The following is a 144,179-nucleotide window of genomic DNA, read 5'->3' as shown; positions in this document are numbered from 1 at the left end:
ACTTTCCCCCTCCTTTACCTCGCTGATTTCCAATAGTGATCCAGCCCTCACATTTTGCTCCTCGAACACCATCTTATTGACTGAACCTCGATCTCATCTGTCTCAACGCTGACCCCTTGTTCACATCCTCCCTCTAGCCTGTAACTCCCTCCCCAATCAATCAATCAATCAATCGGATTTATTGAGCGCTTACTGTGTGCAGAGCACTGTACTAAGCGCTTGGGAAGTACAAGTTGGCAACATATAGAGACAGTCCCTACCCAACAGTGGGCTCACAGTCTAAAAGACGCCCCACTCCATGTACCCCAGACCAACATTCTCCCCACCTTCAGAGCCTTATTAAGATTACATCTCCAAGAGGCTTTCCCTAACTACACCTTCATTTCCCCTACGCCCTCTCCCTTCTGCATTATCTATACAGTTGGATCTGTATCCTTTAAGCATTTGATAAGTACCCCACCCTCAGCCTCACAGCACAGATGTGCATATCTGTAATTAATTTCAATGCCTGACTATCCCTCTAGACTGTAAGCTTCTTGTGGGCAGGGAACATGTCTATCAACCCTGTTGCTCTGTACTCTCCCAAGCATTTAGCACAGTGTTCTACACATAGTAAATGTTTAATAAAGACCATAAATTGATTGTCTAAAGACAGTCCAAAATATGATTCAATTCTCAGAAAACGAACCCTATTTTATTTACAAAACTATGGTAACTGCTAGATTTTGCAACTTGAGAATTAGGAGATAGTGAAAATTACCAGGGTTCACTCTCAGAATTCCCACTTTAGCACATGATGGCAAATGGATCTAATGCCAAGAAGACTGGAAGCCAGCTTCTTAGCTCTCACAGAATCCCAAGATCTTAATTAGATAATCCCTTAAACAACATTTGTCAGCTTCTCAAAAACTTCCTAGAAACATCCAAAGTCAGAAGTCAAAATAAACTGGGTGTTTGAGGGAAAATGTTTTACCCGTCATGCTAAACAGTTGCCTGCATAATGGCTCCAGATTAAAGATAAAAATTATCTTTTAAAAATATTTTAAAAGAAACTTACTCTAAATGGGGGAGATTCAAAACACACACATCTTCTGTATTGGGCAGATGTACTTACACTTGGGGATTCAATACCTGTTCTCTCTCCTACTTAGAATGCGAGCCCCATATAAGACATATTTTATATCTGCCCTCGTGCTTATTATGGTGTTTGGCACATAGTAAGCACTTAACTCATACTACAATAATTCTAATTATTGTTAATCAAAAATACCTGGTGAAAGCATGCACTATGGGAGCACTGTCAGTAATCATTTTTACTTGACTGCATTTGACCATATCATTCACTAACACCTCTACTGCAGCTTTTGTAGGGCGTATATAGGCAAGCAGAGCTCCTGTTGAGGGAAACTATGGAAGAATGCCCCTTCTTTCCTCTCCCCCTCGTCCCCCTCTCCATCCCCCCGTTTTACCTCCTTCCCTTCCCCACAGCACCTGTATATATGTATATATGGTTGTACATATTTATTACTCTATTTATTTATTTATTTTACTTGTACATTTCTATCCTACTTATTTTATTTTGTTGGTATGTTTGGTTCTGTTCTCTGTCTCCCCCTTTTAGACTGTGAGCCCACTGTTGGGTAGGGACTGTCTCTATGTGATGCCAATTTGTACTTCCCAAGCGCTTAGTACAGTGCTCTGCACATAGTAAGCGCTCAATAAATACGATTGATTGATTGATTGATTGATCAAACAGAAACTCCTTACCATTGTCTTTAAAACACTCAATCCCCTTGCCCCCTCTTACCTTGCCACCCTGATTTCCGATTACAACCCATCCTGCACACTACTCTCCTCTAGTAATAATAATAATAATGATGGCATTTGTTAAGCACTTACTATGTGCAAAGCACTGTTGTAAGCGCTGGGGGGATACAAGGTGGTCAGGTTGTCCCACGTGGGGTTCACAGTTTTAATCCCCATTTTACAGATGAGGGAACTGAGGCACAGCAAAGTGAAGTGACTTGCCCAAAGTCACACAACTGCCAAGTGGCGGAGCCGGGATTCGAACCCATGACCTCTGACTCCAAAGCCCGGGCTCTTTCCACTGAGCCACGCGGCTTCTCTAATGCCAATCTACCTACTATACTTGGATCTCATCTATCTCACGGCCAACCCCGCACCCACATCCTCCCTCGGGCTTGGAATGCCTTCCCTTTTTGTATTCGACAAATGTTCTCTCTCACTCTCTTTTTCTCCCTCTCTCTCTTTTTAAAAAAATGATGTTTGTTAAGCACCTACTAAGTGCCGCACACTGTACTAAGCACTGGAGTAGATACGAGATAGGTTGGACACAGTCTGTGTCCCACATGGGGCTCACAATCTTCATCCCCATTTTACAGATGAGGTAACTGAGGCACAGAGAATGTAAGTAATTTGCACAAAGTCACACAACAGAAAAGTGGTGGAACCAGGGTTAGAACACAGATCCTCTGACTCCCAGGCATGTTCCTTATCCACTAGGTCACTCTTTCACTCTTTCTCTAAGTACTCTTCCCATCCTCAAATCCTTAGTCAAATCATATGTCCTCTAAGAGGCCTTCATCAACTAAGCCCCCATTTCCTCCTCTCCCACTTCCTTCTTTGTCACCCTTGCATTTGGATTTGCACCTTCTATTCGCCCCTCCCTCAGCCCCTCAGCACTTATGCACATATACATAATTTATTCATTTACATTAATGTCTATCTCCCTCTCTAGACTAAGCTCATTGTGGACAGAGAACCTGTCTACTAACTCTGCTATATTGTTCTCTCCAAAGACCTTAGTACAGTGCTCTGCACACAGTAAGTTCTCAATAATTAAGAATGATTGATGATTGATTTCTATAATACAGACCTCAAAAATGACCTCCATCAAAGATGTCTGATTTTCATAATAAATACTTTTTTCATGGTATAAATAAACCATGTACATATGCTAAGTAGTCTTAAAGAAAATAAATATGTGTAATAGTTACAGGAATGTTAAAACATCCATGGTAGCTCCTTTGTCAACATCAAATCCTTCCTCTCCAAACAGAAATGACCTGCTCAGCAAAATGTACTTAAAGTCCAAAGAGATTTTGAATTCTAAGTGTTCTCAGACAACTATTTAAAAATATACTTCCTTAATAGTCTGGAAGATACACTCAGGACACCTTTTAACCTTCCACGTTCTTGGCCACACCAAGTCTTCACCAGCCTTAATCACATTCTACAACCTCATTTCGATAATGCAAACTGAATTGCAGTTACTGTCATTTGCCTACTGAAGTTGAATACAAATGCTACGGGGAGCATTTTTCTTTTGTATTAAAACATTTTCACTTGGTTGATTTCATTTAGCATCTGTCCAATTTCTTCCAGTCCCTGGATCTATAGGCTCAAGTTAATTTGCCATCATTTCATTAATCAATTGTATTTTTTGAGCACTTACTGTATGAAGAGCACTGTACTAAGCGCTTGGGAGAGTACAATATAACAGAGAAGGTAGAAACCTTCCTTTCCCACAACGAGCTTATAGCCATCAATCAATACTAACATATATTAACTGCTTACAACGAACTAAGCATCATTCTGAATTGGGAAGAATACACAACATGAGAAGCAGCGAGGCCTAGTGGCTAGAGCACAGGCTTGGAAGTGAGAAGGACCTGGGTTCTAATCCCGGCTCCACCGCTTGTCTGCCGTGTGACCTTGGGCAAGTCACTTAACTTCTCTGTGACTCAGTTACTTCATCTGTAAAATGGGGATTAAGACTGTGAGCTCTGTGTGGGATAGGGACTGTGTCCAACCTTGTATCTACTTCAGAGTTTAGTACAGTGTCTGGCACATAATAAGTGCTTAACAAATACAATTATTATCATTATTATTATTATTACATAGATATTAATTCAGTCATGGTTCCTGGTCCCCAAAAGGGCTCACAATCTAAAGGTGTGGGTAGGGCAGAAACAGGGAAAGAGGGGGAAAAAAATCACCCTAAAAGAATGGTTACTAGTAAGAAGGCATAGTTCTCATTCTCCTTGAGTGCCCCACTGTGCATGCCTGAGTGGCCACAAAATCCCTATCATTCCAAACGTTGAAAATGGTCTTGTGTTTGAGAGCGGATGGCGGGGACAGAGTCTGCCCCAGCCATGGGGTCACCCGGTAGTTTCCAGTGGCGGAGAATGAATCATCAGTTGAATTCTTTGGCAGTGATTCCAGACTTTTTTGGCTTGGGCCAACCCAATATAGGACAGTTGCTTGTGGACACGCTCTCTTCTTCACATCAGAAGCTAATGGGAGAGGAGTTGGAAGGATAACCACGCTTCCAGATCACTCATCCTCGATTACGCAGAGGTGATTACGCAAAGCTGACAAGAGCCCAAGGTTTGTCATACCGGTGTGGATTGAGAACCGTTGCTCTGAGGCAGGGGTTTTCAACCATGTGTTTAGAAACTATATCCCTGCAGTCTTAAGGTATCACCCAAAGCATCATTCTGATACTCACTCTCCCTTTCAAACACACAGCATTAACCAGAGAAGAGAGAAGAGAACTTGTTTTTGGTGCTCTTGTTGCTGCTCTCCAGCTCTCCAGAGTTCCTCCTTCCAGGGCTATAGGGCTGCTTCTTCCTATGTTCCCAGCAAAGGAGAGGAAAGAGCACAGACTTGGGAGTCAGAAGACCTGGGTTCTAATCCCAGCTCTGCCAATTGCTTACTGTGTACCCTTGGGCAAATCATTTAACTTCTCTGTGCCTCAGCTTTCCCTACTGTAAAATGGGGATTAAATCCCATTCCCTCCTACTTAGACTGTTAGCCCTCTGAGGAATAGGGACTGTGTCCAAACTGATTACCTTGTATCTACTCCAATGCTTAGAACAAGGCTTTACACTAGTAACTGATTAACAAATACCATCATCATCATCATCATCATCAGTGCCTCTTCTCAATGGCTCTGGCTACTACAGCTCTACTTCTTGCTGAGCTCCCAGGAGTTCTTGATCTGATAATAATAATAATGGCATTTATTAAGCACTTACTATGTGCAAAACACTGTTCTAAGCACTGGGGAGGTTACAAGGTGATCAGGTTGTCCCACAGGGATCTCACAGTCTTCATCCCCATTTTACAGATGTGGGAACTGAGGCCCAGAGAAGTTAATTGACTTGCCCGACATCACACAGCTGACAATTGGCGGAGCCGGGATTTGAACCCATGACCTCTGACTCCAAAGCCCATGCTCTTTCCAATGAGCCACGCTGCTTCTCCTAAACAGCTAAACATGCTAAACAGCCCAAACTCTCCTATGAATTGACACCTTATCGTGGCAGGAGAGTTTGCGTACGCTGAGAAGCTTAGACGTGTGCTATATAAGGTAATCCTTAATGGAAAGGTCTAGGCCAAAGTGTAAGACAAAATTGATTCACCTGTGCTGGGCAGCAGCAGCATGGGAAAGAGTCAAAGGTGGATGATCAAGTGATCAAAATGTTTATCAAAGACTACGGCAGAGACTCAAATTTTTGCTGCATGGAAGAAGGCAATGGTGAACCACTTCTGTATCTTTACCAAGAAAACTCTATAGATACACATACCAGAACGACTTAATGGCAGAAGATGGGACATTCCGAAGAGCATGTGTCCATGGAGTCGCTATGGGTCTGGAACGACTCGACGGCACTCAAAGAGAAAAGAGCCCAGAAAGAATCACTCAGTATCAGCAGAGTTGTTGCTTCTGTAACCATAATAGCTGTAGCCCCTAAAGTCCTTTCAAATGCTCTCCAAAGTTCTTGTACCTGTGTTAGGAAATCTCAGCCTTGCAATGTTTTGTCTCAGTCAATCGATCAATCATATTTATTGAGCCGAGTATTGTACTAAGCACTTGGAAGAGTACACTACAACAGAATTAGCAGATACATTCCTGGCTCATAATGAGATTACAGTCTAGAGGGGGAGACAGACATTAATATGACATTGATTTTGGTTATCTGTTATATATTCAAGATAATGGCTTTGTGAGATACCCCTTCTGCAAGAACTACTGAGAAGCTACATGGCCTAGTGGAAAGACCATGGGCCTGAGACTAAGAGGACCTGGGTCCTAATCCTGGCTCTGTCAAGTGTCTGCTGGGTGTCCTTGGGCAAGTCATTTAAATTCTCTGATCCTCAGTTATGTCATCCGTAAAATGGGGATTAAGAATGTGATTCCCCACGTGGGACATGGACTGTGACCAACCTGATTAGCCTGTATCTACCGCAGTACTTAGTTCAGTGACTGGCACATACTAAGCACCTAACAAATACCTTTAAAAACAAAAGAAAATAGTGGGTTAAAAGACTTAAGTGGCTAATTTCCCCCAAATAAAGCTCTGTGAGGTCAAAGAGTGGGAGGAATGACTGTAATACAAAGAGAGGCTAATTTCTAAGAAATCTGAGTTGGTTGTCCATTGCACCCTAACAAATGGAGTGTATGGGTGCAAGAATGCATGAGTATCAAATTCAAACCACAGCTGTGTCAACGGAAGTGGTGTGCATACATCTGAGGAGAGAAGGTAGCTCTTGGGCCTCTGTTTACAACCTCTTTTTGTCAATACCTACAATCCTGGAACAGCTATTGTTATGGGCTGCACTGATTTTCTATGCTCTTCACTGAACTTTTGACCTAAGTGGCATTTCTATGTCCTTTCCAGTTCTTCAATCATTTAATTGTAGAAAACACACTATCACACGTTCCAATACTACATATTCCGAGTAATTTCATTAAGAAAAACATTCTAGAAGTTATTGGATTAAAAGCAGAAAAGAGATGAGTTTTATTGTTAGTGGTTGGCATGACAACTTGATGGGCTACAGAATAATACGTGCCGAGTGCACATTGTTAAAGACTCTGACAAGTTCAAGGCTGGTGCTTTGCCTCTAAATCTTGTTGCCAAGGCAATGCAACATAACGCCAGTCTACTGAAATGAATACCACAGACATCTTATGCCAGCAGGACCTATCTGATTAAAAGGGTTTTTTAAAAAGAAATAGTATTTTAATGAGACCAGCACTCAAATTCGAAGAATGAGATATTAAAATATGGGCAAAGAAATCAGAAGATAAGGCTACCGGTGAATGCCAGGAAAAATAATAAAAAAAACAACTCAGAAATTTCAGTTTTCCAAGATCATTTCATGTGAAACTGTTGGGTCGCACGCTTTGCAGGGATTGTGTATAACTTGGATATCTTGTATCCACCCCAGTGCTTAGTGCAATGTTTGACACTTAATAAGCGTTTATCAAATACCACATTTATTTTGTTATTATTGTCGTCTTATTAATAATACTCTAAGGAAATGGACTTTGCTGATCCTTTATAGTCTAATACCTTCCCCAGAACTGAATTCAAAAGGTCCTGTCTTCACAAGTAAAGTGTACTTCTCCATGCTGGAGATTCAACACCTACTCTAATTATGAGCCTCAGGTAGGACAGGGACTGTGCCCAACCTGGTTAACTTGTATCTTACTGAGAACAGTGTTTGACACATAGGAAGTACTTAACAAAGTGCATAACACTTACTGCTCCTGACTATAATTTATCACTGACTCAATCAGTGGGTTTTTCAAGCATTTACAGTGTGCAAAGCACTGTTCTAAGAATTGGTAGACATTATCCTTGCCCTCAAGGAGCTTGCAATCTAGCGGGGGAGATTGATATTAACATAAATTACAGTTAGGGGAAGCTGTAGAGTATAATAGGTATGTAAGTGCTGTGGGACTGGGGGTGAGGTAAGTACCAAAGTGCTTAAGGAGTGAACACCTAAGTATATAGGTGATACTGAGGGGAGAGTGAATAGGCGGGGAAATGAGGGGTTAGACATGGAGAGGAGTCTTAGAGGAGATATGATTTTAGTAGGGCTTGTAATGTGAGACCAAAGTTTCTGGCAAGGTGTAAGAATTCTAAAATGTTATGGGTTAATTACAACACTGTGTATTACTTTCAGTGGTTTTTTGGACAATAAATATTTGTGATTCTATCCCAACACACTGGTTAACCAGTTCATGAGGTACAGAATAATATTACTCAGATTTCTGACCTAATGTTACTCTATTCAGTCAATTAATCCTATTTATTGAGTGCTTACTGTGTGCAGGGTACTGAACTAAACGCTTGGGAGAGTACCACACAACAGTATAATAGACACGTGCCCTGCCCACAGCGAGCTCACAGTCTATAGGGGGAGACAGATGATGTCTGTCTCCACTATTCTACACCGTGAGCCTGTTGTGGGCAGGGATTGTCTCTATTGGTTGCTGAATTGTACTTTCTAAGCACTTAGTACAGTGCTCTGCCCACAGCAAGCACTCAATAAATATGATTGAACAGATGAATGAATGAATGAATATTAATATAAATAAATAATGGATATGCCCATAAATGCTGTGGGGCTGTGGCGGAGAGGGTGGTGAATAAAGGGAGCAAGTCAGGGTGACACAGAAGGGGGTGGAAGAAGAGGAAATGAAGGCTTAGTCAGGGCAGGCCTCTTGGGGAAGATGTGCTTTCAATAAGGCTTTGAAGATGGGGAGAGTAATTGTCTTTTGGACATGAAAAGGGAGGGCATTCCAGGTCTGAGGCAGGACATGGTCAAGAGGTCAGTGGTGAGATAGGCTAGATTGAGATGGCTGGCAGTACAGGAGCGAAGTATGCAAGCTGGGTTGTAGTAGGAGAGCAGTGAGGTGAGGAAAGACTTTCCTCATTTCTTCAGTGTCGTGACTCTTCTTGGACTTTTTTCAGTTTTTCCACATCTTTTTTAAAGTGTAGTAAGCAGAACTGACACGATACTCTAATATGCGTTTGACCAGGGCAAAGCATCATGGAAGGACTACTTACTGATTCTTGAATTCTCTTGTTGACACATCTCAGGGCTAGGCTTGTTTTTTTAAACAAGAGCTCTCAATTAGTGACTCATATTCAGCTTCAGTTCAACTATGACCTCCAGATCATAGAGATGGTCAAACCCTCACATCCTTACACACAAATTTCCCAGGGGAATTTGACTTAAGTATTCTGGGTTAGGCCTTAAATTAGCAATACATGGTTTAAATTAGGAAGGGGGAGAGTGGAGAAAGTGGAGTTCATTGGATCGTGGAGCAGTTAGCTTTTTTTGGTGGACCCTTTGAAACAGGGTGAGGAAAAACATCCTCAGCTAGTAATGCTTTCCTTTATTTAAAACACCAAATTGAAAATCTCATGACAGGAAGCTTCCCTAATACTAGCTTCAAGGAGCAGTGCGGTCTAGTGGAAAGAGCCCAGGCCTGAAAGTCAGAGGATCTGGGTTCTAATCTCAGCTCCACCATTTGCCTGACCTTGGGCAAGCCATTCAACTTACCTGTGCCTCAGTTCCTTCATCTGTAAAATGGGGATTCAATACCTGTTCTCCCTCCTATGTAGCCGTAAGCCCTATTTTGGGCAGGGACTGTGTTCGACTTGATTAACTTGTATTTACCCTACTGCTTAGAACTGTGCTTGACACACAGTAAGCGCTTAGCCAATATCATAATAATAATAAAAACAATAACAATACGTGTAGATATATAACTCATAGCAGACCCAGAATCTAGTGGAAAAGGCCCAAGAATGGTACTTCAACAGAAAACTAGTCCTGACTCAAACAATGATTTGCTGGTTTGACCATGGGTAAATTATTCCATGCCTCAGTGTACTAATCTGAGGAGGACTATTGTAAAAATAAATGAGATATTTGAAGAGCTTTGGACTATTGGGAAGGCAGATCCTAGTAAATTCAAAGTTTACTTTGCTCCATTTGAAATGGAGCAAAGAAATTTGGACATGTTTACTGGGAAGAAATGTTGCATGGATATGTCACCTTCCCTATAGTTTTCACTAGTCTGGCCCACTTAAGCCTAGTCCTATTTACCTCAGAATAAAAGCCTTCTGCATATAAACAGATGGGCTCACAAGAGCCTGTAAAGAATATTTTCTTTATACGCAGTACGATACAGTAGGGAGGTTAATTTGGGGTGCACTAGGGATTGGCCATCTTTTCAAATATCAGATTCTGGGTATTGTCAAACTACTCAACTAAGTGGCTAATGGGGGGTTTGAATAGGGCAGAGCCTACCCTCCGGAACAACTGGCTGTTTTTGTTCTCCACGGAGTTTCAGAACTGACAGAACAATGAGTTTGAACTTCGTTTTAGGGTCTAGATGTAATCTCCCTCAAGAGGGTTAAGGCATGCTGATGGCCAAACTCACATTGGGTTTGAACTTTGATGTTTTCTTTTCACATCTGAAAGTGGGAAGGCTCTATGCTAGGGCACACAGTCTATTGAACCATGGCAAAAAGCAGGGAATGTGCTGCACGGAAAGCCTGCTTGGGCAGGGACTTGATCCCCGTCCAAGCTGGGCATGATCCATCTGGCAGGATCTCACAACATGTTAGAGTGGGTTCCTTTCTCAGGTGGGCAGAGAGAGAAGGGGGTGAGGAAATGTTACCATTTCTGGCACAACAGGAAGGGGGTCTGTTATAGCTTGGGGGTTTTTTTTACAATAAAAAAACACAAAAGTCCTGTGCATTACTATTTCCTCAACTGTCTCTGCAGAAATAGCAAAAGCACAGTGTACAGAAATCGCCAGGCTTGAGAGAATTAAAAATGCAGATTGCTCAATCGATCGACCCATGCTGGGTCATGCAAATGGTAAAGACATATGCACCTGCCATTTGGATACTCCTTCTTGCCGAAGTTGTCACATCTTGAACAGGATTCAGGCTAAAAACCACCTCTAGAGCTGCCTGCCGGTAGCACATGCAGGAATAATTTTGTAATCGCTTATTCTAAAAGTACACATATTTGAAAATGCAAGCTTTCTGGGAGCAAGGATGATATAAACCAACTCTATTGCATTCACCCAAGCACTCAGTACACTGCTTTGCCCACAGTAATCACTCAATAAATACCTTTGATTTTTTCATAATTGCAGCTGGAAAGTGTTTAAGTACAGAACTCAGAAATGTTGGTTTTGTGGCACCATTACTAGCAAGTCCAGAGACATTATCACTGTTGGCTCTGATTTGTATTTTTTCTTCTTCATATTGCAATCTTCCTGAAGTGTCTGCTAAAGGAGAGTTAACCCTCTCCTGGTTTCTCCCATGCCGGGTTGTTCTTTTCACATGAGTCCATTGCTTTAATGTTTTATTTTTTCACCCTTTTTATGTGCATGTCTCCAATCTCCTATACCCAATTTATATTCTGTGGGAGAAGCAGCATGGAGTAGTGGTTAGAGCATGGGCCTGGGAATCAGAAGGTCGTGGGTTCTAATACTGGCTCTGCCGCTGGTCTGCTGTGTGACCATGGGCAAGCCAGTTCACTTCTCTGGGCCTCAGTTACCTTATCTGTAAAATGGGAATTGAGACCGTGAGCCCCATGTGGGACAAGGACTGAGTCCAACCTGGTTTGCTTGTATCTACCCCAGTAAGCACTTAACAAATGCCATTATTATTATTATTATTATTATATTCTTAGTTAGTGAGAACCTTGAGTGCTGAGGATGTCTAATTCCCACCTGTGTATTCTGAGTGAGTACAGTGCCCTGCACATAGTAAGTACCTAATAAATACTACTACTACTACTACTAGGGGATGCTTCACTGAAGATTAGAAATATTAGTTCAGTCTACCCTACTTGTGACTGCCCCATTTTGTTTGCTGGATTATCCTGTTGTCATCCATTCTCCTAGTTCATCCTGCCCTGTTAAGCTGGGCTATAAAGAACATTGTCTCAGAGCAGAGGGGTGATGGTGTTCCTCACTGTAGATGCTCCTGCTTTGCCTTTTAAAGTTGTTTGAACTGTACAGCACGTTGATAAAACTTCCAAAGAAACCTATGTAGTATGGCCGACTCTTACAACCAGAGAAGATTAGAAAGTCTATGTAGATCGGGGTAACGGAGCAGCAGCAAATTTCCGAAATTGGCAAGTAAATTGTCCTGTGCTTAAAGAGCATATTACTAAGCATGGCTCAGTGGAAAGAGCCCGGGCTTGGGAGTCAGAGGTCATGGATTCGAATCCCAGCCCCGCCACTTGTCAGCTGTGTGAACTTGGGCAAGCCACTTAACTTCTCTGGGCCTGTTACCTCATCTGTAAAATGGGGATTAAAACTGTGAGCCCCATGTGGGACAATCTCATCTCCTTGTACCCCCCAGTGTTTAGAATAGTGCTTTGCACATAGTAAGCGCTTAACAAATACCATCATTATAGAGAAGCAGCGTGGCTCAGTGGAAAAGAGCACGGGCTTTGGAGTCAGAGGTCATGGGTTCAAATCCCGCCTCTGCCACTTGTCAGCTGTGTGACTTTGGGCAAGTCACTTAACTTCTCTGGGCCTCAGTTCCCTCATCTGTAAAATGGGGATTAAGACTGTGAGCCCCTAGTGGGACAACCTGATTACCCTGTAACCTCCCCAGTGCTTAGAACAGTGCTTTGCACATAGTAAGCGCTTAATAAATGCCATTATTATTAAGGGAAGGGCCAGAGGAAAAAGAAAAGGGAGGGAAATTAGGCACCCTCCACCAAATGATGTCAGTGACTGGAGATCAAGGCAACCAAAGACTTCAGTCCCCAGAGCACAACCACCACCAATTCCACTGCTTCCAAAGTCTGCTCCAGTCTATACATGGGTTCCGGCCGGAAGGCAATGTTACAGTGACGTTAGTGGAGGAAGGCAGCAGGAGCACAGTCTTGGGCCAGAATTGGTCTGTTGTCATGGGGGGTGGCGGTAGCCCGGAACTGAGTATGGAGGTCACACTGTTCTGAAGGTGAGAGAGGCAGGAAGCAGAGGTGGAAAGCTCTGGTCTGGATTAAAGCAGTATGCAGATCCCCTGGGGAAGTGGGACCTCTCCCAGGCCTGGGCCAGAGTAGCGTCAGCAGAAATCCCAGATGGAGCTGGAACACATTCTGGAAACAGCAGCAGCGTTCAGCCAGCCCCGCATGCCTCCGGCCTCCAGCTTGTGCATGACATCCTGACATTATGATACTACGACTTCCTGACATACCACATCCTGACGTCATACCGACTCGGGACCGAAGGTGAGGGTGGGGTGGGGAAAAGACCACAGTGATCAACTGACCGACCCCTTCCTTGCTATTTACTCATTGGAGAGCTGGTTCTGTGTTCATTCTGCCTTTTGATTTTGAAAAGCTAACTGCAGCGTCTGCTCTAAAAATCATCCCATTGCCACTAGAAACAATAGTAAATATTTTGCATTTTAAATCTTCATTTTCAAACAAACCAAATCCCCAGGCCCCATTGATTAGTATAAGCCACAAAGGGAGATGCAGGCTTCTATTGCATCTTCTTTCTTGCTAGCTTTTCCAGGGTTTCTGGAAATGTACCAGTTAACTGTTAAACAATCGATTCTACTTGGTTATTTCTTAGGATGACTTGCTAAGTACTACACCACTGAATTGATTATTCGTTCTTGTCAACAGAATAACCACGATGGACAGGAATGAAAGCTATCTCTAAAGGAAAGCAGCTGGGAGAGTATATGGTTCTGAATTTTGGCTTCTGATACTTTAAAAAAAATCTCTAGTTGCCACTGAAATTTTTAGAAAATCAATGACTCATTTGTTAAAGAATATTCTAATGCAAAATAAAAGGCACTACATAAAAATTGCATGATATGGTTAAGTATGTCAAGAAATGAAAGATTAGCAGAGCAAGAGAGAGGACAGGAGTGCATGCTTCTCTCCCATGAATCTGAAACTGCTCTGGGTACCTTCCTCAGCGTTAATATGTTTCTTCCATTTCCTACATATCCCAGCTTCTCTGCTAGAATATTAGTGCACTGAACTAATGAACAAAAAAACCCCATGCCCATTATGAAGAAAGCCTTTTTTTCTTATTAGCATCCTTACTTCCCAATATGCTTTTGTGCTTTCCTTTCCTCTCTTAACCATTGGGGTGTAGGGCCCAATAAATGCACTATATTTTTGTGGGCACAAAGGGCTAGCGATTTCCAATGTGACATTCACACCCAAGGAGACGATTTCACCACCATCAGCTCTGTCTTCAAACTGAAGGATAACTTTATTTTCCAGAGACCGATTCACCATGGAAACTATTTTAAATAAGGCAGCTGACTCTACCAACTTGGAAAGCTCAGTCAAAGTTCTGTATTTCTGAAATGGGCTAAAAAATGGACAATTTACTCCTAGGCCGAGTAGCTTGTGCTCAGAATCTTGTTCCAAAAGTCTAATAGGAACTAAGCTGAGGGCTGCCAACTGAAATCCCAGGGTTTGCCAAGCAGCAATCACTTTAGGTAATAATCAGTCCATGATGGATGTGACATAAAGGTAACATACACTCTCTTCTATTAAAAAGCCCCCCTATCTTTCAGCCACCTGTGTACAAATGGATTCCAATTTGTTTAAATAATCTATTAAAATGATATTGTTACAAATGATTTTATAGAAAGAGGAGATAGGGCTAGTGGGAAGGTTATGCAAAGAAATAAGTTTAGAAAAAAAAATTTTGTTTTAGCTCATGTGCCAAACTGAATGTAGAAAAAAACAATGGTGACAGGAACAGAGAATTATGACTATGGGTTTTGCACAAGAAAAAAACACAGAAGCAAAGAAAATCTAAAAGACCAAAAAAAACCCCAAAACTTCTTCTTGCTAAAGCACCTGATGAATGAATGATGGTGAAAAATAAAAGATGAAAATGGTATGCTAACCAAATGGTCTCTTAATTGGATATTCAAACCTTTTTCTTCTTAAGAAGCATTGTTGTTTTGAGATCTGCTGACACCTCAGCAACATTTAGAGACAAACACAATTTGTAAAGCAACTTTTTATTAGTTTCTTGTGTTTAGTTCTAAAAGGGATTTTGTTCCCTTTGAGGTTCAGCTACTTTCTCTGCATCTGAATTTGTTCAGAATATATGTTCAGTTTAATTGTTGAAGTTGGTACTGTGCACATATAAACCCCATTTACTTATATTCATCATCTAATATAGTGGTCAAAATATTTTTCTACATCTAAGGACAAAGTAAAAACCTATTTAGGTTAGCTGTTTATTTAGGACAGACCCAGTAGTTAAATGTCAACACTGTCAACAATGATTACCTATCACTCACACTATCTCACTTATCTTTCTTTACAGTAGCACCTGGTTGGAAATGTAAATATTTTGAGTTCTCCAATTGTTGTTTTGCAAACTTCTACAATAGGAACTTAAGACACCTGGTTCTCCTACTCCTTCCTGGCATAAGTGGCTAAAGTCATAAGAAAGGAAAGATCTTTACAGGTGTTTTTGCAGGCTGGTTGACAACTTTCAAATTATATAAATTGGAGTATGTTGCTCGAAACATAAAGTAAAGCAGAAATTAATTTGCACACAGTGAGTGCTTAAGAAGTACCACTGATCAATTGGTTAGGGACCTTTTAAGCCCAGGGAACATTTTAAGACTTCCAGACTGTGAGCTCCTTGTGGGCAGGGCATGTCTCTGTTTACTGTTATATTGTACTCTCCCAAGTACTTAGTAAAGTGCTTTGCACTCAGTAAATGCTCAATAAACATGATTGAAAACAGTCCTAATTTCTGCAATTCTACTTTTTATATTACTGAATAATAACTGTAGTATTTGTTAAGCGCTTACTATATGCCAGGCACCGTAACAATAATAATAATAATAATGACGGTATTTGTTAAGCGCTTACTATGTGCAAAGCACTGTTCTAAGCGTTGAGGAGGTTACAAGGTGACTGTACTAAGCACTGGGGTGGATGCAAGCAAATTGGGGTGGACACAGTTTGTGTCCCACATGGGACTCATGGTCTAAATCCCCGTTTTATAATGATGGTATTTGTTAAGCACTTACTATGTGTCAAGCACTGTTCTAAGTGCTGGGGTAGATACAAAGTAATCAGGTTGTCCCACGTGGGGCTGCATAGAGAAGTGAGGTGACTTGCACAAGGTCACACAGCAGAAAACTGGCAGAGCTGGGATTAGAAGCCATGACCTTCTGACTCACAGGCTCATACTCTAGCCACTATAACATGAATAAAGAGTACTAATAGTAGTAGTAATAGTAGTAAGTACTAATAGTAGTAGTAATAGTATTTATTAAGCGCTTACTGTGAGCAGAGCCCTGTAGTAAATTCTGGGGAAGAATATGAAGGTGGGATTAGACATCATTCCTGTCCCTCTGGGGTTCACAATCCAAAAATATCAAAAGGGGAGAGGGGATTGGCAACAGACACACAAGGAGCGATGACAACAAAACAACACAAAGGCAAAAACAAAGTTCAGTAGGGTATTGTGGCTGCAGGGGTACAGTAATTGCAGTTTGCTCCAAACCACCCTTTTTTCACTGGGAACCCATCAGTTCTAACTTAGATTTTATTAAGGTCAGATTAAAATTATTATTATTATTGTCATCATCACTATCTATAGCAATGCCATGGATAGGGGTCGGTCTCTTTACTTCCATGTGACCCCTTCAACTTTAGGTTGTGTGTTTGTACGAATGTGCATTTGGCTTTAAAATTCAGGCCACATGGTCCTTCTCTTTCATAGCCTGTCAGAATTAAATGAAGCTATAACTCAATGAAAGCTTGTTATTCATTTAAAATGGAGGACTGCAAGTACATATTCTTTAAATTAGTCCAAAGACATATTCAAAGGGCAGTCACCCATATGGGGATTATTTAGATTTGTCCAAACTCTTAAAATGACTCTCACTGGTCTGGGTCATGTCTATCCTGCAGTTACATTGCGAAAGAGAAGCCACAGTTACTTAGTGATTCATTAAATGAAACGTCCAATTATTTAATGATTTTACTTGTGTTCAAGTAAACAGCTTGTTCAAAAATATGGTCTTGAATTTTAAACTAGGACCAAGAAGGTACAAATGAACATATGGATTAAAGTGTTGCTATTGCATTTTTTTGTTGTAAAAGACAGAAAAGATAATATGAATGGTTGTTTATTCTATTACATTCTTTTAAAGAGAAAAATGATGGTCTAAGACTGTAATGCATTTGGGCTAAACAAAATTCATTATTACAATTGATGTTTACGTGGCCGGATTTCTGTTTGCATTTTCTCAACGACTATATTTCATTTTTTATTCACCTGTTAAAATATAACTCACTTATAATCTCTTCCTGGGTGTGGTCCACACTAGTAATGACTGTTGGCTTTGTTCAGTATCATATCTGTTTATACTTAAATCCTATAATGATTACCAGTGACTGTGAGAAAATTGTGCTATCTGTAATGCTTGTGCATATAACAGATCATCACCATCAGGAATGGTCTTTATTGAGGGCTTTCTGTGTGCAGAGCACTGCATAGAGCACTTGGGAGACTACAACACAAATATAAATTTATCTATACAAAAGGCTACACTGCTGAGCTAAGAAGCTTGAAGATGAGTTGATGTGTTGGATTTTTTAATGATTCAATTGATTGGAGTATTTTGGAGGCCAATAAAAACTAGTATTTTGCTCAAGATATTTGAGGAACAGGATGTTCTTCCCCCCTGGGGATTCCAAAAGGAAATGAGACTAAATTTAATATTGTGAGTTCTCATGTTTAGAAGCTGGTGCCCCAGATTTATGCGCTTAGTGGCTACATCCTGCTCTGCTCTGGGAAAACCTTAGATTTGATTCCAAAGAATCATTTACCTTGAAGTTAGAATATCAGTTTTGGGTAGTTATTGAGAAGAGGAAAAAACTTCATGATTCTGAAAAATCAGTAATTGAATGTTTAAGAGTTTAAGCACTGGGGGATTTCTTTGCAATACATAAAAATTGTTATAAAAAACCAGCATAAGGGAATTCATCAGATTCTTCTGTAAATGATTCCTTGGAATGAAAATGCTCTGCTTTAACAGTGGACATTTCAGAGAATGGTACTGCAAAAAATATTACTCTGAGTTTGATCGTTAAATGTCATTCATAAAAAAATAATTTTTATTTGTTTTAATAAAGGCTACACCCTTTAAAGTTTTTTGGTAGCATTGTCATAGAGCCATATGCCAGCTCTCCCACTCACCCACTTGGCCACACACTTGATCTCATCCTCTCAGTCACTGTACAATCTCTACCCTCACCAACTCATCGGGTTCCATTTAGCCTCCATACCCAAAGTACCTTCCCTTGATGACCAGACTGACACCCTCGACAGTACCCTCTCTACTGAACTCATCCCTACACTGATCTCGTACCACTAAGCCACAGCCTTGGATCACCTCCACAGTCTGCTTCCTTCACTCCTGTGTACGAGTCACAGAGCACTTCCCGCGGAAATCTAGATATCAGGCCAACCACGTCCACTACTCTCCTCCCCAGCCCACACACTTTACTCCTCTATTGCCCACCTACTCAGTGTACCTTGATCTCATCTATCTCACCGCCGACGTCTCGCCCATGTCCTGCCTCTGGCCTGGAACGCCCTCCCTCTTCATATCTGATAGACTATTACTCTCCCCTACTTAAAAGCCTTATCAAAGGCACACCTCCTCCAAGAGCCCTTCCCCAACTAAGCCCTCTTTTCCTTTTCCTCCACTCCCTTCTGCATTGCCCTGACTTGCTCCCTTTATTCATTCCTCCTCCCAGCCCCACAGCACTTGTGCATCTATCTGTAATTTATTTATGTTAACATCTCTCTCCCCCTCTAGACTGTAAGCTTGCTGTGGGCAGGGAATGTGCCTATTATATTGCTATAGTGCACTCTCCCAAGTGCTTAGTACAGTCTATGCACACAGTAAGTGCTCAATAATTATAACTGATTGATTGACTGACTGACTGGGTCCAGGGTGAGTATCAAAATGCTTATGGGTACAGGTTCAAATGAGTAGGCAAGGCAGAATGGAAAGGGAATATTGTGGGGAGATGAGAGGTTAGTCCAGGAAGGTATGTTGAGTTTTAGTAGAGTTTTGAAGATAAGTAGAGTGTATACCATTTCAAAGATGCAAATTCTATTTTAGAAGCTGTATATTCAAAGTCCATAAGGTCCACCTAGACTGTAAGCTCCTTATGTGCAGGAAACATGTCTACCAACTCTGTTGTATTGTATTCCCCCAAGTGGGTACCTCAGTGCTTTTCACGCTGTAACTGCTCAGTAAATATCACTCACTGATTGCCTGATTACTCAGAAGCATCCAACCCCTACTTTGTATGTTTCAAAGGAACAAACCCAAAAGATTTTAGTTACATTTATGCAGACCTAATTTGAAGTACTTTTGCATCTTGGAAATAAGATGTTTGCAGTAGCATTTTTAAAACTTTGAATCTGATGACTTAGAAAGAGTCTCAAAGAATGAATGAGGACAAAATGTCCTTGGTTTAAAAAAAATGAACTGAAGGAACTCAGTGGTAGTGTTTGATAAGTGCTCTCCAAAGTTAGTAGATCTGATTCTTAAAAACAGGTAGTTGCATAAAGGACTTTCTGGCATTTTGCAAAGGTAATTTCTTTAAAATAAACCAAATAGGTTAAAAAAGGCTAATAAAATATTTTGATGAATTCCTGAGTAGTGGCCTGATTAAGTCTCCATGGGGAACAAAGATCTCATTAACATGAGTTCCGTGTCATTCCCCCCTGCACAGTTTCCGGAGCACTTTCCAGGCTGACTTGGCATATAATAGGGATGAAAATGTACCCAGACTCGGCAAGTTTCTAATTAATGACCGTTTTAACTCCATAGATTAGATACATGGCTTTACCTAGTAGGGAATGACTACAGAAGGTTAGTAAGAGGCAGGTTATTTTGCAGTTAAGGGTCATAAAAAAGTATACAATTGTCTTCCAAGGATTTTTATTTTTAAGATTTGTGAAATGCTAATGAACTGTTTTCCTTATTTCCTTCAGAGGTACATACAAACCAAAATACAAACCACTTTCCCTGAAAAAATTGCAGAAGAAATGGTGAGAAGTGTACTGGGCCTGTTTGTCATCTAGAGCAGTAGGCACAATAGTAACTTGAAAAGGTCAAATCTTTCTGGTTCCCAGGCATTTGATTGATGTGGGGTGGGGGTGGGCTTTGCTGGGAGGTTGTTCTAAATGATATACAGTCAGGTCTTTATCATGAGGGTTGCATTCTTGAAGGCCTCAATCAGAGGCTGAATTCAACACCTGCATTTTTCCCTCCCCTAATTCTTAGTTTGCTGAGTGGATTGAAACTTCTCGAAATAGCAAACTTAAACAGCTGAGGAATACTTAAGTACTGTTGCTTTACTTTAGCCCATATAGAATAACAATTCTTTTGGCCACTGTTTCCTAGATATTTCAGGTGACAGTTTCTGCACCTGAGATTTTGGGATAATTACCTTGGTTTTTTGCTAATCAATCATATTTATTGAGCACTTACTGTGTGCAGAGCACTGTACTAAGCGCTTGGGAAGTACAAGTTGGCAACATATAGAGACGGTCCCTACCCAACAGTGGGCTCACAGTCTAGAAGGGGGAGACAGAGAACAAAACAAAACATATTAACAGAATAAAATAAATAGAATAGATATGTACAAGTAAAATAAATAAATAAATAGAGTAATAAATACGTACAAACATATATACATAGTGAATACCTGGCCTTTGGGTCTAGATATCCGTTATTTAATCAAAAGAAAGACCTGGGACCAGTCAGCAATCAGGGAGAGCAATTTCTCTCCTTACATTTGTTTCCTTTTTTCTTTCTTTTTTACCTCTATGTCCTTCCACTGGCTTAGTCCAGGAAAGCATAGGATTCATTATTCCTCTACATCATTACCACATCAGTCAATCAATGGTATGTACAGAATATATGTTCAGATTAATTATTGAAATTGGCACTTTGCATCTTTAAACCCCATTTACTTATACTCATCATCCTTAAAATTCTCCAAATGAGACTTTTTAAGTGGTCAAAATATTTTTCTACTCATTCATTCACTCATTCAATCGTATTTATTGAGCCCTTACGGTGTGCAAAACATTGTATTAAGCGCTTTGGAGAGTACAATACAACAACAAACAGCCTAGAGAGGGAGACAGACTGTAATATAAATAAATAAATAAATAAATAAATAAATAAATAAATTACAGATATATACATATGTGCTGTGGGGATGGGAGGGAGGATGAATGAACGGAGCAAGTCAGGGTGACGCAGACGGTGTGGGAGAAGAGGAGGTTTCTAATCACAAAACAAAATGGATTTCGGTTAAGCTGTTTATTTAGGATAGACCCAGTACTAAAATGTCAACAATGTCCACAACGGTGATCTACATCAGTCTCACTTATCTTTCTTTACAGTAGTACCTGGTTGGAAACATAAATATTTTGATTTCTACAATTCTTGTTTTGCTAAGTTCTACGATAGGAACTTAAAACACCTGATTCTCCTACTACTCCCTGTCATAAGTGGCTTAAGTCATAAAAAAGGAAAGACCTTTACAGGTATTTTTGCATGTTGGTCGACAGTTTTCAAATTATATAAATTGGAGTATGTTGCTCAAAAGCAGAAATTAATTTGCACACAGTGAGCACTTAATAAATACCACTGATCAATTGGTTGGGGACCTTCTAAGGCCTCTAGACTGTGAGCTCGTTGTGCACAGGGAATGTGTCTGTTCATTGTTATATTGTACTCTTCCATGCACTTAGTAAAAGTGGAAAGAGCACGATCTTGGGAGTCAGAGGTCATGGGTCTCATCCCGGCCTTTCCACTTGTCAGCTGTGTGACTCTGGGCAAGTCACTTAATTTCTCTGTGCCTCAGTTACCTCATCTGTAAAATGGGGATTAAGACTGTGAGCCCCGTTTGGGACAACCTGATAACCTTGTATCTCCTCCAGTGCTTAGAACTGTGATTGGCACATAGTAAGCTCTTAACAAATACCATCATTATTATTATTATTCTGTGTTCTTCCATTGGCCTGACTGAGAAAGTGGAATTCTGGGGAAGTGACATTACCCTGCTGCTGGCTGCCTGACTAGTGTGGGGACGAGTGTTGGCTTTTATCCTTTGTTGGATTTCACATTTCCTAGCCCTCTCCTTCTATAAATACAAGGGCCACAGCCATATCTTTCCTCTTCTGATTGGGAACTAGGTGATGATGAGAACAGTCATTTCCCAGAGAAGAGGGCACTGCTTCTCACACAGGTGTTGGAGGAATTTGAATCAAAATCACTGCCCAGGCTGAGGGCTGTATGGTCTGATGAGGAAGATGGGTGCCGGACAAACCTGATTTTAGTGTGATTTTTATTAAGCGCTTACTATGTGCCTGCCACTTTACTAAATACGCTATTAAGCACTGGGACAGATACAGCATGGCTTAGTGGAAAGAGCCCGGGCTTGGGAGTCAGAGATTGTGGGTTCGAATCCCAGCTCTGCCACTTGTCTGCTGTGTGACCTTGGGCAAGTCACTTAACTTCTCTGGGCCTCAGTTACCTCAACTGTAAAATGGGGACTAAGACTGTGAGCCCCACGTGGGACAACCTGATTACCCTGTATCTACCCAAGCGCTTAGAACAGTGCCCAGCACATAGTAAGCTCTTAACAAATACCATTATTATTATACAAGTTAATCAGATTGAACACAGTCCATGTCCCATATTGGGCTCATGGTCTAAAGCCCCATTTTACAGATGAGATAACTGAGGCACAGAGAAGGTAAGTGACTTGCCCAAGGTCACAAAGCAGACAAGTGGCAGAGCCAGAATTAGAACCCATGTCTGTATGACTCCAAGGCCAGTGCTCTATCCACTAGACCATGCTGCTTCTCATGAGTTCTTCCCCCATTCGCACAATGACTATCAGGGGGTGTTTTTGCAGTCACAAAATTGATGAGACCAGTCTTTTCAAAGCTACCCAGAAGTGGAGATGACTGTGAGGCCCACACGGGACAGGGACTGTGTCCCACCCGATTTGCTTGTATCCACCCCAACACTTAGTACAGTGCCTGGTATATAGTAAGTACTTAACAAATACCATTATTATTATTATAATTAGAAACAACTCAAGAGCACTTCCTGCTGGCAACAGGACACGTCTTTCCTCTGTTAGCTTCTGTTGTCTAAGCAATGTTCAACTCAGAAGACAAATGGGCCAAAGGACATAACATACAAGCATAGAAGGGAGTCTCCGTGGTGCAGATACTTACGGTCAGCAGTGTCATCTTCAAACCAAAGGCGAGTCAAGGAGCACCAACTCCTGGTCAAAGGAGATAATCAGAAAGACAACTGGTAAAGTACTATCTCTTCCCTATGCTGAACACTTTCATCAAGATGAAAAACTCTTCTATTATTTACAAAAGTAACCCAATTTAGTGGACCTGATAGCACAAACTTTAAACCAAATGCTATCTGGAAACTGGAGATTATGGCTATTGTCAGAGTGCCCATCAGGAATATGACTGGGTAAATTGGGAGAGTATACATCTGTGGGTTGGGGAAAGATGAGGAAATGTGTATTCAATTCCAAATATTTGACTTCCAAAAGCTTCCATAGAGGTTTAGGTAAAGTCTCCTTAATGCTTGTCCTTGAGTGGCTCTCGAAAGAACCTTGACTCTTGGCAGGTATACTCAAATCTGTAGATTAAGAGAGAAAAGAAACATTGTGACTCTCTGAAACCTATTAACAAGACACTACCAGACCTTGCCACTTAAACTGATAATAAACCAGCCAGTGAGTGTGCAGGGTTGGGTGACCAAAAGCGAAGTGATGATTATCTTCTGCTTCGCCTCACCTTTACCGAACATGGAATTCAAATACCTACCATTCGAAAATGACCCGTACCAATGCTTTCTACACCTTGTAAATATGATTAATCCACTAATTTGTGTTTTTTTCAATGTTCATACAATTTTTTGGTATGTATGCAGTTAATGATCACGATATCATTAATGTGAACCTGCATTTATAATTTCAATCTGTATACCATCACTCTGAAGTAGATCAGTATTACAGTATTAGCTTCATTATATGGATGGGGAAACTGCGGGTCTAACTGAATGATCAAAGGCCACTGTAAACCATGACAAGCTAAGATTTAAACTCTGAATTTTCATTCTCTACTCCAACTGAGGCTTTGCTTCTTCAGTTATGCATTGATGTGGTGTCCCATTAGATTTTCAGTGCTTTTTCTTTCCTTAAAATGTAGGATGTTAAGTGTGCAAATTGTCACATAAAAACATTTCTTAAACTGTGTTGTTTCCCTCCAGAGTACGTGCTTGTTAATACTCATTTATCTCCAACACCTCAATTTCCCTTCCCTCCTGCTCCTACAATCAATCAATCACATTTATTGAGCGCTTACTGTGTGCAGAGCACTGTACTAAGCGCTTGGGAAGTACAAGTTGGCAACATATAGAGACAGTCCCTACCCAACAGTGGGCTCACAGTCTAGAACCAAACGAATGCATTAGTGAACCTTTGCACATGACTGTGTGTGTAGTGAATTTATACTAGTGCGAATGAGGATTTAGACACATCACAAAAAATTCATCCAATCCCAAATAAACCTACTCAGTTAATGCATTCCTACAATGGGGATATGCTTAGTGATGGTTAAAAAATACAGGGTTCTGCAAGCTATGGTTTGGGAGTTGTAGCTCGACCTTTTTGCGACCAAATGGAGCTCTCAAGTCAGGGGTTGGTGAGGGGGAGGCATGAGGCATTAAAAACTATGAGATTCACAATGAAGTAAAATATGTTAATATGGGGAATAAACTATATGACTGACCCATTGAGTACCAACTGCTTAAAAGTTCTATTTTGACTCCTCTGCACAAAAAGGTTGCCAATTCCTGGGTTAAAGACATAAATCAATCAATGGTATTTACTGAGTGCTTTCTGGGTACAGAGCACTGTACTGAGCACTTGGGAGAGTACATCAACAATCGAGTTGGTAGACATGTTCCCTGCCCACCAGGAGCTTACACTCTAGAGCTGCACCTGGAAGCTGTGATGAGAAGATCTTCCCAGATGAGTGGAAGCATACCATTTCTCAATGGGATATGAGCATCATTGTCCTTATCATCAGCATTTAGAGAACTGCTCAGTGAAGTTGCAAACTAATAAATATTAAAGAGATAAATGCATGAATTAGATGGTTGACAGAATGATGTGATTAGGAAGGCAAGGCTTAAACAGGTTATGTGTCTTAGAGGAGCTGGTTTTTACGGAGGTGACCTTAAAAGGGTTGTTATATTCTGGTTACTCTAATTCTGGAAGGAAGCACACATGAGGCATAAAATGATTAGGAACTGCTTTACAAGATTGACAAGGTCCTATGAACCAACAATATGCTTGAAGACAACTGAATTTATGTAGCAATTGGCACCTGGGAGAAAAACCCACAGTTAAAGTTTTACTGTAGTCAATACATTCTGCTACCCAGACAGACCCCACTCTCCAATGAAGTGGAAAGAGAAAACAAATAGAAAACTAAATTAAAAAAAAAAAACAACAACAACCTAGCATGTCCTTTGGAAGCCTGATTGTGTAGTACCAAATGGTATGAAAATTCAACCCAACCTAAAAGACTAGTTGCATCAAAGTGTTAATTCTTCCACAGCAAGAGAGAAAGTGGGCAAGGGGTCAGTGGAGGGATAGGCGAGATCAAGATACAGAGATAAATTTGGGTTAAAAGACTGGTATGTGTGCATTGGGTGGTTAGGTAGATGGGAAAGAGCTGATCTAATGCCTTTAAACCGATGGTAAGGAGTTTCTGTTTAATGTGGAGGTGGATGGGCAACCATTGGAATTTTTGAGGAGCGGGGAGTTATGGACTGAATGGTTTTTCAGGAGAATGATCCAGGCAGCAGAGTGAAGTACAGACTGGAGAGGGAGAGGAGGAACTTGTACTTCCCAAGTGCTTAGTACAGTGCTCTGCACACAGTAAGTGCTCAATAAATAAATAAATAATAAATAATAAATAAAATAAATTGAATGAATGAATGAATGATGCACTTAGTTGAAGCAGGAAAAGATTACTGCTTGGATCAGCACGGTATCAGTTTGAATGGAGAGGAAAGGCCGGATTCTAGAGACTTTGGGAAGGTAGAACCGGCTGGATTTTATGATTGAATGTGTAGGTTGATTGAGAGAGATGAGTTGAGGATAATACCAAGGGTGCCGGTTTGGGAGACAGAGAGTGGTGATGGGTGTCTACAGTGTTGGGAAAGAAATGGGGAGGACAAAGTTTGGGTGGGACGATGAGGAGTTCTATTTTGGACACGTTTTACTATTTGAGAGCTGCAGATTTTCTCTGTGAACTTATTTAAGATTAATTCCAGAAATATTTTGGTAATAAACATGTATAAAAGCCCATTGTTTTGCCTATAATATAAAATAAAATATATCATTGATGGTTCCTAGAATCACAGTTCATTTCGGGTGTGCTTCCAGGTGCTATAGGCACTTGAATGCACCATCTGCACTCAGAAGAGTTTTAACTGCTGTCTTCATTGTATTTAGTCTACAATAGCTCCTTTTTATATAGTTACACAGTAATGAGAAGAAACACAGTGCTAAACACAAAACTACACGGTTGTTTTATGGCCTGGGTCTTTACTGGGTTTTTTTCCCCTCAAAATTTGAATCTAGCAGGGGCTCTTTAAAACTAGTTCTTCCAGGATTTCAGTTGAGTCATACTACATCGTTTTCTTCAAACACCCTTTTAATTTTCAACTTGACCTCTAGCAGCTGTGCAGATTTTCCTCAGTCGAAAGCCTCCCCCCCACCCCTTCCCACCCTCCGTGATTATTTTGAAGTAACATGGGAGAAAAAAGATTATAGCTTAAGGACAGAATTTTCTTTTTTTCCTGTAAGTGCCTGATGGTAATTGTACAGCCTGGAAGAAGGAACATACTTTCGTATTCAGCATTGGAAGGGCTGCTGCTGCTGCTGCTGTTGCTGCTGTAACTAGGGCTGGAGCTGCAGTGTGTGTCTGTGCAGCACTGCAGAATCCACACCTAAAGAAGGAAAGACACATACACTCATTTGGACATATAGGAAGCCTTGGACCGTCACTTGGTAAGCAAATTTTTTATCCATTTTGTTAATAATTGTGTGAAGGGGATGATAATGAAAAAGAGTGTGATAGCAGACATGTTTAAAATGGATCGTTAATTTGCTCTTCCTTCTGGGGATTTTAGATTTAGCTGGTACTGCTCTCGGCATGCTGGAGATTAAGCTATTCTTGTACTTAGGGCACTTTATTAATCACAACTGAAGATGAGTGCAAACATTTTAAATTATGGTTTTTTTAGGCTTCAAAATATCCAGCTCCTTTCCATTGTTTCTCCCTTCAATATACCATAAAAATAAAACATTATAAGCAGCGCCAAATTTTTTCTGTTTTAAAGCACCCAGAAGAAGTGGTGTTTTTTTAAGGTGCATTTACATATAACACCGAAGCAGAAGGAGATGGTAGCAGAAAAGAGTTAAATTCCCATAATCACAATCCAGTGAGGAAAGACAATAAGCAGAAAGGATAGATGAATCTCTATTCGTAGACACACTTCATTTTCAACATTTCTTCAAAAAGGGGAGGAGTGAGGGAAGGACTACATTTTAATTAGGACATTTTTGTGAAGAAGGGAATAAGGTGGTGGGAGGAGTATGTTATGGGAAGGGATGGAATGAAGTGAGGAGAATGTGCGAGGTGGAGGAAAGGAAGTGACTTGTCTGTGTGGGAATGGAAACTAAGAGAAATATGGGTGGGGTGATCAAGTTATTCGTGTTGTGGAGATGTTTCGTGGAGATGACCCAAAGCTGGTGAATAAGAAGAATGGAGCAAGGGAAGACTGTTCCCCTGGATGTGAGATACTGCTGTGGGGGGAAGATGGGGAGGGAATGAATGCAGACAAGGTGTGGACATATGTGGGAGAGCTAATCGGGGTATAGGATTTAAGGGGAAAATATGAACCGAAGAGGTAAGTGACAAAGGGTCAGCTAAAATCACTACTGAAAATCTTGTGCAGGGTGCTGCTGTTTTAAAGTTTTTAAGGGTCTGTGTGTGGTTCGAAGGGTGGTGTCACTGCCACATTCGCCTTGTCCGTGGTCACTGGAAAGCTCCAGCCTCCACCTTTTTTCCTTTGGACGTTTGCCTGGAACAACATTGGTGGAGAGACATCCCCGTGATAAGAATGTCAGGATTGATGTCTCGCCTCCCAGTGAGTAGGCGTGAGAAGAGGGAGGCTGGCTCCAGCCCTCTGGGACTTGCTTTCTGTGTTCTTTAGTTTTTAAGGGCAGGGCCCCCTTTTTTTTTTTCCTGAAGCCGGAGTGCCGTGGGCTTTTAAATCCTGTGACCCGAAGGTGGTCACTGGACATTTCTATATGGTGAAATGGAGCTTGAGAGCTCAATAAACACCGGTCGATTGCCTTGCCTGAATGTCTGTCTACCCCTCAAGAATGTAAGCTCAGTATAGGCAGGGTCCGATGACTCCAAGCGCTTAGTACAGTGCTCTGCACGGTAAGCGCTCAATGAAAGCTGTCGATGGATTGATAGATAGCAGAGCGTGGTTTAGGAGCTGCGGAGCTTAAGCTGATTGTAACATGAAGAGATTGTAATGTGCAAAACTCTATGGCGTTTCCAGTGACGATGTATGGATCTGAAAGCTGGATAGTGAAAAAATAGGATAGAAAGAGCAACGATTCTTTTGAAATGTGGTGTTGGAGAAGGCTTTGGCGAATACCATGGACTGCCTGAAAGACAAACAAATGGATTTTAGAGCAAATTAAACCAAAGTGGTCTTTGGAAGGCCAAATGACTCGACTTAGATAAGCTTATTTTGGACACATAACCAGGAGGGCTAATTCTCTAGAGAAGACACTAATGCTAGGAAAAGTTCAGGGAAAACGTGGAAGAGACAGGCCGGCAGCTAGATGGATAGAGACCATAACAACGATAAGGGAAGAACCATTAGAAAGGTTGCGGATTACGGCAGAAGACAGGACGTTCTGGAGAAAGTAACACTTAGTACTGTGCTCTGCACACAGTAAGCGCTCAATAAATATGATTGAATGAATCGGAAACGACTCGATGGCATTTAATAATAATAATAATTATGATAATAACATGAAGAGAAAAGGATAGCCCCCAAGGCAGGGGGCTATTTGGATTGAGGGAGAGGGGGAAAAGGGGTGCTGTGGGGGTCCAGCTGCCCCTCTGCAGAAAAGGGGGCTCTCCAGCCCTATTTCTCTCATGGTTGTCCCAACCCCTGGGTCAGCTAAGGCTGCTGCCACTGGATGTCATGGATTCATTCATTCATTCATTCAATCATATTTATTGAACGCTTACTGTGTGCAGAGCACTGCACTAAGCGTTTGGGAAGTACAATTCAGCAACAAGTAGAGGCAATCCCTGCCCACAACGGGTCCACAGTCTAGAAGCAGGGGAGTGGACAGGCATCAAGACAAGTAAACAGGTATCAATAGCATCAATATAAATAGAATTTTAGATATATACCCATCAGTAATATAAATAAATAGAATTATAGATATATACATATACACAAGTGCTGGGGGGGAGGGTAAGAGGAAAGGGAGTACGCTGCTCATGTGTGGACTAAGATGGTTGTCACTGACAGATGTGGCTGCAGCAGATGCCTGAGGACAAGAGAAGCAGCGTGGCTTAGTGGAAAGACCCCGGGCTTGGGAATCAGAGGTCATGGGTTCTAATCCTGGCTCCCCCACGTCTGCTGTGTGACCTTGGGCAAGTCACTTTACTTCTCTGAGCCTCAGTTCCCTCATCCATAAAATGGGGATGCAGACTGTGAGCCCCACGTGGTACAACCTGATCACCTTGTATCCCCCCCAGCGCTTAGAACAGCGCTTTACACTTAGTAAGCCCTTAACAAATGCCATTCATTCATTCATTCGTATTTCTTGAGCACTTACTGTGTGCAGAGCACTGTACTAAGCGCTTGGGAAGTACAAGTCGGCAACATACAGAGACGGTCTCTATCCAACGACAGGCTCACATCATCATTACTATTATTATCTCCCACCGATCGGCCTTCATGCGGCTGGGACCCGGGGCCCCTGGGCGAGGAGGAGGAGGAGAAAGAGGAGAAGGAGGAGGAGAAAGGAGGAGGAAAGAAGAGGAGAAAGGAGGAGGAGGAGAAAGGAGACAGGAGAAAGGAGGAGGACAAAGGAGGAGGAAAAAGGAGGAGGAGGAGGAGAAAAGAGGAGGAGGAGGAGAAGAGGAGGAGGAGGAGGAGAAGAGGAGGAGAAAGGAGGAGAAGGTGAAGGAGGAGGAGGAAGATGAGGGGAAAGGAGGAGAAGGGAGAAAGGAGGAGAAGGTGAAGAAGGAGGAGGAGAAAGAGAGGAGGAGGAGGAGAAGAGGAGGTGAAGGAGGAGGAGGAGGAAGATGAGGGGAAGGAGGAGAAAGGAGGAGAAGGTGAAGAAGGAGGAGGAGAAAGAGAGGAGGAGGAGGAGAAGAGGAGGTGAAGGAGGAGGAGGAGGAAGATGAGGGGAAGGAGGAGAAAGGAGAAAGGAGGAGAAGGTGAAGAAGGAGGAGGAGAAAGAGAGGAGGAGGAGGAGAAGAGGAGGAGGAAGAGGAGGGGAGAAGGAGGAGGAGGAGAAAGGAGGAGAAGGTGAAGGAGGAGGAGGAGGAAGATGGGGAAAGGAGGAGAAAGAGAGGAGGAGGAGGAGAAGAGGAGGAGGAAGAGGAGGGGAGGAGGAGGAGCAGAAAGGAGGAGAAGGTGAAGAAGGAGGAGGAGGAAGATGGGGAAAGGAGGAGAAAGAGAGGAGGAGGAGGGGAAGAGGAGGAGGAAGAGGAGAAGGAGGAGGAGGAGAAAGGAGGAGAAGGTGAAGGAGGAGGAGGAGAGGAGGAGGAAGAGAAGAGGAGGAGGAGGAGAAGAGAAGGAGGAGGAGGAGAAAAGAGGAGAAAGGAGGAGAAGGTGAAGAAGGAGGAGGAGGAGGAAGATGAGGGGAAAGGAGGAAAAGGTGAAGAAGGCGGAGGAGGAAAAGATGGTGAAAGGAGGAGAAAGAGAGGAGGAGGAGGAGAAGAGGAGGAGGAGAATAAAGGAGGAGGAGAAGGAGAAAAGAGGAGGGGGATGGAGGAGGAGGGGGATGGAGGAGGAGGGGGGTGGAGGGGGAGGGGGGTGGAGGGGGAGGAGGAGGGGGATGGAGGGGGTGGAGGGGGAGGAGCGGGGAACGGAGATCAGAGACGGAGGGAGGGAGCGGAGGGGGCGGGGAGGGGCGGGTCGGCCGGTCGGCCGGCTGGCCAAACAGTCCTCCCGCCCGCCCGCCCACCCGCCTACAGCGGGGCAGGGAGCGCGGGCCGCCCCAGGTGTCTCCGCCTCCTGCTAGAGCCGGGCCCGGGCACCGGGCACCGACACCCACCTCCTCCTCCTCCGCCTCCTCCGCCTCCTCCGCCCGCACGGGACCGGCGGCGGCGGCGGCGGCGGCAGGAGGAACGGCCCCCGGCGGCGGCCCCCGGCCGCCCCAGCCCGCGCCGAAGGAGGGAAACACAAAGCCGGCTGCTGGCGGAGAGGTAACCCGGCCCGCTGGGCGGCCCTCGCCCGCTGCCCCGGGGACGCGGCGGGGCCGGACGGACGGACGGACGGACGGCCGGACGGCCGGGGCTCCAAGGGGGAGGGACCTTTGGACCGCCCCAGCGCTTCGCACAGTGCTCGGCACCCAGGGAGCGCTCAGTCCATGCGATGGACTGAATTGAGTGAATGAATGAATGAAAAGGAGGCGGGAGAGCGGCGCGGTGGGGGGGGGGGAGAGAGGGGGCTGGAGCTCGCTTCCGATTGGTCGAGCCCTTGCGGCCGCAGGTAAAAATCCCGGGCGGCGGGGGGGGGGGGGGGGAGCGCTTCTGCGTCCGGCCGCGGGGGGGCGCGCTGGAGGGATGGCAGGAGGAGGGACCGGGCTCGCCGCTAGGGGGCGCTACGTGTGCCCACGGGGAGGTGGGCCTTTATGGACGTTCAATCAATCAATCAATCAATCGTATTTATTGAGCGCTTACTGTGTGCAGAGCACTGTGCTAAGCGCTTGGGAAGTCCAAGTTGGCAACATAGAGAGACGGCCCCCTCCCAACAGTGGGCTCACAGTCTAAAAGGGGGAGACGGAGAACAAAACCAAACATACTAACAAAATAAAATAAATAGAATAGGTAGGTACAAGTAAAATAAATAAGTCATCATCATAATCAATCGTATTTATTGAGCGCTTACTGGGTGCAGAGCACTGGACTAAGCGCTTGGGAAGTCCAAGTTGGCAACATAGAGAGACAGCCCCTACCCAACAGTGGGCTCACAGTCTAAAAGGGGGAGTCGGAGAACAAAACCAAACATACTAACAAAATAAAATAAATAGAATAGATAGGTACAAGTAAAATAAATAAAAAGTCATCATCATCATCAAGCGTATTTATTGAGCGCTTACTGGGTGCAGAGCACTGTACTAAGCGCTTGGGAAGTCCAAGTTGGCAACATAGAGAGACAGCCCCTACCCAACAGTGGGCTCACAGTCTAAAAGGGGGAGTCGGAGAACAAAACCAAACATACTAACAAAATAAAATAAATAGAATAGATAGGTACAAGTAAAATAAATAAAAAGTCATCATCATCATCAAGCGTATTTATTGAGCGCTTACTGTGTGCAGAGCACTGGACTAAGCGCTTGGGAAGTACAAGTTGGCAGCATATAGAGACAGTCCCTACCCAACAGTGGGCTCACAGTCTAAAAGGGGGAGACGGAGAACAAAACCAAACATACTAACAAAATAAATAGAATAGATAGGTACAAGTAAAATAAATAAGTCATCATCATCAATCGTATTTATTGAGCGCTTACTGTGTGCAGAGCACTGTACTAAGCGCTTGGGAAGTCCAAGTTGGCAACATAGAGAGACAGTCCCTACCCAACAGTGGGCTCACAGTCTAAAAGTCCCATTTACTGAGCTCCCACTGGGTGCAAAGCACTGTACTAAGCGCCTGTGAACGGCTGTCAGGGGGAAGGGCAGCAGGAAGCGCCCAGTAAATACGATTGAAGGAATGCATGGACGTATTTATTACTCTATTTTACTTGTACATATTTATTCTATTTATTTTGTTAATATGTTTTGTTGTCTGTCTCCCCCTTCTAGACTGTGAGCCCGCTGTTGGGTAGGGACCGTCTCTGTGTGTTCCTAACTTGTACTTCCCAAGCGCTCAGTACAGTGCTCTGCACACAGTAAGCGCTCAAGAAATACGATTGGGTGGAAAAAAAAATGAACGGTGTGATTTTGTAAACGTGCGTTCAGTCCTTTTAATGAGCGTTTATTGGGTGCAAAGCACTGTAGTAAGCGCCTATGAACGGGTGGGGGGGAAGGGCAGCAGGAAACGCTCAGTAAATACGATTGAAGGAATGCATGAACGGTGTGACTTTGTAAATGTGCATTCAGGCCTATTGAGCGCTCGCTAGGTGCAAAGCACTGTACTAAGCGCTTATGAATGGGTGTGGGGAGGATGGGCAGCAGTAAGCGCCCAGTAAATGCGAATGAATAGTGTGACTTTACAAATGTTCATTCAGTCGTATTTATTGAGCACTCACTGGGGGCAAAGCACTGTACTAAGCGCTTATGAATGGGTGTGGGGGGGAAGGCAGCGTATATGACTATGAACGTTCGTTTAATCGTATTGAGCGCTTACTGTGTGCAAGGCACTGTACTGAGCGCTTATGAATGGGAGTGTCTGGGGGAGGGCAGCATGTGTGACTTTATGAACGTTCATTCAGTCGTATTGAGCACTTACTGTGTGCAGAGCCCTGTACTAAGCGCTTATGAATGGATGTGTTTGGGGTGAAAGGCAGCGTTTGCGACTTTATGGACGTTCATTCAATCGTATTTATTGAGCTCTTACTGTGTGCGGAGCACTGTACTAAGCGCTTATGAATGGATGTGTTTGAGGGGAGGGCAGCGCGTGTGACTTTATGAACGGTCATTCAGTCTTATTGAGCGCTTACTGTGTGAAAAGCAGTGTACTAAGCGCTTACGAATGAGAATGTGTGACTTTATGAATGGAGGTATGCGTGTGTTTGTGTTTGTGTGTGTGTGTGTGTGTGTGTGTGTGTGTGTGTGTGTGTACATTCACTAGTTCCCTCGAGGTGGGAAATCTCCAGCAGTCGGGACAATCTCCCTTCCCGGGAGGAAAGGGTGAGAGGCGTACTGGCCTCCACTCTGTCTTAGAGATGCCCTTAATGGAAGGACATAAACATATGGTAAAAGTGTATCTGAAGGGAGGAGAAACAGTAAACTGGGCCAAGTCCTTGAGGACCCCAGGGAAAAGGGCATTTTTCATTTTAAAAAGCTCTGTTAAAAGCAAACCTCCACATCACAATGTTTCCTAACCAGGGTGACTGGAAAGATTTGGCAGCGGTTCTGATTTGTGTGTGTTTGGGGCACAACTTCTCTAAGAGTATACGTGATTGTAATCCAGGGCAAAACCGTATCCGAGGAAATGAATTGGAGTTTTCTAATTAAAATGCCAAAGGTGACCTTAGGTGGGATATGTTTGTCTGCGGAGAGGAATTGCAAGTGTGTGACATTAACAGGCTTAAATCCAAAATAAAACATTCATTTACCTTGAGTCAGGAGAGTTGACATTGACTCGAGAAAGCGTCTTGTTGGGGAGAAGCTGAAATTAATAGGGATTTAGGGAAAGATCGAAAGTGATCGATTCCCATATATGCGACTTTAAAAATGGAAAAGGACAAAGCACCAGTTGGCTTGGGGCCATCTCTTCTATATGCAAAGTTGCATTAAACTATGTTGCAATCAATCCTTTAGTTAACACAGTAAAACACAGAGATGTGTTGCCATGCATTCAGTTAAGCTAAGGTCCACCATCAATCCTAAATCATGCAGTCAAGACCTAAGCTGTTGGGTTTCTCCTCAAACCCCTGCAGTGGAGTTTTGAATGGGATACTCTGAGTTACACTTAAGTAGTTTTGAAATCAGTGACAACAAAATGTTGATGTTAAAAGAATAATGTGAACCATTATCACTTTGTAGCTGCCAGTTACTTGAGTTTGGGAGCACTCAACTGGTTTTACAACCAGGACACGGATTGATGTACAATTTAGTTTCCTCTGTTTAAAGTAACTGAATTAGTGTAATTAGGTGTGAGAGAGAGGTTAGTTTGGTTTGAAAGATATTTGACTTTTGAGCCTTCCTCTGAAATGTACCATCTGTGTCACTGCATGTCTGGGTCCCTGGAAAATGATAACATTGCTTCTCTTGATCTGGGAGACTATTTTTATTTTCAGAGCTTTTTTTTAAATTTGAGTGTCTGTTTTATCCATTTCTGACTGATCTTGGTCCAAAGAAAAGTATAGCTTGACCTGTAGATTTTAATCCTTTATTTATTTGATTTGGATTCCACACCAAATCAGTGTCAGTATGGATTCTCAGTGTTGATGAAATTGTGTTTTTAAGTCAGCATCTTTCGTGATACCGACATAAAAAGTATGGCATCAATGTGACATCAAACTTCAGAGTATATTAATATTTTCCAGAGTTGTGGTAGTGTCAAACCGTCTTTATGACTGTGGGACCGAAACCTACCACATGGCTCATCCAGATTTGTGAAATGTTAAATCAGCATCACCCATAACCCATAATTTAGTTTGAGGCAAGACCCATAATCAACAAATAAGTCTTAAAGTATAGCCAATTTATGAGCATAGAACTAGTCTTTGTGACAGTATAGTTTTGCAGAGAATGATAGAAAGATAAAATAGAGAAGCCCCCAAGAATTTGTTCTCTGACTGGTTTTGTCTAATATCTTCATAAGTGATCTAGAAGAGGGACTGAATAAGGAAATCTCCAAGTTCCAGATGATCCTAAGCTCTTTTGCGTGGTGAAATTCTGAGACGATGAGGATCAGCAGCAGAAAGACCCCAATCAGGGTGCCAAAATTGCCTTAAGAGCAAGGGCATGATCCTGCACTTAGGAAAAACAATCCAAATGACAACTTCCTCTCCCATAATGATGGGGTTGTTTTCAAGTTGTAGCCTGCACACCGTGGCCAACCCCACACGCATACATAAATCATTTTCTTCCGATTTCACATTGCATTTTATCCAGCTAGGTGTGCCTCGTTGGAAGAATGTTCCTTACTTTCCTGGCAGCATTTGTCCAAAATGAAAGGGCAAAAGGACCATTATGGGACAACTGACTGCAAGGCGACTGACTGACTGACTCAGGAAAAAGGCTTCAGAGTAATGTTGATTTCACATCATTGATCCAAATGTGCAGCACTAGCAGAGTAGGCCAGTTGAAATGCTAGGCATTAGTATGAATGGAATAGAAAACAAAAGACAAAAGTCCTGCTGCTCCCTAAAACCACCCAGAATGGTGTGTGCAGTCCCTGCATTGTAGGAAGAATACCAGAGTGCTGGAGAAGTATCAGAGAAGGGCAGTCAAGGTGATCGGGAGAATGGAGAACCTTCCTTATGAGGAGAGCTTGATTGAGTTAAGCCCCTTCCATCTGGAAAGATAAAGGCTTAGCGGGGACATGATGTAGAATCCAGAAGGGTGTGATGGGGCACATACAAAAGTCTTAATTAAATTCGACAATACCAGAACTAGGGGACACCTACTGAAGCTTCCGGGTGATAGGTCCAAATGGAAATACTTTATCCCCGCAGTATATGGAATTTATTCGGTAAATTATGCAGCAGAAATATCAGGAGGTGTAATTGGGGTTTGGATAAACTCATGAATGAGGATCCAAAATTGATAATTAGAGGGGTAGTTCCTGAAATGGAGGGGAAAAATTGGGACTGTGTCAAGGGAAGCCCTTAAACATTAGATTGGATATCTAAAAGTGCAGCCATCACAAGATTCCTCAAGCAGCATGAATATATGAAAGTAGAATATTGAGCTTGGATAAACCTGACTTAGTATGACCTTGTAATGAGTTTTCCTGTGTCTTTGTGTTTTCTTCAGGCTTACTGCTCTTCTGTAGAACAGTAGTGATTTTTGGAAAACTTCAGAAAAGACACCCGAGTGTCTTCTTGTGTATAACAGTTCCTCCATGGCTGTCTCAAAGACTTCCAATTGATTCTCCAAACCCATTGAGTTGCAGAAGTTTCCTGACAAATTGGAAATGTTTAAATATATTCTGTACTTGCTTCCAGGTCCCTTGTGTCTCTAAACATTTATACACACACACACACACACACACACACACACACACACACACACATTTATAGGTGCCTATATAAATACATATATGTGTGTATATATATCTATCTATACTTCTGTGATCAATCAATCATATTTATTGAGCACTTTGTGTGTGCAGTGCACTGTACTAAGCACTTGGGAGAGTTAATAATAATAATGATGGTATTTGTAAAGCGCTTACATGTCGCAGGCACTGTACTAAGCGCTATGGTAGATGCATGGTAATCAGGTTGTCCCACAGGGGACACACAGTCTTAATCCCCATTTTACAGATGAGGTAACTGAGGTACAGAGAAGTTAAGTGATTTGCCCAAAGTCACACAGCTGACAAGTGGCAGAGCCAGGATTAGAGTCCACGACCTCTGACTCCCAAACCAGTGCTCTTGCCACTAAGCCATGCTGCTTCTCTATGTAATAGAGTTAACATACTGTATGAACACAGTCCATATATAATTGATAAATATGCATCATATCTATAATATCTTAAATATATAAATATATCTCATATCTATCTTATCTTATATACACATATGTATATGGCTGTATTTGAAGAAGAAACCATTGATGGAATTTACCAGTGAGTGTGTCTGAAAAGGTGGGAATGCTCTGACCACACCACGTGCACCCAAAGATTACTGCTGAGTTTGCTTTTTATAGCACCTGACCCTTTTCAGTTTTGCTCCTTTGCTTCACAGTCTTCTAAAAGCTGTCACTTGAAATGAGCCATTCGTTTCTTGACTGCAGGGCACCAAACAGATCTGCCTGCTGCGATTGTTTCCCAGCTCTGTCGTTTCTTTGACTGAGGCTGCACTTTGTTTCCTTAAAATATTTTCCCATGGCCTTTGCTTTCAGTTGCCCCATTTCAGTTCACCCTAACAGCTGCTGTTTAGGAATCAACCATTCTCCCTACATGTCACACCCAGTGAAGTTGTGTTGGGAGAGTGTAGCTTCATTGCCAGCAGACTGGCTTTGCTGTTTGTGATTGTCTTGTTACTTGATGGGGAGTGTGGCCCATTAGTGACCCTGATGGAACTGCTGAAGAGTTCCTTCATTCATTCAGTTGTATTTATTAAGCGCTTATTGGGTGCAGAGCACTGTACTAACTGCTTGGGAAAGTATGGTACAACAATAAAGGGTGACAGTTCCTGCCCACAATGAGCTGAGTTGTCTGGTGTTTGTGATGGATCCAGACCACTCAAAGGTATAGAAGATTCGATGGTACTACAACTCTTAGACCTTCAGTTTGATCTGAAATCCTTTTTTAATGCTATGTCTTAAGTGCTTACTATGTACCAAGCACTATACTAAGTGCCGGGGTAGATACAAACTAATCAGATTTGGCATAGTCTGTGTCCCACATAGGGCTCACAGACTTAATCCCTATTTTACAGATGAGGTAACTGAGTTTCAGAGAAGTTAAGTGACTTGTCCAAAGTCACACAGCAGACAAGCCGCAGAATGGGGAGTAGACTCTGGTTCCTTCTGACTCCCAAACTCTTGATGCCATATTTCTTCTATGTCCTCTCTTGAAGGCTTTCAGAAGAATATACTGGTCTTGTTGACTAGATATTTCTTCGTTTTTGTCAAAAGTTGTCTTGTGCTTCACATGAAAGAGAATTCTTGGATGACATTCAGGTCCATAGATCCAATGAAGATCTTTGGTTTTGTGTAGGATTTCTGTGGTCTAGCCTGTTTCATGCAGTTTTCTTTGAAATTTTTGTCAAACCATTGTTGACTATGGAAAGTGATTGACAGTCGTGGAGTCAATCACTCCAGTGCTTAGTAGGGTGCCTAGCAATTAATAAGCACTTAACAAATGCCATTTAAAAAAAGTCATCAGTAACTCCTGGGTGCTTATCTTTAGGGCTTTGGTGCTTGTAGCCTGTTGAGTTGTTTTTATAGTAACTTATTCATTCATTCATTCAATCCTATTTATTGAGCGCTTACTGTGTGCAGAGCAATGTACTAAGTGCTTCACGTATATATCCATTTGCTTAATTATCAAAATGATGTCGACAGTGCCCTACTAATGGTGGTAGCAAAAATTAGTTTGATAGAACCACTGAACCCTACCATATATTCTGGTAGTGTTGTGCAAAGGATCATGAAAAGCACCTTCAACCTTCTCGCAAACACCGTCATGTAGATTGGGTTTTACCTTCTTAATGGACATCTTAGCAACCAAATCTGCTCAGTATTTGCCAAAGCCAAGTCTGTTTATGGTAGCAAACACTATGTAATATCCACAAATACTGTAGCAGTCTTGATACTGCTTTCTATACGTTTCCTAGAGCTCTTGGTACTTCAAAGATCATGTCTATCCTGTCACTTGGTCTGAAGCCACATTGCTGTTCAAGGAGTGCAGTGATTACTAATGATCCTTGGAAAACTGTCTGGAGAAACCGTAGTGGGTGGTGAGCATCATGTCAGCAATGGAGAGCAGTAAGATCCTCAACTAGTTTACCCAAGTAGTTCTCTCATCCTCTTCTTAAAATTTTTAAAGCCTTATTGGCATATTAGTCAATCAATGTATATCTTTCAGGTTCTATGTGTTCCCAGTGATGCAAGGACAGTATCTGAGATTGTGAAGGACAGTATGGATTATGCATATGTTCATTTAATTTAAGTGGTCACTGTGTAAGTGTGACAGAAATTTGTCAGAGTGCATTCATAGTGCAAAGCCGTAGTCAGAACCTCAGGTATTAAGGACTTCTATCTTAGTATCATGTCAGGCATATGGCATGCCCAATGGCTTAGTGTCTGTTAAACCAGTTTGTGTCATTGATTCATAATTTGGCTCCTTGAATCCTTCTCACCACTGAAGGAGAAACCTGGATTTTTCTCAGCAACAACATCAACTGGTATTCAGTACAAATTTAAGATAACCAACGAGAGGCAGAAATTCACACTCTGAAGGTATTTCTCATCAGTGTTTTTCTTTTTGGGGATTGGTCTTTGATTCACAGTAATTATTTCCTGTGGGGAACTCTACATTAGTACTTTTTGGTTTAATGCTATATTTTCATGGAACTAATTAAGAGCACTAGCTAGAGTGTAGCATCATGTTAAAGAGGGTTGATAATTACTAGACTGATCTATGGACGGTAATTTCATCATTCCCAGCAATTCCATTTATTGCTGTGCGACTCCATTGCTCTGCGAAAATATTTCTTCTCCACATGAGATAAAGTGAACCTCACTGAATGATGGTCATGCCCCATAATGCTGTTAACCTTATTAAATCTATAAATTTGTAGAATTGGACACCAAAGTTCACCTAAGACATCACCATAATGTGGTCAACCTAAAAGCATAATAGATTGGTTAAAAGTACTGAATATCTTGATTTCATTTTTTTTGCCAAGATTTTCTTTTGGACATACTTTGCCAGTCTGCTTACCCATGTCTGTAAACATTATACTGGAGGACTGTAACTCAAGGGTAAACTTTCCAGTTTTTCTTTTTTTTTTTTTTGTAATAATCCAATTGCCTAATGGTAGGATAGGATGGTTTATCTTGTTATGGTTTTGTGGATTGTGGGGTGAGGAACACTTCGAGGTGAGCTTTTGAGAGGAGTAAAAGGAACAGTGAAGGTCTAGATTCTAAGGTCCCTGTGGGAAGGGAACATGGTCTACCAACTCAGTTATATTGTACTCGCCCAAGTGCTATCCATGCTCTGCACACAATAAGCATTCAATAAATACAATTGATTGATTGACTGAGATGCCTTCCCTACGACTTTCACCTTCCTCAAGCTCCTCTCCCTGAGAATTTCTGCCTTTTTTAAAAAATTGTGTTTGCAAAGCATGTACAATATGTTTTAAGGGATACAAGTTAATTTAAGTTGGATACGGTCCTTGTCCCACATGGGGCTCACATTCTAAGTAGAGGGAAGAACAGGAGAACTGGGGCACAGAGAAGTTAGGTGACTTAACCAAGGTTAGACCCCAGATCCTCCAACTCCCAGGCCTGTGCTCTTTACACAAGGCTATGCTGCTTCTGCTGGGTTTGTGGTAGCCTTTGGGTCTTCCCAAGCAATCTCTTATTCAGCCTACATAGTCTATCAGTCACCAAATCCTGTCAGTTCTACTTTTACAGCATCTCTAAAATTCACCCTTTCCTTTCCATCCAAACTGCTACTATGATGATCTAAGCACTGATATCCCGCTGTGATTACTGCATCACTTTGCTTGCTGACTTCCCTGCCTCCAGTGTCTCCCCACTCCAGTCCAGTACTGCCCAGATCATTAAAAAAAAATAACAGAAAAACTCCATCCATGTTTTCCCCACTCCTCAAAAACCTCCAGTGGGTGTCCATCCACCTCCACAGCAATCAATCAGTAAGATTTATTGAGCCTTTACTGTGTGCAGAGCACTGTAGTAAGTGCTCGGGAGAGTACAGTATGTCAAAAAGAAACTCCTTATTAACTTTAAGGCACTCAAACAGCTTTCCCCCTCCTGTCTTACCTTACTGATTTCCTAGTACAATCCAGCCCACTCCTAACTTCAAGCTACTCACTGTACCTCAGCCACTTCCCCATGTCTTCCCTTTGGCCTGAAACTCACTCCCCTTCATATATGACAGACCACCATTCTCCCCACTGTCAAATCTTATTTAAATCAAAGTTCCTTCAAGAGGCCTTCCCTGACTAAGCCCTCATTTCCCCCACTCCCTCTTCCTTCTGCATGACCCTCCTACTCAGACTTGTACCCTCTAAGCACATGATAGTCACCCCATCCTCAACCCCTCAGCACTTGCGTCCATATTGTAGTATCATAATTTAGTAATATTGTACTGTAAGGTCTCTGTGGGCAGGGAACACTGTCTACCAACTCCATTGTATTGTACTCTCCCAGATGCTTAATTCCGTGCTCTGCGCATGGTAAGCGCTCAGTACCATTGATTGATTGACTTTTCTGACTAATGGCGTACCGAACAGATAAAATATTGCAGGAACAGTTACTCACCCTTCTTTATCTGGGCTGGGCAAGGGAGTTGAGTGTGCATTATGTTCCCTATGATCGCAGCATACCATTTGTAACTTGGTTTTGAAAGGAGGCTGGGCATCAGAAGCATTTGGAGAAAATCTATGGAATAGGAGAAGGGATTTCAGATCCTCATGGGTGGCCTGGAGCAATTATAGGAAATCTTTAGTATAATTACATGTAATTCACTATTATTCCTTCAATTTGCAAGACTACTTTATTTCTCCAGTGCACTTTTGTGCTATCTCAGTTTGTGGTCCTCAGAATGTCCCTGTGATGTTCTGTATAAATGAAGAAACAGAAAGGTTAAATGACTTGTCTGAGATTACCTAGCAGGTCAGTCTCCACCTAGAATTTAGTTCTTCCAATTCCCAGACCTATTTCTCTGTAGTAGCAAATGTATCTGTATGTTAGCAATCTGCATCATTCCTTTCTCAATCATTTAATCGTATTGAGTGTTTGCTGCATTCTTGGGAGAATTTAGTATAATGGAGATGGGAGATATGTTCCTTTCCCCTACAATCTAGAGGGGGGAGTCAGACTTTAATATTACTAAATTACGGATATATATATACGTAAGTGCTGTGGGGTGAATAAAGGATGCAAATCCACATACAACATTCTGTGGTTTTTTCCTTATCAAAAGAAACAAATGTGCTCTAATCTGGGTTTGGGACATCAGTATTATGACTTCTGGATGTTTCTGGTTAAGGTAAATCTTAGACAACTATTGTGTCTAATATTATGTATTATCTTTTTATTTATTATTCAGTGCCATTTGGCATGTGGAATAGTACTGTCCCAACAAGAATACTTTATAGAAAATTATATTGCACTTCCTTGTAATGTCTCAAAACTGAAAGACTTCCATACTGTCCAATAAAAACAAACTGTAGAGTGATGAATGTATTAAAGTAAGATAATTATGGTCCTTCTCTGCATGAGGAAATTGGACAGAAGGCCTCATTCCTTCAGGAAGTTGTCAACTCTTGAGTATAATATTTTCATCTTGGTAGAACCGGAGGACCAAGAGATTTTCAAAAATAATGATCTGATTAAGACTAGCAAGTCTTCATTAAGTAGATCAAAAAAAGTTTCAATAGAAGTGGTCCATTTTTTTCGTTTGAATTTGGAGCCAGTTTATAAGCATTATTTCTAATTTTTTTGTAAGCATTTTTCGTTTTACTCTTCTATTGAACAGTGGGAAACTTTCTCCCTCATTTTTATATAGATCAGTTCCCAAGGCAACTACAATAAGTATTATTCTAGCAATGTTTTGATCTTTTTCTTTAGACAGAGGTGTTGTGAGAGCTATTGAAAATACTCATTTTATAAATGCAGTTGCCTCCCAGATTTTACAACACCATTTGCTGGTCCCTTAAGAGCTTATTCAGTAAATATATTAGGTAGGTTATCTTTAGACCAAAAAAATGCTCATGCTGTTAGAATCACTTTTTTCAAAACAAATAAAATCAGGTAGGAAAGAAATTTGACCACATCCCCAGTCATTTCATCTTCAGTTTATGCTGCCAGTTATGGAGGAATCGAGTCGTTCAGCTTCATGAAAAACGGGGCCACAGCCATGAGAATCATAGATGATTCTAATGTTGTTGTATGTTGACCTCTAAGTGGGAAACGTTTCATTGGCTGCAGGGTGTCGCTGACATTGGAAACTAAATGAGACCGATGGTATTAGACCATAATCCAGTAGTAGCTCTTAATGGTAGGCCTTGTTTAATCTTATCTGCTATCCACTATTTAAAGAACATTGGAGATTCACTCAAGTTATTTAGGTCCTTAACCTCCAAGTACCTAGACCCTAAAATAGTATTTTATCTTTTTGGTCACTTAGCATGCAGTCCATCACCAAATAGCAAATACATGAAAGGAACCTTATGGAAAAGATGTGGTGTCTAACTCTCTTATAGCCTGCTGTTTCCCCTCAGTGGCCTCTTATAATTATTGTATTTGTCAGGTATTTATTTTGAATGTATGTTTGCATTGTCTCTTGTATTAGACTGTGCTTCTTGAAGGAAGGAATCATGTCTAATCTTTACTTGTTTTACTGATTGCCTCAGGGGAAGCTCAGTAAAAGCTTGTAAATTTAGTGACCAGTCTTCCAATTGAAGACATGGAATGAAGGCAACAAGTTGTGCTTCCTGATCTGGGTTCCCTGGCGACTGAAGGAACCCTCTTTTGTAGCCTCAAAATGTACAGAACAAGCAATTAACAGTATTTACTGTTTACTCTGTGCAGAGCATTGTACTAAGAGTTTGCAAGAGTACAATACAGTAGAGTTGGTAGACACTTTCCCTGCCCACAATGAGTTTACAATCTAGAGGGGGAGAATAGGGTGCTTTTTTTTTTGTCTTTAAAGGGGATTTAGGAAAGGATGGTAGGCCAAGAACATCATAGTAGGTATTACCCATTTTTACTAGCCATCCCATTGCCCCTCACTCCCACTGTGACAAGCATACCTGTGAAATTGGTGGGGAACAAATCTCATGTGGGAAATAAGGGCCTTTCCTACTTCCAAATAAACCAAGGAATCCTTAGCTAAATACTTCTAGGATTTGGATCTGATGTGGCTGTGAATTCAGATCCATTGAAAGAAGGATGGCAAGAAGGCACCTCCCCTGCCTTCTTATTTACTCCTCAATAGGGATTTGTACCCTTTAAGCACTCTATAGTCATCCCATCCTCAACCCCATAGCATTTACATGCATATCTATAATTTATTTTAATGTCTGTCTCCCTCTCTAGACTGAAAGGACCTCGAGGGCATGGGCTATGTCTACCAAGTCTATTGTACTCTCTGAAGTGTTCAGTTCAGTGCTCTGGACACAGTAAGCACTCAGTAAATACCACTGAGTGATGGATTTATCAACTACAATTTCTTATTATTTGGGCCACTTATATCCAGAGAATGAACGGCTGTAAAATTTAGATGGTTATTTGACAGTGAAGTGCATTGTTTGCAACTAAATGCTGAATTCTTCAAGCACTTTACTAAAACATCACTGTTTTGCTGTGGTTACAAGATTGATTATAGCCATGGGAACAATTACAGAGCCAAGTTGTAGGGGAAAAGTGGAGCTTGCAGTGGAAGGTCACATAGCTACACAGTGGGGGTCTCTCTAGTGAATATGCACAACACTGATACCTTGTGTCCAACTGTAAAGAGGCCTTCAAAGCCGAGGAATGAAAAAATAATATTTGAATGAGGTAGTAACTGCTAAACAAGCTAAACAAAGTCTCCATTAAAGGTATTGATTTTGAATTGGGTTAAGTATGTTTTTCCTTTTCCTCTTAGATTCAAATCACATTTCATTTTGCTTAATTATTTTTCACTTGTGTGTGGAATATGCTTTTGAAATTTGTACACTTTTTGTTGCTTCAATAACTTGCTTTTTTGCATTAAAGTTTTGCAAGAGCAGGAACTGTTATTTGTTTTACTTTTCATGTGTTCTGTACAGCACTTTGCATTTTGTTGAGCACTTGAAAAATGTTCAGAATGACATCATCTTAAAAGTATCAGCCACCTCTTGGTTATCATTTTTTTGGAGTGTAAGAGAGAGGAGGTTAGAAAAGGTTTGAGACTGGTCATAGTGAAGAAAACCTGGAAGTGCACCAAAAAACTTTTGAAATTCCTGCTGATCAAGTTTTCTTGTATATCACTTTCTCATTTTTAGATCCAGTGTACATTTCTTAAATAATGACTCCTGAATAGCTGTCAACAGCTTGGGCTGTATTTTGCCATCCTTTGTTTGAGGTGTACAGAATGAGTGGCAGTGTGCTCTTATCTTCATCCTACAGTTGGAGGTCATTTAGTAATAGTAATGGTGTTTTTTAAGCACTTACTATGTGCCAGCCAGTGTACTGAGCCCTGGGATAGATACAAGCTCTTCGGGTTGGACGTAGACTATGTCCCTTAACGTCTTAATCCCCCTTTTACAAATGAGGTAACTGAGACGCAGAGAAGTTGTGACTTGTCCAAGGTTAAACAGCAAAGTGGAGTCGGAATTAGAACCCAGGTCCTCTGACTCCCGGGCCCACCTGAAGAAGTCATTGGACTCTTTCCTAACCTTTTTGACTGAGACCCATAACCCAACCTTGGGTTTTCATTGGATTTGTTTGCCTGAGTATCTTTGTTAATGCCTTAATAGCCATCTTTCTAGCTAAAGAGTAGTCTGTCTTTCTCCGGTGTAGTTGCCTCCCCATGCTCTTGAATTTTTGTCCAGTGCAAATGGAATTCTCATAATAAAAGCCCTTGCCAGATCCAGGAACATGAACTCACTGTGCCTTATTGCAGTCCCCTCTTTGTTGCATTCAGTGGTTGGTCTTTAGGGCTTCAAAGTTGAAGGGTAAAAGTGCCCACAAATAAGTTATGGGAAACTCCAATGGGGCCAAATCTGGCATTAATTGCTTTGACTGTTCAAACTTATTGGAAACTTCAATCCAGTGATAATTCATGTAAATTAACAGACTCAAAATAATAGTACCAGATTTAATTCCATCAACAATTCCATCAATTTATTTAGAAGAACTTCTGCTTACTCATGTTTTTAAACTTTCTGACCTAATATAGCAATCAGTCAATAGTATGTATTGAGCACGTACTGTGTCTGGAGGATTATATAATACCATAGACTTGGTAGAACAGGTCCTGCCCTCAAAGAGATTACAATCTAGTGGAAGAGGGTACGACCCCAGGGAACAAAAATTTAATTCAACTCGTGAAAAAAAACCATCAGATTTGACAAGTTGATGGTTTCAGAATGTTTCTGCAACTGTATAATATGCATTGAATACAAAAATCTGTGGTATATATTTTGCTATTTAATGTTCCCCTTTTTAATCTTATATAAAACAAAGCCTTACTTTCGGTACTATTAGGAGATCAATCAGTTAATGATATTTATTGAGTATTTACTGAGTGCAGAGCTCTGTACTAAGGACTTCATTCAATCGTATTTATTGAGCACTTACTATGTGCAGAGCATTTGGTAAAGTGTAATTCAGTAGAGTTGGTAGACATGATCTCTGCTCTCAAGGAGCTTACAGTCTAGTTAGCAGATCCAGCTAGTAGAGTTAGAAAAAATTTGATTTGTCAAGTATACATCAGATGCAACATCACAACTATGCAGAGAGAAGCTGGTTAGTGAGAAGATTCCCAGGATTTTGACCGTCCATATTTGCATCAGCTTTCTCTGATAATAGTAAATTTGTAAGGTCAAAAAGCCATTTTGAGGCCTCTCCTAAGCTTAAACACACACTATGTATCTATTTAGATTTAAGTAATTAGAGGAATGTTTAGGAGTAGATCAAAATCTATTATTCTAAGGACAGCAGAGCAGGTGGATTTGGGGGTTTTGAGGAATATATATCCATGTAATATATAGATAAAAAGATGTATCTGTGTGTCCATATATATAAAACAGATTCTCTAATGGAATAGTCTGATGCAGTTGTGTTTTCCAAAAGAAAAAACAATTACTGATCTTGGGTGGGTTTATTTTTTTTTTTGGCAATGGCATTTTGTCTGTAAAAGAGCCAACATTTACGGTAATTTTGAAGATAACCTTGATCTTTTAGAAAAATAGACCCTTTCTGAGAATTTGGAAAGTTTTTATTACGGATAGAACTAAATACAATATTCTTTATATTTAAAACTGCCTGTGTAAATGATGTAGTTGATGTTGTTATTTTAATCAGTTTTAGTAGAAATAAATACCAGTTTAAGGCAGTGACTTCAGAGTGGTGAGACCATGAAACGTCCTTTTCAAATAAGATGAAAACTCAACAAAGTAGCTCCTAAATCTAGTATAGATTTTTTTCTTTCTGCTTTTTAATTTTTGTGGTTTTGTTTTATGAGCAGTGTAATTTATTTTCTGAACAGTTTGTGAAAGTGCCCAGGCAGTGAAACAAACCATATTGGTTTGGATTTGTTGCATTGGTGAAATATTTGGGAGAAAAACTTTTTAAACATACACTAATCAATACAGTGTGAGTATTCTACTTAAATCCACCATACAAAGAAAGTACTTGGGAAATTTTTAAAATGGGGGAAAGTAATAGAAAACCACCAGAATTTGAAGTCATGAATGTCATCTTTCAAATCTTCTTCCTTTTGACTTCTAATATCTTTCTCCAGAAATCTGAAATCCAAATTTTGCTTAAGAAATGCTTAATTTTCCTTTCGGAGGTAGTAATTGCAACATGTTGCCAAATGATGAATTTAGCATTTTCTTGAAGCACATTAGAAGTTACATTTAAAGAGAATATGTTGTAACTAACTGAAATTCACATAGAATTTACCAGAATCCAAGATTTTGGCTTTCTCCCTCAATTTCTACCCATCTGTTGGCGTTTCTCTTTGTTTTTCCCGGATTTTTTTTCTGACTCTGACTCATTCTTGACTCTTGGCCATCCAAGCCCCACTCCATGGCTTTGCTTCTTTCTTAGCTGTTTCTTTCTCTAGTAACCCTCTCTACTTGTTTTCATATAATCTGAACTTCTCTTACTTTGACATTCTCTTCCAGGTCTTTGTATTCCCTTTTGTTCTGTTTCTTTTGTGTGTACCTTTGCGATTTGCTTTCATTCCCAGTTTCCCCCCCTCCTTTCTCTTTTGAATCTCTCATTGAACTTCTGCCTTGGTTTCTTCCTCCTTTCCCTTTTAACGTGTCCTCCATTTGTCTTAGGCTGTCTCAGTCTCCCGTTTATTAGGTTACAGTTTCTTCCCTGAAAAGCAGACTTTTCACATATGAAATTCTACTTCATTGATGCTGGCTAAATTGGTACATCACCATAGTATTCGTTTAGTGTAATAGGAAGAGAAATTCCAGGTGCCTTTGATTTTTATTTTCACTTTGAGAAATTTATTTCATATGTGGTATTTGTTAATAATTGTGGTGTTTGTTAAACACTTACTATGTGCCAAGCAGTGGGACAGATATAAGATAATCAGGTTGGACACTGTCCCTGTCCCACAAGGGGTTCTGTCTGTGAATTTAAAACATCATTTTGAGATATAAGAAGGCACGGATAAAGAAAAGGAGGTGATTAAAAGTGAACCTTTCGTAGAGTTTTTTATACCCGATATGTAGACCACATCTGTGGCAGTGATCTTGGAAATCAGTCACTTCTGTAAGTCCAGTTCCTTGCCAACAGCATCTGGTTACACTTCACATTACATAGTTTCCAAAAATTTCATGTACTGCAAGAAAGCAATCCGTGTGACATCTTTTCTTACCTGATTGAAGCTGTCGGCACTTGATGTAGAACTTTTCCAGGTTTCACATTGCATCAGTGTATTGTCAAAATGGATTAAATGTCCCAAGTGCTGGACAAATAATTTTTATGTTAATATTCCATTTTAATTTGTGAAGATTTCTGCACCATTCCAGATTCAAAAACCTGATTGTAACAGCACAAAAGAAGGTTATTTTCTACTTGGTATGCTTTGAGATTAATAGAGATGTTAAAGTGAGGACCTACTTGGGATTTTCAGATAAGATTTATTGATCTTTGATGCATGCAGTATATTCACTTTTTTCTCCCTTAACAATTAAGCAACATCTGATTCTGTGTAGTTTGGAAAGAGCTTGTCACCAGAAAGGTATTACAGCATTAGATCGTAGAAGATAGGGCCACACCTCATCATTTTCCCTAACTCTGATCTGAAAGGGCCTTTTATCTTTCTTCTTGCCTCCAGTAAAAGCACTGAGTTGATATAAGGAAATCAGAAATGTGCAAGAGACTCTTACAGTAGACTGTTAAGTATTATAACTACAGAACTTAGACACGAAATGTCAGTACTTGATACAGATAAAGAAGGTGCAAGGAGAATTATAAGGATAGAGAGTAGAACATTTATCATAACCTTGGGTTGGGCTTTTAATGTCAGTGTCCCTGATATGGTCTAGCAGAAATGTTTTGCAGCTGAAAGACCTTATAACTTTCCCCTTGTGTCTAAGTGGGGATAGATAACAGCTCAACAATTCTCTGGAAAGGAAGAACTCACTAATTTGTTGCTCTCTGTTTTCATCATCACAATGATGTTTTAAGTGTACTTATATTATGCCAAGCACTTTAACTAAGTCCTCGGGAAAATGCACTACAAAATTAGTAATTTACCTTTACCCTCTTGGAACTCACAATGTAAAATGAAGGGAAACATATGTAGAGGAAACAAAACGAACTCTAAAATTACTGATAAAGACTACAGTATACTCCAAGAGGCCTTCCCAACCTAAGCCCTCACTTTCTCTTTTCCCGTTCCCTTTTGCACTTGGGTTTGGATCTCATCTTCAGCCCCATAGACCTTACGTACATGTCTGAAATTTATTTATATTGATGCTTGTCTTCCCTTGTCTGTTCTGTGACCTTGGGCAAGTCACTTAACTTCTCTGTGCCTCAGGTGCCTGATCTGTAAAGTGGGGATCAAAGTAGTGAGCCCCATGTGGGACAGGGACTGCGTCCAACCTGATTAGCTTGTATCTACCCCAGCATTTAGTACAGTACCTGGCACACAGTAAGCGCTTAGTAAATGCCATTATTATTATTATTACTATTAATAAACAGAAAACATGTCTAGCAAGTCTCTTACATTTTACTTTCTCAAGCGTTTAGTGTAGTGCTCTGCACACAGTAAGCCCTCAATAAATATAATTGAATGAATAAATATAAGTGATTAATTGATACGCAGCGCAGGAACTTATGAAAAGCTTTCCAAAATTTCATTCAATCAACAGTCCCTTTCTTTGCAAATCATCTAGGGGTGGGATGGGTAATGGAAGTCTAGGATGAGATTGAAGTAGAAAGGAAATTCCCAAACGTTGAGATTTCTCTAATTAGAAAACTAGATTAAAAAAAGGAAATAACGGATAGGAGCTGCCAGCCATTGAGATGAGTGGATATCGTGGGTTTTTTTCCCTCATGGGTGACTGATAAAACTGATTTTGTTTGAGCTCATCATAAACTGCCTAGAAGAGAGAGTGTGTAGAGGAATCTCTGAACTGATAGATGACATTTCTTCCCAGGGTCTGTGTCTCTCACACAGAGGTGCATGCATATGGACATACCATATGATCAAAATGGAAACTTCTACATCTTGGTATAGAACTGTTCAGCAGCTTCCAGCCTGGAATTTAGAACTGCTGATGGACCACTCAAATGCCTTTGGACCTTATTTCCAAATGTAGAATGGGTTTAATGGGACTCCTCTAATGATATTGATACCCTATGGCCAGAGGAACCTGAGGTGTTGGGAGAAATGCTGGTATAGCTACAGTAGTATTCTGAGCTCCTTCCCCTCTACATTATCCGGACCCCAAAACAAACATATGCCTTATAATACTCCCCCACCAACATTTACAGATAAGTACAAAATAAGCAGTTTTACACAAACCCTGAGAAGCTCAGCCTAGAAACTCTCTCAGGCTGAAAAATACAGACAAGGACATAGGTAGGAAAAAAATGGAAGGTTTAATAACAACTGTTCAAGTATTTCCAAGCAGTGGAGAAATACCAGTTGGTGAACTATCCCCCTGAGGTTAGGATGTTGGGTGGGGGAGATGGCTTTTCCCCATTGTCCCTTCTGTCATGCTCTCCCCCAAATGTATGAACCCCAAGCCCTCTGGTCTCTGCCTAGTTTTCTTGCCATACAGGTATGAAATCTGGAGGATGGTTTTTGTTTTTTTTCTAACAAAAGAAAGAGTAAAACAGAAAGGGAAAAAAGATTGAGAAGTGCATAGTTTAATCTGGTTGAAATAACAGGGCATTTCTGGGAGTACTTCCCAAGCGCTTAGTACAGTGCTCTGCACACAGTAAGCACTCAATAAATACGATAGATTGATTGATTGAAGGGAGGAGATATAAGAACAGCCAGCTCTTTACAGTTTCATTCTATGTAGTAATGGCTCCCCAAAGTAACTGGCTGGCCTCTAAAGTTCTCTTTTACTACTCTGGCATTCAGAACATTTTAATTTTTGGGTTAGATGAGAAGAAATGTGAATTTAAGGTATTCCATTTGATATTTATCGACACAAGTTGAGTTAAATAGCTGAGCTAAGTAAACAGGGTCAATTTGGCCTTCATCCTAGGCTTTTTAATAGTTACTGTGGGAATTTAGGGGTGAGGGTAAAGTAGATCTAATTGTTTGTTTAACTTTGTCATTCAAGTGATTAACCCTTCCTGACTTTTTTTGATAGCCTGCATGTAAATATCCCAATCTTTTTGAGGTGGTGAGGGGGAGAAAATCGCTGTTTTTGAATCTTTTTAAAACTTTCTGCGTGATCTAGTACCTTGACATGGTTGTGATTTATATGACTTAGAGAACATATTTGTCTTTTACTGATGACCACTTAGCAAAGAGTTGCTGTAACTACCAGATGGTAGCTTGTTTGATCAGATGTTGGACATGAACAGACCAATCTAAAATGGATGTTCCACAGAAAAACGTAGCATTTGCAGTATTATAAAAACTATTTAGCAGATTTAGCGTAAGGCGAATAACTGGAATAGGTTCAGATTTCCATTGAATTGTGTGGTTCCAGGGTGATCCTTAGAATACATATTGAATTTTTTTCCCTTGTAAAATGCTTACCCAGAGACATCTGCCAAGTACCAGCTTTTCTTAGGAGCAGCAACCCTTTGAAACTCATCTGGGACTTATCCAGCTGGCAAATCAGCACTGCGGATCAGAGGTGGCCCATTTTGGGGAGCAGGATTTCACTGTGGTAGCAAGTGTCTGTGAAACAGAATGATTAAAATTTGTTGCTTTGTTTAAAATTTTCTGTTTCCCAGATTACACACACAAAACATCTATGTGACCTAGTCAAACACACCCCGGAAGTATGAAAGTTATTGCAGCAGGTAGGGCTTCTTAGTTTGACTTAGAGAAGCAGCATGACCTCATGGAAGGAGCACAGGCTTGGGAGTTAGAGGACGTGGGTCACAATCCTGGCTCTGCCACTTGTTGGCTGTGTGACCTTGGGCAAGTCACTTAACTTCTCTGTGCCCCAGTTTCCTCATCTGAAAAATGGGGATTTCATGTAAGCCCCATGTGGGACATGGAGTATGTCCTACCTGATTAGCTTGCATCGACACCAACACTTAGTAAAAGTGCCTGCCACATAGTAATACTTACCAAATACAATTAAAAAGCCAAAGTTGAATATTATTATTGTAATTATTTATGGCCTATGTAGTTTTGGAGCACTGGAATGTTTATTCTTTCACTGATCTTGATAAGAGGCAAGATACTGATCAGTTTTGAGTTAAGCTTGGTGAAAGTGCCAAAGGTCTTTATGCTGTTTTGTAATCCCATGCCTTATTGATTTTCAGCAGCTCAGCAGATGTATATGAAGGGAGTGAAACTGGGTATGATGTGATATGCAAGTTATATGTCTGTTTTAACTAGGAAACCACTTCCCTAAAGTATTGTGTTCATGAATAACTGAATGTGTGCTTTTTATGGGTCATAACTTTAACTTTGGGGTTTGAGGATGCAGAATCAATCAATCAATCAATCGTATTTATTGAGCGCTTACTGTGTGCAGAGCACTGTACTAAGCATTTGGGAAGTACAAGTTGGCAACAGAAAAGTGGAAGGTAAAACAGTACAATTCTTAATCTCTTTAAATTTAATCCAAATTTTAATTGGCATTTAAAGGCAAATTCAGATGGGGAAAATTATAACCTTTTTCAGTATTTACCATGGCATTCTTTGGCTCTTGTTACAAAACAAGGCCAAAAAATTAGTTTTTGACAGTAATTTTGATTTTTGAACTTGGAATGGGAAATTCCTATGGGGGGATCCTTTAGTCTAATGAAACTCTCTTTTCCTAATCAGGAAATATAGATGTGTTTGATTTAGCAGTGTCTTAAAGGGAAGTACTAGTAGAAGTATAGCATAGCTGTAATCATTTTAATCTGATCTGAAAGAAAAAAACAAGTTCATGGATATACCTCCATGTGATTAGTTATACTAGGTGAACATTTGAGCCTTTCAGCCTTGTCAAAGGCCCTTTAAAATGAGCAATTTATTAACCTCTTCCATTCGCATACAGGATTTAGTATTTGCTTAGTGTCTGCTTTCAAAGACATTTCAAAAATTAGACCTGAGTGTAAAGCTAAGTGGTGTGTCAGATGGAAAGTTGTATTAATATGAGTAACAGAAAAAATATTCAAATCTGAGTCAGTGGGTAGCCTGTTTTTCTAATGAATCACTATATTTCAGATTTGGCTATTTAATACATAAATCTAACCTTCAAAAAAGAAGCATTTCACTTTTTTTTAGTAACCACCAAACTAAAATGTGAGGTAATTAAAAACAAATCACCAGTGTTCAGAAAGAATTGTATACATTAGCTTTTGCCTAGCATGTATCAGCATGGCTCAGAGGACAGAGCACAGGCTTGGGAGTCAGAGGTCATGGGTTCTAATCCTGGCTCTGCCAACTGTCAGCTATGTGACTTTGGGCAAGTCACTTAACTTCTCTGTGCCTCAGTTCCCTCATCTGGAAAATGGGAATTAAGACTGTGAGCCCCATGTGTGATAACCTGATTACTTTGTATATCCCCCCAGCTCTTAGAACAGTGCTTGGCACATAGTAAGCGCTTAACAAATGCTATTATTATTATTATTATTAAATAACTGAAAACTAGCATGTCGAGTGCTAACTAGTTCTTTGACTAAGACCCAAAACCTAAAATGATGCTCTTTGGCTTCTTCATTGAGCAATGATAAAATTAAATTCAATTTTTATTTGGTGCTCTTTTTTGGATTCAAATCATGGAGGAAAAAGTGCAGCCCACACCTGTTGTTTAGGTGTAATCGAAAAGGTCACAGAGATTTAGGGTGAAGGTTTGGGCAAGGAAAGGTGTTATGGTGTTGCTTCAGTGGTAGCTGCTGCTCATACAGGAAGGAATACTGCCTCACTCATCCACCCAGATACCAAAAACAAGTTTGATGTGATGTACCTTACGTTTTAATTATGAATTCTAATTGAAAATAGTTCATCAATGTTTCTAATTGTTATAAGCCCAAATCACTACTTCAGACTTCCTTTCGATCAGTACCTGCCTGGAGTTGAAATGATGGCAATAAAAATGGATTTGCACTGTGTTCATAATGATCATTCTGCTAATAAGGGTAATAACAATTTAACTAGTAAGGGTGCACCAGCCTACTTAAAGGCTTAATCCAAAATAGACTTCAGACATGGGAACTACCCTCATTAAAACTGAGGACCTGTTTCGCAGTCTATACTTAAGATAGTGTTCTTTAGTGTTTGCTTGATTGTTGCAGTTTGAAGCAACCGTTCTTGAAGGCCGATTCTGTAGTTGACCAAGAGCTGAATACTGTATCCCTAAATCAGTTTGGGAATTTTGTCATCTACCCAGCCCAAGTGAGGTTTTCATTAGAATGAAGTATGTCCGACCCAGAGACCGCCAGAGGGGAATGCCTATTGAGACTTTGCCCTCAGGGGTGAAGTGTTCTGGCAGAAGGTCCACTTCATCAGTGGATTTATTGAGCACTTACTGTGACAGAGCACTGTACTAAGCACCTGGGAGAGCACAGTACAACGGAATTTGTAGAAACGTTTCCTAACGGCAAGGAGTATACAATCTAGAGGGAGAGATGTACATTAACATAAATATACCAGGGGACTTCTAGCAACAGGCAATCTCAGTAGGAATTCTGAAAATAATTAGCTAATGTGGTCAGTGAAAAGCACAGTGGCTTCTAAGGCAACTTCCATGCTGGGTTAGGGAGTTATAACACAGCATCAGCCATAAATGTACCGTGTGTGTGTGTTTGCGTGCATGCACATGCACTTTGCAATGTGCTGCACCCCTGTGTGCTTACTCTTTAGTTGCACTCCGAGCCCCAACAGCAAGATGAGTAATTGGAAGAAGAGAGTGCAAATGGTTCATGCATCACAAGCCATTATATCCAATTCTTCATACAGGTTCTTGGTTCTGAAAGACTGAGGCTTCCTCTCCCCCTCCCTATCCCCCCCCCGCCCTATCTCCTTCCCCTCCCCACAGCACTTGTACATATGTTTGTACATATTTATTACTCTATTTTGCTTGTACATATTTACTATTCTATTTTATTTAGTTAATATGTTTTGTTTTGTTGTGTGTCTCCCTTCTAGACTGTGAGCCCGCTGTTGGGTAGGGACTGTCTCTATATGTGGCCAGCTTGTACTTCCCGAGTGCTTGGTACAGTGCTCTGCACACAGTAAGCACTCAATAAATACGACTGAATGAATGAATCTCTCACTAGCCCACCCTCCCCCAGTCTCTCTAGCATGAGCTTTCTCTGACTTTTCCTACCCCATCTCTCCCAACCAGTGCTGTTCCTTGACTCTTTATGGGGCCCTTATACTAATGAAGTTCATGAGTAAATGTGATGAGAAAACTCCACTGCACATTTGGTAAAACAAAGTTGAAATCTCTCAGGTAACACATGTTTAAAAATGACTGGATTCACACCCATCTCTAGAGAATGTTACCTTTAAATCTTTTATAACGGAGGAAAGGTAATATGCCTGAATTTCGGGCTTAGAAACGAATTTCCTTTCCTCTTATCTCATAACATTTTTATGAATATAGCTGCTCTCTTCTCGTGACTCCTTCCCAACCTTTGTTATGCAAGTTATATTTGGACGTTTCCAGCTATGCTGCTAACTATCCCCTTCCTTTTCATTAAGTGCAAGATTGATTTATTCAATTTGGCTTTTTTAGCTAGAGGGAAAAAGTGTGCTTGGAATGAGTATCTAAGTAAAATAACTGGCTCAATGAACTCAACCATCATACCACTTCTTTCCAAAAGAAAGACACAGACTCTCTCCTAGGACATTAGCTATGCCCTGGGGGGTAAACCTAGGCTCTCTTGCAAATTGCATTAACTCTTCCAAGGTCACTAAGGCACTTATTAAGTAAATTCATGTTTGCCTACTAAAGCCAGGAAAACGTTAAGAAATTGTTTAGAACAACTAGCTAATAAAAACTCCTTCAAGGAGTAAATGGCAAATTGTGAGGCATTAATAATAATAATAATAATAATGTACAGAGTGGGGGGGTGGATATAAGCAAGTCAGGTTGGACACAGTCCCTGTCCCATGTGAGGCTCACAGTTTCAATCCAAATTTTACAGATGAGGTAACTGAGGTACAGAGAACTGAAGTGACTTGCCCAAGGTCACCCAGCAGACAAGTGGTGGAGCCGGGATTGGTACCTATGACCTCCTGACTCCCAGGCCCGATAATTTATCAGTTTCCAACAAAGAAAAGAACTAGGTAACCCCAATTTTTGGAGTCTGAAATCAATGTTTTTTTCAAATGATTGATAATACAGAAACCTTAGAAAATTAAATAGCAACTATATACAAATTGTATCATGATTTCTAATAGCTGCTTCTATTTTCCTTCTTTCATGTCTTTAGCGAAATTTAGAAACTAAGAAATTCAATATGACACTAATTTATAAAAACAGGGATTGCTTGCAAGGAAAATTAGTAAAGCAAAAAACAATGGGAAATTTCAGTTGCAGAACAAGAAGTGGAAAACAAAGCATATGATGATTGTCTAGTGTTGTGGTTATCATCTAGTCTTGCATCTGTGACGTTAAAAAAATTAAAAAGTAGTATAGCTATGATGTAGGACAAGTGAAAAATTAATTAGAGAAACACCGTGCCTAGTGGATAGAGCATGGGCTTGGGAGTCAGAAGGACCTAGTTTCTAATTATGGCTGTGTTACTTGTCTGCTGTGTGACCTTGGGCAAGTCACTTCACTTCTCTATACTTCGGATACCTCATTCGTAAAATGGGGATTAAGACTGTGAGCCCTAAGTGAGTCATGGACTGTGCCTGGCACATAGTAAGCACTTAAATACCATAAAAAAAATTAGTGTCTCAAAACCCACTGCTCTCCAGATTACATTTTAATGTTTTTCTCCTCCTCTAGACTGAAAGCTCCTTGTGGACAGGGAATGTGCCCACCAACACTATTGTATTTACTCTCCCAAGTGCTTAGTACAGTGATCTCCACATAGTAAACACTCAAATGTCACTGATTGATTGAACATGTAAAGTTACTACTTACATAAAAACAATTTATAGCATGATGTTTTCTATAGCTGTTCTCCCAATATTTTTATGGGGCAGAGGAACGTAAGAAATGCCATTAGTGGGTCAGACCAAAGATCTATCAGCCTGTTTCTCTCTGTCACTTTGCCATCAGGTTTCTTGCAGGAACACTACGATGATTTCCCTCCTTGACATCCATCCTGATGTTTATGGAATCTGCATTCCAGTGTGAAGAACTGATGCTTAGGAAAGACTCAGAAAAATTAATGGACGAGAATCCATAATGGGTTTGAGAGGGAAAAGTGAGAGAAATTAGTTGGCACATGTAGAACCATGAGGAGGGATATCAAACAGGAGAAGCATTACTTTCCTCCAAGTATTCTCAATCTTGTCTCTCCCTTCACTGACCCCTTGCTCACTCCTGCCCATCTGTCTAGAATTCGCTTCTCTCTCACTGCTGGCAGACCATTGCTTGGCCTGTCCCAAATCACAGCTCCAGGAGATTAATCTTTCATTCTCCAGCCCTATCTCACCCTGTCCACCTCCCATCTGCTGCTCAAGCGATTCTGTGTCTGTGCCATTTGGGAACCCACCTTCCTCCTCTCCAGTATCCCCTCCCACCCATCGTTGCAGTTATGCTTATATCTTTTCACTTTACACACTCTTGCTTCATCCTACTTGCAGTCTATTTCAGTTTCTGTCCCTCCTGTCAAAATGAAAACTCTTTAAGGATAGAAACAACGTTTACTAATTCCATTAGCCTTTCCCAAACACTGTTGTGCACACAGTAAGTGCTCAAATGCTATTGATTATGTTTTATATTGTTCTGGATATTGAACTTCAGATTTCTAGACTGTGAGCCCATTGTTGGGTAGGGGTCATCTCTATATGTTGCCAACTTGCCCATGAAAATACTGTTGGGTAGGGACTGTCTCTATATGTTGCGAATTTGTACTTCCCAAGCGCTTAGTACAGTGCTCTGCACATAGTAAGTGCTCAATAAATACGATGATGATGATGATGATGATTGAATGAATTATAATGCCTTTTCATGGGCAAGTTTAAAAGGGGTAATCTCAATCAGAGATGTTGGAGTGGTGTATTTTTGTGTATGTCTTTTTTAATAAAGGGCAGTTTTTTTGTATAACTCATCTGTTGTAAAGAAGCAGAACTGTAGTGAAGTTCAATCCTCTTCTTTAGTAGAGGAAGTGAAAAAGGCTCGGTACAGGGTCAAAACTACACATTCAAGGAGATGGGAGATGATATTAGGAGTGAGGTTGAAGTTATTCCATTAAAAAGCTACTATACAACCACACTGGGAAGAAAGAATGTAAGAAATTGGAATGGAGCGCTTAAGACCATTGCCTGTATGGCAAAATAACTAGTTTGCAGCTATTCCCACACATTTTCTCCTTTTCCAAACAAGGATTTTTCTTTGTGGTGAGCAAATTTAGCTTATCCTCGGTATAGTAAATACAATCCAGATGGTGAAGCGCATAAAAATCTTAGAATGAGGACAATCATAAGGTTCAATTATTCTTGCATACTCCCACCTTTAAAAACATAATTGAAAATAAAAATAGATGAACATACTTTTTTCCTCATTAGCAAAGTTGAAGATTTTTAAATCTCTCTAAGTGTGGATGTGTCTCTTTATATATTCAAGAACGAAGCCAAAAGGAGGAGGTGAGGTAATTCTCTGTTCGTTGTTGTAAGGAGAAACAATGTGCAAAACAACATTTTTTTCTAATAATAAAGTCTTAAAAATGCTGCCTTAGTCTTGTAATTTAAAAAACTCTCCCCCCACCAAAAAAAAGTATGCTATCTGAAAGGTTAGATTAAACTTTTTAGCCTAGTAATTATCACAGTACAGAATTAAAATATGCAAAATTTCTTCTAAAACCTAAAGGGTCATATTTGCCAGTGGATAAAATTAAAAATGATGGAATTAATTACAAAATGCACTTGAATAATTATAGTCAGAGGAGTTGATGTTTACTTAGCAATTGAGGTTCTCACTAATCCTTCATGGCCTAGTGGCTAGAGTTCAGGCCTGGGAGTCAGAAGGTCATAGGTTCTAATCCTGCCTCCACCACTTGTCTGCTGTGTGACCTTGGGCAAGTCACTTCACTTCTCTGGGCCTCAGTTTCCTCACCTGTAAAATGGGGATTGAGACTGTGAGCCCTGTGTGTTTAGTGCAGTCCCTGGTGTAAACATAGTAAGAGCTTAAGAAATACCACACGAAAAAAGTAGAGAAACCAGAAACCACCCAGTGGTTTGATTCAGCCTTGGCTTCAAGGCTGTCCATCACCTGGCCCCCTCCTACCTCACCTCCTTTCTCTCCTTCTACAGCCCAGCCCGCACCCTCTGCTCCTCTGCCGCTAATCTCCTCACCGTGCCTCGTTCTTGCTTGTCCCGCCGTCGACCCCCAGCCCCCGTCCTCCCCCGTCCTGGAATGCCCTCCCTCCGCACATCTGCCAAGCTAGCTCCCTTCATCCCTTTAAAGCCCTACTGAGAGTTCACCTCCTCCAGGAGGCCTTCCCAGACTGAGCCCCCTCCTTCCTCTCCCCCTACTCCCGCTCCCCATCCTCCCCGCCTTACCTCCTTCCCCTCCCCACAGCACCTGTATATATGTACATATGTTTGTACATATTTATTACTCTATTTTACTTGTACATATTCATTCTATTTATTTTATTTGGTTTATATGTTTTGTTTTGTTGTCTGTCTCCCCCTTCTGGACTGTGAGCCCACTGTTGGGTAGGGACCGTCTCTATATGTCGCCAACTTGTACTTCCCAAGCGCTTAGTACAGTGCTCTGCACACAGTAAGCGCTCAATAAATAGGATTGAATGAATGAATTCAGGGCAATTCTTTACTGCCATCTGTTGGTAAAAGTTAAGGGTAGTCAATCCATGAATTTGGCAATCATTCCTTCTAGTAGCTGGAGATGTGAAATTGCCTGATTTGGTCTAAAGGCAAAGAACCTGTCTCTGACAGTGAAGATCAGTCAATCAGTGATATTTATTGAGCACTTACTGTGTGCAGAACACTGAACTAAGCACTTGGGAAAGCACCGTGCAGCAGAATTGGTAGACACATTCCCTGCTCACAAGGGGCTTAGAATCTAGAGGAGATGATGGATATTAATATGAATAAACTATGGCTATGCACACGAGTGTGTTGGGGTTTAGAGTGGGGTGAATATCGAATGCTTAAAGGGTACAGATCCAAATGTGTAGGTGATGCAGAAGGAAGGGAGCAGAGGAAATAATAATATTGGTGGTATTTGTTAAGCGCTTACTATGTGTGAAGCACTGTTCTAAGCGTTGGGGGGATACAAGGTGATCAGGTTGTCCCATGTGGGGCTCACAGTCTTAATCCCCATTTTACAGATGAGGGAACTGAGGCTCCGAGAAGTTAAGTGGCTTGCCCAAGGTCACACAGGTGACAAGTAGTGGAGCTGGGCATAAAATGGGAAGGCCCATAGTTTCACCCCCATTCACGGGCAACTTTCTTGAACACATGAAGCCAGACATAAATCATAGAAATCTACTGAAGGTGGCCACCTGCACCCAGAAATCTGCTAGCTGTGTTTCTCAAGGTGAGCAGTGCTTTCAAGAACATCAACACCCCCACCCCCACCAGACTGGAGAGGGCAGATGGCCACAGTTGTTACCCCTAGAATAGTTGTGCCAGGGCATACAAGGGCAGGCTGACTCATTTGAACAAATGACAGGTGGGACTCACTGCCCTTGGCCAAAAGGAAAAAGGTCATCAATCAATAAGTGGTATTTATTGAGTGCTTATTGTGAGCAGAGCACTGTACTAAGTACTAGGGAGAGTACAACAGAGTTTGGTAGATATATTTCCTGCCCACGACGAGCTTGCGGTCTAGAAGGGGAGACATAAGATGGGAGTGGAGCTGGAGGTCACTAAAGCTGCCTGAGGAATCACAAGTGGATCTGAGGAATGGAACCTAAACACTAATCACCGACATTTTAGTTCATTCTGGTTCTAATGTGGACGTCCTTGTGTCAAGAACAGCCAACTTCTATTAACCCTTAAATTGGCACGGAAGACCATCATGTTCAGCTTTCTCTTTTATATCTGTGTCCACAGTCAGAGATGACATCACTAGTAGTGGTGTGTGAATATGACTGAAGAGATAGCCGTGATTCTTATAGTTCCGAACACATCAGGTACACCCCAAGATGGTGTCTTGTTGTGTCGGCAAGTCTGTGTGCAGTACTTGGGGCTGTTTCACTTTTGCCTTAGTCTCACATGAGCTTAAAGCGTCTGCTCAGAAAGAGCCACTTCTTTCTTGATTTGCTCCGCCTGATGTGTTGTCTTTTTCAGCTTTCACCTATGATCAGTCAGTCAATGGTACTTATTCAGCACTAGCTATGTACAAAGCACTGTACTAAGCACCTGGGAGAATACAGTACAACAGAATTAGCAGTCATGTTCCCTTCCCATTATGAACTTACATGCCACATTGTTAGTGGCTGTGGTTATTTTTGCACTCTCCTGTCCCCTATCCCTTGCTTTCTGATGCCTCATTTTCACCAACTATTCAGCGACTCTTGCATATCCTTCTGTTGTACATTCTCTTAACATATCAAACTTCAGCAAAGGAGTGCTGAGGTGAGTATGGCCTCAAAGCTGTTAAACTTTGTCGTTTGAGAACCTGGCTTGCCATTCGGTGTTGAGTATGGGCCATAAGTGATGCTGACGGAATAGCTTTCTTAACAGAAAGAGACAGTAGTGGTAAAGGGGAAACATATATTTTAAAGCCACATTAACCACTATGAAATTTGTTGGCCTGGGCACACACTCTAGTATTCTGACTGCGGTGATGCTCGCATTTATTTTAATCATTCGGCAAGTATGCCAATATAATTAATACTGCAGTTTCAAGTTTTCTGGCTGGATTGATGTTCCCTAAAATGTTTGTTTTAAGGGAGCGTGTTTTCCTCAGCTAGATAACAGAGCCATAGCATGGCTTTTCTGATGCAGGAAATGATGATGGCATTTGTTAAGAGCTTACTATGTGCCAAGCACTGTTCTAAGCACTGGGGGGTTTACAAAGTAATGAGGTTGTCCCACATGGGGCTCACAGTCTTAATCCCCATTTTACAGATGAGGTAACTGAGGCCCAGAGAAGTGAAGTGACTTGCCCAAAGTCACCCAGCTGACAAGTGGCGGAGTTGGGATTAGAATCCATGACCTCTGACTCCCAAGCCCATGCTCTTTCCACTAAGCCACGCTGCTTTGGCGGGAAACCTGCCCAATGTTGCAAAACAAAGGATTGGGAAAAATTGGCCACTTTGATGATGGATAACTATAAATAATCTGCTTTTCTGGAGGTTGATGCTAAAAATGTGCAGTGAAATCTCCAGGCTTGCAATGAACTAAATTCTGGGTGGTGAAATGCTGTGCAGGTGGAAATAACCTTCTCAAAAAGGGAACGACAGGAAATGATAGGTGAGCAGTGAGTGAGGAAGGCAAATCTTCAACCTCCTAGAAACCTGCATTATTTAGGGGATGTTAGAAGTATGTACTTTGGTGGAAATAATTTTGGCTGTGTGTTTATGTGCTCCTTTATTAATAATAATCATAATAATAATGACTGTGGCATTTGTTAAGCACTTACTATGTCCCAAGCACTGTTCTAAGCATTGGAGTAGATACAGGGTAATCAGGTTGGACACAGTCCCCATCCCACTTGGGGCTCACGGTCTTAATCCCCATTTTACAGATGACATAACTGGGGCACAGGGAAGTTAAATGATTTGCCCAAGGTCACAGAGCAGACATAAGGTATGTACAGGAACCCTAGGAAGAGCTGGTCTTTCCTTGGTATTGAAAAGGAAAAACTATATGGTGGATAAGGGAGCGGGAATAAGCTAAATTTTCGTTTTCACATTAAAGTGCTCTCAAAGTGACAACTACTCACCAAAACCAAAATAGACTATGGTGTGTTTATGACAGCCAGGCAAATGAAAGGTGCTAGGGTATTCGGCCTGAGTAAGAAATAGGCAGTTGGTATTGGTATGCCCCTAATTTCTGCAGCCAGTCCTGGTTTATGGTAGGGAAGTCTAACCATAATTTTGTCCCTAACTACACCCTTCCCTTTTAGCTCTTCCCTCTTGCTTCTGACAAAATTGTGCAATCCTGCATCCTCCTGCCAAAAGGGTAAATCCTGAAGTTATTTTCTAAGCCAAACTTAAGGAAATTGACCGAAAGATGGTCAGTCTGTACATAATGTCTCTGTTCATAGTTTGCATCCTAAGGTTGTGTGAAACAAATACATTGAACCTGGATTATACCTACAGATGCTGCATAAGCTCCAACTTTTTTCACTTTATTATTTCTGCATTTCTAGAATTACCTTCTTTTCTAATTGAGTTGATTTTATTTGGAAATGGAAACTAGAAATTAGTAAAACTCTTGAAAAAAATCACCTTAGTAGTTACCTCTGGGATGGCCAGTTATCCATCAATTGTATTTATTGAATGCATACTGTGTGCAGAGTACTGTATTAGGCACTTGGGAGAGTACAAAATAAAAGTTGGTAGACATGTTCCCAGCCTACAGTGAGCTTACAGACTAGAGACAAGCTTACAGTCTATATTTTTTAGAATTTGAGATGCAGCTACCAAACAAGTACATATTTAATTCAGAGCTTTTGAAAATCAGAGGTTCCTTGGAATTTTTGTTTTCTAGCAAGTGAATTGGATTCCATCTACTGTATTAAGGAAAGTGTTGGGTTTAGAAAGAATAGAAACATAATTAGGTTATTGTTGGTTCCTTCCAGACCCGGAGATAACCTTATGGAAAGTTATTTTCCTTCATGGGACCAGTAGTATAAGGAAATATTATGTTATGAACAATTTCCAATGATTTCCTCAAGTGCCCCTTCAGTAGCAAACTCCTTTGATGTCTTTGTTTTTGGAAAACTTTTCTGAAACTTATCCCTTTCACAAATTTTGCATTGGAAATGTCTGACTGCTGACTGGAAAAAAGAAAAGAGAAAGAAATGAGCTGATCCTACTTTTTAATAGTGCTAAAGTTCCCAGCCTTGTTTTCAAGCGAATTCTAGAGGACCGGGAAACTAGCACTCTTTGTCACAGTTTATCCAGGGAGACTGAAATGCTAGATTAGGCTTATGTTGACAAGGAAACAAATTCATGGTTGATTGCTTCATTGTGCCTGCCTTTTGGTTGACCAGAGAATCCACATGTTTGAGAACACCTGACCAGAGGGTCTTCGTAGCCTAGTGGAAAGAGCACAGGCCTGCAAGTCAGGGGACCTGGGTTTGAATCCCAGCCCTGCAACTTTCCAGCCGTGTGAATTTGGGCAAGTCACCCAACTCCCCTGTGCCTCTGTTTCCTCATCTGTAAAATAGAGAGTAAATTCTAGTTCTCCCTCCCTTTGAGCCCCATGTAGGAAAGGGAATGGGTCCCACCTGACTTGTCAAGGCAGAATGTAAGTGCTTGGATCAGCATGGTAGCAATTTAGTTGGAGCGGAAGGGGTGGATTCTAGAGATGTTATGAAGGTAGAACTGACAGAATTTGGAGGAGACTATATGGGTTGAATGAGGCAGATGAGTAAAGGACAAGGTCAGTTGGCTTGAAAGACAGGAAAAATAGTGATGTTTACAGTTATGTGAAAGTCTGGGGGAAGGCAGGGTTTAGGGGGGAAGATGAGTTCTGTTTTGGGCATGTCAAGTTTGAGGCATTAGCAGGTAGGAAATGGGGCTGCAGAGAATAAAAGGAGTTGGTAATAATAATAAGAATTATGGTATTTAAGCACTTACTATGTGCCAAGCACTGTTCTAAGCACTGGGGTAGACACAGGGTAATCAGGTTGTCCCACATGGGGCACACACTTTTAATCCCCATTTTACAGATGAGGTAACTGAGGCCCAGAGAAGTTGTGACTTGCCCGAGGTCACACAGCAGACATGTAGCAGAGGTGGGATTAGAACCCACGTCCTCTGACTCCCAAGACCGTGCTCTTCCCACTAAACCACTTACCTGCAGTGGTAGGTGTGGGAATCATTCATGTAATGATGGTATTTGAATGAGTTCTCCGAGGATGTGGGTGTAGATTGAGAATAGCAGAGGACCCAGAATTTAGGCTTGAGGGACCCCTCAGTTAGAGGGTGGGAGACAGAGAAGGAGCCTATAAAAGAGATTAAGAAGGAGTGTCCAGAGAAGCCAAGGTTGGATAATGTTTGCAGAGGAAGGGGGTGGTCTTTAGTGTTGAAGACAGCTGAGCGTTCAAGGAGGACTAGGATGGACTAGGGGCCATTGGATTTGGCTAGAAGGAGCTCATTACTGACTCGAGAGCGGGCAGTTTCTGTGGAATGGAGGGGCTGGAAGCCAGATTGCAGGGGGTCGAGGAGAGAATTGGAAGAGAGGAAGTGAAGGCAGCGGGTGTAAACAACTAGCTCAAAGACTTTAGAAAGGAATGGAAAGAGGGAGATGGGGGGTAGTTGGAGGGAGCTCTGGGGTCAAGGGAGGGTTTTTTTTAGGATGAGGATACTTGGTCCTATTTGAAAACAGTGGGTAAGGAGCCATTGGAAAATGAGCCACAATATATGCTATTGAAAAACTCACTACAAAAAACAAACTCCCCCCCATGCCAAATACATCGTTTTCTCATTTGGATACATCCATTGGTAGTCACTGCCTTTAGTCATTTTCTCCTCCTATGGGGAAACTGGATTAGGAGGATTTTTCAACTGGCTAAAGACTACTAGTTGTTTCCTGACCTGCCAGGGCCATTTCATTCACTGATTAGAACAGGAGGGGCCTGGAAGATTTTCCCAGCAGCATTTTGGGGATGGGATAGGTTTGTGTAGTTAAGCAGGCAAAAATCAGTCTTTTATTTTTAGTCTGTACTGGGCAGGAATAACTAGCGAGATTGGATGATTGGTAATTCTTGATCCTAAAAATGGGAACCATATGGGTTCTGATTGTGGTTATTTCCGTTTGATGTTTCCTATTATCTCCTACACAAGGGCACTGTAGTAAATGGTACAATTCCCAAATTTATCTTCTGGGATTACCTTTAAATATTAATTAGAAAGCTATGGGCATAGTTGAAATGAAAATTTCATTTTGTATGTTAAAATTCCTGTTGCAAATGAGCAATTTGTAGGCATTGAAAGTTGTTTCATAAAAAATAAGACCTTTACTGAAGCTTCCCTGCTTTTACTAGCTGATGATTTAATTGTTTCTTAAGCAAACTCTTCCATGAACATATGGAGTTTAGAGTGTTTTTCTCTTCGAGTTTATATAAACTGTTTATAATAAAAATTCCTAACATGGCGTACCTCCATTCTTTTTAGTTACTTTTATTCATTTCATTTCACGTCCTTCCTATTTGAAATCAAATTAAATTGGGTGGGGAATGACTATTATCCTATTAAATAATCTTCGTAGTGAAATTAAAAAACAAACAAAATAATTTTAAAAATACTTCAGGGTTGTATGTGCTCTTAGCAACCATTAGACCTAGTTATAAGGATCATTGTAGTTGCAGCTTTTTTGAAAGTCTGAATTTTCACAAGATGGCTAGCAAGCTTTTTTATGGTATTTGTTAAGCACTTACTGTGTGTCAAACACTGTTGGAAGCGATGGGGTGAACACAGTCCCTGTCCAGAATGGGGCTCCCAATCTAAGAAGGAGGGAGAACAGGAGAACTGAGACATAGGGAAGTTAAGTGACTTACCCAAGGTCACCCAGCAAGCATTTGGCAAAACTGGGATTAGAATCCAAGTCCTCTGACTCCTTGGCCTGTGCTCTAGGGCACACTGCTTCTCATAAACTCAGTGAACAAAGGACCCTAGTTTCACTCAGTAAATGTTTAAGCTAAGAAATGATTCCCCGGCTATTAAGATTGAAAATTAGAATTTTCAAATAGGTGGAATAGGTGAAAATAGGTGGAATATTTGTGTGTGTCTCATTTCAAATATATTGCCACAAAAGAAGACCTTCACTTATATGGCACAGGGATAGTTATCCCATTGTCACGGAACTCTCTGATACTTCTCCTTTTAAGAAATGCACAATGTTTTGTGGATTAGCTCTCTTTTGTAACCATCCTATTAACATTTTGCTGTACTTTCTTTAAGGTTAATTTAAAACCTTGGCTGGGAGAGAGGAGGGAATGAAAAATAGAGCTTGACTTTGTTAACTATGCAGGTAAATCCTATAGTGTCTGTGTTTTTTTTAAATGCCCTCTTTAGCTTTAAACACCCACTTCCTCTATCCCCACACCCACTTAAACCTACCACTATTTCCTTTGTTTTTAACTTTTTATATAGTGGGTTTGAAGCTGTTGTTCAAAAGATGATTCGATATTACTGTATCTGTGCTACTTACTAGTGATTTAAGTTTAAAAAATGACCAATTTTTCAGCCATAGTTGGCTCAGGAAAGTGTGTTTCCAAACCTACAGCTTGTTATGATCATTAGGTCAATGTCAAATATTTCAGAAAGCATTGTTTTATTCACTCACTAAAGTGCAAGGCAGGGGAGAATTGTGCTGAAAGTTCTATTTTTGTTTTTAGGACTGTTGGGTAGGTCATCATAACTTGGTCCTCTATGTTCTCCACTTTGTCAGGATTGTATTTTATATCTGTTTACTAGATTATTATGCAGATTCATTGAAAAATGTATTTTGTGTAAATGTGCTCAACAGACAAGGGAATTCTTGTTCTGGTTCTATTGAAAGAAAATCTTAAGGATTCCTTGAAAACACCAGTCTGCCCCACACTCTTCAGATCGAAATCCTTTCAGATGGATCACTGAGACGACGAGAGCTCCTCTCCCCAAATAGGAATGACGACCCTTGTAAAGTCCCCAAGAACGTCAACTAGATGACCCTCCAACCACTGGATGAGAGGGCAGGGACTGCATCATTTACTTTCTGTTGCGGGTTTCCAAATGCCTAGAACAGCGTCTGCACACAGTAGGACTCAACAAATCCCTGTGATAATGACTGAGAGCAAGTTAGTTCTCCTGAGGTTCCGCTGTCCCTGTCCTCTCTTACCTCTCCCACGCCCTATCCCTTCCCTAACCTGTCCAACCAGTCAGTTTGCTGCCAACCTTGTTGTGCCTGCAAAACAACAATTCTCAACCGTTGTCCACTGGCAGCAACTGATCAGTTACATTAATCCTCTATGAATAATGAGGCTTTTTTTAAATAGAAAGCATCGCAGGAATGAGCACTACTTGAGGAGGGCAAATTATTAAATCCAGCATTGTCTTTTTTTCCATGGTTGTCTTCGGCAGTTTCAGCCTTTTCTTGTTGTTGTTGCATTTGTAAGTGAAGGAAATGCAATATTTTGGGTTTAGTTTTGGATGCCATGGAAACATTATTTGGGATGAGAGGTCAGGGACTTACAAAGTGCCAAATTCCAATTTTGACATTGTTGCTGCAACCTTTTATTAAAGAAGGCCACATATTAGCCCTACCCTATATTGTTTCTATCTCTTGAATCAGAAGTTAAGGTCTTTACTCTAAACAGCGTTACTCTATAGCTTTACTAATATTTACAGATTTTTTTTTTTACCTGAATAGTTATTTTAGTAAAGATAGTGATGGCAGGTGTGTGTGTGTGTGTGTGTGGGGGGGTGTGTATGTGTGTGTGTGTGTGTGTGTGTGTGTGTACACGCACTCATGTGGGAGGGTCGAAGTTGGAAAACTTTTTTGCTTACTAGAGTACTGCTTCCTGTTCAGTTGAAGCAACTGTCATGTAGCGAAGCTTGTGTTGGTTTTGCAGTCAGAGCTATGGCTTGCGGTATGTATGAAATGATTTTCACTGTTGCCAATTTAAATGTTGAGAATTTTTTTCCAGACTTCAGGAAAATAATTTAAATATAGGGTGTATAAGTTAATTCCCTTCTAGACTGTGAGCCCGCTGTTGGGTAGGGACCGTCTCTATATGTTGCCAGCTTGTGCTTCCCAAGCGCTTAGTACAGTGCTCTGCACACAGTAAGCGCTCAATAAATACGATTGAATGAATGAATGAATGGCAGAGAGAACTGTTTACTTAGAATGAGAAGTGGGCACAGAAACGTGATTGTAAGCAAAGTAATTGAAACAGTGTCTTAATATTCAATAAGAATGACAATAAATGATTGAAAGAACCTCTCATCCACTTCCCAGTATTTTTTAAGATAATCTCATTTTAACCTAACTACCCCCCCACAATGTGAGTTGTTGGTTTTTTTCACCGTACTTCTGCTATTTAAATGTAAGCATCCTAGCTCACTATCATTAATGGCACGTTTGTTAAAGTGTCTGTTTAGTAATATTCCCTCAAGTGATTTCAGAGTCCCACAAATTTATTCCTTTTTGGACCTTGTGAGAACCATCAAATAAATCTCAACTGTGTCAGAGAATTTCATTGTAGTATTTATATTGATGCTTCACATGTACTTCCCAAGTGCTTAGTACAGTGCTCTGCATACAGTAAGCGCTCAATAAATACGATTGAATGAATGAATTGAAGTCCACTGAATATGATATGGTAATGTTTGGTAAAAGTCAGTGTCTCCAGGTGGAGAAATCTTTGCTGGAGCTGGCTCAAGCTTGTCTCTTGATTGTAGTTTATTATTGAATCAATGGAGTGCTTACTGTTTGCAGAGCAGTTTACTAAGCTCCTGGGAGACTACAATATAATAGAGTTAGTAGGCAAGTTCCCTGCTCATAAGAAGCTTACAGTCCAGAGGGGGAGACAAACATTAAAATAAATTGCAGATATGTTCTAAAGTGCTATGGGGCTGAGGTTGGGGTGAATACCAGGTGCTTAAAACCTAAAATTCAAATGTGTAGGCGATGCAGAAGGCTGTATTATTCCAAGATATAAGGCTTAATTCCAAAACTGCAGAGCTTATCAAGCGTGCTTCCTTGAACAACACACTATACTGATGCTGAACGGTTACAGCAGAAGTCTTAAACAAGTTTGCTGAGTTGCTTTGAGGCTTAGCAAAAAATTATGAGCATTGTCTAGCCATTCACCTAGAAACCCTGGATATAGTACTTACTGCGGACCTTCATTTACAGTAAGGTGGAAGGTTCTAATAGTAGTAATGAGTAGTAGGTGAATTAGTTATTATGAAGTGTTATCAGTTGTGTGAAACACTGTACTAAAAGCACTGGGGGTGGCAGGGGAAAGGGGTGGGCGTATTGATACACTGTCCTCGGCCCTCAGGGGACTCAGAATAATAATAATAATGATAATGATGGTATTTAAGTGCTTACTACATGCCAAGCACTGTTCTAAGCGCTGGGATAGATATAACCACGTGGGACAACCTGATAACCGTGTATCTACCCCAGTGCTTAGAACAGTGCTTGGCACATAGTAACGCTTAACAAAAGCCATTATTACTATTACAAGGTTATCAGGTTGTCTCACATGGGGCTCACAATCTTAATCCTGATTTTACAGATGAGGTAATTTACAGAGAAGTGAAGTGAGAAGCAGCGTAGTTTAGTGGAAAGAGCACAGGCTTGGGAGTCAGAGGTAATGGGTTCTAATACTGCCTCTGCTACTTGTCAGCTGTGTGACTTTGGGCAAGACACTTAACTTCTCTGTGCCTCAGTTACTTCATCTGTAAAATGGGGTTAAAGACTGTGAGCCCCACGTGGGACAACCTGATTACCTTGTATCTACCCCAGTACTTAGAACAATGCTTGGCACATAGTAAGCGCTTAACAAATACCATCGTTATTATTATTATTAAGTGACTTGCCCAAGGTCACACAGCAGACAAGTGGCGGAGCCCGGATTAGTAGAGAGGAGTCCCACATTGGTAAAGAATAACTGTGATTTCAGCACAAGACAGTGAGAAGAAGAAGACTAGCCTTGTACTACTGCTATGGGGAGGGATAGTCCTCAGGCTCCATTACACCAGGGAGGGCCGGGCCTCCTTGATTCAAACTGTCACAGTCTTCCCAGTGTTGTAAATGGCCAGTAGCTTCCACCAGTCCTCCACTTCTCTTGGATGATGGCGGGAGGGAAGGCAAGGTTCAGCAAGCCAGGAGTGTCCTTTTCATTTGGTAAGCATTTCATCTGTTATTTTCTCTTAGGTAGCGGTTACTGAATCTAAATGAAAGAGGATTGATTGGAGCCAAGCTTTCCTCCAGGAGCCTAAAGGAAGGCAGTTCGGGAGACATTTTTGGGACAAGTAAGTAAAATATGTGTGGTTCATTTCTGGAATTGTATAGATTCATTGTAAGAGGCTCTCATTCTGTAGTATTAAGAAATATTTGGTGATGAAGTATCCAAACGATAAATACCCAAAATTCTGAGAATGCCAACTTCAGAAGTCATTTGTACAGAAGCATGTTAGATTTAGCATTTGGGATTGGTCCGTCAGCAATTTATTTTGACTTTTACTGTACTTCATTAACAGAGATTTGCAGTACTGTGTACTATTACTTTTGGTTTCAACCTAGCTTTCATGTGAAAATACACCTTTATGACTGTATGACGATGGTACAGTGATAAATATGAGTATACTGGCACACATCTGAGGATGTTTTTATTTGTACCTAATAAAGTCTTCACAGAGAAATGGTCAGAAACAAATGTGGATGTCATTTTATGAAAGACAGGAAAGTGAGAAAGAATGTTTTCTTTTTGCATTGTTATCCTAAACATTTTGCAAAGTTTGAGTATGTCAAGACACATATTGTTGTCTTTGTGTTTGGAAAGTATTGAGTCTGTTCCAGTTTAGCCTTTTTACACACTTTCTCTGCTCTTTCTCCCTACCCCCTCTTTCTCTTTATTTCTCTTCTCCCATCTCTCTCTTTTTCTCCCTGTCTCTCTCTGCACCTCCCCCTCAGTGCAAACATACACCCTTTCCCCTCCTCTTTAATGAGAAGGCAGGTAAGTGTCCATATCACATACTCTATCAGATTCTTAGGCAACGAGATAAAACAGTGGTAAGGAAAAAGGATAATGATAACGTAAAGTTTCTGATTTCTGCGAGGAACAAGAACACTTTTCGTTGGCTCTATCAAGACGCAGTTATGTATCTTGCTACAAAATGTGCCTACCTTAATAGAAAAACTCAATTTTAACCCATAAAGACAACTGGATTTTTAACAAAAGTAAATCTGATTATATATTGCAAAATAGAGAATTAAGTTTAATTGTAGCTTTACTTCATTTTATTAAAATGTCATCTTTGCATGCAGAACACTTGGGTTTCTCTATCAATCAGTGCTTTGTACTGAGCATTTACTATATGCAGACCACTGTACTAAACACCTGGGAGTGTACAGTACAACAGAGTTAGCAGTTACGTTCCCTGCCCATAACGAGTTTACAGTCTAGGCGGAGCTTATGGTCTAGATTGTAAACTCTTCCTCTAGACAGTCAACTCCTTGTGGTCAGAAATGATTGTCTACCAACTCTACTGTATTTTCCCAAACACTTAGTACAGTTCTCTACACACAGTAAATACCATTGATTGATTGTTTCTGTCAGTTGGCAAGTGATACTAGAATCTATTTAGAAACACAATTGAATTTGTACAGATGGAACATATTATATCTTCAGCAATAATGACTGCCACAAAGCCATTTAAATTAGTTAGAACTTTGTGGAGGGAAAAATTGAAGCCACACATGCAATAGTTGTGCATATTAATAACTTCATTGGCATACAGTAAAAGGTGAAGTATTGTTTACATGTTGATTTGCTATGTAAACTATCTGGAAATTGCTTATAGCACTGGTGAAATTAAAATTGAAATGGATTGCTGAGGTTTTTTGCTCTTCTCGTTTTGGTAGAAAATAACAATTTAACATCAAACAGTGAACACTACAACATTGGTGTTCTTCCAAAGCTCAAATTATATGCTTAGGAACATTAAAAATATCATCCTTATTTCACCCAACAGTTCAAGTGACCCAGTATTAGTAACTCTGAGGGAAACAGGATGATTGGAGGGACTGTGATGGTTGCCTTCCTCAACTTCTGTTCTCAGCATTAGAAATGTTGGATGGTGCATCCTTTACTTGCTCTGATAATCCATTGTGGGCCTCATGCCTTTTAATCAAAACCCTGTGAAACTTGATATTTTTGGCCTGTGTCTCTTCCTATGGTAATGAAGTCCATATTTTTACCACCCACTGTGTGAATGAGGTGTTTCCATTTCTTTGTTTTAAACCTACCACTTTCAAGCATCAACACCTTGTCCTGAGTGTGTGATTTTTGGAAACATTCCTCCCAAATTTGACTTGTTCATATCTTTTATGATTCTGTAAGCCAAGTTATGTTTTCTCTGTCTTCTTTCTAGCCAGAAGAGTCCTAAGTTTTTCAGTCTACCCTCATATGGCAAATTTTCCTTTGATGGCATCATTTTGTTGTCCTTTTCAATCTATCCATCAATGGTATTTATTGAGCATTTGTTGCATGCAAAGCACTCTACTAAGTGCTTGGGAGAGTACAATACAATAGAGTTGGTAAGCACATGCCCTGCCCAAAAGGAGTTTACAGTCTCTATCCCTTCTCCAGTTTTAATATGTTCTTTCTAGGATGCAGTGATGAAAACTTTACATACTAGTGCAGATGTGAGTTATACTGTGGTTTTACCTAATGGCTTTTTGTTATTATCTCTATCTTTGTGACACTGGTAATGTTTTTATCACCCTTATTGGAGGCTCCTGCACACTGGGCTAGTGATCAATCCATAGTATTTACTGAGCATCTGCTGATGCAGAGCACTGTTCTAATATAATAAAATTAATAATAAATAATAATAGTGGGTTTTGTTAAGAGCTTTTTTTGCCACACACTGAACTAAACGCTGAGGTAGACTCAAGATAATCAGGTTGGACACAGTCTCTGTCCTACATAATCAATCAATCTCCTTCCCTGATTAAGCTCTCTTTTCTCTGGCTCGCTCTCCCTTTGCATCATCTGTACAATCTGTGACGTTTGGACACCTGAATTCAACCCTCTCCCAACCCCATAGCATTTATGTACATATCCTTAAATTATAGATTATAAATGACTCATTCATATTAGTGTGTGTCTCCCCCTCTAGACTGTAAACTCATTATGAGCAGGAAACGTGTCTGCTAATTCTGTTGTACTGTACACTCCCAAGCACTTAAGTAAAATCCTCTGCACAGAATAAGCACTCAATTAATAGATAGATAAATGCAGACCACTGTACTAAGTGCTTGGGAAAGTACAGTATTTCAGAGTTGTTAGGTTCTCTGCCCAAGGGGCTTACAGTCTAGAGGGGAAGATTATAAGCTCACAAGCAGCCTCACTGGGGTGCACAGTCTTACTATTAGTAAACAAGATCCATTCCTTCAAGGAGTTTTCACTCAAGCCGAGGAGACAGACACTAAAATAAATTGCTTATAGAAGTGAGGAGGAAAAGAAAAGCATGAGAAGGATTGGCTTGAGAGGTAAGAGGAGAACCAGGAGGGAACTGTGTTAGAAAAACTAAGGTTAGCATTTCAAGAAGGGAGTGGTTCACAATGTCAGAGGCAGCCAGGAGGTCCAGGTGGGAGTTAGAAGGACAGGGACAATTAAGTTGAGTTTGAAGTAGAGGGCAATGTTCAAGACGTGGACTTTCACTTTAAAGGATGGGAGGATTGGTAAAGAGTCTGAGGGATGTGACCGCTTGACAAGTGGAAATGGGGACAGAGCTGAAAATTTGGAGGAGAGGTGGTAGGTCAGAAGGTTATGATTGAATAGTGGTAGGTGGGTGTCTGACGTTGGAGATGGAGGAACGTTGCATGGCAGTGATGAGCTCCAGTTGTGTGCTGCTGTGAATGACAGACACTCTGATTGGGAATTCATTGTAACAATGCTTAAGGAAAGTGAGACTCCCATTCAGAACCAGTTTTTTGCTTCTATTTTTAAGGAGGAGATGGTTTCACACAAAACGGGAGTTCACCCAGGGCTGCCCATTTGAAGAGGTTGCTTTTGTCCAGACTACACCCTTCCCTGAAAGCCCTAGATGCCCTGAGGGTCTCTCACCACCTCTGCCCTCACCCTGATAGTAACAGTGTTTGACCCCAGGAAAGATGGCTTTTTTTGGCTCTGGTTCAAAAAGTGAAACTACCTATCATTGCAGTAGTTCCTTAATCTATCCTTTTCCTAATCTTTACCTCATTAAGTCTGGGGGTGGTATTGGACTTGGGAACTAATTAGGGTAGGGAAAATTTAATGAGCAGAATTCCAGCAATGGCAGGTCACTCTGTTCTTTAAACCCCCATCTCTGCAGGCCCTGGAAAGCTAGCCTGTCTAGAACGCTTAAATTCCTTGTGCTTGGCCCCGCTACCCAATGAGGTTGAAACCATAATATCTCTATCCCCATTTGACCCAAAATCTTTAGTCTTTCATATCACAGTTTTGCCAACCACAGGGATTTTTAGGAACTTAACTCCAGCAACTATGAGAGAAAGCTATGTTTAATAGTTTACAATTAGAAATTGGAGAGCAAACTTCTGTCTAGCTTGCCTATTTCTCTTCTCTCCTCCCCACCACCAAATCCTCATTGTTACCATGTTAACTTGGTCTCATCTTTGTCACAACCACCTGGTTTTTCACATTGTCTCTCAAGTTCTTATTGGACTGTAAACTGAGGTTCTTTTCCCTACACCTGGTTTTGAACCACTTTAGTCAGTCATCACCATCCTTTGGCTGTTATTATTATAACATAATAATTATGGTATGTGTTAAGCACTTACTATGTGCCAGGTACTATACTAAGCCCTGGGCTGGATACAGTTCCTGTCTCAAATGGGGCTCATAGTCTTAATCACCGTTTTACAGATGAGGTAACTGAGGCACAGAGAAGTGAAGTGACGTGCCCAAGGTCACACAGCAGACAAGCGTCGGAGCCAGGATTAGAAGCATTTAACTTCTCTGTGCCTCGTTTACCTCATCTGTAAAATGGGGATTAAGACTGTGAGCCCCAAGTGGGACATGGAGTGTGTCCAATCTGGTTAACTTGTATCTTCCACAGCACTTAGTACAGTGGCTGGCATATAGTAAGCACTTAACAAGTACCATTAACAACAATAAATTTAGTCCATTAAGAACAGTCATTATCTTGAAAAAGCCAAAGAAACTGTTTTAAAGTTTGCCTTCTTACTGGATAAATGAAAAGATTAGGGTAAAAACAAAAGCATTTAAATCGAAACATGACTAATTAGTGGATTGTGGGCTTCCTTTATTTTGGATATCAGATTGCATAAATGAAAACTGTTTTTTGTTTAACGACCTGACTCTGTTTTTCTTCAATTATATGTTAACATTTCTCTTATAAGAAAATAATTGAAGCAGTTGATAAAAATTTTAAGTATTAAGAGTTTAAAGCAACTGGGAGAGAAGATTGAGCTTTGAATTTTGGACTATTCCCCAATTCAGTGTTTACAAGCTCATAAAATGTATTTTCAGTTTAATTGTCTAAGTCAGTACTGTGCATACATAAATTCCATTTACTTATATTCATAATTCAAAATGAGACTTTTTAATGGTCAAAATATTTTTTATTTTTCTAACCACAAAATAAACTGTATTTAGGTTTAGCTGTTTATCTAGCATAGACCCTGTACCAAAATGTCAACATTGTCGACAACATTGATCTACATCAGTCTCACTTATCTTTCTTCACAGTAACACCTGGTTGGAAACTTAAATATTTTGATTTCTACAATTATTTTTTTTCCTAAGTTGTACAATAGGAACTTAAAACGCCTGATTCTCCTATTCCTCTGTGACATAAGTGGCTTGTCATAAAAAAGGAAAGACCTTTACACGTGTTTTGGCATGTGGGTTGGCAATCTTCAAATTATATAAATTGGAGTATGTTGCTCAGAAGCAGCGTTTAATTTGCACCCAGCAAGCACTTAACAAATACCACCGATCAATTGGTTGGGGATTTTTTAAGGCCAGGTATGTCTGAAAACCGCAGACCTATTTCTTTTCCTTCATTTTCCTTTCATTAAAGAAGTGGCTTCCTTTGCTGTAGGCTATAACTTCATCTGTGATATGGTTTGGTTTTATGAACATCTCATGCCTATTGATTTGGTGTCATCAGAGCCCGATTAATGTGGGGCTCCCGGAGCCTAAGCCCAGGACCCCCAGCCCACGGCCGTGCCAGCTGCTGCCTCCGCAAGTAGAAAAGGATCACTGCTTCACTTCCCTTCTCCTCCCCTTCCCCTGCCCCACCCCAAAAATATATGGCTGAGAAGGAGCCAACCTAGGAGAAGCTGTGCCAGCTGCTGCCCTAAGGAAGCCCAGCATGCTAATGATCCCAACCATTAGCATGAATTAGTTGATGCTAATTAGTGTTAATAAGCATTCCTAAACTAACAAGCATTAGTTAATGCCAGTAGCTGAGGGATTAGCCCCCACTGTTGTGGGAACGTCCTGGTCCAGGGGCACGTGTGCGGCTCTCCAAGCTGATGAGTTTATGCAGGGACTGGGGAGGGTCCATGCTGGGAGCTTACCTCACAACACTGCAAGCTCGCAACTGGTCCCTGGCTGCGTACAGAAATACATGTCTGGATCTGAGGCAAACCTGTGCTGTTTAGCCGCCGTGAGTCTTAAAGTGTGTTGGGAAAGGGGAGGCAGACTGGGAAGGATCTCAGCCATGGGACGAGGGAGTAACTTTGGGATGGGAGTTAGGGACCTTTCTCAAACAGCTAGACCCTGGAATCTCTTTAACCCCCAAACCGACTATATTGCAGGCCTATTTTAAAAGCATGCTGTCTTCAAAAGTTCTCCAGTCCTAATTGCTTTTTTCCCATCCTAGCTCAAGGATCTTTCATTTAACATCTTTCCATATTCTATGCATCATCCAAAGTAGTTTCCTAGGTCTCCTTCCTTAATATAGTATCACAGAGAGCCTTGAATGATTAATATTCCCACTAAATACAAGGAAAACAATAATGAGTACCTGAATTTAGGCTTCTTCTAGTGGCATATCTTATTTGTAGACCTAATAGTGGGCAGTCCACATATCTAACTCTAGAATGGGCTGAAAAGAACTTCTCCTCATGGTTTTTTTGCATTTTTTTTTTGCTTTCAAATCCACTTTCATGAAATACTGTGCCCAGGTTTTACTCCAGGTCTCTCTGCCTCTTAATTTTCTCCTGCTGCCAATTCTTTGTTTATTTTGTTTATAGCCTGGTGTCCCAGCCCTAGCATACATTGTCTAATGACTCCAACTTCCATTCATTTGACTTTTTTTATTTCTAGGGTAGCAATGAGGAAACAGAAAGAGGAGCAGGGATTGCTGTAATGTGATTTTTTTTTTCTTCTCCTAGAAATTATGACAACATTGCCTGCCTTGGCATGTTATGACTTTATTAGTGGTGTTTTATTTACAGATTTAAATATGAAATCCCAAATGAAAGCACATGCCCATTAATGTGTTTTTTTAATGTAAGATTTTTGAGGATCTTTTGCAGTATGCTCAAACATACCAATTTCTTCCTTCCTCTCCTTAACTTCCACATACCAACAGTTTGTAGGATGCACTGTTTTGTTTTTTTTTATTTTGTTCTTTAAACTTAGGCAACTGACCATATCTCCTAAGAACAATGGGAAGTCCTCTTGTTTTCCTTGTTATCTCTCGTCTCCCAGGGATTTTACATCCCTTGAACAAACATTCCCTCCTTTCCCAAGAAATTTCTATTGGGTTAAAACACCATGGAATGGTTACTATTCATTATCTAACTCTAAAAATACTAAAATCCCTTTTTAAAATTTTTAGTGTTCTTTTTCTTAAGTTTTCTTGAAATTATTGTTGTTTGTTTTTGGCATGGAATAGTGCCCATTTTAAAAATTAAGTAACTGCTTTGAGTATGAGAAATTGTCATAACTAGGCTAAGATTAATTGAGTTTTTTCAAACCTGACTGGGGTTTTTAGTTACCGTTAACAGAATCCTTTATAATAATCACGGACCTAGTTCAGTGTCCGAATGATATGACTATCTAGAAAGAACATGCTTTTCCACGTCTGTGATTTGAAAATACAGTTAACTCTCCCATGTTTTGACGGTGCTTTCTTGAGGAATCCCACATTAAGGAAAGTGTACATTTTTAACATTAACTCCACACCCAACACTGCATGTATATCTTCTGACATTGTATCACATTGCCTTCGAGGAATCACATGCAGTCGGAAGAGCATTCCCAAATTCAAACTAATGGGTACTCCACTCCTAAAGGCAGAACTGATTAGACTAGTTTCAGGCACAGTTTAAAGGAGCGTCAAGATTTTTAATTAAGCCAAACTTTGGGCAAGGAAGTTTGTAAAAGACCAAAAGCCTTGACCGAATTCCTTGTGAAGTTTTTGGATTGCTAAGAATGTGCTACTTTGCCTGTGCCAAATCTGGACACTGAATCTGAAATGGTTGGCAGGTTCCATTAAGATTGCAAGCTCTTTGAGATCAGAAGGGAAATACCTTGAATTTTGGGGACGTTTTGTGTATGTGAGTGCATGTGAGAAAACAGCATGGCCTAGTGGATAGACTGTGAGCCTGGGAGTTAGAAGGACCTGGGCACTAATGCCGGCTCCGTCATTTGTCTGCTGTGACCTTGGGTAAGTCACTTAGCTTCTCTGTGCCTGTTACCTAATCTGTAAAATGGAGAGTAAAGCCATGAGCCCCTTGTAGGACATGGATCGTGTCTTACCTGACAACCTTGTATCTTTCCCGGTGCTTAGGACAGTGCCTTCCACAGAGTTAAGTGCTTAACCATAAATATCATAAAAAAGTGTGTATTGGTATTAAATTGGGACGCGAAGGGCATTCAGTTCTGCCCTGTGGCATGTTTTCACTATGCATTTTGGCTAGGACATTCCTCTGGAACTGGACAATGTTTGCCAGCTCGAGCTTCCGGAACAAGAGGTTCATACGTGTGGCATCAGGATGGACGAGTGCTTCAGCCTAGTTTCCCTAATGCAGAGTTTTGCAAAAGTACAACCCCCAAGTTCTAGGAGAACTGGGTGTAGTATGGACAAACTCCAAAGATAGATCTGGATTTCATTTTGTCAGTTTCAACTCTGTGTGATCTTGTGCACATTCCTCACATGTTACAAACAGCTCGCGTCTGAATGTGCAGTGTCAGTTTTCAGCGGCAAAAGTCCCGAAAGGAAACAGACTGATTCTTCCATGCGCAAACAGCTGGCCAGTTGTGGATGGAATTAATTGCTGATATATATTGGCTGTGTTTTTCTTCTCTTGTAATTTCCTTTGCAGCTGTGAATGTCAAAAGTGACTTGAAAACAGACATTTCTAGTACTGTCAGTCAGGGATATTAAACTTCTTTATACTAAAGAAGTTATCCTCAATTGTTGAGTTTATGTCAGTAATATTAATTGGATATACTGAAATATTCATTGACGAGGAACTGTGTCTAATTCCCAACTGTGTATTCTTTCTCAGTGTTTGGTACACTGCTCTGCACATGGTAAGCACTTAATAATTACTGTGACCCATGTGTTAATGCATTGTATACACCCAAAATGATGCATTCTGATCTGCTGAAAGGAATAAGAAGGTCTGGTCACTATCATCTTTTTCTCTTCTGATCATGAAATAGAACAGGCCAAAACACCTCCCATAACACTGAAGATGTGCAAGCCTGACACATGGATATGTCCGATTTTAGTGGAAAAAACGTGTATTTTTGAAAAGTTTTTTCCTGGTTTCCACCCAGGAGCTCTTTCCATTGTTTTGTTTTTTGAGCCTAAACAATTTCATAGGTTGTTTTAGATTGTTTTTAGACTGTGAGCCCACTATCGGGTAGGGACTGTCTCTATGTGATGCCAATTTGTACTTCCCAAGCGCTTAGTACAGTGCTCTGCACATAGTAAGCGCTCAATAAATACGATTGATTGATTGATTGATTGTTGACTTTTGGATTTTACGGAATTTATTTGGAATTGAGACAAATATACACGCTTCATCTGATTAATAGGAAGGAAATAGTGTTAAATTGTTTACATTGTAGAAAGAATATGGATATGGCTGTAATCTTAAACAATTCTACTAGTCCAGTTAATCTTTAAAAGGGACATATTTTGTGCACCCTATTTGGAATTTTTATTTTTTTTAAGCAGGGAAGAAGTCATGGAAACAATTAAAATTCCTATGGAATATTGGATCACTTGTTTGGAGAAGTGGGTGGTGGTTGTGAAATAAAGGGCAGAGGAAAGATTTAGTTATAAACAAAATTATTTGATCTGGAAAAGTATATATTGGCAATTTTTATGAAAATGTTTTTACCTTTTCACATTTTCCTTTTGAACAACCTACCAGGAGAGCCTACAGATTAAGCATGTGATATAATTTTGCTCAAATCCATCATATTTGTTCATTAAAGTTACATGAACGATAAAGCACTGATAATAGTTATTAGTAATTTACTTGTGTTTATATTCAAGGCATCTGGAGTAGCATTGTGGCCATGTGGATAAAACGGGCCTAGGAGTCAGGAGGACTGAGTTCTAATCCCAGTTCTGCCACTTATCTGCTGAGTGACCTTGGCAAGTCACTTAACTCCTCTGTGTCTGTTAGCTCATCTGTAAAATGGGAATTAAGACTGTGGGACAGGGTCTTTGTCCAACCTGATTAACCGTATCTACAGCGCTTAGAGCAGTGCCCAGTGCGTAAAGCAGTGCTTTGCACATAGTAAGTGCTTAATAAATGCCATTATTATTATTATTACCCTAGTGCTTAGTTCAGTGTCTTGCGCATAGTAAGCGCTTAACAAATACCATAAAATCCAAAACCTTAAGTGAAGCATTAGAATAAAATGTTGAGCATTGTTTATTCCCTGGTGTGTACTTAAAACCTGATGCTACACTTAGAAGTTGGCAGACTTTAACTTCCCTTGTGCCAGTTTTCTTCTGTCTAAAGTTTTGTTTCTTTCATTCAGTTGCCGGACTTTGTATTTGCCAGGTGGGAGATTGTATGTGGGGTGGGGTGGAGGTTGGCGGGAGGGGTTTGATCATTTTAAGGAAAAGAGATACCTGGGAAAGCCCACCCTTCTTTCATTCAGAGCTAGTGAGGCTGAAAAGTGAATATAAAATTTCTCCTGAAAGGAAAGGGACATATGTGTGACCGATTGTGAAGAACCCGAAGTTGGTGATATTAATGTGTAAAGGTTCCTTTCTCTGAAGCCTCTGTGGGTGTGTTACTTCCCCAGGGTGAGCTCCACCCTGCTCTAACCACATTCACTGTAGATATCTTGATATTTAAAGCAGAGTTCATTTTTAGGGCAGCATTGCGTCAGAATTGCCACATGATAACCAGCTTAAGAAATGTGCAGCAACTTTGTTTCTTTTTTTTTCTGTAGGAAATAGACTGTATTGCAAAAACTGTTTGTTTATGGATAAACATACAAAGACTGTTCATTCCATACCAGCTGCTAATGACATGTCATCTTGGTAATCCTTTTGATGTTTCCTGATGTTAGGAATGTCCATAAAACTACAGTCCTTAACTGCTTTTAATATGATTTATAATCATAACTATTGGAGTTGGGGGGGTATGAACCAAAAAATTGAGGCATCATTTCTTAATTTTAAAAACGAAATACTTCAATTTCCCAAAGTCTTAGAATGCCTTATTAGTTGATTCTTAAATACCGATAACATTTTACAGATATTTGGAATTACTTTCTACCGTTAACTTATTGGGACAATTAATAACATAATTTGGCAATACCGTGTCCCAAGACATCGTGGCATGAACTTTGTGTGTAAGAGGGGGTTCATTGAATAAAAGAAAAAGAAGCATTTAAAGAGCCTATTATTCCTGTCATAAAGATGCTTTGTGCTATTGCTGCCCTGTGTTTGATAGAACAGTTAGGGAGAGCTACAGTCCAGAGTCCTGTTGAATGCCCTGTCAGTTCTGGGCTTCTGTTTTCTTTCTTGAGCTAGTGACGTGATTGGTAAACTGAATTATGGCTGAATGATTATTGTGCAATGCAGGCGGAATTAAATGCTTTAAAATGGATTGTGGGGTCTGCCTAGCTTTTACTCCATGTATTGGAACTGCATTTGTAACTGGGTTTAGAGTGCTTTAAACATTGACTCACTAATATAATAGTAATGAATAATTATGGTACTTGTTAAATGCTTACTAAGTGCCATGCATTGTACTAAGCCCAGGGGCAGATACAGGATAAATGGGTTGGACATTGTCCATGTCCCACATGGGGCTCATAATCTAAGTAGGAGGGAGTAGGATTTAATCCCCAGTGAGGAAAGTGAGGCACAGAGAAGTAAAGTGACTTGCCCAAGGTCACACAGTATACAAGTTGTGGCTCCAGGACTAGAACCCAAGTACTCTGACTCCCAGTCCAGGCTCTTTCCCCTCGGCCACACTGAAAATAATGCAGTCTAAACTGTGAGGCTGCATTGATTGTTGTCACAGCCTATTGTGTGTCACTTTGTGATATATGCACTAATTTACAGCAGAGGTTTAACAAAACATACCTCAAAATGAAAATAGTGGGTCAACATAAAACGAATCGGACCTCAGCATCATTATTTATTGAGCCCTTACATTACATAGAGCACTGTGCAGAGTGCTTGCAAACACACGATAGAAGTAAGAAATAGATGTTTGCCTTCCAGAAGCACAAAGTCTAATGAGTGAGACAAGTAGACCCAAAGAGCCAAATATGCATTGAGTAGTAGAGTGAAAGCATGGCCACAAGTGATAAAAACAAAAGTAAATTATTAAAGAACAAAGAGTAGCTAGCTTGCATGATTAGGAAGAGTTGCCAGTTTAAAGGCGGGGAAGAATGTGGTTTGGTGACTAGATATAAATCAAAAAAATCATATTCATTGAACACTTACTGTGTACAGAGCACTGTAGTAAGCGCTTGGGAGAATACACTGTAACAGAGTTGGTAGGCAAATTCTCTGCCCTCAGTGAACTTGAAAAGAGTTCCTTGCAGGGGGGAAGAAAAAATAAATGTGTTATGGGTGAGGGAAGGTTGATAAATACAATTAGAAGAAACAGAGGACAAATGGGTGGGTACTGGGGAAAAGAGAGCAGAATGTTAAGGGAGAGACAGTTGCCGGAAAGCCTTGAGGTCAGTGGTTAGGAGTTATTGTTTTCTGCAAGAAATAGGTAACAATTCGAGGGGTTTTTTTTGAGGAAAGTGATTGTATTACGTCATGTCCTAATGAAAAGAGCAGAGGGCTTGGCGTCAGAAGACCTGGGTTCTAATCCCAGCTCCACCACTTACCTGCTGGGTGACCTCGGACAAGTCTCTTAACTTCTCTGGGGCTCAGGCTCCTGGACTGTAAAATGGGGATTCTGTATCTGGTCTCCCTACCCTGTGAGCCCCATTATGGTACAGGGACTGTGTCTGGCCTGATTTCCTTGTTCTCTACTCCAGTTCTTAGTACAGAACATAGCGCCTAACAAATACTATTATTATTGATAATAATAATGATAAGTATCATAATTGTAGAAATTAATAAAGAAGGAAGAAACTTGAGATACAGAAACCAGTAATCAGCGGGGAGGTAATGAGAGCTTGAAACAAGGTGGTGGTGGTAAGGGTAGGAAAGGAGTAGATCTGTGACATATTGTAGAGGAAGAACCAGCGGAATTCAGGCTCTTCCTTAATGTGGCAGGCAGGTGTCAAAAATGACGAAGGTTGCAAACCTCCGGGACAGGAGGATAGTGGTGTCAATAGTGATCAGAAAATTAGGAAGTTGACAAAACTTAGAAAGGAGGGTGAGTTCATCCTTTGGCTTATTGAGTTTAAGATATGACAGAATTGTCCAAATGGAATTCTCAGGAAGCATTAATTCGCATTTATTGAGTGCTTACTTTGTGTAAAGCACTGTACTAAGCACTGGAGGAGATAGAGCAGGTGAGACTGTAAACTCATTATGGGCAGGGACTTTTTCTGCTAATTCTATTGTCATACTCTCCTTCACACGCAGTACAGTGCTCTGCACATTATAAGACCTCGGTAAATGCCATTGATTGATTGATTGAGAGGACAGGGCTGGGGATGTAGATTTAGGAGTCTGCTATAAAGCGTTACTTATAGATTCAGTTGTGTACTGACAGAAGTGAAATTTTGAGTTCTGTTTTGGACACAAGCTTGTTAACGTCTCTGCCAACTCTGTTGTACTGTACTCTCCAAAGTACTTAGTGCAGTTCCTCATCTGTAAAATTGGGGTTTAGTACCTGTTCTCCCTCGTACTCAGATTGTGAACCCCCTATGAGGCAGGGACTGTATTCAACCTGATTAATTTGTATCTGCCCCAGTGCTTAGAACAGTACTTGTCACATAGTAAATGCTTAACGAGTACCTTTGGGCAAGTCACTTAACTTCTCTGTACCTCAGTTACCTCATCTGGAAAATGAGGATTAAGATTGTGAGCCCCACATGGGACAACCTGATGACGATGACCTTGTATCTACCCCAGTGCTTAGAACAGTGCTCAGCACATAGTAAGTACTTAACAAATACCATTATTATTATTATTACAGTGCTCTGCACATGATAAGTGTGCAATAAATGCCACTGATTGATTTTTTTCACTCAGGATAAGTCCCTGTGGTTTCACTGTTCCACTTTTTATGTGATGTGGAAGCATATAGAACGGTCACCTTTCTGTCACACAAGGAGGAATGCATGAGGTTCCCTGATGTAATGAAAAATACTCTTTAATCTTTAATGGAAAAGCACTTACGTGCGTACTGCATGCTTATAGGAAGGCAGTGTATCCCAGGGGAAAAAACACGGGCCTGGGAGCCAGAGAGCCTAGGTTTTAATCCCGATTCCGCCACTTGCTGGCTGTATGACTTTGGGCAAATCATTTTCTCTTTCCCTCAGTTTCCTCAACTGTAAAATGGGGATGAATGCCTGTTCTCCCTCCTAGTTGGTTGTTGTTTTTTTATGGTATTTGCTAAGTGCTTACTTACTATGTGTGAAACCCACTGAACTCTGGGGTAGATACAAATTAGACAAAGTCCCTGTCCAACGTGGGACTCACAGTCTATGTAGGAGGGAGGGCAGGAGAACTGAGGCACTTCTTCAGTGCTTGTAACATTGCTTGATAAACAATAATAATAATAATTGAGGTATCTGCTAAGCGCTCGCTATGTGCCGGGCACTGTACTAAGTACTGGGATGGATACAAGCAAACAGTCCCTGTCCCATGTGGAGCTCCCAGTCTCAATCCCCATTTTACAGATGAGGTAACTGAGTCACAGGGAAGTGAAGTGACTTGCCCAAGGCCACACAGCAGACATGTGGTGGAGCCAGAATTAGAACTCATGACCTTCTGACTCCTAGGCCCTTGCTCTATCCACTACGTCACGCTGTAATAATAATTATTATATTAATAGAACGGTATGAAGGAGCTAATCCATCAGTCCATGTCCAAAACTGAACTCCTTATTTTTCTACCCAAACCCTGTCGTCCTCCTGTCTTTTCCATGATTGTAGACAACATCACTATCTTCTCTACCTCACAAGCCTGTAACCTTGGTATTGTCCATGGCTCATTTCTTTCATTCTACCCACATATTCATTATGTCACCCAATCCTCTCGGTCCTACCTTCATAACATAGCTAAAATCCACCTTTTCCTCTCCATCTAAACTGTTGCCATCCTGATGCAAGCACTTATCCTGTCCCTCCTTGAATGCTGCATCTGCTTCTTCACTGACCTCCCCTCCTGGCTCTCGCCATTCCAATCCATACTTCTCTGCTGCATGAATCATTTATCAACAAAAGCATTCAGTTCTTGTCTCCGCACTCCTCAAGAACCTCCAATCGCTGCCCAGCCGCCCCTGCATCTAACAGAAACTCAATATTGACTTTAAAGCACTCAATCAGCTCACCCCACCCTACCTCATCTCACTAATCTTCTACTACATCCCAGGCCGCACACTCCACTCCTCTAGCGCCAGCTTGCTCCTGTGCCATGGTATCGTCTCTGTCACTGCCAGCCTCTTTCCCATGTCATCCCCCTAGACTGGAAGACTCTCCCCCTCCATATATGCTACCAGATCACCACTCTCATCACCTTCAAAGCATTACTAAGGTTACATCTCCTCCAAGAGGCCCTTCCCAATTAAGCCCTCTTTTCCACTGCTCGCTCTCCCGTTCGCATCATCAATGCAGTTCAATCAGTGACCTTTGGACACTTGATAATCGCCCCAACCCCACAGCACTTATGTACATATTTGTAAATTATATATTATAAATTAGTCATATTAATAATGAATCCCCCTCTGGACCATAAGCTTATTATGGGCAGGGAATTTATCTACTAATTATGTTTTGTTGTACTTTCCTAAGCGGTTAGTACAGTGCTCTACACATAGGAAGCACTCAGTAAATACAATTGATTGATTGCACAAGTTTTAGAACATGAAGTTGAAGTGAGGTAGGCCCAATTGAGCCTTTTCCCAGATCCCAAAATGGGAGCAGAGGTAGCCCAGGGTTTTGTTTGGGCTTCCTCAGGAAGCGCAGTTCTCAGTCATTCCTCATCCCATCCACAACCACTTTTAGGTGTGCCTTCCTGCTCCCACTGTTGGGTTTGGGCCCTGAGATTGTGTACGGAAGGTGTTTGTAGAGAGGAACTCTATTATCCGTGCTTTCCTATTTACCACTTGGGCTGCTCCCTAAGCGGGTCAGGAAACCTATGCTGAGTAGGATTGGCTCACATTTCCAGCACCTGTCCTGCCCCCTGTAGAATAGGGCCTACAGCTGTCTCACTGTTGGAGTGGCAAGAGTGGCCATGACTGGGATGACAGGAAGCCCAGTGTAAGGCACCCACTGCTGCTGTGGCACGTTAGGTGGGGAGAACAGTAGCCAGGCTCTCCTTTCCTGGCACTGCCTTCATAGCAGTGGCTGGCAACCCAGTCCTGAGGCACCATGGCCACTTGCTCAACCTCTTGTCCAGAGTCCAGTTCAGCCAGACTCCATTTCGCTCTATACTTGTCTCCCCGTCTGCTTTTTGGACTCTTGGAATCCCCTCACTCTCATTTTGAGGTCTAGAAAATATGTTCACTTCGCTGCTCTCTCTTCTGCTCTTTTAGTGCTACTTGAGTCCCATTTAATAAAGTTTTTCTTCATTATGCTTAGAAGTACCCTATCGACCTTGAGAAACATAGCATCACCTAGTTACATCCCTCCTCTTGGCAGAATCAGACTTGATGATCTTCATATTTTATTGTTCCTTCTTTCTTTTTGCTCGTAAAATAATAAGAAAAAAATCCATGACAAATGTTTTTAATCTCAATTTTTAATGCAGTTTTGTCTTCCTTTCTGTCCGCTTGTGTGTTGTTCTTACATTTTTCTTGTTTATATAAGACACATGGCCGGAGTTGTTTAGAAATAAAAAATGTGAGCCTGAAAACTTTGTTTTAACTTACCACATCTTTCCCCATTTTGAAAAAGTTTAAAAGACAGAAACCCAAAGGATCATTCCTTTTTTTAAACCCTGAACCCCTCGGGAGACTACTACTCTTTGGGAGTAGAGAGAAGTGAGGGTACATGTGTTTATGTACATGTTCACAGTGCTTTTAAAAGATTCTTGAATTTTCCAGTGAAGCTAGCTATACAAAGCCGAGCCTATGAGCCTGGTACTTGACTTGGGTCTGGTTGTTTAATATCCTTGTCACACTTCTACTCTGTAGTTCATTTCCTTGTTTCACTGAATTTCCAAACTGACTTTAATCTACACAAGAGAGAGCCTCAAGGATGTTGCCAGCGACTGCTGCTGTCTCCCCCTCCCTCCCCCACCAACAGCCTAACTGAGCCAGGAAAAGGCAGCAGCAGTAGAGTTAGTTCCCTGAAGCAGCAGGGGTCGAGGGCATTGTGACAGCTGATGTGACTTGTCCTTCCAGGAGTCCCCCCAACTTCCCCCTGGCCCGATAAGGATTCCTGCTCCCAGGGCTAGTGGAACCCTCCCTCTCCTCTCTGCACCCCGTCTTCCTCTGACCCTGAACGAGATTTTTCTCATTGGTGCTGAGGAAGCAGCCTGAGAGGGGAACTTTAACCTATTATCCTGCCAGCAGAGTTATAAAGTTACAGAAACACAACCGTTTGTAGCATCACAAATGGGATGTTTGGCGTGGAATTGTTCACGGCCCAAAAATATGGCCCGTGTTTCTCCACTCAGTAGCAACATGTTCCAGAGCTCTGCCTAACAACAGGATGCTAATGAGATATCGTTGTCTTTGCCCTAAGATAGGATGCCTTTTAAATTGTATTTAGGGGGCCGGCTAGGGGATTTCTATCATATTTTATTATACTGTTCCAACTTTCATGCAGAATTTAGGGTTTGATTATAATGTAACCAACGATTCCAAGATCAGAGATGTCAGATACAGATTTGTAAGGTTGTTGTGGGCAGGGAATGCATATGTTATGTTGTACTTTCCCAAGTGCTTAGTATAGTGCTCTGCACACAAGGCAGCACTCCACAAGTATGATTGATTGATATGGAATCTCTCTATCCTTCCTATTTGAAGATGATTCTATTCATTCCTAACAATCAGTGGTGTTTATTGAGCGCTTACCTTGAACAGAGCACTGTACTAAGCTCTTGGGAGAGTATCGTACAATATATTTGGTAGACATGTTTCCTGCCCCCAAGCAGCCTGCCTACAGTCTGTCTAAACGTGTAGTTGTCGGTGTAAAGACTTAGGCCAGTCTAGCTGGCTCCATAGTGTCTGGAGGGCTGGTAGGGGCAACCAGAAGCTTCCCGCCTCTCTCTCCCCATGCAGGTAGCACCACACTCTTTTCTGATACCTTTCTTCTCTGGGTTGGTGGGGCTTCAGAGACTGGAGTGGAAAACCACAGTGAGGTCTTGAGGACTCAGGCTCCTACCATTCCTCGCATCCCTCCAAGTGAGATGTGACCTGGCCACAGAGTTGGGAGGCTACGTCTCTGGGGACCGGAATCATTGCTCTCTTGCCTATGTTCTTGCTTTGCTGTCAATGAGACTGCAAGGCAGGAGCACAACCAAAACCCACCATTTTGTGTCTCCAGACTGTAATTGGGTTGGGCCATCAACTAGAGGTATTACCCTCATTGCTGTAATCTGCAAATTCTTTTTCATGTAATGAGATCTCAGCAAAATAGCCGAAAGTGATCAGTGGTATTTATTGAAGGCTTACTGTTTGCAGAGCACTGTACTTAAACGCTTGGGAGAGTACAACACATCAGAGTTGGTCGACACACTCCCTGCCCACAGCAAGCTCAGATGGTAATAACAAAAGGAATCATTTGATTGTTCATGTTGCCCTGATAGGAGTCAAGATTTCTTGTTAGATCAATGTCAGTTGTTCTGGAGGGCCATTCTTTTATAAGTAGGTTTCCTAGTTACATCTATCCCTCCCAAATTAATTTTTAAAGAGAACAAAACAATGTGACTCTGTCTCAGCTAACTTGATTTTCATTGGTTAAATCCGTTCCTGGAAATGAAAAGTTGCAGCAACTAACCTAAAATTCTATACAGTTAATTAAGAAAAGTTATTGCTGTGAAACGCTACCTGGCAAAATGACATTATTATTAACTACTGTGTAAACTGAAGTTAGGTCACCACATCCCGTGTGGTATCTACAGATGAGGAAATTCGTGTAGCAGCAATAGACAGGATGTTGGGATTCAAAGGATCTTGACAAAACTTTCTCTTTGGGGTTGGAAATGATTTTACAAAGTTGTGAAACCTACAAAATAGATCATTATAGCTTGAAGTTGCCACTTAATGTAGAATAGAACAGGGGAAAATAAAACCTCCCTGTTTCATTATGCAACCTCTTTGGAGGACTGCTCTGGCTCCTGTGAAGCAAAATGCTTGGCAGAGTCCTGTGACACACAGTGGGAATTCACTTCCTGTCAGGAAATGCTGATTTTCAATGTATTATCTTGCTGAGGCAACCATAAGGGAACAATGGGCTATTAAAGCATTAGAACAACAAGTGTCATAACTAAACCAATATTTACTTTGTTTTGAGTACTATCCTAAAAGAAAGCTTTGGCTGGGATTCAGAAACCATCAGCACAACTGCTGTACGTAAACTGATCAAGCAAATGTTAGTTACATGGTGAACTCTTACATCGTAATAGTTTCCTGTCTAGAAGGGACAAAAATAACTAGGTTATTTCAAGTCTACCCCCAAGGGTTAATGTTCAAATGCAATTTAAAAGTCAAATAAGTTGCAAGTTTAAGCGCCATAGAGAAAATACATATCATGGACAGAAGATGACTAATGAAATGTTTCTGATGCATTTTTGTTCCTTTTCCCAGTAGGTTTAAGGCATGTTAGAAATTGAGATTTTAATACTAGTTTTTTGAGGCTGCTGGGATCTATAGTTATCTCATTGTTTTAGTTTTTTTGAGATTTGCTTTGTGCCTTTATAGGTCTGAGGGAACCTTGCAGATATTTCCTAATTATATATTAATTTCAGAATTGTGAGTTAACTATTTGACTTCTTTTAGTTCTTTGCACATACACTTATGTCTCCTATAACGTGGACATTGCATTCATGATGGGCCTTAGTCACACTTGTACATATGTATTCTATTTATTTTATTTTGTTAGTATGTTTGGTTTTGTTCTCTGTCTCCCCCTTTTAGACTGTGAGCCCACTGTTGGGTAGGGACTGTCTCTATATGTTGCCAACTTGTACTTCCCAAGCGCTTAGTACAGTGCTCTGCACACAGTAAGTGCTCAATAAATACGATTGATTGATTGTCATATGGATGTGCTGAGCCATTTCTTCCAATATCTCATTGCGTTCAATCCAGATAGACGTGACCGTCAGAACAATCCCTCATTCTCTATGTTTCATCAAAACGCATAGGGAAAACATGCATTAAGGAAGAATCGGATGCAGTTGAGAAGAATTGTAGCGTAGTAGAAAAAGCACAGGCTTGGAAGTCAGTGGACCTGACTTCTTCTGTTGGGTGACCTTGGACAAGTCACTTAACTGCTCCATACCTCAGTTTCCTTGTCTGCAGAATAGGGATTCCATACAAGTCTCCCTCCTATTTAGACAATGAGCCCCATGTGGGACCTGATTATCTTTTTCTACCCCAGCTCTTAATACAGTGCTTGACAAATAGCAAACACCTAACAAGCACACAAATATTATCATTATTATTATTGTTACAATTATTAGTTAAAGCTTCAAATATACTTGCAAGGGAGAAAATTCAGTTTCTCATTAAATAAAAATCATTTAGGGTATGAAGAATTTTAGTAATCACTTTGATACTTGCATAAACAGCTGTTTTGTGCTGAGCTAATTTAGTATTCAAATTTTTTATACCTAGAAGTGATCATCCCAGATTTTTTCATCAAAAAAATTCTTCACGTTTTCTCTATTTGTCCCAGAGTCCTGATTCTTTACCTCGTTATCTAATTTTCTAAGGGATTTCTAGGGCTGTTTGAAAAAGCCAGTAAACAAAACAAACTTTCCCCACTCTTTGTCTCCCTGTACACAGCTAAGAGTGGTGGGACTGCGTTGGTTTCTCCTCTAAACCATTCCCAATTCTGGCCACAGATGCATGTGGAAAGAAAGTGTTCATTCTGTTGGAGCTAGTCTCACTGAGCCTCAGAAAAGGAAGAATTAGGAGAAAAGATTTGCCTGGTCAGACTGTTAAAAGTATATTCCAGAAAATATTTGATTCATAAAGCGAATTGTTAGCTATCTTGAAAGCTTGAAATTAAAAGGTCAACATTTTAGCTTCAGATTTTATAAAACATTAATTTTCATATTAGAAAAAGCCATATGGTATGTTACGAATGTAGCCATCATTATGCTATGATAAAATTTGTGAAGTGTTTGGCTGAGTGGGAGATAGGAATATTAATAATGAGCCTCAAGGTGAAGTAAATAGAGTATTAAAATATGCAAAAGTTTCTCACAATAATTTACCAAAACTGATTAGCTTGGTCCTTTCATAATCAAATATTGACAAACCCTAATTAGCACTCTTAGTTGATTCCCCCAAAATAGTGTATTTGTATTGTCGAGTACTTAAAGGAAGTGCTGATTCCTGTAGGAAATAATGTAAAGTGCATTAGTGTGTTCCCAGGATACGAGAGATTGAACAAAATAACATAAAGATATGTAATTGTATATAATTAAAACAATTAACTTTATCAAATAAAGTAATTGTCTATCAAAAATAAGATAATGAACTTAGAAAATGCCATGTTAACATATGGGCTTTTTTTTTTAATCACCCCACCATTCATTCATTCATTCATTCAATCGTATTTATTGAGCGCTTACTGTGTGCAGAGCACTGTACCAAGTGCTTGGGAAGTACAAGTTGGCAACATATAGAGATGGTTCCTACCCAACAATGGGCTCACAGTCTAGAAGGGGGAGACAGACAACAAAACAAAACAGATGGACAGGTGTCAAGTCATCAGAATAAATAGAAGTAAAGCTAGATGCACATCATTAACAAAATAAATAGAATAGTAAATATGTACAAGTAACATAGAGTAAAAAATCTGTACAAACATATATACAGGTGCTGTGGGGAAGGGAAAGAGGTAGGGCGGGGGAGATGGGGAAGGGGAGAAGGAAAAGGGGGCTCAGTCTGGGTAGGCCTCCTGGAGGGGGTGAGCTCTCAGTAGGGCTTTGAAGGGAGGAAGAGAGCTAGCTTGGCAAATATGTGGAGGGAGGGCATTCCAGTCCAGGGGGATGACGTGGGCCGGGGGTCGATGGCGGGACAAGCGAGAACGAGGCACAATGAGGAGGTTAGTGGCAGAGGAGCGGAGGGTGTGGGCTGGGCTGCAGAAGGAGAGAAGGGAGGTGAGGTAGGAGGGGGCGGGGTGATGGAGAGCCTTGAAGCCGAGAGTGAGGAGTTTTTGCTTGATGCCTAGGTTGACTGGTAGCCACTGGAGATTTTTGAGATGGGGAGTAACATGCCCAGAGCGTTTCTGCACAAAGATGATCTGGGCAGCAGTGTGAAATATAGACTGAAGTGGGGAGAGTCAGGAGGATGGGAGATCAGAGAGGAGGATGGGAGATCAGAGAGGAGGCTGATGCAGTAATCCAGTCAGGATAGGATAAGAGATTGAACCAGCAATGTAGCGGTTTGGATGGAGCGGAAAGGGTGGATCTTGGTGATGTTGCGGAGGTGAGACCAGCAGGTTTTGGTGACGGATTGGATGTGAGGGGTGAACGAGAGAGTGGAGTCGAGGATGACACCAAGGTTGCTGGCTTGTGAGACGGGAAGGATGGTAGTGCCGTCTACAGTGATGGGAGAGTCAGGGAGAGGGCAGGGTTTGGGAGGGAAGATAAGGAGTTCAGTCTTGGACGTATTGAGTTTTAGATGGTGGGCAGACATCCAGATGGAGATGTCCTGAAGGCAGGAGGAGACCCGAGACTGAAGGGAGGGAGAGAGAGCAGGGGCAGAGATGTAGATTTGGGTGTCATCAGTTTAGAGATGATAGTTGAAGCCATGGGAACGAATGAGTTCACCAAGGGAGTGAGTGTAGATAGAGAACAGAAGGGGACCAAGAACTGACCTTTGAGGAACCCCTACAGTAAGGGGATGGGATGGGGAGAAGGAGACTGAGAATGAATGGCCGGAGAGATAAGAGGAGAACCAGGAGAGGACGGAGTCTGTGAAGCCAAGGTTGGATAGCGTGTTGAGGAGAAGGGGGTGGTCCACAGTGTTGAAGGCAGCTGTGAGGTCGAGGAGGATTAGGATAGAGTAGGAGCCGTTGGATTTGGCAAGAAGGAAGTCATTGGTGACGTTTGAGAGGGCAGTTTCGGTAGAGTGTAGACTCGAGGGTCGTCCAGGAGGAAAGAGAGGGGAGAGCGTATAGGTTGCCCTGAAATCCCTGCATGTGGAGATCCTCCCATCTGTAAGGCTGGGGACTGGAATTGGGTCTGAGGAATCAGTGGGTCCCAGGAGAAGGGGTTGGAGGCTCCGCGGCCCCTCCACCGGCAGGGCAGGTGGATGCTCCGGGCAGCCTCCAAGCCCCGGGGCGGAGAGTAGAGTGGTCCGGCCCCCAGGCCCTCTTGGGTTATCCCAAGTGGATGCTCTTTTGCGTACATTGATTTGATTCTCACCAGAGTCCAGGCTCTTCGGCAAATCTGATTGAACTGCCAGATGTAATCTCTTTTGCTATTTGCTATTTATAGCTCCTGACTCTGCTCAAGAGTGTGGCCTAGTGATAAAGCATGGGCCTAGGAGTCAGAGGACCTGGGTTCTAATCCTGTTTCAGTCGCTTGCAGTGTGGCCTTCTAGACTGTGGCCCGCTGTTGGGTAGGGACCGTCTCTATATGTTGCCAACTTGTACTTCCCAAGCGCTTAGTACAATGCTCTGCACATAGTAAGTGCTCAGTAAATACGATTGAATGAATGAATGACCTTGGAAAAGTCACTTAACTGCTCTGTGCCTCATTTCCTCAACTGCAAAATAGGGATTCAATACTTGTTCTGCCTCCTACTTTAGACTGTGATCCCCACGTGGATCAGGTTCTGTTTGTAGCCTGATTAACTTGTATTTATCCTAGCACTTAGAACAGTGTTTGACACATAGTAAGCGCTTAAGACATAACTTTTTTAAAAAAACATAAGGCACCTGAATGCCAGGCCACATATCCCTGTTTGTTCCCAACAGAGTTCCACTATATTTCAGTGAAGCCATTTTTCCTACAATGCAAATGTTTAGGAAGGACATAAATCTCCCATTAAGGGAAGCTAGCACTGTAGTACTCATCCAAGCCGTTTCTTTTGTAATAATAATTAATAATAATAATTTTGGTAATTGTTAAGCACTTACTATATGCCAGGCACTGTACCAAGTGCTGGAGTGGATACAAGCAAATAGGGTTGGAAACAGTTCCCACTTGGGGCTCACAGTCTCAATCCTCATTTTACAGATGAGGGAATTGAGGCACAGAGAAGTAAAGTGACTTGCCCAAGGTCACACAACAGGCAAGTGGAGGAACTGGGATTAGAACCCATGACCGTCTGACTCCCAGGCCTGTGGTCCCTCCATTATGCCATGCTGCTTCTTTGGTAACATGATAAACCAGATTTATAGACTCACGTTGTTGTAACGGTATTCCCTAATGTCCTAATCACATTTTATCCAAAATGAGTATTGGTGGAACTGAGTGTATTTAAGATTTGCTTTGAGGTCATGCTGTACTGAACCGCATCTATTTGAGAGTAACTAACTTCAGGGCAAAAACAGCTGCTGGATGATTTAGGGCTGCACAGTTAAGTCATTCATTTATTCATTCATTCAATTGTCTTTATTGAGCTCTTACTGTGTGCAGAGCACTGTACGAAGAGCTTGGGAAGTACAGGTCGGCAACAGAGATGGTCCCTACCCAACAACGGGCTCACAGTCTAGAAGGGGGAGACAGACAACAGAACAAAACATGTAGACAGGTGTCAAAATTATCAGAACAAATAGAATTAAAGCTCTGTGCACATCATTAACAAAATAAATAGAATAGTAAATATGTACAAGTCCATATCAGTCCTCACAGAGAAAGCATATGTGGTACTCACAGTGCCTGCATGGCAAAATTGGAGCACTTTTAAGGAGCACCTACATTAAAATTCAATAGTGCTATCATAGAAAACTCTGAGAAGTATTGTGGCCTGCTGGATAGAGCACAGGCCAGTTAGAAGGATCTGGGTTCTAATCCTTGCTAAGCCACTTGTCTACTATGTGACCTTGGACAAGTCACCTTATCTGTGCCTCAGTTGCCTCATCTGTAAAATGGAGATTAAGACTCAGAGCCCCAGGTGGGAAATAGACTGTGTCTAACCGGATTGCATCTACCCCAGCGCTTTGTACAGTGCCTGGCACATGGTAACCGCTTAATAAATACCATAAAAAAAGAAAGAAAAAAAGCATTGTGTGGGGGATTGTTGCATAGTTTTCTTTATTCATTCCAGCAACCTGCATCCTTTTTTAGATATCGCTTTTCTCAATGATGAACAGTTGAATTTCCTGTTGAAGTATTTATCTCGTATTGACCACAATATTACGCAACACATAGAAACAGGGCTTAACCATTTTCAGATTCCAGTTTATACTGAGATATTTTGTATTGTTTATAAGCTGTCAGCTAATCCTCACTATTTCAAACTCTGGCAAATTAATCTCGAATTATTTTTTCCAAGAAAATTTGGACAGCCCAGGGTTTTTTTTTAAATAGTGCAGTTTTAATTTGCCATTACTCTCAAGCAGTATGTAATTTCTTGGTACAAAATTTGTGTTTTAGTAATGAAATTTGGGAATAACGGACAGTTTTACACATTTTTGCAACACTTTTAAATATTCCTGGATTCATCTTGATTTTTCAGCCTTGGATAAACAAGGTTTGGGGATTAGAGTGGTTGTCTAAGGAAGGGTTCATTTTGTTAACTTTTAAACTCACTTTTATGAGGTACTAGTTTCTTTTTAGTCTTGCTTTTTCAGTTGAGATAGCCATTAGCCATTGCTTTTTATCGTAATGCCCAGGTCTTTAATCATTCTGGATACTACGACGCCCCCCAAACCATTCTCATAGGTAAATTAATATTTAGAAGGGAATTGGTGGGCTTTTTCTTTTAGTGGTGCTATAGACTCTGAGTCACATATGTGGCAGGTACCATTTCCAACCTGATTATTTGTACCTTCCCAAGCACTACAGTGCTTGGCATCTACTATGTACTTAAGAAATTCCACTGTTATTATTATTGTTATTAATAAGAGACGTAGAAAACAAGAAGCCGTAGTCTGACCACCATCGGCTAAAATTTGGGGAGTTAATATGGAATAAGATATCAAACAAATCTGTTAATAGCCTGTATTGTAATTGAAATAAAGTATCAAACAATAATGGTTGAATCCCTGCTTTTCATGTATACTGGGGTGGCTGTCACCAGGGATATGCCTATATAAACATTTGGGGGCTAGAAATCTGTTTAATATAATAATATGAATCAGAGTTGTTGTAAATATAGAGATTACCTTGTTGACCATCCCCCTCCCATTAAAATTGAAATTGGCCACTGATGATAGTTGGAAGTACCAGAAGTTATGAGGACGCACATGATGTCACCTTCGTGCTTCCAAGTCCTCACTGGAATGTGACAATTTCACCCACGGCATTTGGCAGAGACAACGAGTTTGTCAGATCCTAGTGCCTTAGGAGACACTCGACCACCCTCCACCCATTTCCACTTGATCCAGAGTGTTTATGGGAATGTGGGTACCGTACCTGAACCATGAGACTTTGCAGCAGAAACCAAGGCAGGGAGAGACTGGGTGCTGAAAGTCAAAATCCCAAACAGTACAGGGACATTACGTCAGCTGCTGAATCCCTTCTGGACGGACAAGCTGAAAACCAGACTGTCGAGGACAAAACAAGACGACTGGCCACCGTCTGAAATGCAAACAGAGACATCCATTACCGCTTGGGCAGTTTGTTGCTTGGCATTCATTTTAGATTTTTATGGATTCACTTAAGGGAACGTCCGCTCCACATCTAATGCGGCAAAGCCTTATCTCCATATTTCCCAGCCCAACATTTTAATTTGAAAAGAACAAGCTGTTTTGGAAGCCAACCGTATTTCATTGCAGTAGACGTGCCGGTGGTATGATTTTGACATTACTGTAGAAATTTCTTTCAGGGCATTATCAATTGGAATTTGGAATTGGCAATTGGAGGAGAAGATGTGGAGATAGTAGGAATAAACAATTTGTTAAAAGAGTTTGGACAGGAATGGTAGGAGACAGATAAGATGATAGCTCAAGGATGCAAGGGGGTTGAGGGAGGTTTTTTTAGGACAGGAAATATGTGAATATGTACTACCATTAAGTCTTTGGGACAACAAACCCGACAGTACAGCCATTCATAATACATCCTTGTTTTTGAGGAATGTTTTATGGCTGTATTTGGGATATGGCTGAACGTTTCCCTTGCCTTTAATTTATTTTAGAGTCCGTCTTCCCCTCTAGACTGTAAGCTCCTTGTGGACAGGGATCCTGTCTACCAAATCTACTGTATTGTGCTCTCTCAAAGGTTTACTACAGTACTCTGCACACAGAAAGTGCTCAATAAATACCGTTGATTGATCAATTTTCATTAGAATGCAATGCAGAATTAAGGAATGTTTTTCCAAGAGTGTGTGTCTGGTTACAGCTCAAGGTAGTGTTAAAAAAATTGGTTGTAGTAATAGTATTTAATAAGTGCTTACTGTGTGCAAAGCTGTACTAAGAGCTGGGAGAGGTACACAGATGGTAATTAGACATGGTCCCTGTCCCTCAGAGGGAGCTCACTATCTAGTAGGGTTGTGTGCTTGTAGTGGCTTTGGGCACAGAGTGATTACCACAGCATGAGCTTTCTCTAATTTGGAGCCCTGAAAGAGCTCAACCTCTATATTTTAGGAGAGCTAGGCGTATTCAGTATCCATGGAAAGTGCTGCCTCTCTTTAACATTCCAAAGGTTAGAGTAGCCCATATAAAAAAATTACATTGCTCTCCTATTCTGGCACAGTATGACTTGAAATATCTGCTTCCTGATGAACCTTATCCTTAAAAATTGGTTTAATTTTCATCTCTTTTTAATGAAGCAGATCCTTTTCAGAAACTTTTATTTTTTTTAGCTATAGGAAGAGGTGATGTAGAAGCCCGCAAATGTCAAATTCTCCACACTATTCTGTTTGAAAATTGTCAGTTTAGGGAACTTCCTTCAATTTCATGAAAGTATTCTGTAATACATGTATGTAGTAGTAGTGTGGTATTTAAGCACCATATGAAGCTCTGATGTAGATGAAGGATAATCAGGTCAGAAACAGTCCATCTCCCATATGGGGAGGGGGCACACAGTCTAAGTAGGAGAGAGAACAGGTATCAAATCCCCAATTTTTCAGATGAGGAGTCTACAGCTCAGTGAGGTTAAATGACTTGCCCAAGCTCACAAAGCAGGTAAGTAGCAGAGCTGGAATTAGAACCCAGGTCCTCTGATTTGTGCTCTTAATACTGTATCACTCCACCTTAGATTTTAACTGTACATTTTGCTCTTAGGAAACATGTTTAACAGATGAGGTATTTTTAAAATCAAAATCAAGATTTCTTGGTGCTGTGTAAATGATTAGATTTTTAGCTCATAAAGTCCTTAATAGTTGATGGCTCCTTATAAAGAATAGCTTTCTGCCCTTAAGGACTATCCAGCAGAAAAGAACTAAAGATCTAAGAACCCTCCAAATATTTAAAGCAATGAATCTTACTTTAAAGCTGTAATCCTTAGTGGTTATTTTTTAAAACGTCCTGTTTATCATATCCTGTTCAGTTTTCTATGGTTTCCTGAACCTCAGTTTTAAAGATTTCCTAGTGTCAGGGGATTCATTAGCAGAAACAAAATATCTGGGTGGTATTATGTAATTAATCCACTAGTCCTTATCAATAGTAATTCTCCTCATTTAAATAAATTATTTGTGTTTGATTGTCAGGAAAAAGAAAAAAAAATGCCATGAACAAGTGATATGAGACAAACTTCCTTCATTATGGATGCTTGTAATGAACAGTTTTGGTATATTTAGCAGAGTTCAAAGGAATAACCAATGCAGATATTTTGGGTAACTGGAAAAATTGCTTTAGGTCCTAAGGCCTCCAGAGTCAATTATTTTAACAAATCTGGGTTTAAAAGTTAATCCTCTATTTTCTTTTTCAGCATTTTATGCAAGGGAAAACAGAAACAAATGCAATCATTTTTTTTTTCATTTGAACTGCAATAAATTTTCCCTTACAGAAAATAAATCTTGATGTCCCCTATGTTTGAAGAGATTTACTTCTTCATAATAAAGATTTCTAAAAATTGGCAGTATGTATTATTTATAAATCTGCCTCTGGCTTATTGTAGAACCTGAAGCAAGTTTCCACATAAATGTTTCGGTTTTATACCATAAAGTAGGAAAGATGAGTATTTTCTGTGACCTTCTTAGCCTTACCATGTGGATTAATGAAATACTTTGTCAAGCGCATTATTTTTGGAAGGAAGAGGATGAAAAACAAAATTTGTGATGGTGTCCAGAAATAAAAGCCCCGTTTCTTTGACCACCTGACTGATATGTAGAACTAAGTACCGACTTGAAATGTTTGTGCTTTGTTATACAAGCTGTCTTTTCCCTGTGTCTTGAAGAGTATGTAATGTGATTACATCAAATTATCACTTTCTTTGTTTTAGATATTGTGAATGCAGTTAAGCTCTTTTTTGTTCTGCCTGTTTTCTGTTAATTAAAAGTACTGTTAGCTTGAAACTGAAGTTATCTTTCCAAAGCAATCTTCTGTCTCATACAGATTGTTTTCTTTTGTTTGTTGGCTCATGAATCCTGAATCAACAATTAATTTCAACTTTTCTAGGATGATTGATCCCCAGGAGAGATTTGTTTTCAGCTCGAAGTTGGACTTTCAGCTAAGGTCATTCCTTCCAAACAATAAGTTCCTTGTTACCCAAAGGATCGTGAAGTTTTTTCAAAGCATGTACATCTAGTAACTTAACTTGGTATTTTTCAAAAAAAATGATGAATTATATGTTGAAAGATCTAAGAAATTAAGAAAGCAGTGTGGCCAACTGGATAAAGCATGGGCTTGGGAGCCAGAGGAGCTGGGTTCTAATCCCAGCTCTGCCACATGCCTCTATTTGCCTTCTGTGTGACCTTGGGCAAATCACATAATTTTCTGTGCCTCAGTTTCCTCAACTGCAAGATGGGGATTCAATTCCTGCTCTCCCTCATACTTAAGACTATGAGCCCCATGTGAGACAGTGACCGTATCTGTTCTGATTAATTTGTATCTACCCTGATTTTTAAAACACTTAGGAAGTCAGTCAATTGTATTTGAGCCGTACTGTGTGCAAAGCACTATACTAAGCACTTGGGAGAGTACAATATAATAGTAAGCAGACACATTCCCTGCCCACAACAAGCCTGCAGTCTAGAAGGGGAGACAGACAGTAATATAAATAAGTGAATTACAGATATGTACATAAATGCTTTGGGGCTGGGAGTGCTTAACAAACATCATTTTAAAAAAAATCCGCCTGGAATTTGAGTATGATCCAAAGAAGATAGACCAGGCTATCATTTCACTATTTTTATACAAAAGCCAATTGTGGTTGCAAGGGCCTTTGATGTGTTGGACACTTTTTTAATTTTCAGCATCTCACAAAACTGCATTCAGAAAGTTGTGCAGGGGAAAGAGCAAGAAAAGATGAGTGAGGAGGAGGGTTGATGAGACTGTGAACATTTGGAGATATATATCAGCCCTGGACTTTTTCTTACAGTAGTATTGCTCTAGTTCTCCCTTCTGTAACGTGTGGGGGCTTTGTGGGAGATGGGGGACTCTAATCCCCGCCCCCCACCCCAACTCTCACCCTAAGAATAGGAGTGAAAAGAACAACCAAAATCTTGTGGTTAAAGAAATGCTTTGATATGGATATCAGCATGTTAGAAAACATCTGACTCTCCTAGAAAGAATGTTCTCATGGGTTCTAATCCCAGTTCTGCCACTTCGTCTGCTGTGTAACCATGGGCAAGTCACTTCACTTCTCTGAGCCTCGATTACCTCATCTGTAAAATGGCGATTGAGACTGTGAGGCCCAAATGGGACAGGGATTGTGTCCAACTCAGTTTGCTTGTATCTACCTCAATGCTTAGAACAGAGCCCAGCACATAGTAAGCGCTTAACAAATACCATAATTATTCATTATTATTATTCTTTTAAATAATAATTGTGATATTTAAGCACTTAGTATGTGCCAAAGACTTTACTAAGCACAGGGGTAAGTGCAAAATAATCGGGTCCCACTTGGGGATCACGGTGTAAGTAGGAGGGAGAACAGAATCCACAGTTTGCAGAAGAGAAAACCGAGACCCAGAAAAATGAAGTGACTTGCCCAAGGTCTCATAGCAAACAAATGGCAGAGCTGGGATTGAAGCCTAGGTCCTCTTGGCTCCCAAGTCCATGCTTTTTCCATTAGGCGATGCTGCTTCTCAGATAAGAAGCACCTTACTAAAATACCCAGAATGAGAAGTGCTTTTTGACTTTTGCCATTTAGGCCTTCAAAAAGAATAAAAGAGATGTGGAATCTGGCCAGAATCTAAAAGATAATTTTGCTTGAGTATTTTGAAGAACTATAAATCTCTGATTACACATATCTACTCAGCGTGAGTAATATTTGAATTGGAAATACAACTGAAAAGAATGCAGTAGAGCAAATTATAATGAGATTTAAAACTACGAACGGGAAGCAGTGTGTTCTAGTGGAAAGAGCACAGGCCTGAGAGTCAGAGGACCTGGGTTCTAATCCCAGTCCAGCCACGTGTCTACTGTATGACTTTGGGCAAGCCACTTAACTTCCCTGTGCCTGAGTTACCTCATCTGTAAAATGGTGATCGAATCTTCCTACCTCCTACTTAGGCTGTGAGCCCCATGTGAGGCAGAAACTGTGTCCAACTTGCTTATCTTATATCTCTTAGTGCGTAGTACAGTTTCTGGCACATAGTAAGCACTTAAGAAGTACCATAAGAGAGCAACAATTAGAGTTTACACCAGAAATATTCCAGAAGAGATAATGATCCCCCATTTCCTTACCCTATCTCCCCATCAGTTTAATTAGAAGGCGTAGGCTTTCTCATGCAGAGTCAGTGCTGAAGAGAATTCACCCATCAGCATCCAAAGTGCAAAGGAACAGCTCCATAACTGCCCCCCGCAACCCAGCAAGAGAACGGAGGGACTACTCCCTACTGTGGTGCGGAGAGGCTGCCTCGCAGTAAGCGCTCAATAAGTACGAGTGAATGAGTGAATGAAAATGTAGCTTTTCCTTTCCTTCCCTGCAAGATCCCATGTTGCTCTTCAAGAGGACCATTTGGGTGTTTGGAACAGCTCTCAGCAAAGACTGACCATAAATAGAGCACTGGCAACACGTTCCCATTCTGCCTTGGAGTCTGCTTGAGTGTTTTATGCAGTCTGTTCACATCTTCTCTGTATAACCAAGGCAACTGCTACCAGCGTCTCCATGTAATCTTTCCGTCTTGATGCCCGGTTTGTTACTAATATTCAACGTCCCATGTGAGTCGTAGCATGCAAGTGGACATAGCACATGAAAAAAACGGGTGACTTAGAACTTGAGTGCCCAGAACTGTAGGACTGAGCTTTAACAGGATCTTTGTTACTGCAGTTCATTTCATCCAATAGTTCCAGTGTGTGCCTGGCATTATAATGTGTCCATTTCCTTCCCATATACTGCCTGATGTGTGAGGATTTTGAATTTTTTTCTCAGTGTTTCCTTGCATATAAATGATATTGGAATCAGTGACAGTGATGAAATATTCACCATGACAATACAGCTATTTTTTAATCACAAATAAATGACAGTATTATAGTGTTAAATGACTCCTAGGGTAGTTTGAATGCCATTAAAAGGGTTGGTGTTAGTAGAAGACTCTCACAGAAACAATGACCATTATAGGAGAGATCCTAGAATAACACAAATATCCTCACTCCTAACACTGTTGTAAAGAAAATGCTGTCTGTGATTCTGGGGCATTTTTATGTAGTTCAATTTTTCTGGATCTTATATTTCTCCTGTATACTATGAAAGTACTGTTTTCCTCTGTGGCCTTAATATTACCATCGAATCTTAAAGAAATTGAGCTGTAGCTTGAGTCAGTTTTCACAAAGTACAACTTTTTTCCTGAAAAACTTGATATTCTTCACAATCAGGCTCAAGAAGAAGAAAATGTAACTTGGTAAACAAATGTTTGCTGTGTTGTTTTAACCACAATATGTTACTCTGAAGTCTTGACCCAACTTTGTATGTTGTTTTAAATGAGGAAAACCAAACTTACTGATTATGTTAGTTTAAAATATAGCCTCATCTCTGCTTCATGATTTAGAAGAACCCATTAAAATAGTCAGGAACTCTAAGAAAAATAAACTTTTCATAAAAAGAGTATCCGTGTACTACCATAGTAGTTTTGAAGTCATTTTTGTACGATAATAAAAAAAGAATCTTGCATTCGTTTTTTAGCCACAGCATTTTAAACCAAAATTCTGTATTGCATTAGAGATGAGGTTAGCTTTTTAACATTTGAATCAATTGTTTATTTAGAGGTATGTATGCCAAGCATTTTTATATTGTTTATTAAAAGAATTAGATTAGTATTTGGAGTTAATCACTCTAAATGACTGGGTTTGATTCATAAAGGATCCATTCAGAATCCTTTGATTTGAGCTTAAATAAAAGTATGGCCCCAGGTATACTTGCTACCGGTTTAGCAAGTTTTACTATTAGGTCTCCTTTTATGTACCTCATTTTCCTATATGTAATTCTTCATTTAATTGCTCAAAAAGCATCCATAAATATTTGTAATAATTGGGTGTATTCAAGATTAACATAATAAGGATCCGTAACCTCCACCAGAAAGAACAAAATGCAGCAGAGGCAGGCAATAACTGACCAAAAAGAAGCAAACTCTCCATCCCACATAAGGGAGCTAGGTGCCTGTCCTAGTTGGCATTAAGCAGAACAAAAAGTGTTCAGGAAGAACTTGGATTCTCATACTACACGAGCAGAAAAGACACTGTCACACAGAAGCATGCAGAGTTAATCCTGCGTCGGGACAGAGTGGGGCAGGAAGAGGGAGACATAGGATTAGTAGAAGATTGGGGGGGAAAGAGGGAAAAAGGATGGGAAAAATTCATTCGGTTGTATTTATTGAGCACTTTCTGTGTGCAGAGCACTGTACTAAGTGCTTGGGAGAGCACAGTATAAAAATAAACAGACATAATATAACAATAAATAGACACAGTAAGTGGAGTGGCAGGGAAGAGAGAAGGGAGATAGAGAAGGAAAGGAGGAGCAGTAAGAAGTTGAGATCAAAAGCATGTTTCTTTTTTTGTACAGGGAGTGGCATCCCTCCAATATACAGTTGTCTTGGCCCTAACTTTGATGTTGTCTCATTATCCTTTTACTACATGTTTCTGTGCTGTTTCTTATACAACTTCTTCCATTCTTAGGTTTTCATTACCTTTCTGTGACTGTGCTACTCTGCTCACTGGACACAAGACTAGCACTGGCACTAAGCAAGTGGGTTTTTTGTTTTGTTTTATTTTAAACAGTATTTGGTAAGTGGTCACTACGAACCAGGCACTGTACTAAGCGCTGGGGGTAGGTACAAGCTAAACAGGTTTTACACAGTCCATGTCCTTCATGGGGCTCACAGTCTTAATCCCCATTTTACAGATGAGGTTATTGAGGAACAGATAAGTTAAGTGACTTGTCCAAGGTCACACAGCAGACAAGTGGTGGAGTCAGAATTAGAACCCAGCTCCTTTTGATTCCCAGTGGTGTAGGAGAGAGTAGTCTTTGGATCTAGGATGAGCCCTCTCTCTTTTCCACACCCAAAATATGTTTGGTTTTTTTTGGGGGGGGCCTGGAAATTCGTTCAAATTAGATGGTATTCTTTATTGGACTTTTAGGTTTAAAGTTCCCAGGTTGGGTATGTTCACTTTAAGAAACGTTTATTTTCATCAGAATTTTAAAAAACCCTTAGGTTTCTATGTGTACGCTATTCAGATATATTGCAGAATAGGTCTACATAGTATCCCGGGAAAAGCTGGAGAATGCTTTCATCTTCCTCAGAAGTTGACATTGGTATGTGCTCTTTATGGCCTTAGAAATCTCCCTATCATCAGAGGCTTCCTTCTACTGTACAAAGCAGTTTTGAATGTTACATTTATCTGGGACCAAAAATTTGCATTTCTTTTAACACAGCTGTAAACAAGCTTGAGCAATGGCTATTTTTTTCTCATGGCTTGAACTTTAATTTCTACTAATTTACACAATTTAAGATCCCAGATATAAACCAAAATAAAGCCTTCCACCTTAATACCTTTTTTGAAACGAATGTTCACCACAACCTGATTTGTTTATACATCAGTTATTAATATTATTATAATAATTTGCCAAATGAACCCATTCTGTGTCATATACAATTGTAGAATATAGATTACCAATAAGATCTCGCTTAGCAAAATAAAGAAGTGTACATTAGAGGAACAGGAGCTGGCAAAGAGTCTTATCCTCTAGACTGTAAGCTTGTTGTGGGCAGGGAATGTGTCGGTTTATTGTTGTGTTGTATGCTCCCAAGCACTTAGTACAGTGCTTTGCTTTGTTTTGTTGTCTGTCTCCCCCTTCTAGAGTGTGAACCCGTAGTTGGGTAGGGACCGTCTCTATATGTTGCTGACTTGTACTTCCCAAGTGCTTAGTACAGTGCTCTGCACACAGTAAGTGCTCAATAAATACGATTGAATGAATGAATAGTAAACACTCAATAAATACAATTGAATGAATGAATATTACTTCAACTGTCTTGATATGTACATGTGTATATTCATATATGTAACAACATATCTATGTATATACACACACATAAGCTGCTCTTTGTTCTCAAAGATGATGCTACTGACAATAAGATCCTGTACATGCAGGCAAGAGTGGCTGAAAAGAGCAATCTGTGACCAACACACTCAGCCACATTGTTTTTACACTTATGAATAGGCCCTTGCTCTGTTAATGGATTTGCTCCCTAAAGAATCTGCCTCTGTTTTATAAGCCTGCCTCCAGTTATCCTGATCTTCATGAAGCCTCTCTTCAGGGAAAGCCACCCCTCTCCTGATTGTTTCCTTCCAAGCTGGTCAGCATGAAGTATTGGTTTCCCAACAGTCTTCATTATATCGCATCCCCTGAATCTGTCTTCCGTAGGCGTCACTGCTGTCGATTCTGCCCTCCTGGCTTTCCTTTTAGCTCACCGGACAACACTGTTTAGGTAACCTGCTGTTCTCCATTCGGTTCACGTGCACCTGTCAGCAGAGCAGTGTTTCTGTGAGCATTGCTTTGATTCTGGTGAGCTGACTGCAATTCAGGAACTCATTAGAAATCGTGCCCTGCTATTTGATGTTGCATACGGTTTGTAGCGGACACTGCTGAAACTGATTCAGAAGCTGGATATCTCTTCAATAGGAGGTCCAGCCCTCACAGCCAGGTAGGAAGTTGGAGACCAGAACAGCTTTATCAGCTCTCAACCTGTTAATGGAGTTTGATACCCTTACTGTTTACTTCATACACACTCTTCAGAACAAGACTGTTCTGTTTCTTGGCACGTGTCCTCGAGATGGAGCAGCAGTGGTGAAAGGGGAAGAAAAATGAAAGTAAAGCAGAGGCAGCTTCTAACACATGGCCACTCCCACCGACTGAATTCCTGGAGTCGTGAAGTTTGCCACAAGTTCGGGAGGCAGCTCTGGCACCTAACTGTCATTTAACTTACCTTCCGTTCTGGCAGTCCCCCATCTTCCTAACCCACCCTTGATGGTGACACTAGCTAACCAGTTTACCGCAACCCCGCCTGTGGTGGTTGATCAGTGACATGACTGTGGTGGCAGTGGCTGAATCCACCTTTGTCTCTCATGATTTTCCTTGCTGCTCTTTTGATCTACTTTGGGCAGCCATTTCAGCTTGTCCAGGTTGAGTATGTTTGGGCTGTGGCGCTTCCTGAAGGAAGGTTTTGGCACATAGGACAATGTCTGGCTTCCTCTTCCTGCCCATTCCCCAGGGGCAGGGAACATGTATGCTACTTCTGTTATAATGTTCTCTCCCAAGCACTTAGTATAGTGCTCTGCACACTGTAAGTGCTCAATAAATACCATCGATTGAGTAATTGAGCCGATCTCACTCCTACAGGATTGGAAACTACAGCTTCCGTGCCATTTTCACTTCAGCTTGCAGCCTTCTAGGAGAAAGACATCTGTCAGGTGGGAAGAGTTTACGTTGGGACCTGTGAGCACACCCAGTGTGTCCTCACCTTCTCCCGTTCAGTCCGAGCATTTAGAGACTGCAGTCCGGACTCTGACATTTCTAAGTTTACATGTAGAAAGCCTAATATGCTTTCCATGAAAAAAATCCTTTAAAATGAAATAACCTCAAGGAAACAATTGTGAAAGTCATTTTAAAAGTCTTTAGTCAACCTTGATAAATACCACGGTTCTACTTTCCCACTCCCACTCCTGTTTGACTATAACTTTGGACTTCTAAGCTGTTTGTGTCATGAATTTAATGTTATTTAAACATACTTGCTTGGTATTTGTTATGTAAATATCTACACAAGTTTATTTTAATAGCTCATGTTTGAAGTGGTTTTCTCATCTGCAAACTTGATAGTACTAGCAGCAGAAGATGTCTAAATCTGAACTCATATTCCTTCCTAGACCCTCTCCTCTACCTAACTTTCCCCTCACTCATCAAAAACATCATTCTCCTTCCTCCCTAGACACTCACAACCCCAAAGTCATCTTTTGATAATCTTTCATTCATTGAATTCAGTAGGCCACCAAGTCCTGTGATCCTTCCTCTAAAAATGTCATAAATTCACCCTAATCTCATTCCAGGGTTTTTGGAAGAAACTACTGAAATAATCACCTCCTTCCCAACCTACCTCCCCACCACATCTCCCTTCCTTCCTACCTTTTGCAGTACAATCATTTTACTTGCTGGATCAAAAGTTTTTTATCCTTTTTCATTAATATGTATTGAATACCTAGTATGGACAGAACACAGTCCTAGACATAAGCAGTCATAAAAGAAAAATGCATAGTCTAGACCATCAAAGAGCACAGTCTAATGGAGTAGACAGGCAAACATAACTTGTAAATTTTTCACTTGCTGTTTAAAGGTGTCCAAACCGGTTATATCCAAATAATAGTAATAGTCATAATTGAGACATTTGTTAAATGCATCATATGTTCCAAGCACTGTTCTAAGCCCTCGTTTAGTTACAAGATCATCAGGTCGGACACAGTTTCCCTCACCCACAGGCTTTATATAAGAAATGGCTAAATGTGTATTTCCAGTGTATTTTGGATCAAAGCGAAGTGACAATGTTCTCAATTCTGCATTTGGATTTTGAAAGCTGTAAATAGTTAAGGAGATTATATAAAAAGGAGCTTATGCTTAGGTCAAGTCTTGTTAGCTGAGTGATACATGTATTTAGTTTCCCTAAAATTCCAGCTGCAATCAATCAGTAGTGTTTATTGAGCTCTTACTCTCTGCAGAGCATAGCACTAAGTGCTTGAGAGAGGAGAGGATAATAGTGTTAGTAGACCTGATCCCTGCCCACAGCAAAGACTGATGTCATGTGTGCCTGAGATGGAAGAAACTTTCAGTTGTTTGTCTGACTTTTCAGCCACACCCTTGGACCGAGTTAAAAACATCCCCTTTTATAAACACAAGCCTGAAGGGCAGGGTTCCCCGCTGCCTTCTTGTTCTCTCAGTTTCCCTTCCTCTTTCTTCTTTTCTCCCTCTCTTGCTTTCATCTTGGTTCCCTCCCTATTTCCTCCCTTCTCTCCTTCTTTTCTTTCTTTTCCTTCCTGTCGCTGTTTGAAAGCCAGTAAATACTATTTTAGCTCTTGCAGGGGATAGAGAATTAATGATAGTTTCCGATGAGGGTCACTAAATAGTCTACCATATTGCTCTGAAACCAAGACAATTCAGGATTTAAGGCAACGCCCTCAAATCCAGTGCTTCAGAATGGAAAAAGAAGTCATCCTTTCTTGACTGACCTCCTGCCTACTCTCTGTGTTTTTGTCAGTGATTTCTGGGCTGTGAGCCTGCTTCATTTCTATTTTTTTTCTCCATTTTTTAACAAGTAATATCCTTTCCCCCCCGACCCCCTCAAATTTGCAGCAGTTTCAGGTAGGAAATGTCTGGAGGCTTAACTTGAAGAGGCATCAAGAAGTGAGGCACAGAAAGGCAAACCAAGCAAGACCTGTTAGAGAAGAAAAAAAAAATCAATCGATCAGTGATATTAATTTAACACTTTGTACAGAGTACTGGAAGAGCATTCATTCAATCTCATTTATTGAGTGCTTACTGTGTGCAGAGCACTGTACTAAACGCTTGGGAAAGTACAATACAACAACCAACAGTAACATTCCCTGCCCACAGTGAGCTTACAGTCTACACGAGGAGAGACAGACATCAATACAAATAAAATTATAGATGTGTACAGAAGTGCTGTGGGGCGGGGAGGGGGAAAAAGCAAAGGATGCAAGTCAGGGCAATGCTGAAGGGAGTGGGAGATGAGGAGAAGTGGGGCTTAGTCTTGGAGGAGATGTGTCTTCAATAAGGCTTTTAAGGGAAGGGGAGAGTAATTTTCTGTTGGATTTGAGGAAGGAGGGCATTCCAGGCCAGAGGTAGGACATGGGCTGGGGTCGGCAGCAAGACAGGCAAGATCAAGGCAATACAGTAGAGTTGGTAGATTCGTTCCCTACCTGCAGGAGCATACAGTCTAGTTGGGGAGGGAGACATTAAAATTAATTACAGAGTTAGATCACTGTGGGCAGGGAATGGGTCTACCAACACTGTTTGTACTTGTACTTTCCCAAGGGCTTAATACAGTGCTCTGCGCGCAGTAAGCAATCAAAAAGGCAACGGATAGAGGCAATGGCAAAGTATAATGATATGTACATAAGTGCTGAGGGGATGAGGATGATAATGAGTAAGGGGTTCAGGCTCCAGTGCATAGGTGATGCAGAGGGGAGGGTGAATAGGGTGAGGAAATGAGCGGTTAGGCAGAACACTTGCTTTATACTCCACTGAAGTTCTTCTTGTACTGGCCTCTCCCCCTTTTCTAGACTGCTTGTGAAAGGGAGGAGGAAGGAGTGCTTTCCCAGTGCTGGCATCTGTCCATTCCTTTGGCATAAAGTCAGGAAAAAAGAAGAAAACAGGAACAGGGAGAAAGTGAAGTGACTGTTTCCAGCATATCGTCTCAAAGACGTGTGTGCAGTTCCCTACATCATGATCTGAAAATGAGGCTTTGGTTTCTTTAGAGCTAAAAAAAATTGTGAAGGCAGGAAGGAGTAAGAAAGATATTTGTCTTGATTTCAAAGCAGTGCAATACATAGACTTCTGTGGTTTTGAAGAAATAGGGTTTTGTGTAGATGAAGCAAAGAAATTGTAGTAGTCCATGGTAAAATGATTTCTCATGGGTTATTGGGATTTAATAATTTTTTCTAAGATGGCTATAAGATTGCAGCCTGTGCCACCTCTACCAATTTTGTAGAACTGATGGAAATGGAAAATTGAGAGACCAAATCCTGGCACATCATTTCTGTGCTTGATTTATGTCTTGCAAAGCTTCAGTAAATCAGAAAACGTTTGCATATACACCCATTAGTTATCACAGCACTACCAATTTCAGAAAAAACAATCTGTGAGTAATAGAAGCTGCAATTGTTTTGCTGATACTTGCTGAATAACGTTTTAGAATGCTTTTGGTTTTTGTTTTAGGAGGTGTTTTTGTTTGGGGTGGGGGTTGCTTTGGTTTTCAAAATGAGACCTTGAAACCTCTTAAATCTGACTCAGGGAAGACTTTTTTATTAAAAATACTTTATTTGATTGACATTTCCTGATTTCCTTTCAGCTGAGTATCTAGTTCTTGGCCCTACTTGTGATATGCTTTTGTCTTTGAGGACATTAGTATGAGATTTGGTTATGCTATAATATGCGATTGAAATACAATTGAATATATATGAATCCCATCATTAGGGTTTCAGCATAAGAATTTGAGGTTAAAAAAAGGCACTATTTAAACACCATTAACTTGTGCAGTTCAGCAGGATTTGGGATTTGTTTCTGATAAATACTGCATTGAATATTTTTAGAAGATGTTGACTTTAAAGTGACTTGCATAGGGTCACACAGTAGACAAGTGGCAGAGGTGGAATCAGAACCCAGGAACTCTGACTCCCAGCCTCGTGCTCTTTCCAATAGGCCATGCTGCTTCTTTATAGACAAAATCAAGGTACAGCGAACAGGTTGGTGTTGGAGGAGCGAAGTGTGCCGTCTGTCTTGTAGTAGGAAATCAGTAAGGGTAAGATAGGAGGGGGTAAGCTGATTGAGTGCTTTAAAGCCGATTGTGAGGACTTTGATGCAAAGGTGGATGGGCAATAATTGGAGGTTTTTGAGGAGCGGGGGCATGTGAAATGGATGGTTCAGTCACCTACAAACGTGGATCTGTACCTTTTATGCACATGCACATGATATTCACCCCACCTTACCCCCCTCTAGATTGTATGCTTCTTGTTGACAGGGAATGTGTCTACCAACTCTGTTTATTGTCCTCTCCCCAGCACTTAGTACAGTGCTCTGCACACAGTAAGCCCTCACTAAATACGTTTGATTGACCGCCAGGACCTAAATCCAATTATTAATCTACCTCATCGTAATTAGCTTGAAAAAGCCAAAAATTTAAATGTTGGAGAATACTGATTAAAAATTTCCAATAAGGGATGGGGTTGGAATGCACTGTGGAGAAGTCCTTGGAAAAACAGCTTGGACTAGTAGAAAGAGCATGGGGCTGGGAGTTAGAGGACCTGGGTCTAATCCCGGCTCTGCCCCTTGTCTGCTGTGTGATCTTGGGCAAGTCACTTAACTTCTCTGTGCCTCAGTTTCTTCATCCGCAAAATGGGGGTTCAGTACCTGTTCTCCCTCCTACTCAGATTGCAAACCCCCGCTGAGGCAGGGACTACATTCAACCTGATGAACTTGTATCTGCCCCAGTGCTTAGAACAGTACTTGGCACATAGTAAATGCTTAATGAGTACCTTTGGGTAAGTCACTTAACTTCTCTGTGCCTCAATTACCTCATATGGAAAATGGGGATTAAGACTGTGAGCCCTACGTGGCACAACCTGATGACCTTGTAGCTACCCCAGCGCTTAGAACAGTGCTCGGCATATAGTAAGCGCTTAACAAATATCATCATTATTATTTTTACTACTACTACTATTATTGTGGATGAATATCTCAAGAGACATTTCTGCTTGTTAGTATCTTAATATCTCAAAAAATGCTGGCATCAGTATCTTCAAGAAGAAAGATGAGAAACCTAGCATTGGAAAGTCCTGGGATCTCACTCTCTCCTTTTCATTGCCAACAAGATCCTAGTCACAGTCCTTCTGCACAGGCTAAGGAGGATTATTGTTAAGTCTGTGCTTTAAATCACAGTTGGCTGTAGGTGAAAAATTCAGCATAAAAGACATCATTTTTGCAGCCTAACCAGTGCAGGAGCAGGTCAGGGAGTGAGAAGAGGCCCCCTGGACTATAATTGTAGATCTTTTAAAGCATTTGCTACCCTTAGTGGACCTTGGCTCTGGTAACTCCTCGCACATTCAACTACCCTGACAAGTTCACCAAAAACCTAAGGTTACTCTGCTCTGTGACAGTGTGATGGATTCTTCACATTAGAGATGTAGGTGCCGGGTTGAAGTTGATGGGTTCTTTCTCCATCACCATCAGAGTTTTAAAAAAATCCCTAAAAGTGGAATTGAAAACAGTAGCAGGCACTGCCAGTAACAAATGCAACTTGCAGCCAAGGGCGATCTTTATAGTTTGTTGTGCATCAGATTTCCAGAAGAGGTGACATATGGAAATAGACCTGGATCAGGAAAACTAGAGAACATTGCCTTAATATTATTCCTTCTTGCCTAAACTGAGAGAGGAATGACATCAAGAAAAAACTTTGTTAAAAAGCACGAGTGGGTGAAATGAAAAAGATGTGTATTTAATGTGAGCCAACTTTCTCTGCAGGAGGTGACACAGTCCAGTTCAAAGGCAAATGTAGAGAGTTGGGTAAAAGAGAAACTATGTGATTATCACAATTTTGTATTTATTCAGCTGAATAGTTGTTTGAAGGAGTAATTTCATGACAGTAGAGATTAAGTTTGAAGCATCCACCGATTCATGTTCCTTTGATTTTTTTTTTTGAACTCTTGGGTTTGCACAATGATCAGTAGAGTTGGTTTGCAGATGTGATGGTTAATTGGTCTGCAAACATCAATGAATTCCCTGTTCATCTGTTCAGGGAAAAAACAGGGAAGTATGGGGGTAGTTTCAGACTATTCTTTTGATCCAGCGTTGGTTTCCCTCTTTTGATTATGACTGAATAGTAGTACCCTGATCAGTGAAAATTAACAGTGGAATTAGACCTTGTTGGTAAATATATTCTTTGGGAGGGAAGGAAGAGAGGAAGTTGAGGACTAAATGCAGCCACAGTTGGCTGATTGGCAAAATCTTGAAATACTGCAGTTTAATATATTCTCTCAATTACTGGGATTCTGAAAACAGTGTAGGATTTCAGTTTACTTTAAGGTGGATTATGTCTCGATCCAATTCAGCATGGCCTAGTGGAAAGAGCATGGCCTGGGAGTTAGAGGACCTGGGTTCTCATCCCCACTCCACCACTTGCCTGCTTTGTGACCTTAGGCAAGTCACATCACTTCACTTCTAGGTGCCTCGGATACCTCATCTGCAAAATGAGGAGTCAGTCCTCATTCTCCCTATTTAGATTGTGAGCCCCAGGTGGGGCCCGATTAGCCTGTATCTGCTCCAGTGCTTAGTAGAGTGCTTGGCATATAGTAAGCACTTAACAAATGCTATTGTTATTATTATCATTATGGATAGTTTACAGTAAAATGAAGTGAAGTGTTGAAGACAGTGTATTGTACTTACTCGTCATATTCAAAGACATGCAACTGAAAATATGCTACCCATGCATTTGAGCAGAGCTGAAAGGACATATGTATGTACCCCAGGGCTTAGAACAGTGCTCGGCACATAGTAAGTGCTTAACAAATACCATCATTATATGTGCAACTGACAGTCCGTTCCGCCGTCCACATAAAGATTGCCCTTCACTCTTGTTCTTTTCAATGTTTTTTGAGTAGTATTTATTGAGCATTACTGTGTGCAGAGCATTGTACTAAGTGCACAGGAAAGTACGAGAGTAAGAAGACAAGATCCCTGCCTGGAAGGAGTTTACAATCAAGCAGATGAGTGGCACACCATGCTGGACTGTCCTCACCAAGCGACTCCCAGTTTGTTTCAGTTGGATGCAGCAGTGTCAGTTGTATCAGATCCTTAAAAAGCTTCCCCTGTCCTCCTTGCTTTCCATTTCCCAGTTTCAGCTCTCCATACAGCAACTGTTTGGCTATATTGCTGTCGCTCATCGTCCTCACTTGCCCCACCCGGCATAGCTCTGTTAAAGTGAGGGTAGCTTAGGTGCTTAGAGACTTTGGCCCAGAATTCCATTGTTCATGATCTTGCCTTGCTTTTTGATATCGAGTTTGGCCCATAAATGACATCGATGGAGCTTTTGAAAGAGGATAGTTCCCCAGAGGATTTTCTGACCTTCTGTGGGGGGTTAGTTTTCTGCTTCTTTGTCCATCCCAGCATTGTTGTTCGGTGACCATCATAGGTAACAGAATTCTGGGACAGTGTTGAGCTCTGCGTTGCCAGTGTAAATTGTGACTTTATAACTTCTCTGACGTCCCTTTGGCTTCCTTTTGACTTACCAACACGTAGTGCCTAACTGATTCAGTGAAACAGTTTACAGCCTTTTGCATATCTTCTTGGGTGTGGGCCTCTAAGGCGCAGTCTTCTGCATTTAACAATTCTTGAATGTGTCTAGGACTAGCGTGATGCTCAAAGTGGGTTGCATTGGAAGGGTCTCTCAGAAGTGCAGAACTGTATTTTAACTCTTGCATCCCACTTACTTGTCACATTTTCCAACATGGCTGCATAGAAAAAGTTGAACAAGACCCCATCAATTATGCAGTCTTACTTTACTCCATTAGCAGTGGGGAATGGCTTGGACATTGACCGCCCCCGCCTGCAACCATGCTGACATAAAGTAGACACCGAACCTTGATGAACTTTTCAGAGCAGCCTCATTTCCTTCATAGTTTTCAGACCCTAGGCCATTTCTATTTAGCTTTCCTATCTTGGGTGGCCCAATTACTTTTTTTTTTGGCCACATTTCAGGAATCCTGTCTACAGCTGCTTAGAAATAGCCCATGACAATCAGCTTGCCAGAAATTGACATTGTTCTAACATCTATTTTCTCAGTTGAGTCAGTTTTGGTGGGGGAATAAGCACCAAATTAGTTCTAGTGCCTGTCTTTTAGATATAGGCATGAGGTGATTTAGGTGTCTCTGGAGACATTTGGGAGGATTGAAATAAGCAATTGGTTATTTCAGTTTAGAGCCTTCAATCAGGGAAAGGCGATCCCTCTAAAAGGCAGCCTTAAGCACGTCTTTTCACAAATTGTCCTTCATCAGAAAGTCTTGTACACAGTACTACATTATCACATTAGAAATCTGTTGATCTCATATGCATCAAATGCTGGTCTCCTTTCTTATCAGTGACTGTTCTCATCATCACATAGTACCATGTTTTTAATAACCCTAGTTTTCAACTCAAGAAGCAGCGTGGCCTAGTGGATAGAGCATGGGCCTGGGAATCAGAGGACCTGGGTTCTAATACCAGTTCCTCCACTTGTCTGCTTGTGACCTTGGGCAAGTCACATAACTTCTCTGTGACTCAGTTACCTCATTTGTAGAATGGGGTTAGTGCTGTGACTCTGTTGTGGGACATGGACAGTGTCCAACCTGACTTCCCTGTACCCCAATGCTTAGTATAGTGCCTGGCACATGGTAAACATCTAATATTTACCTTTAAAAAAAAGCTCTCTTTCCCCATTTGGGGTGTACAGTGCATTCCTAAATGGTGCTGTTCACATGCCCAGATTGCTTCCAAATGAAGTTGCAGCCCCTTCAGCATCTAGGTCACTTACTTGCACAGCACTTTGTCATGTCTCTGATCTCCCATCCTCCAGTCTCTCCCCACTTCAGTCTATACTTCACGCTGCTGCCCGGATCGTCTTTGTGCAGAAATGCTCTGGACATGTTACTCCCCTCCTCAAAAATCTCCAGTGGCTGCCAGTCAACCTATGCATCAGGCAAAAACTCCTCACTCTTGGCTTCAAGGCTCTCCATCGCCTTGCCCCCCTCCTGCCTCACCTCCCTTCTCTCCTTCTACAGCCCAGCCCACACCCTCCGCTCCTCTGCCGCTAACCTTCTCGCTGTACCTCGTCCTTGCCTGTCCCACCGTGGACCCCTGGCCCACATCCTCCCGCTAGTCTGGAATGCCCTCCCCCCACACATCCGCCAAGCTAGCTCTCTTCCTCCCTTCAAAGCCCTACTGAGAGCTCACCTCCTCCAAGAGGCCTTCCCAGACTGAGCCCCCTTTTTTACCTCTCCTCCTTCCCCTTCCCACAGCACCTGTATATATGTTTGTACAGATTTATTACTCTATTTATTTTACTTGTACATATTTACTATTCTATTTATTTTGTGTACAGTGCTCTGCACACAGCAAGCACTCAATAAATACGATTGAATGAATGAATGAATGAATTTGTTAACTCCAGCTGGTCTTCTTGCAGTGTACTCAGCCGCAGGGTAAGAAAATATGGATGGCTTTGTGCCATCCCTTACCATTACTTGAAAATCAACTCAAAAATGCATATCACTGATGATGGCATATTTCAAAATGGTTTCTATAGAGACTTATGAAGTCAGTTGTAGCAAAAATATTAATGAATAACCCGACCTGATTTAAAAACAACCTAAATGGTTAATGTGACTATTCATAGCGAAAATCAGAATTAAAGGAATCGTATTTGGTCAGGTGTCCTCCAGCTTTTGTTATTGAAATTTACTCGGAGTTGAGGCACCATCTGGCGGTAAGGGATTTGCAGGCAATCTCTAATACACCACAGTTTAATCTTCCCTAGCAAGTTGCAGAATCCGGTAAAACTCCTGAAATTGAGGAGTGTGGTGTTTTTGAGTGGTTTAGCAAGTGAAAGATCATTTTATCATAACACTGGAAGTTTAACCCAAGTTGGTTTTTCAGAAGGCTTATTCCAGAGTAGGTGATGGAAATCTTGAGAGCAAATTCATTGTTTCACAGTCCGAAGAAAGTACTGTATTTTTGCACCTACTGATTATTTCTCCCCTTTTTAAAAAAAAATCTGAATTGGAATCCAATTTCACTGTCATGGTTGAGCCTCTTGTTTTGAGGGGGTACTGAGAGCATCATATTACAAATCCTTATTATTAATCACCTTTCCAAGAGATCGTTTAGAGAGAATGTTCTGACTTCATTATTTGAGACATGTCTTAGTCCATTTACCATTTGTGGTCTTTGTGTTTCCCTTTCCTTGTATTATTGCAGGTTACAGAACAATCTGCAGCTTTGAAGCATGAGTTCAGATGCCAACCACGGTGTGATAACTAGTCCTCCCCCTCCCAGCATGCCTCACAAGGAGAGATATTTTGACCGCATCAATGAAAATGACCCTGAGTACGTAAGGGAGCGGAATATGTCTCCTGATCTGAGACAAGACTTCAATATGATGGAGCAAAGGAAGAGAGTCACTCAGATTCTACAAAGTCCTGTAAGTCTAACTATTAAAAAAAGGAATTTTTTTGTGACTAATGACACTGCACTTTCGAGTTGTAAATGCCAGATTGCTTCAGGTGAGAAGCAAAGCAATGAGGCTGGTTGAAATTTTTCTCTCATTTTTGGGGGAAGAAATTGATACTAGATCAACTAGAAGGTATTTTAGGGTATGGAGGTTTAGGATTGAACATCCCTCAAAAAAAAATCCAAACAAATTTTTTTTGGCACTTTCACGGCCAAGTAGACAAGTCAGTTTATGAATCCATCTTAATTTCTGCTCTAGTCAACAAGTTAATTTTAGTGCATTAGGTGATGAATTGACTCTACTCTCTTCAGTAAAATTGACAAGCATTTTACACTGTGATGTCTAGAAGGTTTTATTTTCAAGTGCTTCAAAATGGTTGATGGTAATTTGTTTTCCCTTAGGAGATTTATTAGTAATAGTAGAAGTAGGCTTTATTAAGCACTTACTGCTTGCCAAGGACTGAACTAAATTCTGGGAAAGAATATACAAGGGGGAATTGGACCCCGTCTGTGTCCCTTGGAAGGCTTACCATATAAAAATAAAATGGGGGAAAGGAGGTTAGCAATGGATACATAAAGAGAGATGAAACAAAACACTACAACAGAAATGTTCAGCCTATGTCTTCCCACTCCTCAAGAACCCCCAGTGGCTGCCCATCTACTTCCGCATCAAAAAGAAACTTCACCATCGACTGTAAAGTACTCAATCACCTCGCCCTATCCTACCTCACCTCACCTATCTACCACTGCCCAGCCCACACACTCTGCTTCTCTAGTACCAGCATACTCATTATGCCCCAATATTGTCTAATATTGGTAGTTCTTGAGTGCAGTGCACTGTACCTGATAAGCACTTAAAGAAAATGCAACAGAAGCACAAGACACATTCCTGTCCACAAGAAGTTTACACCCTCTTGGGGGAGCGGACATAAAAATATCATTTACAAATGGAGGATTCAGAATAACTTGTTGAACATACAGTTGAAAATAGTTATACACACAGATGCTGAGGATGAATGTAAGTAATTTTTATCAATGCTAGAGATGACTGTTGTCTTATGCTGTCTCCGACCCATAGCGACGCATGGACACATCTCTCCCAGAACGCCCCGCCTCCATCTGCAATCGTTCTGGTAGTGTGCCCATAGAGTTTCCTGGAGTGGTGCAGCTCAGAATGGTCGGAATTCATCAGTGGCAGATCGTTAGAGGATGTGGGATTTTTAAGAGGGCTTTGATTCGTAATGAGGTGTTCAGTGCCTTTGGGAAGTGAAATTAAAAACGATAAACCTGTACTTTCTCCTCTCCTTCTATTTAACCACATTCTGCCATACCATGCAATTTAAGTGATGGTCCTTGGACTCAAAACCTGTTTTCAGACCATCTGTTAGTAAGGATCAGTAACTATGAAGTTCATGTTCTAGATGGAAGAAGTGCTCCCACCTTAAAAGCAAAGCAGCATTCCAAGTGTAGATGGAATGCAGCAGCTCTTCCCATTCCTGCCTGGACAAGGCAGGTCCCCCAGGTGGCAGTGGGAGAAGGAGAGGCTCTGCAGGCTTCTCGAGTCTCAGCAAGCCACAGCGTTCCCCTGTTAATTCAAGATATAATTCAGTTTTCAGTTTTCCCCAGATGACAGGTTTAATTCCTACTCTGTAATTACTCTGTAATTCCTACTCTTTTTCACTGATTAATCTGTTTTTGATTACATCTGATCATTTTCCTGATAACCTACGAAATGCATTGTTACTACCATTCTCTCTATTGATGGCATGGATTTCTAAATTCTTACCTATCACAGAAACCTGAGATTATTAAAATTGGAGGAAAATAAGATCCCATTTGCCTTTTCACCTCTTATTTTACTCTGCCTTATCATTATGAATAATCTTTTTGCTATTATTGTAGGTTTTTCTTTGCTCTCTAAATCAAGCATTGTTATTCTTTTTCTCTTTTATAGAAATCTTCCAGTGTTAGATTTTTCTAATCCTGCCAATGTACCTAGGTGGAGAACAGAGTGATGACAGTTTTGTTATACTCTAGTGATAAGTGCCTTCAGCTGTAAATCATTCATTTTGATATTTGTGAGCAAAATTTGAGTTTAGGATTGAGTAACTTCAGTTGTTTCTCTGGGTGTGTGATAACTCCCTGCGGAAAAATCTTTATTCTGTGTGCTACCTCTATATGCAGGGCATCCCATATTATTTCCATAATTAATGAGACAGGAGATTGTAATACATACGACCAAGAAGTTATATAAGAACTATGGATGAATGATTTAAAATATGCATTTCTGAAACTATTAGCAAAAAACAGACATGGATAAGAAAAATGTATTTTAAAATGAGATTGAAATGGATAGAGGAGGAGTGAGGTTAGATGATAGAGGAGTGGTGGGGGTTTCTGAGGCTTAAGGAGGAAATTAAAGATCCAGAATACTTGGCAGGGGTATTTGGCGTAGGAGTCAATCAATCAATTAATGATATTTATTGAGCACTTAATGTGAACAGAGCACTGTACCAAGTGTTTGGGAGAGTTCAGTGCAACAGAGATTGTAGACATGTACCCTGCCCACATCTAGCTTACAGTCTAGAGGGGGAGACAAACAATAATATAAATAAATCAATTATAAGACATAATTTATAGATCTAGACAAAAGTGCTGTAGGCTTGAGGGTGGGGCAAGTACCAGATACTCAGAGGTCACATAGGGAGAGTGAGCTGGGGAAAATAGGGAGGGAGAAGTCATATTGCAGAGGTAAAGCAAGAGCCCTTAAGAGGGTAAGGAAGAAAACCAGTGAGAAAAGCATGTGGCTGTTTTTAAATTATCATTCATTTTAATAGAAATTTAGTGGTTGCCAGAATGGAAAGCAGTCTGTATGGAGACAGTAGCATGGCGTAATGCTCAGCATGTAGTAAGTGATAAACAAACGCCGTCATTATTATTATTAGTAGTAGTAGTATCAACATGGGCCTGGCAGTGAGAAAAACCTGGGTTCTAATCCCGGTTCTGCCACTTGTGTGTTGTGTGATCTTGGGCAAGTCACTTAACTTCTCTGTGCCTCAGTTACCTCATCTACAAAATGGGGATTAAGACTGTGGGCATTCATTCATTCATTCAATCGTATTTATTGAGCGCTTACTGTGTGCAGAGCACTGTACTAAGCGCTTGGGAAGTACAAGTTGGCAACATATAGAGGCGGTCCCTACCTGCACCAAGTGAGACATGAACTGTGTCCAACCTGATTATCTCATATTTACCTTCGTGGTTAGTACAGTGGCTGGCGCATAGTAAGCCCTTAACAAAGGGTGTTACTCTTCACCAAGACTAGTTTTAGTCTGTCTGGAGAGCATTTCTGAGCACAGCCTTTTATTGCTTTTAAATGCAAGATATCTGATTTGAGCCTATGTTCTGGAAATAGAGCAGCTGGAACTCCATTTTAGGAGGAATTAAATTTATTCGTCATCCAAAGACATATGACAGTATTGATGAACAAAAAGTCAAACCTCAGTTCACCCACTCCATGTTTTATCATTAGTCAGGTTAATGAGTTGCTGTTTTTCAAAATCTTCAAGTGGGAAAATCTGGATGAAGTGATTTTGAAGTCTGAGTTGTTCTACAGTACAAGAATCCTTAACGAACTGCACTCTTAAGACCTAGAAAATGTGCTTTTGATGGTGAACCCAGCAGACAGGAACTTCCTCCCTTTGAGGTTTATTAAATATATCGTTAAAAGAATTACCTTCTGGCTGGCTGTATTCACTTTGGAAAATCTTTGCTTTCCTGAAGTTTGAATGTTTCTAACTCTTCAAGTAGAAAAAAATCAATCTCTTTACATTTTCTCTGAGTGTCTAACAGTTGATACTAGTTGATACCTTGAGCCTTCATTAGGTTGTTAGTGTCCTCCCTTACTTCCATAATTACTCTCTCTGTCATTTATTATGTACCCTGTTGTCTCTCGCAAAGAGAGTTCTGTCATCTCCCTGTGATTCCCCTGGACAGCTCCAACTTTTCCTCAGCCTCTGAGTGTGTCCCTCTGTTGCCACTTCCTAGGTGTCCCTGATCTCTGGCTTTTTGGCCTGATAGCCCACAACATACTTTTGCTGGCTCTTTTATTTCCCCCTGTAATGGATGGCAACGGGCGATTTTAGTGGAAAGGGAGCCAGGATCAGTGTTCTTCTGTTCCTTTCCCCAACAGTTCTAAAGCCCAAGGGTGAGGGGGTTCTTGGCCATCTTTGAAGCCTTGTTAAGCATCAAGCTTCTTCTCCACTGTGCCTCTTGGGTCTGACTTTTTCTGTCTCTTAGGCGTGACCTGATTCGATTCCATCTTGGAGGGTTAAAAAAATCTGTCACAGAGGCAATTTAGCAGTCCTGGAGGCAATGGAAGAGGGAACTCACCTCCTAGCTGCAGCAGCAGCGGCGAGAAACCTGGTCACCCTCTACAGTCCTTCTAGGTGGAAAATGACGCACTGGGTGATAGGAAGGGCAAGAGAATTGGGGAAACAGCACAAATGTAGCCATTAGGTAGGCCATGGCCATGGGGCCTGCAGGTGTGTGTGTGCTCCCTGCAGTGTGCTCAGGACTTAGAGCTGGGTAGAAACACACAATCTGAGGTCAGGTTCATGGGAGTTCCAGAGTATTGACGACTGCCATGATGATTCCAACAACCAAGCGAGCATTTTATGGATATAGGTTTTGTGGGTGGAATTTGACAAAAGGAAAAAAGTAAGGATTGCTTACTGGTGATATCATTTTTCTCTTATTTCTATGGAAGTGGGATATTTTGAACAGTTGCCTTATTGTATGTTGTAGGCCTTTCGAGAAGACCTGGAATGCCTTATTCAAGAACAGATGAAGAAAGGCTACAACCCAACTGGATTGTTAGCATTACAACAGATTGCTGATTACATCATGGCGAGCTCTTTTGCGGGTTTTTCTTCATCTCCACTCAGTAAGTCACCCCTGGGCGGGGTGAGGGGTTGGGCAGAGGAAGTTATGTTTGGTAATTTGTGGCACTTCTTGTAACATTATGTAACTTGTATCTTTACCATTACCTACTTATGTTGCTGCTCTAAATGGCCATCTCTGAGGTGGCAGCAGAAGTATAGGGAGTAGATCAGGACAGCTGAGGTACGTCTTCTGATCCCTGACAGTTTTTACGCCTCTCTTTGTGGCTGTGTGGCTTCTTCCCCTCACCTCCGCATTTCCCTCCAGGTCTGAGTGGGGAGGGCAGAGAGAGACACAGAGAGAGAGAGAGAAAGAGAGCGAGACTGTTATCCACATGAAGCAAGTTCATGTGATTTCCTGATAGAAAGTTGAAAAATAATGAGGGTGGTTACATTCTGAGTATTTATTTACAAATCAAAAGTAGCCTCAAACTTGTGCTGCTTCTTGGGGCCTGGATAGATTGATCTACAAGTAAGGGCATGCCTTAAGCTTATTCGATTTTTCTTTTAGGCCTTGGAATGGTTACACCTATCAATGACCTTCCTGGAGCAGACACCACCTCCTATATAAAGGGAGAAAAACTTACTCGTTGTAAGCTTGCAAGCTTGTATAGGCTTGCTGACTTGTTTGGATGGGCACACTTGGCAAATTCATATATCACAGTAAGTGTTTTTAGCATTTACTGCCTCTTCTTCTTGGGGAACTCTAGCCTTGCTAGGAGGTAGATGGTTGTTCTTCCTCTAGAAGTTCTCTTTCCCTGGGAGTCTCTTTTTGTAAAACATGGTTCATTGCACTCTCAAGTCCATGATCCAGTCAGTGGTAACTTGACCCCTTAAGGTCATGAAGGAAAGTCAATAGCCCAGATTCCTTTACCCTAGACTAGCTGAGCATATGTTTGTTTACCATGCTTTGAATCTAAAATCCTAATAGGAACCCGAAGTTTATTATAGAGTGGAGTTCCTTTGGCAACAAAAGGTATTTGTGGGAATCGCTCTCGTACCCAGTTTTCCATTGAGTATATCATTCAGAAGGGAATTGGGAGGCGGGGAGGGGGAGTTGCGAAGTTTTTATATGAAAAATAATGTTTCCTTTCTCCTATGCTGTTTTCAATTTATGTGCTTTTATGGGGAGTTGGATGAAATAAAATATATGAATTGCTTGGCTGACCCAAGTAGTCTTTCAGAATAATTACTGGGCATTCGATCCAGGTACAAGTTTTTTCCATGAACATTCCTTAAGCACAACTGCATACCTGAGCTTTTCTAAAGAAGATAAGCTATTTATTTAAATGCCCTTTTACTCTTTATTTCTGTGTTGACTGAACATACCAGTTATAATGGGTTGAATGATGTTGGCTTTCAAATTAATAAAAAGTGTTCATTTGATTACCTCTTGTAGACACATTCCCTGCCCGCAAGGAGCTTACCCTCCAACAGAAGAGACTGACATAAGACTATACATATATATATGAGCAGTGGGAGCCAAATAAATGTATTGAAGGTTCAGTCAAATATGCATATATATACAATTACTAAGAATGGATATAAATAAATGAATACATAAATATTAAAAGTGGCTGATGGGTTGATAAAGATGATAAAGGCTCAGTAATTTTAATTTTGGTAAACTTTGGAGTTTTACTAATTATTTTTCTTTTCATTTTCAGGTAAGAATAAGTAAGGAACATGACCACATCATTATTATTCCCAGGGGCCTGTCTTTTTCTGAAGCTACAGCCTCCAACTTGGTATAGTTTTCATTTATATTTATTATTGCCTTCATCGTTGTGCTTCTCAGGAACTGTGTACTGTTGTTGTTAGTGTGGCTAGAAACAAGAAAGGGTCTAACTTAAAAATTTTTACTATGAAAGATAACTCATTAGGTAAGTCAAAGTCAACATTTTGCTCTATTGATCAGGAAAGGCAGTTAAACGAGGATGTATGGTTGGTGAGGACTGAATCAGTCCAACATTTAGGATTGACCAATTGGTTGATTGTTTTCTATCATCCCCAGTGGCAATCAAATTTGGGAGTATGAGGATGCTGCTTTCCTTTATTGTTTTATAAAATAATAGTGGCTTCTTGGGTTTTGTTTCTCTGTAAGTGGTATGATGGGGGAAATCCAGAACCTTTCACTTTTATTTAAAACCTCAGAAAAAGGCAGCTGCCCCCTCCTCAACCCCCAGCAAGTTAGCTGCCATCGAGGGATAATGGAGTATATAGGTTCCAGTTCCCTGGGGGATAAATTGTTGGGGATTCAATTGATATTATCAGTGGGTTTTAAGGGAAATATTATTTGACGCACTCCCAGTTCATAAAGTCTAGTTCTGCCGAAAAGAAAGGAGTCTTCTTATTGTTTGTAAATTAAGTTCCATTTGCTAAATTTATTAGATCAGATTCCAAGACAACTTTCCCTGCCAGTGACAAAGCCCTCAAAAGCAACCGGATTTGCATTAATCCCAGATGCTTTGTTGTTGCTAAATTAAAATTTCCCAGCCACCGTGCCAAAAAGTAGACTTCTCCAGCCCCCTGATTTTTTTTCACAGTTCAGAGGCTGATATTTCTAGAGACTTTTCAAAAAAATACACCATTTGGTACGAGGTTTTAAAATTGTTGCTAGAATAGTCTGCTTTGTTTCCAGTGTTCATAATTCATTTGTTGTCTTTATTTTGGGTCTCCAGGTGAAGGTAAATATAATAGGAGAAGTAGTTGACCAAGGAAGTACGAATCTGAGAATCGACCATGCGGGATTCAGTCCCCATGCTGCTATCTATTCTACCCGACCTGATGTTAAATGTGTAATCCATATACATACTCCTGCAACGGCAGCTGTAAGTTTCTAAGTCCCCTTTAATAGATTTAGCACAAATTAATACATTTTCTAGTTTCTTGAGTGTTTTTGCATATTTAGTGCTCTTTGTCTTCAGATTGCATTTGTTTAGTCCTTGGCCCTCAATCCCATTTTAATTATTCTTCACCTCTGTAACAGGAGTAAATAAAAAAAAAAAAATAAGAGAAAAGGCTTCCGTTGTACTATCCATCTGAAGAAACCATCTGAATCATTTGACTAAGTAATTTAATTGAGGTATTTTATCAAGTTCCTTAGAGCAACATATTTAGTACGCAAAACAAAATTGCCTTCACAAATTGTGTTATAGGTGTGATCCAGTGTTGTGGAGTAAGAGTCAGTATAGGGAGTATGTACGCTCGCACACACACACACACACACACACACACACACACACACACACACGAATATAGCTGTTAAAACCCTTACTTATCACAAGTAAGTTTATTTGTTCTTGAAAGGATTCTCTTTACTTCGATGCCACTTTCTAGGTGTCCTCCATGAAATGTGGTATCCTTCCAATCTCTCAAGAGGCACTGATCCTAGGTGATGTTGCTTATTATGACTATCAAGGATCCCTCGATGAGCAAGAAGAGAGAATTCAACTGCAGAAAGTCCTTGGGCCTAGTTGTAAGGTGTGTACCTGGGGGGTTTTAAGTGCTCGTTATATTGCTTTTATTAATGAAATTGCCAGCGGTCCGTAACCATTCCCTTTGGGGTTCTCCTTTAGGTGCTTGTGCTGCGGAACCATGGTGTAATAGCACTTGGCGAAACAGTAGAGGAGGCGTTCCATTATATTTTCAATGTGCAGATAGCTTGTGAGGTACAGGTAAGACAATGTATATTTGCTGGACGAATTTGTTTCCCAGGTAAATCCTGTTCAGCTAAGTATAACCATCTCATGTCCATCTGTGGAAATGGGGTTAAGACAAGTCTTGGATAATTATAAACATAATTGTAGCCATTGATTTCAACTTTCTCCCCTCCCAAACCTTTTAACTGACCCGCTAGCAAGCTAAAGATGTGTTGATTTCTTCTTAGCCTGTTCACCCTCTGGTGGTTAATAAGAGTTGAAATGACCAGAAGCAAGGGAGCTGAAAGAGAACCAAAAAGCCTGCGTCATTCACAAATTGAAAATCAGCTCCAAACTCTCCAAAGGTTTACTAATGAGCTGTCATGTTTTCTGTTCTGTAAATTTATTGATTAGAGTTCTCCCAGGAGATTTTAGAGTTTAACAGACCCGATTTAATTCTTTCCACAAATGTGTGTCAAAGACTAATAATGTGTGTTTAGTTATTTCTCAAGAGCAGTATAATTAGAAATTAATTAGAAAAGAAAAGCCTTCTCTCTATCCATCAACAAGTTTGCTGTAGCTTTATTTTTTTCCACAAAAGAAATAAGGGTTGCACTTGTAGTATCCAGAATGTTTACTTGTTTTCCTTTTATATTAGGTCATCATTCTGTTGCATCCATTGCCTCTTTTACCTTTGAAATTGTACATTGTAAGTACAGCTGGTTCTCCTAGCACATGTATTTTCACTATGCATTTTGAATAGATGGCAGCAGAATCAGGAAGTGTTTTTCTGACTGTGCATGTCCCTCTGGATCAACACAATGCGGGGTCAGAAGGAACTAGGTGAAATACACACACATCAGACATGGCATGAGTATTCCTTGAAACAGGGTTCATCAAAAACCAAACCTCATATTCTAGGAGAAAAGACTGCATATCCACGGAGATGATATGAGGTCAGCAGTTAGTTCACTGAGCTCCATCTATACCACGTTATAATTTTGATTTCAGCAGTATTGTTGGTTTGTATTAAGGGCTTAAAGACCTTGGCAAAACAGTGTAAATTCAGCAGGCAAACTACAAGAATAAAACTTTCCAGGAAAGTTCAGCTGCTAAAACAATTTGGAAATGTCAGTGACCTGAATTGGATTCCTATTTCCCAGAACCAGAGAGTCCTGGAAATCATCTGTTTAGATAAACAGTAAATAAGACCCTTGAATTTCAAACTATCCTTAAGCCATGCAGTTCCACCCGGGTATGCATTTGCTTTGTGGTTAGCAGCCTATGCAGTTCTCGTTGCTTCAGTGATTCAGAAATTTGTAAATTACTTTTGTGCTGGGGGAAAAAAAAGTAACTCATCACCATCCCCTTGTGGATGTGATTTTTTTTTTCCCTGGTCTAGGTCCATGCATTAGCAGGTGCAGGTGGAGTGGACAATCTGGTTCTATTAGATCTGCAGAAGTACAAGCCTTTCACTCACTCTCTGGCAGCAGCTGGAGGAGGGGGTGTAAATATGAACACCCACCAGAAGTGGAAAGTTGGAGAACTTGAGTTTGAAGGCCTTATGAGAACACTGGACAACCTGGTAAGTGCTTTATTTTAAATGAATGCAGATTACACAAAAAAGCACCCTTGGCTCTCTTTAGAATTATTTTACAGGGGAGACATATTTGTGTATATTTCTAAATTATGAGATGTGAGGGAGAAAAAAAATTCCTTCTATTAATTTCATATTCTGCTGAGTAGTCATGCAAGCGCAGAACTCCCTGGCGGAAAAATAATACCCAAAGATTTAGGAACATGTAGTAGAAAGATCTTAGGCTTTTAGTTTTCTGTATGAAAAAATGTAGCAGTATGTTTTTCTATCTATAGTTCTGTTGATAGGAAGGTAGGTTTTCTGCTTAGCAACTTCGAAAGCATTGTTAAATCTTGGGCAGAGCTGATCTTATAGATAGGGAAGTATTAACAACTCTGTCTTCTGTAAACCCTAATAATCAGATTCTGAGATGTGCCGAATGTTAGCCTTGGAGTTAAGTTCACCAAGATTGTATGGTATAGATTTAGACTGTAAGCTTGTTGTGGGCAGGGAATGTGTCTGTTTTTGTTATATGCTATTCTCCCAAGCTCTTAGTACAGTACTCTGCACATAGTAAGCGCTAAACAAATACATTGGAATGAATTTATTGATTTACTTAGTTATCCTTATATTTGGTTGTCCCGTCTATCCAAAGACACCCTTGATGGTGAAGTTCACCTCTGAGCGTGTGTATGCCTGAAAAGACCTGTGTTGGAGCCACTTTAGGTACACAAAAAGGATGTCCCTTGTTGAGTTGTTATACTTAATGTTGGCAGTGCTTGGTACTGTTTTCTCTTTTGCCTCTTTGTCTCTCTTAATAATCCTTGTAAGCCCCGCCCTCCCCCCCCAAAAAATGAACTCCAGAATGGGTCTTTAAAAATCCTCTTTAGATTTGAAATATTGAGTGTATATCAGCTTAATTTACTGTGATCCTGAGTGGTTGGTTTGATTCCTCGGGGATACTTATTTTTCTTCTTTTAGGGTTACAGAACAGGTTATGCCTATAGGCAACCTTTGGTCAGAGAAAAACCCAGGCACAAGAGTGATGTGGAGATCCCAGCAACTGTGACTGCCTTTTCCTTTGAAGATGATTCAGTACCACTCTCACCACTCAAATTTCTAGCACAAAGACAGCAACGAGAAAAGACAAGATGGCTGAACTCACCAAATACATACATGAAAGTAAATGTTCCTGAGGAATCTTGGAATGGAGAAACCAGTCCCAGGACTAAAATCACAGTATGTCCAAATTTTATGTAGTATCCCTGTCCTAAATACTCTTTTTAATAGGCTAGCGCTCTCAATCCAAAAATTACATTAAGTAGAGTATAATACAGATTATGTAGTGTGTGTATATGTAGATGTAGATATATGCACTTTGTGCACAATACACGTACACATTTATGTATGTACTTTACATTCCACGGATGAATTGGAATACATTGAAATTTTTTTCAAAGGAAGTAACTAAAGACTAAGGTAACTTGTCAGAGTGAAAGATAGTTATATGCAGTTTCCCGGAATTGCACTTGCCAGAATATTATCTCAGTGTGAGGTTTGGAGGCATTTATTTACTTTTCACTCTCGGTGTCAGATTTTTGCCTCTTCCATCTTTTTCTGCCTTTTCATTTTCTCTTTGTTGTTTTTCCCAGGAAGTGCTGTAGGTCTCCAACCTGACTCCAGATATAATAACTCACAGTACTCAGTTGGGGGCATCAGGCATTTACATTGTTCCACCTTCTCTTGTACTACAAAATCTGGTGCCCAATAGAAATGTTTTGAGAGTTTCCATTTTTCTCACTTAGTAAACTCATGAATCCTCAGACTTATTGGCTTATCTGATTGGGGAAAGTCTCAAATCATCTATATCCTCAAATGGAATTCCCCTTCCCTAAGTATCATTGTGTACCAAGCGCTTAGTACAGTGCTCTGCACACAGTAAGCGCTCAATAAATATGATTGATTGATATGATAACTTTTTAAAACAGTATTCAGACTTCCTGTGTTTCTTTTGCTATTCAGGCCAGAAAGTGGAACTTCAAGATTATATTAAGCAGTAGTACCAGGCTGACAATGTCCAGTATTGAAAACAAATATGCAAAATTTCTTAAGTAGGACTATTACATGATGGTTTTGATTCCTGCTCTGGAATTCTGTTTAGAGTATACATGTTCTTCAGCAATATGTAGTAGAATGCCCATATAGTCTTACCTGTATTTCCCCTTCTGTTTGTCACCAATAAATCAACAATTTGTGTTTATGCACAACTAGAACATGACATTGAGTATTTCATTTCAAACGTTTCTGGAGCTCTTTATAAGTTTTTGCAATCAAATAGTGTGAATTTTCCATTCTGTAAAGCTTTGGTTATAGTATATAATAGATGGTATAGTATTGCTCTAAAATGTCCGTGCTTCTCTTTAAGTGGATGAAAGCAGAGGATTCCTCTAAAGTTAGTGGGGGAACCCCAATCAAAATTGAAGATCCAAACCAGTTTGTTCCTCTGAATACAAATCCAAGTGAAGTATTGGAGAAAAGAAATAAGGTAAGATATGTGTTTGAGGATCAGTAATACTATTGTGCATATACTGAATATTTTTCGAGGTGCCCTGCATCTCTAAATTAATAGGAGGATCCTAAAGAGTGGGGAGAATGTGGTGTCTGATAATAATAAAGGCAGTTATTAAGCACTTACTGGGTGCTATTATTAATAAGACTTGTGAATTGCAAATTGGTGGGTCTATAACTTTTTCTTGCATGATGGTTTGGTGGCTATAGCCTTTGGTTAAAGAAAAAGCAAAAATCTAGCAAAAATCTAGTTACCTCCATGGTCTTGAAGAAGTAAGTATGTACATCAAATAACTTGTTTGCATTACTTTCCTTCCTCTTTAGATTCGGGAACAAAACAGGTATGACTTGAAGACAGCTGGACCACAGTCTCAGTTGCTTGCTGGAATTGTAATCGATAAAAAGCCTAGTTCAGTAAGTCCTTAGTAGTTCTTAGCTTTTAATCCAAAGTTAACCATGCTCTGGCAGAAAAATCTCACATTTTCTTAGGCAATTTGATATTTTTGAGATGATTTTTATCTTTCTGATCATTTTGGGTAAAATCATTTCTATGAACTATTCCTGGCTTTGTATATCAACACCTACCTTTGTTTTGTAACTCTTTTTGTTATTGTATAATTCCAAATTATAATTCATTTCATAAGTAACACACCAAAATCAAATACTCCTTGTTGAGACATACAGGATCATTGATTTGCCTAGGAGATTCTGGAAATGGGTGGCCATAAATCAGTTCCAAGCCTGTTTTTAAAATCCCAAAATGTTCAGTCAATTAATAGTTTATAAAGCTTCCTCTGCAATTTTAACTTGGGTTTTTTTTTTCCTCCCCAAGAGAAATGACATCACAACTCTGATAAGTAATGAGTGGTGGTCCTCACCTGTGACTGTTACGTTCTGATTGTTTTTTCTCTTTTCCAGACCATGCCATTTGAGGATGATGAGCATGCCCCACCAGCCCCACCTAACCCCTTCAGTCATCTTACGGAAAAAGAGCTGGAAGAATATAAAAAGACAATCGAACGCAAGCAGCAAGGGCTAGAAGGTTAGTAGCTGATTTATAAGGTAGTGTACAGTGACTACTGACGACAGTTTTCCAAGCCACATTACCAAGAGTCACACGTGAGGGGACGGGTTGTGTTGTGGGTGCTACAAACTCTCGTTTCTCCTACCATTACCCATCTTCTTCCTTTCCATATAGTCTCTTGATTTCCCTCTCTTCCCCCAGTCTTTTTATAAATGCAGAATTGAAGGGCTCAAAAAATCACTTAAAATTTCCCCTTATCAGGGAAGTCCACTTGGTCTCAAGAGTCACGTCTTCTAGAACTTGTAAATAGCAACATTGTTTCTTTGAAGTCATTCTAAAAAAAAACTCATAAGAGCAAACTAATGGCTGTTTTTGTAACTAAATCTTTTGATCCTCAGATGAAAGAACAATTAGATCCAGTGTGCGCAGTGTCAGCTGAGCAATGAAACAGCCATACTTTTAAATCCATAGTGTGAACTGCTTTCCTGGGTGCCTCTGGGTGAATACCTGATAGGATCATTTCAGAATAAATAGAAAGGAACATACTTCAGGAATTCTGCTGTTGCTACTGAAATGCCCAAAGAGTCTAGTAGCAAAATGGAGGAAGAAATATTGATCCAAGGATTGGCTATTTAATTTCCTACGGTCTGTTTTTAGATTTTTAATCCAATAAATGTTTTCAAAGATCATTCCAGCCGATTGTATGCCAACTTTGATATTTATATTGAGAAAAATTCTTACAGTATCCCAGCTCTAATCCACATAAGGATGTGGATACCAAAACCTATCAAGTACTTTTTTTTTTTAACTTTCATCCAAAAGCAAACCAGGAACCACTTTAGACACAGTGCGGTCATGATCTTAAAAAAAAAAAAAAGATCTTCAGGGGATCCTGTTCCTGTCATTGTCAGGAAAATGAGTCGCCTTGACTCATCGTGTTAATGGTACTTAATTCCCCAATTGTTTTCAACATCCCTTTTGAAGTATTTGTGAAAACCTGAAGAATTCAGGTAATATTGTTTTTAGAACCATTCTGAAGCCATGTTTAACATTATAAATAGCCTCTTTCCATTTTGAATCATTTGAAAACAAAAATGTAAAATGGCTCTAACATAAATTACTAACTGGTTGTGTAATAATACCACAGTGCACTGTCCTTTATTATTTAAATACAGTTGATTGTTTCATAACTCCTTTATAAAGCTTTAGTGAACCTCAGATTTTTCCATTAACTGTTTTTGAGCCAATGCTTCTACTGCTGGCACAGGCAATTTACAGCTCTGCATTTATCCCTTGTATCTTTTTAATCTTTTGTCTAACTTGTGTGCTCTAATAACAGTTACGGATTTAATACTTGAACTCCCAAATAACCAATATTGTTAATGGTAAACATGAAATGTTGATTGGTGGATTTTTCCCTTTTTGTACTTGTTCACTTTAATGACTGCACTAATTGGCACAAAAAACTCTCGCACTTATTTTAACTTTGCATGGCTTCTAACTAAACTCTTGTCCCACAGATGCTGAGCAGGAAGTATTCTCAGATGACGGTTCATCCGTTTCCCAAGTTCAGTCTCAAACTCAGTCGCCGCAAAATGTCCCCGAAACAGTAGAAGGTATTGATTGTAATTTCCCATAGCAAAGCATGAGGGTAATCTTCTTGCCTGTCTCCTTTGTCATTTGCTGTCCTATGTTGAAAGAAATTGAATATTAAATGACAGTAAGTATACCTTTGGTATTACAGTCATTTCTGTTATAGCACGCAATTGTGCCCTTGAAGAACCCAGCGTTATGGGAGAAGTCATGGTATAGTAACCACTGATTCCAAAGAAATTAATGAGTTAGGGGCTTAATGGTTCAACGATATCACCGATTGATATTTTTTTATACAAATTCTTATATTATCATTCTGTCCTCCACTAGCAGAATGCCACCTTTGACACCTATTGTTATTTTACTGTGTTGAATATTATAATATTGCTAAAATATACAGCACTGTACAATACCGTAAGATTGAGGCAGAGGCTGGAAAGTGTAGCAGCATCACAACTTGACCACATGCCTGCACACAAGCATTTTCTTTCTACATTAAGCCTATTTGGTCCAACAAGTACCGTTAAAAAACAACAACAAACAAACAAACAGCAGATTCATGTGGTGGGAAGAACATTCCCTAATTCTTCCATTGAGAATACGTGTTATAGCAGAACTGACTAAACCTAAATCAAAATGTGCATAAAGGGTTATTTATGGTGTTGTGTTAAAGGAAAAGACTGCTTGTGTTTTGCTGTTATAAAAATAATTTGAAAGTTCAAGCTATTTATGTAGAATTCAAGGTCAGTGTGGAAGTCTTTAAGACTTCATTTTCTAAACTTAAACTGTCTTTCCCCATTCCCTACTGTCATTAGCTAAAGTCCTCTTCACAAATTTGTCCTTTGATCATGTGTGTGGTCTTCTTTATGGGTACCCATGACTGATTTGGAAATTGATATTTCGGCCAGGTCTATGCTAGCAAATTGCTAAGATAAATAAAAAATGATACAATTTCAGATCACATAATAGGTTTGCCTGAATTAGAGATATAATTAAAGCCAAAGTATATTCAGGCTTTACATTTATTTCCAGATAATTTGCCTGCATAGACATACTGACAAAACTGGAAAAGATTATCTAAGTTTCTTTGTGGCCAAACGGTCTTCATCATGTACCAAAAAGTAGCTAAGGAAATTGACTGCTCAGGTATCAGTTCGTGTTATACTGCTACAGAGGTCTCTCTTCTCTGGAGAGGATGCAACTTCAGGCTAAGGATTTATTTTATAAAGTCACAAAGAATATTTTTGCAGAATCATTAACCAGAGACAATAATTTCCATAGAAAATCATGATCTATTTCCCAAGAACTTCATCTCCATGGAGGTACCGGTCGTCGTGGTGAATGGCAAAGATGATATGCATGATGTGGAAGATGATCTCTCCAAGCGAGTGAGTCGGTTAACAACAACATCCACAATGGAGAGTGTCGAGATTACCATTAAGTCTTCCGAGAAAATTGAAGAAGTTCTGTCCCCTGAAGGCTCTCCTTCTAAATCACCATCCAAGAAAAAGAAGAAATTCCGCACTCCATCTTTCCTGAAAAAGAACAAAAAAAAGGAGAAAGTTGAAGCATAAGTACACCCCTTTTATTTTAATGTGACACTGCACATTTAAAGGGCACATGTACGTTGACCTTTAATATACAGTAGTAGATCAGCATTAGGGGTGTGCAGCAGAACTGGACTTCAAACTAAGAACAAAACTGGAAACGTGTTAAAAAAAAATCACTTAAGAACAAAAAAAGCTAATTCATCTCTCATTTTTATGCACCTAAAAATCACTTTGAAATTTCGAAACATTCACTAGTTTTGCTGAGATCTGCTCTGGCAGGTGTCTGTCCGTTCAATATATCTTAGCCACGTCTTTACCTGAAATATGCAGTCCTGCTTAGTGTTGGTCTGAAAAAGTCTGTCAAATGATCTAATGAATTTTTTTAAAACTGCTGCCTCCCTTGGTAAATCAGATTATACTTTTTTTAATTGAACTTTCTGACCACAGCCTTTGCTTCTACACCCTGTTATTTCAGTGGGTGGATATTAACAGCACACTTTTAAATCTTCTAAAATAAGATCATGCAAGATGAGTATACACTGGCACATAATAGATAAAAAAAAAGTTTATTTGGAGTTTTACACATTTTTGTAAAATTTCCTCATCTGAAGTAACTTTTTTTGCCAAATGTTTCATTTTAGTAAAGTATAATTTTTGAAAACTTCCTTTTTTATTAGTTAGAAAACCCCTTATTTTTTGATCAAGGGGGATTTTGTATACACATAACATGGATAGCTTAGTTTAACTCTGGCAAAACCAATTTTGTATGTTGAAGTATTTGTATACCATTCAGTGTAAAGTGCTATAGGCATTTAAACTGATCATTAACCATAGAGCAGATTTGATGGTGAGTGAGACTGAGTATACTCTGATGTGATTCAAGAATCAAAGCTCAGTACTAAAGGATGTCATGTACAATGAAACTGGATGTGTGCTTAAATATCAATAAGTATTGTCTTTGGTTTTGCTGATAAGAAAAGGAATAAATCTCAAAAGATGACTTAAAGGTAGGAAAAAAATTGCTTAAGGGAAAAATGAAATGGCAAGGAAAATCAAGCAGACCAAAAAAATACTGGTTTGGGAAAGATTTTTATTCACTGTGCATTGTGATATCTTCAATCAGTTTAAAAATCCATGAATCCTTGTATTTTTAAATTTCTCGGTGCAGGGCAACTTTCTTCTAGTTTGCATTTGAAATTTTAACAGGTCAGATAGGTTTGGGTAGCTGTTGAAGCGAAACCAGAATAAATCAGGGTGTTAAGTGCCGCAAGGGTTAAGGCTTCCATTTCTTCATTTTACTACATCTTTTTAGTTTGGTTTTTTTTTCTGTCATTAAGTACAAATTTAAACCCAACATTGACGTAGTATTTTTTTTCCCCTCTCTCAAAATTGGACCTCATCATTGTCCACAATAGCCAATCGGTGAAAGATCAGCGTGACCCCTAAATCACCAGTGAGAAGAACAATACAAAGTATTTCTGGAGGGTGGGTTGGCATGTAAATGATATTGATTATGACATGTTATGGGGCTGGTTCAGTTTGACTGTGAACGTGTAAAAATGCGAAGTTGACATGGATTCTGGAGAAGACATTTTAGAGCTCACTACTGGAATCTTGTGTTCTAAATCGTAGTGGAAACTTTCAGTTGCTTAACTTAGTCTTTTTTAAGTTCTACATCATTTGTATTGTATTACAACATATGTAGAAACAGTAACCTGTGAACTATGCTTTTCATAACTTTTTTTAAAAAAATATATCTAAATGAATGCAATGTGCATAAATATTTTTTAAATGCAACCGTGAACTATTTGCACCTTTTGCTAATGCCTCTATTTACTTGCTTTGGCATAAAGAATGAGCCAACCAACTCTGTGTCCTGTGGAAAAATATATAAATGTTTTCTGAAGTTGCTCATAGATGTAATGCTAATTAATGTTAAATCACAAATAAACAGTATTTTAAGTAGATGGATTTGGTCTTGCCTTTCATTGTAGGTAGGCATTAATTCTTTAGCACAGTAATAGCTTGTTTACTGAATACATTTTACCCTATTATTCACTATGATAGTAAAGACATAGAGAGAGAGATCAAAGAACAGCAGAATTTTGTATAAATTATTTACTTCTCCCTGGTATGTGCTGCAAATAATGCTGCCATTAAAGAGTGCATAGTTTTCGATTCCTTTAAAGTAGTCAAAATAGTTTTGAACTTCTTGTAAATCAGGACAGCGGCCTCCCTTTTGCATAGAGACAAGTGGTTAGGGCACAGTTCATGGGAAATATCAATTTCATTTTCCATTTCTAGTAACTTTTTGGAATTTCCATCACAGGGAGATTAAAGAGGAACGTTAGTCTTTCTTGAGAGGACCATCCCATCTTTTGGTCCAGATCTTAGCATGGGGCCTCACATGTTGGTCAGTTTTGTAACGAAGGGCTGGACAGCTTTACAGGAGCTGATGAAATTAAGATTGTTGCAGAATTATTAAAAAGGAAATCCAAAAAATGAGAATTTTTCAGGTATAAATTTGAGAGTCAGGGAAGTCTGTTTTGTAGCCACTAGAGGGTAATATAGCTTATCGAATTTCAACTGTTGCATAAGTAATTTGTCGGCTATGTAGTGTTTCATTTGTTTTTCTAAATTCGGCTTTTACACTTTCATTCGGTTTTTTTTCAAAAATATAGTACCTCTATACATTTGTGAGTGAAAAGTTAAAAAAAATGAACGTTCATTGTCTGTAGTATTGTGGCTCAGGCTGTTGAAAGAAAGTCATTTAACCAATATGGCCACCACCAACCGGCACTTAGAAAAGGCACATGAAGTGCAAAAATGAAATGCAAAATTGCCTTTTTAAAACTGTTCCAAGGAGAAAACATAATAGATGTTTCCCCTGCGAAGAAATGCTCGCCTGAAGTAAGCTTATGTGTCTTTTTTGAATCTACTGAGAAAGTGTGTGGATAAGTAATGTGCAAATTGAAGAGGAAGGTTGTGACCAAATTTGTCACCACATCAACGTGGACTGTTTAGTATGTCACCAAAATCTTTTTTTATATTACCCTAGGTGCTTTTGGTACAAATCTCAGGTGGACCATACCACCAAGAGAGAGGAGGTGAGAGGGAAAATGAGTCTAGGCAATGTTTTTTGAGTATTGTCATCACAAAGAACAGAAAGCATTTTCTTCCCTCTTTTCTCCAGATTGAAAATAGAATTTGTGTAGGAGGCAGTTCTTTGTATCTGTACAGTTAAATGTGATCTTAAAAGATTGGAAATTTATCACTGTTCCCCCCAAAAAAGCTGTAAAGGTCACAATCCCACTAAATATGTCAGTTCACATGTTCATTTAATACATCTGCATAGTAGAGATTGAACCACATACTAGAAAGAAAACCTGTGATTGTGTGTTGGAACTTTATCCAAGAACTGAATAGTTTCTCCACCCCCCCCGCCCCGCCCCCCCCCCCCCGACTCTGGGCATGATAGATGGCTCAGGTGGCATTTATGGGCTTGATTTTGTTTTTAATGAACTGATAAAATGTGCTTTAAAATGACTTTGTGCTTTGATTTATGAATTAAGAGCAGCATTATGTTCTGCATGGCCCGGTGACAGGCAGTAAACTGGGCTTAAAGTCAGGAAAATAAAATTATCTCAGCCACCTCATTTTTTGAGCATTTTATGTAAAATATTGACAGTCAATTTCAGGGACCTCAAGTGACAGGTTGCAAAAAATTTCTAAAATTAAACATTCAAGGAATTATATGAATAGTTTGTCTCTGGGAGAGCCAATCAACAGACAGCTGTCTGCATCTTTATGTATGGACTAGGTATGCATTCGAGAAACTCCAGAACTCCATTTCCAGAGATGTTTTATAACAGTCTCTTAGAATTGAATGATAATCCAGTGTCCTCAAAGAATCTAGTTGAAATCATTTGTTCTGATATAGCATGATCGTGCAATGATGTAAATATTAATGAATGGAGTTGCATTTTGGATGGAGACGGCAAAGAGAAATACACTGTAAAACTGAATGACTGAAGATAATGCATTTTATTTTTTTCCTTAAGAGCAATAATAATGATCATCATCATCAATCGTATTTATTGAGCGCTTACTATGTGCAGAGCACTGTACTAAGCGCTTGGGAAGTACAAATTGGCAACATATAGAGACAGTCCCTACCCAACGGTGGGCTCACAGTCTAAAAGGGGGAGACAGAGAACAAAACCAAACATACTAAGAAAATAAAATAAATAGAATAGTATGTACAAGTAAAATAAATAAATAAATACGGTAATAAATATGTACAGACATATATACATATATACAGGTGCTGTGGGGAAGGGAAGGAGGTAAGATGGGGGGATGGAGAGGGGAACGAGGGGGAGAGGAAGGAAGGGGATCAGTCTGGGAAGGCCTCCTGGAGGAGGTGAGCTCTCAGTAGGGCCTTGAAGGGAGGAAGAGAGCTAGCTTGGCGGATGGGCAGAGGGAGGGCATTTCAGGCCTGGGGGATGACGTGGGCCGGGGGTCGATGGCGGGACAGGCGAGAACGAGGTACAGTGAGGATACGGTGAGGATCGCTGTGATAATTCAGCACTTACCATGTGCCAAGCACTCTACTAAGTACTGGGGTATATAATCAGGTCAGATACAGTCCCTGTCCCACATGAGGGTCACAGTTTAAATAGAAGAGAGATCTGATAGTGAATCTCCATTTTACAGAGGAGGAAACTGGGGCACCAAGATGTTAAGTCAGCAAAGTGGAGCCACGAATAGAACCCAGGTCCTCTGACTCCCAGGCAGGTGCTTTTTCCACTAGGTCCCTGTGGTCAGGAGGAAAGCTGGAGCTCGAGTTGGAGGAGGAGTTGGAAGAGGATGGAGGGACCCGGAGAAAACCAGGGCCACGCTGATGACTCAAAGGGGCTGGCAGAGAGGAGGCTTGGTCAGAGGCTCTGATGTGTGGCCAGGGTGGGGCAGGGAGAAGGGCATGCAGGGATGGTGTGGAAGGGGAATGGTGGGTGGGAGACCAAGGGATGACCTGCAGAACCACGGACAAATGAGAAAGAACAGGAATGCTGATAGGGAGGGATGACAGCCAAATAGATCCACCACCAAAGTCAGTCAGTTGTAATTCTTGAGCAGAACACTGCACTTTGCACTTGGGAGACTACAATTTTTATGGTTGTACATATTTATTACTCTATTTTACTTGTACATATCTATCCTATTTATTTTATTTTGTTGGTATGTTTGGTTTTGTTCTCTGTCTCCCCCTTTTAGACTGTGAGCCCACTGTTGGGTAGGGACTGTCTCTATGTGTTGCCAATTTGTACTTCCCAAGCGCTTAGTACAGTGCTCTGCACATAGTAAGCGCTCAATAAATACGATTGGTGATGATGATGATACAATATAACAGACACATTCCTTGCCCACTATGAGTTTATAGGGAACAGACCACACCCTGAAGAGCCTACGGTTGTCTGGGGTTTCCTCCAGGTGCAGCCAATGAGGGGTTGGCCGTGCTAACACTTTTCACTCCCCACTCTATTGCCGTCCTCGTAACCAGTTTCAATTGGCCTCTTGGCAATCAGAATTGGAGAAGTTGCTCTACCTCTAGGAAACTCCGTCTGTTAGTCAAAAGAAGGCTGTTAGTCAAAAGAAGATGAATTTCATCCATCAGGAAGAAGAAAATTTCAGGTTGAATGAAAAGGATCAAAGATCACTTGAAAATGATTGGCTTAGAACTATGCGATGAAGTAAATGAATTTCAGGAAGAGCTTTATGGTGTTTCATGAAGTTACGCAACTCTCCTGGGTTACCAATCATTTTTATTTCCTGTAAGCGTAAAAGCACAGTTGTGTTTAAGGCAAAAATATCCAACATTTCTAAACTTAAAAGCTATAGGGTAAACCACAGAAAGAACTGCAGTGTGGACACTTAGGTGTCTCTGGACCTCGAGACAGTGAGAGCATTAAAATGGCCTTCGGGACCAAGAAACGCGTTTGGGTTTTTTTTGAAGATTTAGCAGATAGATAATCAGTATTTCAGACCTGGCCACCAGAGGTTTGCACTCATCACTCCAAAGTTCCAAAAGATAAATCGGGTTCTCTTCTCCAGCACAAAAATCTCCATTTGCCCAGTTACCTCATCTGGAAAAGGGGGATTAACCTTCCCGTGCCTCAGTTACCTCATCTGGAAAAGGGGGATTAAGACTGAGCCCCATGAAAGACAGGGGTTGTGTCCAACCCAATTTGTTTGTATTCATCCCAAAGCTTAGTACAGTGCCTGGCACCTAGTAAGCGCTGAACAAATGCCACAATTATGATTATCATTATTAGCGGGCTAGTGCTCAGCAGGGTTTCAGTTCAGTCCAACCTTTCCAGCCATAGTTCCCCTGACTCATTTCAGGGTGCAACTTGAGCTTTCAAATACTCCCCACCATTTGGAAACACAACCAGTTTCAAACCAAGGATTCAGGTCCATAACTACTGTAATATTGCCGGTTGCCTGGGTATTGCCCTAGATTAATGAGGAGGTTAAGTCTTTTTACTACTTGAGTATTACAAATGTCAGTTTTGACT

At 40.6% G+C, this 144,179-nt stretch overlaps 1 protein-coding gene across 3 annotated transcripts; it reads left to right on the top strand.

Moving 5' to 3' along the window:
- Nucleotides 1-26,784: 26,784 nt before the first annotated feature.
- Nucleotides 26,785-139,571, top strand: ADD3 (adducin 3). Of its 3 annotated transcripts, none has more exons than XM_038758328.1 (16): nucleotides 26,785-27,036; nucleotides 72,387-72,484; nucleotides 120,461-120,683; nucleotides 125,519-125,657; nucleotides 126,164-126,315; nucleotides 127,320-127,400; nucleotides 128,334-128,483; nucleotides 128,992-129,135; nucleotides 129,231-129,329; nucleotides 130,696-130,878; nucleotides 131,851-132,108; nucleotides 133,295-133,414; nucleotides 133,762-133,851; nucleotides 134,356-134,479; nucleotides 135,982-136,077; nucleotides 137,336-139,571. In XM_038758328.1, exons 3-16 carry the CDS (start codon nucleotides 120,489-120,491, stop codon nucleotides 137,626-137,628), a joined length of 2,124 nt encoding a protein of 707 aa, XP_038614256.1. In that variant the 5' UTR covers nucleotides 26,785-27,036; nucleotides 72,387-72,484; nucleotides 120,461-120,488; the 3' UTR covers nucleotides 137,629-139,571. The 3 variants fall into 3 exon arrangements, with proteins under 3 accessions (XP_038614256.1, XP_038614257.1, XP_038614255.1); XM_038758327.1 differs by lacking the exon at nucleotides 26,785-27,036 and adding an exon at nucleotides 31,413-31,504; XM_038758329.1 differs by lacking the exons at nucleotides 26,785-27,036; nucleotides 135,982-136,077 and adding an exon at nucleotides 31,412-31,504.
- The last annotated feature ends 4,608 nt before the right edge of the window (nucleotides 139,572-144,179 follow it).

Source organism: Tachyglossus aculeatus, chromosome 16, assembly GCF_015852505.1.
Source record: "Tachyglossus aculeatus isolate mTacAcu1 chromosome 16, mTacAcu1.pri, whole genome shotgun sequence".
NCBI classification, from domain to species: Eukaryota; Metazoa; Chordata; class Mammalia; order Monotremata; family Tachyglossidae; genus Tachyglossus; species Tachyglossus aculeatus.
This window is presented reverse-complemented; position numbering and strand designations above follow the sequence as displayed.

What these genes read in the sequence shown, in the direction of transcription:
- ADD3 (XM_038758328.1), top strand. Translation starts at nt 120,489, where the DNA reads ATGAGTTCAGATGCCAACCACGGTGTGATAACTAGTCCTCCCCCTCCC. An exon ending in AAGCTACAGCCTCCAACTTG is followed by an intron (nt 127,401 to 128,333) that starts GTATAGTTTTCA and finishes TTGGGTCTCCAG; the next exon opens with GTGAAGGTAAATATAATAGG. An exon ending in TGTCCCCGAAACAGTAGAAG is followed by an intron (nt 136,078 to 137,335) that starts GTATTGATTGTA and finishes TAATTTCCATAG; the next exon opens with AAAATCATGATCTATTTCCC.